This window comes from Euleptes europaea, chromosome 10, assembly GCF_029931775.1.
Source record: "Euleptes europaea isolate rEulEur1 chromosome 10, rEulEur1.hap1, whole genome shotgun sequence".
NCBI lineage: Eukaryota > Metazoa > Chordata > Lepidosauria > Squamata > Sphaerodactylidae > Euleptes > Euleptes europaea.
The window spans coordinates 28,366,385-28,500,732 of NC_079321.1; the positions used below are offsets into that span (position 1 = coordinate 28,366,385).

General features: G+C 42.5%; 2 protein-coding genes across 2 annotated transcripts; one reads left to right on the top strand and one right to left on the bottom strand.

Annotated features, from left to right (window-relative positions):
- Nucleotides 1–3,799: 3,799 nt before the first annotated feature.
- Nucleotides 3,800–94,165, bottom strand: GREB1 (growth regulating estrogen receptor binding 1). Its single transcript, XM_056856704.1, has 33 exons — nucleotides 94,044–94,165; nucleotides 69,033–69,193; nucleotides 60,790–60,918; nucleotides 56,490–56,666; nucleotides 44,527–44,709; nucleotides 43,840–43,983; nucleotides 41,092–41,205; nucleotides 38,490–38,612; nucleotides 37,267–37,407; nucleotides 36,968–37,153; nucleotides 34,765–35,115; nucleotides 31,530–31,658; nucleotides 29,407–29,532; nucleotides 27,799–27,996; nucleotides 27,538–27,718; nucleotides 25,976–26,168; nucleotides 25,353–25,489; nucleotides 24,225–24,564; nucleotides 23,250–23,365; nucleotides 21,953–22,152; nucleotides 20,718–20,807; nucleotides 19,301–19,866; nucleotides 17,455–17,557; nucleotides 16,416–16,571; nucleotides 14,525–14,667; nucleotides 12,925–13,086; nucleotides 10,741–10,945; nucleotides 9,991–10,165; nucleotides 9,688–9,906; nucleotides 8,319–8,454; nucleotides 6,600–6,800; nucleotides 4,942–5,080; nucleotides 3,800–3,963 (listed from the first exon to the last, which is right to left on the bottom strand). Exons 2-33 carry the CDS (start codon nucleotides 69,187–69,189, stop codon nucleotides 3,800–3,802), a joined length of 5,784 nt encoding a protein of 1,927 aa, XP_056712682.1. The 5' UTR covers nucleotides 69,190–69,193; nucleotides 94,044–94,165.
- Nucleotides 94,166–104,773: 10,608 nt separating this feature from the next.
- Nucleotides 104,774–113,341, top strand: E2F6 (E2F transcription factor 6). Its single transcript, XM_056856155.1, has 6 exons — nucleotides 104,774–104,860; nucleotides 107,794–107,887; nucleotides 109,718–109,934; nucleotides 112,054–112,212; nucleotides 112,377–112,491; nucleotides 113,200–113,341. The coding sequence occupies exons 1-6, from the start codon at nucleotides 104,774–104,776 to the stop codon at nucleotides 113,326–113,328; spliced, it is 801 nt and encodes a 266-aa protein (XP_056712133.1). The 3' UTR covers nucleotides 113,329–113,341.
- The last annotated feature ends 21,007 nt before the right edge of the window (nucleotides 113,342–134,348 follow it).

Here is a 134,348-nt window from a genome sequence, read left to right on the forward strand (position 1 = left end):
GGGCTACTTACGATGGCATTAGTGGCCCCAGCGCAGGCATGGAGGCCTGGATGCTGGGCGCCGCTACAGCAGCACTGCCCTGGAACGCCAGTGGGGCCTTCCGCTAGTGTCCCGCTGGCGTAAAGGCCTGTGCGGGCGTTCCAGGGGGGGGTCCCGGCATCCCAGGAGTCATTCCCGGGGCATTCTGAGGGGAGGAGCTGCTGTTAGGCAGCCTCCTGTCCCTGCTCGCCCCGGGTACGCCGGCAGCGAGAAGAGTGAAGCTGCGCCTGCTTTTTAGCAGGCACAGCCACACTTTTCTCTATGGGGCGAGAAGCCCCATTTAAAATTTAAAAAGCCTTTAAAAGGCTTTTTTTTTTTTTTTTTTTAGTTTTCGGCGCCAGGGAAACGGGTTAGGAGGCGCTGCAGCGGCGCCTCCTCCCCACCATCCCCAAATGCCGAAATCTCAGGAATGCACTGTTAGGGCCACATCTGGGTCTTTACCCACTTTTGAGGACTCCTAGTTGGACATCAGCTCTTCCTGATTCCAGCACACTGCAGACCCTTGTTATTTCGAGGTCCCCTGTATTTACATTCAGGCAAACTGGAAGTCCTGGGGAGTTGCCAGAGGTTACTGCCTGCCGGATGTGTCTGCCTCTATCAGATATGAATGGGAACTCCTCCAAGTGCAACCTCCAAGGCCAATCCTTCCTCCAGCAGCCCTTAAAGAAACCGGACAATAGTGCCCCTGACAGCTTTAAATATTTAAGGGATGGAGGACTGCGGCTAGTGGATGTGCCCTGCAAGATATGCATGCTCTGAAATCAATTCCTTTTTAGGTCCCACGATGAAAAGGAAGAAGGCAAGTGACTCACACCCCTACACTCTACTCCCAGCCATAGTCGGCCTAAAGATCTCAACTGTGTAGCCATGTTTTCATGCACAAATATCCCTCAGCGCAGAGCTGGATATATATACAGGCCAACAAAACTAGTTTAGGGCCTCAGATTATATGGGTCTCTAAATACAAAAAAATTACTACGTAACCATTTTGGGTAATGCTATTGGGCCTCATAAACCTGACATGGTTCAGGGTGACCAGTCTTCAGGCGGTGGCTGGAGATCTCCCGCTATAACAACTGATCTCCAGGTGACAGAGATCAGTTCACCTGGAGAAAATGGCCACTCTGGAAGGTGGACTCGTGGCATTATACCCCTTCCCTCCCCAAACACTGCTCTCTCCAGGATCCACCCCCACATCTCCAGGTATTTCCCAACCCAGAGCTGGCATCCCTAGTTCAGGGCCTTAATATGTCTTCATCTGGCCCTGCCTCTGCAGGTTTAGGGAAGTAAGATTATTCAAGTTCCAAACATGTTTCTTCATGGATGAAATCCTCTCTCTCACCTAGGGTTGCCAAATCGAGATTGGAAAATGTCTGGAAATTTGGGGGAAGAGACTGGGGAGCGTGGAGCTTGGGGAGGGGAGGGAGCTCAACAGGGATATGATGCCAGAGGCTACCCTCTGAAGCTACCATTTTCTTCGAGGGAACTGATCTCTGTAGTCTGGAGATCAACTGCAATTTCGGGAGAACTAAGGTTGCCAGCTTCTGGTAGGTTAATACCTAGAGATGTTTGGGGCTGAGCCTGAGGAGGGCGGGGTTTGGGGAGGGAAGGGACTTCAATGTCATAGAGCCCTATTGCCAAAGCAGCCATTTTCTCCAGGTGAACTGATGTCTATAGGCTGGAGATCAGTTGTAGTAGTGGGAGATCTCCAGTTCGTACCTGGAGGTTGACAACCCTAGGGAGAACTCCAGGCCGAACCTGAAGGTTTGCATCCTTACTCCCTTCTCAGGTTTATCTCCTACTGCATCCACATGCAACATACTCAACTGAATAAGAACAGGGCTTTTTCTGTGTTGCTTTTAAGTGTGCTTCACATGTAACAGGTGGAATGATTATAAAATGGCGCAGAACTTCAGATGCTGAAATGCCCTCACGGTGATTCTCAGGGTAGTTTTTTTATTTTGTTTTACACGTTCTAAAATTAAATCTACTAATCTGGATCTCTTCTGATTCATATGTTACTAATTCCACTCAGTCCCACAATAACTCAATGAAATAAAATGCAGATTGCTGTACTAATCCTGACTCATACATCTGCTGTTCCCTGTGTCTTTCTACCAAGTTATATAACTGCACTTACTATTTATAGCAAGCTATTACAAGCTGATTCTCAGAGTCATTTTAAAACAAATAACGATGAACAAATCAGTATTCAGTCACAACTAGGTAAAGTTCAGTATTTATTTACCCATGGCTGTACATTAAAGATTCAAAATTAGAATATGCTTAAGACTTTACAGAAAAGGAAACTTTAAATAAAGCATGAAATGTTTTGATACAAGGGTTGAGCTGCATTTTTCCTACATGAAATATGGAGGGAAGACTTTCAAATAATTTTTACTAACTAAAATTGGTGTTCCAAAAGTATATTGTTCTAATTTAACAATTATACAGCTACAGATGCAGTCAGATTTAGCAATTGGGGGGTGGGGGAGTGCCAACATATCAATATATCTCATTCTCAATTTGGCCAAATCTGTGGATACTTAAATCCAGAGATGGGAGCCATGAACAGACAAGACACATCTTTGTTCAGCCCCAGGTTTGCAGAAAAATCTGAAATCTAACAACAACCACCACCACCACCATCACTGACCATTTTTATTATATTTGTTTAACTAATTAATCAATGCACAGTGCAATCCTAAGCATACTGACACCCTTCTGAAGTGAATGGATTTAGAAGGGTGTGGCTCTGTTTAGGATTGCTCTGTTAGACTCCATCTTAGCTACCGAAATTTTCAGAATGCAGATCATCTATTCTCAAAGTTCTTACTAAATAAAAAAAAAGTCACTCTAATTACAATTCTACATATTTTTAAGTCTGCATCTTTATGCAGGACAACCAGTGAGGTTAGGGCGGGAAGCTAGTTTGGACTGTAACAGAAATACGGACCACAAACCACAGGAAAGTTCTCCTGCACATACATTCGGGGGCACTTGGAGAACTCCCACTATTACAATTGATCTCCAGATGACCAAAATTAGGTCCCCTGGAGACAATGGCTGCTTTGGAAGGTGGACTGTACGGCATTATAACTTGCTGAGGTCCCTATCTTCCCCAAACCCCGCCCACAGGCTCCACCCCCAGAATCTTCAGGTATTTCCCAACCCAGACCTGGCAACCCTATGGACCTACCACAATGAAATGAATGCCTATTACCACGACCTTGCATATTTCTCATTCACAGGATGACTTTCCCAGGAGAACTTCCCTGTAAATTTTGCCACTCGTCCTTAGCCCAAAGTTCGAAATAGCTCTATTAATAAATCAGGAGCAATATACTAAAAATATAGCATTGTTGATATGCTGGCTCTTGATAAACAAAAACAATTTTTTGTAGGAAATACTTCTAAATTCCGTATTTCTGAACTATACAACAGTTCTGAAACAATTTCTGTAATATATACAACAACAAAAACTTTAATCCTATTAAAGTGGTAACTCAGTATTTTTGCTACTGTTACACGAGTTACTTTCCCAAATGCATTAAATTACAAAAGTTACTAACATTGTATGCAATTATAAATATAAAATTGGTCAAATAAAATAGAATATTAATACAAATATTTCAAAATGACCTAAGTTGTTTTTTGTCTAAATGACAGCCCTTCTTGCGACTCTGTGTGAACAGAGTGTTTATTTTCTACAAAAGAAGCCAGATTTCTATGCCTCATTGACACATCTGATCACTTCCCATCAAATGTGTCGTCCAGTCAGAAAAAAGAGGGGCTTGTCTTCTTTGGCATTGGCTGTTTGGAACTCGTCTCTCAGTCGAAACTGCCACTCATCTTCCAGTTCCAGTCGGACGACAGTTTGGCGTAGGGAGTTCCTGTCTTGGCAAATCACACATAAGGTAGCACCTGTGGGAGTTGTTATTTTTGTTATTATTATTATCATCAACTTTTATATTTTTTTTCTGGATGTACAGCATTAGTGGGAGTTCTACAATCACAAAAACTATATAGAGAGAAAATCAGTTGGCGGCGTCTCAACCACAACCACTCTTTGGCATGAGTGGAAGTTCTCACAATGCAGGCAATTTCTGCTGACTCCTGCTGCAGCGCCTGCCCTGTGCCCCATCCCATGTGTTACTAGGGGCTCTCTGACCTTTAGCCATGGCTTTTCAGATGTTGCAGGGGAGACTGCAGCAGAAAGGAGCAATGATCCATCATGACTTTCACTCTCTGGGACCAAGCCATTAGTTATAATACAATCAAGTTTTTAAAAATGTGTCAGTATAGCCAGCAGGATAGGATTAAAACACCAGCACTCCATTAAATAACCATTAAAGTTGACAAATATCATTCAAGGGAGATATTTGTCAACTGTCATATGCAGAAATGTTCAGCTGCTGCAGCAATTTTTGCAAGATTCCCAGAAATCACAAAATGCTAGAGAGCCCACAAGAAACTGGTCAGTGATCTACAGTCTACCTTCTGACCATACGTTTCCTATTGTATTTCCTTTCCAGACTGCAAAATAATTATCTTTATTACATGTACTCCCTTTGTAGAATAAAACATTATGAATGATCTTTGGAACACCGTCAAGTTCTTGTTGACATTTAGACCAAGCAATCGGCCATTTTCGAGACAAAAATTGTATAAATATGTTGCTCCATCCTAATGCTTTACCCAGAAGACATCTGTCCCCTACACTAAACAACCCCTCTGTTCTGATGACTCCCCTTTTTAAAACTACTTTGCAGTGAGACTGCTATATGGATATTTTTACAGTTTGATAACTGTGAACTGTTTTTGGCTACCTTTATTTAAGTTAGAAAACCTTAGCCCTTAAGATAGAAAGCCTATAAATTGACTAAATAACCAACTTCTTACCTTTCAGAAAATGAAACTTCTTCAAGAAGCTAGCAACCACAAAGGAATCACAGAGGTACAGCAGGAGTCCACTGAATATCATATCAGAGCAGCTGACATTCAGAGAATGAGGTCGGGAGCTGACGTAGCAAATTGCAATCTGATTGCAGAAAAGAAATCAATCTATGAATTATTTTACTCGGTTCAAAGCACAGTTTATTTTAGCATAAAAAGTACTATATTGGATCATCTCCCGCTGGTTCTGGTTTTGCTGGATGTGGGACATGTTTATAATGAAGGACACCGCTGAAAAGTTTGTCATAATGAAAAACAAACATCCTTCCATAAATGCAGCTGATGGCTCTTTCCCATGAACCATGTAATTAAAGGTGTGGTTCAGGGCATCAACAGAAGGTCCCTTTCAGCAACACAAAAGAATAATGCCATCCCATTGCAATTACATTGGAATTTTGATCCCTGTCTCAGTGGAGGCCTTCAGCTCTCCTGGCACTACCCTACTTTCTCCTGTGGTGTGCATCACTTTCAAACATGCACTCTGCCAATTTAAATTGTGGATGGCCTGGTTTTGCTGCTTTCATCACTTGCACAGGGGCCAGCCACCTTATTATTAGGTGTAGTGGAAACGTGGGTTGTTTATGCATGGGTACTTTCACACATGTTCGCCCCCGGTCTGTCTCGGTTGTTCCTTGGAGTTATGCATGAGTTTTCCATCCATTAGAGATGACCTAGCTGCCAGCCATCACAAATCTCAGACCTTCCCATTCCTCTGTTAACCCAATTCTTCCCTCTCCCCTGAGCTCAGCCCACTTGAAATCCCCTTGCATAAGGCAAAGCACAGGACACCCAAGCTTGGTTTCTATCACAGAAAGCATGCAGCCGATTACAAAGCAGCCTGTAAAGAGGCAAAAATTCAAATGCTTCCTGCTTCCTCGGAGCTCTTTCTGAGAAGGCTTTTTTAAAATGATGTTTTGATTTCTCCCCCCCCCTTTAGATTGCTCCTTTCCCCCCCCCTTCTTAAAATGATTTTTTATTTGGCAATAGTGTTTGGGGGGGATTTCTCTCACAGTAAGCACTACAAAGTAAGGCAATTACAAAGCAGCATTTAAAAGGATGGGGACTCGATTTGAGCTTGAAGACTGCTGGTGCATCGATTCCCAACAGGAAGGTGTGGGTCCAATGAGCAACAAACCTCAGGTAAAACTCCCATGCAAAAATGACCTTACTAAGACAATCAATAACAACATGCCACTCTATGTATGATAACCCATTCGTTTTGCTAAAATACTCTTTAAACTACCCATTTTAGGATCAGATCCCTTATCAAGAGGTGCCATCCCTCCCTGGTGATTTAGCAACCCCCTGGGATTAACTATTCTCAAAGACCTAATTCAGACAACAGCCCGTCCTCCATTCTCTGTACGTACAGAAGCTTTTGGCTGGCTGTATCAGGTATCGACTCTTAACACTTTCTGTAGCAAACAGAGTGCCCTGTTTCACTCTGGCAACATTACGGGCATCCCCAACCACTTACTCATCCTCCTCAGCCTCTCCTCGCTTCTTGAGGCTACAGAAAGTGGGGGACAAGAACATGGATAGCTCAGTTCAGATATCTGGTACAGCCAGCCAGAGGCAACTTTTAAGTCTCTGAGGCCGATTACCTGCGGTCCTAAATTAAGGTAACAGTCCACCGAGAGCACGGGGTGGCTATAATTCTTCAGCGAGAGAGGGAAGAAGCGATGGCTGTGATACTGGAGGTATTTTTCAAGTAGTAACTGAGCTGGAGCAGCCAAAAAGGTGTGCTTGCTGTCAGGCGCACAGATGTACTGAGCTGGGGTGATAGAAACTGGATTATCTGACACCTGAAGGAAAACATTACCGCATGATTAGTGTTATTCATCTGAGCCCCAAGTGCCTGTCTAAGCTAACATATCCACAATACAAATGGAATTGAAAGTCAATTCCAAGTAAAATGATACAATACTGGTATGATTACAGTTGTCAGAGCCTTTGTTCTTGAAAATGAAATAAACAAGGAATTCTAAGATATACTCTGGTTTCTCTTCAGATCGTATGGATAAGGAATTCTAAGATAAGACCTTTCTAAACAGGTCACTGGAAAAGACAGTCATGCTAGGAAAAGTTGAGGGCAGCAGGAAAAGAGGAAGACCCAACAAGAGTTGGATTGACTCAATAAAGGAAACCACAGCCTTCAGTTTGCAAGATCTGAGCAAGGCTGCCAAAGATAGGACCTTTTGGAGGACTTTCATTCATAGGGTCGCCATGAGTTGGAAGCAACTTGACGGCACTTAACACACACAAACAGGTTTTACAAGCTAGTGACCACCAAAAGCTCAGGACCAAACTAAACGTTACAGCATCCATGGGCCTGACCAGCAGACGTGTCACTGGGGCCATTTAAAAGGGGTCTGTTTTGGCACTTGAAAGGCACACTGGGGGAAACAAGAGTGCCTAGTTCCACTGCGCTGGGGAAACAACCTTTACCCAGTGCACTCAAAAGCAATCTAAGCCCTTCAGTAAATTCCACAATACACTGTATCCAAGACAGGGGGCTTCAGCAATGTGGTACAGGGTTCACAAGACGTCATTGAGTATTGGGGTGGGTTATCCTTTTAAACGTTTTTGGCAATTCTGGTGGTTCCCTCAGGTTTACAGAAACATCACCCTCCAGGTGGCCCCAGCGTATAGAGCTTTTGATCTGAGTGGTGGAGCCATGAAGGGAATTAGATACATGATATTGTGGTCCAGCAAACATCACTGCTTTCCCTGAGATCAGATCAGTTCTATTTGCCAGTCTTTGTATCTTTCACTTCCCACAAGATATGGTAGAGAGGCTTAATGGGAAAATGTTGGCATTGGAAAATCTGCTTCTGCTGTTTAAAGCCAACTGAAAGGCAACTGACAAGTGGCACCTCAATTATTTGTCTATTAATGTTATCAGCACTGTGAATTCTGAAGGTAGAATTACACCTGCAGTGTGATGAAAATGGCAGTCCTGTGTTGAGTTCTCCGTCTCTCCCTGTAGTGTTTAGTCAGACATTGCAAATCTCCATATTGTTTTCCCACTCCAGATCATTGGATGCTGCTAGTGGGAGTGGGAAAAATATACGTAAGCTTGAGTAAATATTATTGCCTGAAGAAATAGAATTTGACAAAGGGTTACCATTTTTAATGGCAGCCCCTTGCTAGGATGAGACCAAACACGGCACTCAAGTGCCTCTTAAGTAATGGTCTAAATAGCCTATCCCTAAACACAGGACGTGTCAGATAACATCACTGCTCAACCTCAAAAATGACAACAAAAAAAATGCACGTTGCTTCGCCAACAGTAGCAATCAAATATATTTATCAGGTCTCACCTTAGACTTAATATGGAAGGACCTTTGCCCACCCACTGCAATTTGTTTCTTCATAACACTGAATCGATTAAACTGACAGATCAATAGGCCTGCACTGTGGGCTCGCAGGTTGAAGTCCACATCATCACACATAAATCTGGCGGGAGGTGCAAGGAAGACACACAAAATTTAAGACACAACACACATCTATTAGAGGTAATCTCAAACTGAGTAGATACCACAACAGTGGAGCTATTACAGAAACTAAAACAGTGGTTTGCAGTGATATCAATGGAAACATGCCAGCTTGCATTAAACAATATTGTGCAGGTATAAGATCTGACTGAAAAGGAGAATCAGTGTTCTGAAAGCTCAGCTATGAACCTTGAGGAGTTTACAGAGGTTGTCCAAAAGATGGCATCCATAAGAAGAAAGTCTACATGGAGGGAAATGTTAGGAACTGGGGATTTCCCACTGCTGCACAATTTATGACCTCCTAAGTAGGGTTGTTGGGTCGCTCTTTGCCATTGGCAGGAGGTTTTTGAGGTGGAGCCTGAGGAGGGTGGGGTTTGGGGAGGGGAGGGACTTCAATGCCATAGAGTCCAATGGCCAAAGTGGCCATTTTCTCCAGGTGAACTGATCTCTGTCGGCTGGAGATCAGTTGTAATAGCAGGACATGTCGAGCTAGTACCTGGAGGTTGGCAACCCTACTCAGGGCCCACTGAGCTAGTACCTAGAGAGCATAATATTCAAAGGTGTGTGGACATAAACCCATTCACAATTGTCAAAGCCAAACCTGCAACAGTACCATCAGTGGAACTTCTAAACAACAAAAAAACAAAGTATCTCATCCAAAGCTCTTGCAATATACTGTTACAGTAGGGTTGCCAGGTCCCTCTTCACCACCAGCGGGAGGTTTTGGGGGCAGAGCCTGAGGAGGGTGGGGTTTGGGGAGGGGAAGGACTTCAATGCCATAGAGTTCAATGGACAAAGTGGCCATTTTCTCTAGGTGAACTGATCTCTGTCGGCTGGAGTTCAGTTGTAATAGCAGGAGATCTCCAGCTAGTACATGGAGGTCGGCAACCCTACTCCTAAGCAATATTACACAGCCCTTAGCTATGCACTAAACCTCTTTTTGTTGTTGCCTGGTAGTAAAAACAGGATGATTCTCAGTCTCCTTGCATGCCATCATACATGGTCTGTGAGCTGCATTTGGTCAGGAGGGTCACAAGCAAGCAGGCCTGGCTTCATCTCCAAGTTCGGCAATAACTTTCTATTAAATATTCACTGGGAATTCCCAACTGGGAATTCAGTTCCCATGCACATGAGGGCCCAATTCGAATTGGGACTGAGGAACATGGGGAGAGAGGACTTCTCCTGGTAGACTCACCTGTTCTGGTTATATTGTACATTCTGTGTCAGGTCCACATTCAGCATGACAAAGTCATGAATGTGGCAGCAAGAGAAGGGCTCCTTGATCTCTCCACTCTTGGTTTTACTCGACCACTTCCTCATCCCAATCAAAGCGTAGTGAGTGACATTGGGAGTCGATTCAATATGCTGGAGAATTTGCTTCAGTGAAATATTCCTTTCAGTCCATGTGTACTCGCTGGAAGGGGTAGGGAAAAGACATACAAATCAGAACGTCTGAAAGACCAATCACAATGCCAACCCCAAATAAAGTAGCCTTTACCTTTTTCTTTCTCCCGAGCAATCAATTTCTACAGCGTTCCACATGACACAAGAGTCATCTGAAATGACAATGAAAGGCCAGATATCTTGGGGCTTGATCCCTAGCTCCTCCTGCCGATTACGCTCAAGCTCCAGGTTATGGTAAGACAGCTCTTTTATTAGGAAATGAGCAGCACCTAAGTTCAAACCAAAGAGACAAATTATACACTGTAGTGGGATAAATGAAAGCTTCATTTTACCTAGAAATCCTTTGCTATAATAAATATCTCCCCAGCAGATAAACTCAGTTCATTCTAGGGCTGCCAACCTATTTAAAAAGTTTTAGTTGACTGACCAACTACTTGAAACTGATTAATCAATAACTAATTAATCAACCAATTAAACTAAAACTGAATTTAATTAATCAAACTGAAATACATTTGGGTATGAATAAAACCTCAACATAGATGTCGTTAAAATAATGAGATATATTATAATTTAATAAACAAAAAATTACCATTCATTGCTAAAAACAACAACATAGTAGGATTGCCAACCTCCAGGCGGTGGCTGGAGATCTCTTGCTATTACTACTGATCTCCAGACAACAGAGATCAGTAACCCTGGAGAAAATGGCTGCTTTAGAAGGTGGACTCTCTGGCATTATACCCCACTGAAGTCCCTCCCCCCAAACCCCCCTCCTCAGCTTCCACCCCCAAATCTCCATGTATTTCTCAACCCAGAGCTGGCAACCCTAGCACACAGTACCTACCCACTCCAGCGCTGTTGAAAATACTTGGCAGGACAAGCATGATGTGGTTGGGCCAGTATTTCTTATAGATTGCCATTTCATATTCTTTGACAACTAAGACATGCAAATGGCTGGCCCCATCCATGGCGTGGTAAAGGTTAAAAAGTCCATGTTCATGACGTCCAGTTGTGGGAGTAAATGTAGGGCTCTTTATATAATCCTGGCTCTGCAAAAATAGGAATCTCTGTGTTATTGTATCGATTTAACATTAACAAAGGAAAGGTGCATGGTGGAAGGTCAACAACTAAACAATTGCAAGTGTTGGTACACAGATCACTTTGAAAAAACAAAATTCCTGTAATATTCTGTATTTTGACCAAACAAAACAAAATGCAAGCTTTTGAGCTCAGGCTGGAACAAAAAGGACACAAAAGAGGGCAAGGGGAAGAGAAAAGATAGGTTTTGAGACATGGTATTAAAGCCCAAAGTGTGCAGCTTTGGTGTTAAAATGCATGCTCTTATTTATATTCTGCTTTTCTTCCCTTTGGGGCTCAAAGCGCCTTTTAGAACATTGTTCTCTCCTCCTCCACTTTCTCACAACAAGCCCGTGAGTTAAGTCACACTGAGAGTCTGTGAGGGGTATAAGGTCACCCAGCAAGCTTCCATGGTAGAAGCAGGGATTCAAACCTGGGTTGCCCAGGATCCTCATCTACCATTCTGCCCACTACACCACATTGGCTCTATACCAAAATGGAAAACATGACATGCTGCAGACTGAATTGGATTAGTTGAAAAGCTGTGCCTGGTGAAAATAGGTTCTCAAATGGCCCCAAATTGCTGGGACAAAGTACAGGAGGGAGGGAGGGAGGGAGGGAGGGAGGGAGGGAGGGAGGGAGGGAGGAAGGAAGGAAGGAAGGAAGGAAGGAAGGAAGGAGAAAGAAAAGAAGATAATCAAACCAGCTTACAATTGCCTGCCTTTCCTCTCCCCACAACAGACACTCTGTGAGGTAGGTGGAACTGAGAGAGTTCAGAGAGAACTGCAGCTAGACCAAGGTCACCCAGCTGGCTTCATGTGTAGGAGTGGGGAGACCAACCCGGTTCACCAGATCAAAGTATACCGCTCATGCGGAGGAGCGGGTAATCAAACCCGATTCTCTAGATTAGAGTCAACCGCCCCTAACCATTACACCATACAAGCTCTCCCTTTGCGAAAACACATTCTCCCTTTGTGAATACTGTCCCAGCAACTTAGGACTCACTCTGGGTCCTCGTTTAGGTGAAGAGTGGAGTATAAATATCTAAATAAATAAATAAGGGCAAAAGAGAGTTGATGGGACAGAAAATTAGGATGTTTTAAAATTAAGCAAGTTATTTGACTATAAAAGAGTCAGCAACTAGAGGTCCCACAGCCAAATCTGGTCTTCTGCCTAGTCCCAGTTAGCTCCCTAGGTGCCATTCTAAAAGTAAATGTATGAAAGCAATTTTGGGTGTGGGGGAAGGATTGCTGGCCTGATCAATCACCCACTCTCTCCTTTAAAAAATGGCTAATCAGGAGACAGTAACAGTGACACACATTCAAGATGGCTAAACACAGGAAAAACAAACGTTCCCCTTCTGGGGATGATGGTATGTGGGTCTCCTAGCAGAATTATTTCCATTTACACATGCAAATAGGGAAGGAGGTTTAGATGTAAAATCATCGAATCATAGAGTTGGAAGGGACCACCAGGGTCATCTAGTCCAACCCCCTGCACAATGCAGAAAAATCACAACTACCTCCCCCCCACACCCCCAGTGACTCCTACATCATGTCCAGAAGATGGCCAAGATGCCTTCCCTCTCATCATCTGCCTAAGGTCATAGAATCAGCATTGCTAACAGATGGCCACCTAGCCTCTGCTTAAAAATTTCCAGGGAAGGAGCACTTACCACCTCCCGAGGAAGCCTGTTCCACTGAGGTACCGCTCTAACTGTTAGAAAATTCTTTCTAATGTCTAACGTGCCAATGTGAGCTAGGTTGGAGTCCTGTTTTCCAGACAATCCACTGGCATGTTTTTTCACTATCAGCAGAGATATTATACAGAAATCCATCTGTCCTCTTCACCATGTGGCAGCCGAACCAAAACAGTGAAGGCAACGCATGGTCTGGACCCTGCAAAACAAACACCCCAATTTGATGCACACCTCATGTTAGTATTTATTTACCTTATCTGTGACAAGCGGCAACCTCATGCTTTCTAGCTGTCTTCCTGGATGGCTGAAGACAAAGTGGTGCTCCTGGGACTTAGGGATGATGAAGTGAAGTTGGATCTCCTCTCCGAGCATCGAATAGGAAAACGCAAAGGCATGCAAGGTAGATTCATAAAGCTGCAACAAAGGGGAACAGTGATAAAAGGGTAACTCATCTTGCAGTACAGCCTTGCTCTTAAAAAAATCTTACTATGATCCCTGGTTTTGCTTCAGATAAATAATTTAAAGTATGCTTTACCACCAATGGCTGATCCATCCCATGTAGTAATTAAAATAGGAATATTTATTATTATTTTATACCAAGACTTTCTGACAGTATCAAGGGCATCAAGGCCCAGATTAAAAACATACATAATAATGCCACCTCTTAAAAACCATTTACACCAACAAAACCCACACACGTAATTAAAGCAACTAAAACTAAAGCTTAAACATACATACAAAAACAATTAAAACATAAGGCAGGAAGGAGGGATCACTGCGGGAACACCAAACAATAAAAAGAAGTCTTCATTAAAAAAAAAAAAGTCTTCACCTGTTGCTGGAAGATGGCAACAGAAGGGGGCAGACAAGTCTCCCTGAGAAGAGAGTTCCAGAGTTTTGGTGGCACAACCAAGAAAGCCCTCTCCCAGGTTGCCATCCACCTAATCTCAAAAGGCAAGAGCATCTGGAGTAAGGCCTCAGAAGATGACTGCCATGGTTGGGTACGTTGGCCTCAGAAAGGGATGGAAGGAGGGTTCAAGTCACTCCAAACCTTCTTGTCTCCCTCGGGGTACTGCTCTGTTGACTCCTCTCTCTCTCTCTAGGCAGCAGTGCAACCAGGAAGCATGCCCTAGCCAATTCTTTGTGACCTAGGATGCCCCCGTTTCCTGCCTTGTGTAGCTGGAGAGATGTTCTTGTGTAGCTGGAGAGACTGGAGAGATGTTCTTCTCCCCTCCTAAACTCAGAAGGGCCATCAGACACTGCCATGCGATTCTAGGCTGAGGTTGCAACATACACAGCACCTCTGCCCCTTCTCCTCATTCCTTCAGTACAGGAAATGAAATCACCTGTAGCAAGGAGCAGAGCCTTTTTAGTAGCGGTTTTGTGACTTGGAACAACTTCCTTCAAGGGGTGTAACTGTGCCTCCTCCCTGTGTGGTCTTTAAAGCAGAACAGCAGAGGTTTTGTGAAAGACAAGTTTTCAACCCCTAAAGCGGGCTGAGTATTTCCTGACTCCCCCTGAGTGTTATATATTGTAAGGTAGTTGGTAATAATTTTTTTACTGCCTGATATTATGATGTGTCTGAGTTTACTATTTGAAGCCGGTTTTATCATTAATCAGTTGGGAGGGGATTTTTGGCTGTAAACTGCTTTGAGTTCTGTGAAAGGTAGGACAAACATCTTTTTTAAAGGTTACAAAAATTAAACAACTCAGCAATTTTTCCATATATCCTTCTGTGGAATGTTGCATTGAGCCCTTTACTACATTCCTTAGGTTTTGTGCCGCTGGTTCAGTTTGCAAAGAGCGACCTGTTTTTTGTTGTACTTGGAATATTTGGTTTTATCCACCTTACCTGGTACCTGGGGTTAAAGCCCATGTACTGGTGACATTGTTCGCAGTGATGGTAAGTGTTGTAAGCGGCATATTTGGATAGCCTCATCCGAGTTGTCTGACGGCGCATATACAAGTCCTCTTGTTTCCTGTTTGCTGATCTGTCTGTACAAAAGGTTTTGGACTGTTCAGTGTGTGTGAGTCAGACAAATGATGAATTAATGTTTGAGTCTGTTCTGCTGCTAAAAACACAGTATTCTTTCAGCAAACCTACAACTGGATGCAAATTTTCAATCCAGATTGGCTCCAAACATTTCCCCCCAAGCAACATTGCTATCTAAATTGTTTTTACTGTCAAAAATATTGGTATCTTTAATAAAGCCATTTTTAAAAACCATTCCCAATCTGGTCTACTTAAACCATGCAAGCAGGTGAGTTTTGGTTTTTTTAAACGAGCATGCATTTTTCTTGTTTTCTTTGTCTGTTCTAAAATAATGTATAGTCCTGGATCCACAATGCAGCCCCGCAAAAAAAAAAAAAATATGTACAAAGAATTTTATTGTTTGTGTGTGTGCGTTAAGACACTATTAAGACACAATGCAAATACTTGTCCCAATTACACATTAAAGAGTCCACGAGCTATCAATTCTTAATAAAGCGTCTGTTTTTACAAATATCACAAGTTACTAATGCATCACATTCATAAATATAAGTTTCTTGCAACAATCCAATTACTATATTAGCAATACAAAAGTTCAAACACTGAACATTCACAACACGGCGCTCAAACTGGAAACTGCGAATGGCGAGGCGAGACAGGCATCTGGTAAATGGCCTATTTCACATCAAGGTTTCTTCAGTCGCCTTTAGTATCACACACATCACAGACTGTGTCCAGTGCTGGAACAGGCACATCAATGCAAAGTTCGATGTATAATATCACATCATCAAATGCAGGTGCACATGATCCAAGGACGGACTCGAGCCGGTCTCAAGGATGTGAATGTTCAATGTTTGAACTTTTGTATTGCTAATATAGTAATTGGATTGTTGCAAGGAACATATATTTATGAATGTGATGCATTAGTAACTTGTGGTGAGATTTGTGAAAATAGAAGCTTTATTAAGAATTGATAGCTTGTGCATTCTTTAATGTGCAATTGGGATGAGTATTTGCATTGTGATATGTCTATGTAAAATTATTTAGAAACAGTGCTACAGTTTTGCTACCACCTGGAGGTTCCAAAAACAAACGAAAGAGATGTTGGATTTCCTCAGGAAGTTTTTTCTACATCTCATTGCCTTGCAAGCAAGCTTTTCAGCTCACAGGTGAAGAGATATCGAGTTTCCAACACTAAGGAGCACCTTTCCTGGGTAGACATGTGTGCACCCGGATTGAATCGCATCGTTCTATAGGATCAGCAACTGATTATTGTGGCCGCCCCAGGATTCCTGGGTAGATTTTCTTATTTTGGGACTTGTACCTTCTCAGACACATTCTGTCATATGATCTATCTGTATATGTTGTATGCCTTATCTTTACACTGATTGTGTTGTTATTTCAGACCTTTGGATTATAGAGATTGCACTTTTATATCATTTATTTGTGTTAATAGATTTTGTTGTTCAGCCATCAGTGCTTTCGTTTGTTTTTGGAATTTCCATTATTAGCATGAGGTATTCTTTGAATTCTTCACTACCTGGAGGTTGGCAACCCTAAGCACAAGGAGAGGAAGTGACAAAACCTTCCATCTATGGAAATAGGCCATTGGATCCAAGTCATTATGCAGACTTGATTGCATTTCAGTTGCTGATGCATCAAAGTTATTCCAATTGTATTTCTTTATTATATCAAAGCAAATAGGTCCGTCTGTTCTGTTTAAAAAATAATTAAAAAAAAAAAGAATCCTGACCTTCATTCTTTATAAGAATTCTTGAACAAATGAGACTTGCATCTTCATATTTTGGATCGTAGATAGTATAGTCAAAGGGTATTTTTTTCATTGTTTCTAGATCAGGCCACACATCCCCTGGTTGGTGGTAGTATTGAGCTGACTCTTCTTTGAGATCTGCCACATCAGTAACAAAAGGGAAGTTTAAGAAATATACAATAATTAAGTAAAAAATTTCACACCAGATGTTGCAATTGGTTGGATACCTGGGCAGTGAACAGGAAAACAACCTCTTGCTATGCACGCTATGACATTATCTTCAGCATAAACAAATGTGTAATTCATTATTCAATGAAGATGGAAGAAAGTCCTTGTATGACTGCCAGAGTTCAGTAACAGAGTTCAAGTAACAAGCTGATAAGATGGAGTTGCTCAGAGTACACAGGTATACTTTTTAAAACTGAGGATGTGTTGGAATTACCTGTTTGGAATAGTCTTCCTCCCCTTGAAGTTGCCTTGGTTTACTAAAGAACTTGTTATGATTCAGGAGTGGTGCAGTTGCCAAGCTTGCACAGCTGCTTTCCATTTCTCAATTGTATTGGGCATGGTTTCCGGAAAATCTACGGACTCTGAACTTTCCAATCATATCAATATATCTAAGATTGACAAGTCCCTCAAAATGGTGTATCAAAAATACACAGATCTTAAGTCATGATGCCAGCTGTCCAGCAGGAAAAATGGACACGCATACCAGTGTGACTGACAACAGCCATAAAGTAATCAGGGTAGTAAATAAGGATTTTTTTTAAAAAGTGATTGTATAGGAGGTGTGATTAATTACACGAGATTTGGTTAAGGGGTTCCATCAATGGAAATAAATTAACATGGGGGATTACACATTTTGAACACAATAATAAAACAGTCTTGCTGATAATTAACAGTTATAATTTATAATTAACAATTTATAATTATAAATTATAATTAACAATTATAATTATAATTTATAATTAACAATTATAAGTTGTTTCCCAGAGGAAAGATTTCTACAGGAAGAACTTACCAGTATTGATCTCCTCTTCATCATAAACATCCACTTCAGTCAATCGAATAAGCATTCTAGACAAGATACTGAGGAACTGCAGATAGGCCCCTGTCTTTCCTATCTGTAAATACACACATCAGAAACTACACAGCTGTTTGCCTTCAGTGTCATATTTTTTGGGGTACCTAATATCTAAATGACCAACACAGTCTAATTCAAAGCCTACTTATTACGTTCTCTCAGCATGTTACTCCTGGTATTCCCTCTTCAGTTGTACAAACTCATGAAGTACTCTATAAGTATACAGGGGAGTGCAATTGGATCTGCTGGCCTCAGTCCCTGGATGTCTGCACATGTGGAAGAACATCTCAAGGGTCTAAGCACATGATCAGGAATGCTGCAAAAAGTGGGGTCCCTATCACACATACAAAGCCAATGAATATTTTTGATTATTGTAGTTATACCCTGCAATCCCTCAACCAAGACTGATTCTTCAGGCACCTTACAGTTAATAAAATTCTTATAAACAATTAAAAACCAAAGACTCCAACAGTTTTCAACCGTAAAATATTGAAGACCTGGTGGGGGGATTTAAAACAGCAGAGAAAAACAACAATAAGTCTTAAGACAATTAAATCAACCTTTTAAAGCACTGAGAGCAACATACCACTTAACACTAAAAAAGAAAATAAATGAAAACTAGCTCCTTAAGAAAAAAATAAAACAAGTAGCATTTCAGAACCAATAGATAGCAGCTCCTTGAAGCAATAAAACAGCAGCATTTTAAAACAATATAGAATGTGTGCAAATAAGTTTGATGCCTTAAGGAAAAAGAGAAACACACATACACAGGACTTTGGCTGACCTTTACTCTTATTACTATACTAAAACATACTGGGCTTTTTTGCATTCTCATTTTCCTCGCTTGTACATTCCTCTTTCTTCCGGGGTGTGTGTGGGGGGTGTTCAGTTCTGCACATATTTTGCTCCCTCTAGTGGTCAATTCGATATCACACAGGTTTAAATCCAGCATATTTCCCTGCAGATTAAAATTGCAGGTTTTCATGCTAGATATAAACCTATGTCATATTGAATCGGACACTAGAAGGAGCAAATTATGTGCAGAACCTCCCCCTATCGAAAGAAACAGGAACTTGCAAGCGAGTAAAATGAGAAAGCAGGAAAACACATTTACTAGGTATACACTGTTATTGGTATAAACATAAGGACATACCAAGTGTAAACCTTTGGTTCAGCCTTCTAACTATCCCCTCTGAAGCAGGGTCCAGATCTAGATACTCGTGTAAGATTTTAATAGTAAAGTGATACTAATAAATTCTCTGTTATCCATTCTCAACATGCTCTGCTTATGTACTTCCAGAGAGTTGTATCCAGTGATCTGCACTTACAAGTTTTATGAATCTTACATTATTTTCCTCTCCTCAACAGTCTTTTCTGACTCTTGGAAAGCTGGACTAATAACCATGCAGTTTGGGAGGGGCTTCTCTATGGAGAAGAAAGAGGCAAAATCACCCTCTTCATCTTTTTGTAAGCACTAGCTTGTAGGGGATTCTCCCTCCTTAATGAAGTCCTCTGACCTGCATGGCTATCAGTCCACATGGTCCCACAGTCCTAGGAATCAACTTTCCTGGGGAAGAGACTGCCGGAAAGTTCCTCAAAGATTGGCCCCTTTCACTGGTGGATTATGCAATCCAACCCATAAATTAGGTCCTATCTGTTGAAAACAAAACTGTGCTCTACATAGGGCCTACAGTCCAATACAGTAAGGCAATTGTCCTCATGCACTTTTGAGACTCAATTATAATAAAATGATAAGAATAATTACCCTGTTGTTATTACACACCTGTGGTGGCCCACTCAGCAGCAGCCTCCGTGGATGGAAGGTGTCCATCCTGCCTTCGTTCCTATTGTTGTAGTCCATATGGATGGGTTTGGGGACCGTCCACTGGCGATAATACAGAGACTGCTCCGTGCAGGTCATCATTTTGCTCATGAGCGGGCGGAATGAACTCGCCCACATCACAGAATGGTAAGGCAAGAGGGACGAGGACTTGGGAAGTCCCGTGCTGTCAGCGGAGGTGATGACGTCATACACCAGTTTAGGCAGGTAAACCATAGGAGGCTGCTGGGACACTTTGGTCATGGAGCACTGAGGGACCTGCAGGACAAAGGAGCTGTGAGTAGGTACGGATGAAGCAGAAGAAGACGAGAAAGGAGATGCTGATGAAGAAGTGATGGAAGCCTGAGCAGCTTTAGCATTTGACTTGGAATCTTTGTCCATTTTTGGTCTTTGTTTTTCAGGGTTATTCACACTCTCTTCTGTACCGCTGCTTAATATCTGATGGGTAGACTTTCCTGTGTCACCTGCTGTTACTGATGGAGGAGACGTTTCACTGCAGAACGCTGTGCCTATGAACAAAATACAGGTTTTAACAAAGTGCCAAGTTAAATCTTCATTGAACACTGCAAGTGGCAATTATCCCTCCCTCATAGGGTTGCCAGGTCCCTCTCCACCACCGGGGGGACATTTTTGGGTGGAGCCTGAGGAGGGCGGGGTTTGGGGAGGGGAGGGACCTCAATGCTATAGAGTCCAATTGCCAAAGCGGCCATTTTCTCCAGGGGAACTGATCTCTGTCAGCTGGAGATCAGTTGTAATAGCAGGAAATCTCCAGCTAGTACCTAGAAGTTGGCAACCCTACTCCCCCAATATCACCAGGGTCCACTCTTTTTTGCCATAAAGTCACATCTGTGGTCAAAGTGCTTCCCTGGGGCATGTGCAGCTCACACATGCAATAGACCAGAAACTCCTGACAGGGCTACAGCCAGTTAACTGGCCAGGGAGGAGGGTATGTATAAAGCAGTACACACAGAGACACACACACGTGCGCACCTAGCCCCCATCTGTGCCTCAAGCTGCAGATAGAGAAATAAAGGGTAGTAGTGGCAACTGAAATAGGGAGAGTGAGAAGAGAGGGGGGAGATGAAGCCTTCTCTCATGCAAGCAGATTCTCCTCTGCCTCTCAAGCAAAGACAGTAAGAAGGGAGAAGGGAAATGGTTGTTACCGATGCCTCCTAATCAGTACTGGAAAATACATCTAATCCCTTAAATGTAAGCATTGACTTGGTAAAAACGTTGATTTCTTAGTCTCCTTTCAGATGTGTTATGGTAAACCCCAGTTGACAACAACAACATAGGCTGAACTGTAATAATTCCTAAGTGCCAAAATAAATACTGAAAACTGTTCACGCTGAAGTCTTACTTGATGTTTTAGAGGAAACAGATGAAGCTGCAGAATCATGTGATCCAGATCTTTCTCTTTTGACAGGGCTTCTCTTTTCTGATGTGGAGCCTGTTCCGGGATTTAAGGGGAAAGAATTTGCATTATAGTTGCTGAAAATGACTTTGTTCAGTCTTACTTTTAATTACTTTAAAGTGCTTAAGTAGATGCTGTGTTATTTAGAGGTCAAAACTGAATTGTCCATCCCTTTACCAACTTGTTCTGAAGTGACATATGACTTTCTACCCTCCATTTTATCCTTAGAACAACTCAGTCCTTAGAACTAGGTTAGGCTGAGAGAGACTTCCCAAGATCACCGAGTGAGCTTCATAGAGGAATGGGGATTTGAATTCAAGTTTCCCTAGTCCTACCCCTCCATCCTGCAGGGCCTGTAAAAGGGAGTTATTCCACCAAGCCTACAACTGACAGCCGTGGGTATCATCTCTGCTGGCCTCCCCCCCCCCTCCCCATTATTCTGTTCATCTTGTGAACTTGGGGGGGGATGTCTGATTGCAGAGACTCTCAGTGGTCACTATTGTTAATTGAGTGCTATCTGTGGTTTACTATGGTTATACTGTATGGTTATGTTTCTTGGTTTTAATTGTATAAGTATTATGGTTTTATATCGGGGTTTTAATGAGTACCCAGCTTGATGGGGGTAAAGGGAAGATGACTGGGGAAGGCACTGGCAAACCACCCCGTAAACAAAGTCTGCCTAGAAAACGTCGGGATGTGACATCACCCCATGGGTCAGGAATGACCTGGTGCTTGCACAGGGGACCTTTATCTTTACCTTTAATGTTGTTACCCACCCTGAGCCCGGCTTCGACTGCGGAGGGCGGGATAGAAAATTTGAAGTATAAATAAATTTTAAACCCTACCCCACCCAGGATCTCAGTATGGAACAGGAAATCTTTTTTGCTTCTGATCACACCTACCAAAAGCAAGGTTTCCAGTTGAAAATGAGTTATTGAGTTACATTTACACATAATATTTGTGTCTGGTGCACAATTTATGCCTGATGGGGTAGGGAAGAGGATGAAAATACCAAAGCAGCGTTAATTCAATGGAGAGAGATTAACTGTCACTCAGCACAATTATTGGATTTTCAAGTGCACCAGAGTTTCATCTATGTCAAGATCTCATAATCTGTTTTTCTCAACCAGACCTTTCTGTTGACATCTTTTAGTGCAACGGGTCTGTGAATATTCATTTACCTTCTGTTACTGTTTCTTCATCTTCATTATCAGTACTGCTTAGCTTCTCTGGGTCACTCTCCAGAACATCATTGGTGACCACTTTCTCTGTGGAGGTCTCAGAACTTACAAAATAGGCTGCCAAGCCAAGCTCTTGCTCCAAGGTTGTTCTCACCAAGCAAGAGGAATTTATCAAACGCAGATCACAGTATCTTAAGGACCTTGGACAGAGAAAGAAAAAATAAGAACTGTAGGAGTCTTTGGTTGTTTATGCATGGGAGTTTTACCTGAGGTTCATTGCTCACTGGACCCATACTTTCCTGTTGGGAGTCTATGCACCAGCGGTCTCCAAGCTCAAATCAGGAAGTACTTGAATCCCTGCCCCTTGAAATGCTGCTTTGTAATTGGCTGTCTGCTTGCAGTGAGAGAAATCAAGCTTCTGTGTCCCGCTCTTTGCCTTATGCACGGGGATTTCAAGCGGACTGAGCTCAGGGAAGAGGGAAGAATCAGGTTAACAGAGGGACAGGAAGTCCCAGGATTTGTTAGGGCTGGCAGCGAAGTCATCTCTAATGGAGGGAAAACTCCTGCATAACTCCAAGGAGCAACTGAGACAGATGAGGATAAATGAGAGTGAAAGTACCCATGCATAAATGACCTTTGATATCATTTCCTATCTATTGCAATGTTCAATAAAGCAAAACTGGCCAAATTCTAGTGTCTTTCAAAATAAACATCACTGCAAAGGCAACACCAGTGGTCTCAGGGCCTCCTTGTAGTTATTGTTATTGATGTACACTAGATGTATAACAGTTATAGAAAACTTGGCATTTGTTAGTTATTGTGCCCCCAGGGTATGTTTGAACATGTACTGTAAACAGAATGATGTGCTAACTTTCAGCAACATCCTCTAGACTACCTTCCCTATAGCTAGTAAGATATGATATATTCCTTAGTCAATGGCAGGGCTTAGTCTGTGTCAGGATTTAATTAAAGAGGGGTTTGGGAATTGTGGTGAATTGATGTGCCTTATTGGACATTCACAGAACAAGAAAAACAGAGCAAATGACTTTTCCCCCCTTTTCTATGGCCAAGTGCATTCAATGAACTTCAAAAGTTCACATCCTACTCTTTAAAGATTAGTTGATAAAAAAAAAAGCAATATCAGATTTGTTGTTCTTGTTCAAAAAAGTATTGTAATAGGCAGCGGGTTTCATGCTACTGGTGACTACCTTGTGCTCACAGACCAAACGGTTGTGTGGGTAGGCAAGAAGGACTAGGCTGTGTTACATGGAAATGTTTACTAGTACTGAGTTAATACCTTGGCAAGGACTCGCCTTGAGGGTCCATTCCACTAAAGATCAAGATGCAAGGCAGACCTTCCAACTCCAAATAGGTCTGCGGACTCCATTCAGCATCTTCAATTTTCTGCCAGATCTATCACAACATTGGAAACAAACAAGTCAGCACATATCTGTGCCAATGCAGAAGACAGAAACAGTGGCTGTAATCCAAAACTGGGGTCAAAAGTGTGAGCACTAAACTACAAAATTCCTGGTTCAAAACTCAGTTCAATTGTAGATGTCCTGAATGGTTTTAGGCAAGCTCCTGTTACTCAGCCTCAGCTATAATATGGGGAGGAGGATAATAATTCTGGTTTAATTTACAGTACTTCAGCAAAGATTACAGAAGGAATATATGTGATGGCTTAGGAACAGTACTACATAAATGCTGAGTATTGATTTTAATACTGTGTAAAGCTACTAAACAATTAAATAATGTTAGTTGTTTAACTATCAACTTTTTAAATCAAGTAATCGATGAATTAACTACATTAGAACAAAAGTGCATTGAAGTCAGATTTAATAAACAAAAGCCCCTCCCCCATTGTTAGAAATGACATTTTAATAAAGACAAAAAACAAGAAGACAAAAAATAAATAAAAATGCTATTAAGTCTCAGACCTACTAACTAAAATTTTCCCTGATTTATTAATCAACTAAGGGCTTCTTCTGAATAAAGCCCTAATTAAATAAATAGGCCTACTTTCAAGTACATTGGTAGATTTGGAAACAGAAGTAGGAGTCATTAACCAGCAAAGCATTCATCAATGCTCAAATGACTGGATATCAATACCAGAATTTATGCAAAGATCTTTGCTAAAGATCTTTAGATCCTGTGTAGAACAGGCTGCTCCACCACTGGAATTAAGCCATCAAATCAAGAACTTTCTGACCAGCAGCCGCACAAGTTGTAGAGCTCAGGTCTTCTGGAGCTGAGTAGTTCTGTAAGTTACCTTGAGTTGCTCCACAAAGTGTTTCCCGACTGTGATTCCAGAGCTGGGATTCCCCAAGATGATTTCAAAATGGTCCTCAAGGGCCAGTCTTTCCCGCACATGGTTGAGGCGCTCGTAAGCCACTGCCGCCAACGGAATGCATGGGATCCTTAACACCACCATGAGCCCATGGCCGCTGGGGCACTGCCTTGATGAATTGATGAGATTCTGAGTGATTTCTAGGGTTTCCACTGTCGTGTAGTTCTTCATCTGGGACAAGCCACACACCGCCATCATGGCGGCAGAATAGTGCTGGACAAGAACAAATGTCCTGATCACTGCACTGTGCAGCCTGGGAAACCTGGAACAAAGCAGAATGCAGGAAACTTGCATAAGATGGAGAGTTCATAGATTCTCCCCTCTCACGGTAGCTCCCTATTTTGACGCCCATGATGCTCTTGAGGCTCCACTGGGAACAGAATATTGGGGGGGCATAAATGAAGAGGGAGAAGGTGGAAAAGTCACTGTTTATGCGGTTCAGCTCCAGTCAGACTACACAGTTAGGGGCAGGGAGAGATAAGAAATTGTGATAGAGGGGTCATGTTTTAATATTTGCTTATACATTCTGTCATCGATACCCCAGTAAAAAGATAAGAAGAATGCCTGCTGTTGTTAAAAACTTCATACAATTAAAAAGAAAAAGAATATATTTGACCAAGGGTAAGGATTAAAGTAAGAGCCCCGTGGCGCAGAGTGGTAAGCTGCAGTACTGCAGTCCAAGCTCTGCTCACAACCTAAGTTCGATCCCAATGGAAGTTGGTTTCAGGTAGCCGGCTCAAGGTTGACTCAGTCTTCCATCCTTCCGAGGTCGGTAAAATGAGTACCCAGCTTGCTGGGGGTAAAGGGAAGATGACTGGGGAAGGCACTGGCAAACCACCCCATAAAAACAAAGTCTGCCTAGAAAACGTCGGGATGTGACGTCACCCCATGGGTCAAGGATGACCCAGTGCTTGCACAGGGGGCCTTTACCTTTTTTAAGGATTAAATTTGGTAACAAGACCCAAATGTTCTATTTCATGGGATGCTATCATTTCTGTAGGGCTGTACCGTCTCTTGAATGCCAATAAAATTGTAAGCCACATATGGTACCTTTTCCCCAAAGCCATGACCATTGCTTCAAAAGAGCTGTCATAACGAAGCAACGGAAGGCTGTGTCCAGAAAGGGTGGATTCAATAAATTCAGACAGTCCATAGTACTTCTTGCTTTCATGGTATAAGTCAGCTCCCTAGAATAAACAAGAGTATAAATTTAAAGGAACACTTCATAATAATTATTCAGCAGTTCACTGATTCAGACATTTTAACAAATATACATTAAGGACTGCAAATAGTATTCTATCCTAGTTCCACGGTTAATATTGCATTTTCTCTTAGCCAAAATGCTCATGTACTAATTTAGGGCTGGCTTTGTTACACAGGCAACTGTTGTATGGCAGGACAGTTGACTCTGCAACAGATGGATGCTATGTTCCAAAACGTCAAGCTCCATCCTCAAAGGGTTCTCTTGATGAAGGAATCAAGGCCAAAGGGAGGCTATCAAGGGATTAGTAAAAGATAAGAAAAGTATCCATAGACTGGAGATTAGCATTAATTGAAGCCACATTATTTTGATCTAGTCCTGTCACATCCTGTAACATCTTACTCACAGTCCAACTCAGTATAAGAAAACTCACACAGAGCCTAAAAGTAGAGCCTAAAAACATCTTTCTTACATTGTTGTATAACGAAGGCCAGTGGATTTCATTGTAAGGGCTGATGCGGGTGTGTTGGGTTTGCAGAGCATAGGGGAAGGAAGTCACATGAAGCGTCACAATATTTGGGGCTTCTTTCACCTCTCTGCAGTTCAGCAGCCTGTCCACAAGGCTCACTGCTGGATCGGATTGAGGGTAAAGACTGTGAACTGCGCTGCTTAAAAAAAAGACAGAGAAAGAGAATGCATGGTTCCCAGGATTAGTCTTATAAAGATGTACATAAGATAAAATAGAAACACATGGATCCATTTTTCAACCTCCCTGAACTCAAAAAAGCACATCATTAAGCAGATACTGGTATCAAACAGACATTCATTCAGTCATAATTTAATTTTTAAAAAATCAGATGCGTTTGACCATTGGTCTTTTATGCATGGCTGTTTCACTCACCGTCAACCCTCCGACGACTTCGGGTCCTTGTGTTGATTAGGCATGCCGTTTCCAACCATCAGAGGTCGCCCCCTGTATTTCCCAATATTTTGCCCGTTTTCAGAGACCTGTTTTATCTCAAATTTTAAAAAGTGGACAAATGCAGGGAAACCCAGGGGGAGAGCAAGGCGGCCACTGATAAATGGTTAATATTTAACATTTAAATGTTAAAATTTATTTTGTAGTACAGGGATATGGATATACAATAATCTCTGTTTCCACTGTATTCAGGGTCATTTTGATAGTACCTTGGCTGAACAGTGCTTCATTTCCCCCCATTCACTTTCTTTGGAGTACAATCTTAAACAGAGTTACACCCTTCGAAGCCTGCTAACTTAAATGGACTTAGAAGGGTATAAGATTGCACTCATTGTCATTTTAATGAAACCCTCAAGTTAAAGTCAACACTGTTTCCCCCCAGACCATTCTGAATGGAGTTGGGGGTGGGGAGGAGTGGAGCTCTCCTGTTCTGAAGTCACATGGTCACACTCAGGATGCTTAAGCACATTGCTTTACTTTGGGTGTAATGACAAAGGCAGTAAGAAATGAATTAAGTGTATCTCTGAAGACCTGTTCAGAATAACTAGAAAACCACCATCCTACACACAGCTTTTCTCCCTCTCTAATAATACTAGAACGTGGGGTCATCTGCTGAAGCTGGAAGGTGAGAGATTCAAAACAGATAAAAAGAAGTATTTCTTCACCCAACGCATAGTAAATTGTAGAACTCCCTGCCCCAGGATGTGGTGATGGCTGCCAACTTAGAAGGCTTTAAGAGGGGAGAGGACATGTTCATGGAGGGTAGGATGGATGGATACTAGTCATGATGCATACCTGTTCTCTCCGAAATCAAAGGAGCATGCCTATTATATTAGATGCATTGGAGCACGGGCAGGATAATGCTGCTGTGGTTGTCTTGTTCGTAGGCTTCCAGAGGCACCAGGTGGCCACTGTGTGATCAAACTGCTGGACTTGATGGACCTTGTTCTGATCCTGCATGGCCCTTCTTATGTTCTTATGTTCTAATGCAGTAAAACTGTATTGCAACACAACCATATCTAAACCTGTACACTAGAAAGTTAAATAATTCTTACCTGACAAGATCCCAGTGAGCATGGTCGTGGATCAGGACAAAGAGTGTGTGTGGATTCTGCATAGAGTTCTGCAAAAAGGTTTTAAATTTAGTCTGGGCTTCTGTGTCAAGTTTGACTACGTATTGCTCCACCCTCTGCTTTGTAAGATGCTCCTTCTCCAAGCCAAGCTCTAATAGGACACCTAAAAGAGGAATACAACTAAGGTCAGCAAGTCCAAACCTCACTGGTGCTGATGTTATTTTGATTTGTGGCAATGAGCACCTGAATGCCAGAGGTGGAACAACGTTTGCTGATATGTCACTTCCGAAGGAGGGACACATATCAGAAAATCAACCTTCTCGAAGGAACCCAAGTCAAGATTTTGAGTGCTGGAATCGGCAATGGAGCAAACGTGAGAGAGCAGTTTCTGAGCTACCGCCAGTTGGAAGGGACGAATCTGATGCCGCTCAAGATTATAACCTAGATGAAAAGCAAAAATATCTCATAAGAGAGGTTTTGACAGTATTTAAATATTTACAAGTTTTGCTTTCCCATTATTTATAGAATGAATCCTATGAAGACTTGCATTAGCAACTTGGAAGTACAATTTGGTTTGGTGTACCGCTTTTTTGCTTCAGCTTTCTTTTCATGTCACATTATAGTCTTTTATGAATGGCTGTTTCACTCACTGTCACCCCTCCAACGACTTTGGGTCTTTGTGTTGATTATGCATACCGTTTCTGACTGTCAAAGGTTGCCTCGCTGTCCCCCTGCATTTCCCTGCATTATGCCTGTATTTTCAAATTCAGGATAAAACAGGTCTCTGAAAATGTAGGCAAAACACTGGCAAACACAGGGGGAAAGCAAGGTGACATCTGACGGTCAGAAATGGTATGCATAATCAACACAAGGACTTGAAGTCATCAGAAGGGTGATGGCGGGTGAAACAGCCATGCATAAAAGATCATGGTCTGGAGTATGTTGAGTAACCTGCTGGGGAACCATCCATCAAGCATTTTATTTTTGGAGAAAGGAGCTGGACTCAATGAAGGCAACAAGAGGCAAAAACAAAAAAAAGCTTGAAGGAATGTATAAGGGGGGAGGGGTGAAACCGTTGAATAGGGAAAGACTCTTTATTCCTGATACATTGAGATCTTTTTTAATCGAGGGATGTAGACTTCACAATTAAGACTGTGGCAGATCTGCTCACTGATGACAACTTAGAAAGCCTCTTCTATGAAGTGTGTTTCTCAAGTTCAAGCAGTGAAATATGCTCAAACCTACTTCAACATGATCGTTTCAGGTCCAGCTGCCATAGGTTAAGTGTGAAGGCTACATACCTTGAAAAACAGTCAATTTCAAACATTCCAAGAACAAGTAACACAGTTTGTTCCTATAGAGCTGATTTTCAATCACAATTTATGGTCACTGGGTATTACTAGGCCCAATGATTCCACGCAAGAGCATCAGTGGTGAACACAAAAATTAATCTTGAGAGCAGATGCCTTAATTGACATTGTGAATGGAGGACAGGCGATTGAACAGCTGAGAGAGAGTTGGCTTGAATGAGCAATGACTCATGAATGAGCAATGATGGTACTGTCAGACTGTGCACATCTGCCTGAAATCTGTGTGGCACAGTTCAGAATGCACTACCAAGTTTCAACAGATTTGAAGGTGGTTCATCTTGAGTGGCTGTTTCCAGCTGAGACTAGTGGGTTGGCTTGGATGTGGGAAACCAACAGTCAGATCCCTGTTGAACTCTGAAATCACTGACTCTCAAGGCCCCAGCATTCTCATGAAGCTAAAATGCCACCTTGAACTCTGTGGAGGAGAGGAAGACTGCAAATGTGAAAAGGTTGACATTGGTTACTCGAACACAAAACTTACTTGTACACATAGCTGTACCAGTTATGTCCAGCGTTACTGGTTTATTGACTGAAGCGGGGAGAGATGGCGAAATGTGGCCTCGGTTTTCTTGATAAAATTTGTCCAGCAAAACATCAACATCCCCATCTAGTCAACCAAAAGAAAAATGCTTGTCATTCTTAATCCATGAAATCAGATTCTTTATGTCTCCCAGCTGTAATCAAGCCCTAAAACTTGTGATACTTCATTTTTTAAAAAAATAATAAGGGGGACCTTTTCTTCCTTACAAGGAATGCAACATAATTAAAGACAGTGCCACAAGAAACCAGGGCTACTTTACCAATTACAGTTTGCTCACTAAGGTGGCCAGAGTGCTTCTTTTTGGTATAATTTGAAAGACCCTTATCAAAGGTTGCCTTAATTGAATACAGTGGCCTGAATCCTATGTGTTCCTTTAAGCCACATAAGGAGTTCCATAGCTTTTACTAGCAATTTTGCAGATGTGAATATATTATTAATTCTAAAATATGTTTTCCTGTAAAGTTCAGCTTAGAATGCTGAGCCACCATTAGGGTTGCCAACCTCCAGGTGGTGGCTGGAGATCTCCCGCTATTACAACTGATCTCCAGGCAACAGAGATCAATTCGCCTGGAGAAAATGGCCGCTTTGGCAATTGGATTCTATGGCATTGAAGTCCCTCCCCTCTTGAAACCACTCCCTCCTCAGGCTCCACCCCCCAAAATCTCCAGGTATTTCCCAGCCTAGAGCTGGCAACCCTAGCCACCGTACATCTGGAAGCCCTTTTTAATGATGCATCACACGTAGTAATGCACCCGTGGCAAACTGAAATTGAAGGGGATCAGAATGGGATCTGAAACATCCACAGAGCTGCAGTCAGCCTTCTTCACTAGCCGAGGATGCATTATTTCCAGGAAACACCAAATCATCTCCAGTCAATTTACACAGGGAGATGTAACATCTTCGCTGAGGGAATCTGGCCCCCAAACAGCAAGGCCATGAAGTTTTGGTCTGAAGAAGTTAGCTACTTCCCCCCTTTAAGAAGAAATAACCCTTTCCCCCTTTAAATAACTTGCCATGCTCAGACATTATAGTAGCTAAAGGAGGATTGGGGGAAAAAACAACCACCAAGAATTAAAATGTACCTGAAAATAAGCTCCTGTTATTTAAATGGAAATTGCCATATCTCCCATTCAAAGCCTCTTTTGAAAAATTCTTAGGGGAAGTCAGTGCTTGAGAGGGATTAATGCACCCACTGCCCCCCACCCTAGCTACAGCTCTGGAGGTGCGCCCCAGGATGTGGGGGTCCCGGGATGCATTTGAGTTGGTTGAAATTTCTCAGTAGCCCAATCCTCCATTGGAACTATATGAAACAGACAGCACAGCATGAGTGGTTTGTCCTGACTCATATGTGGGGCTGCAGTTGCTCTCAGATCTTTCTTGAAACCTTGTTGGCTAACAGGAGCCAGGGAGATTCTGTACCACACAGTGATTTCCTGGACAGTGTGTCAAAGGTTGCTGCTTTAGGAACCACACAGTGATTTCCTGGACAGTGTGTCAGAGGTTGCTGCTTTAGGAACAATAGTGATCAAGAGCTGTAGTTGTCAAGTTGCTGTTTGTACCACTGCAAAATAAAGCAGCGGAATAGACTAGAGCAAGGATCCTCAATGTGACCCCCTGGTGCTCACTGATGTGTTTCTTGGTGCCCACTTTCTTCTTCCCCTAAGCAAAGAGCCAACCTTGGATTTCCTCCACTCAGTGCAGTAGGTGGTGTTTCAGAAGACCCCAGAAGGCATCACCTTTGAGTCTGCAGGGAGCATCCATTTGGAAATAGCTGCCCCATTGTAGGACATTGCCTGGCTTGGAACCCCTCGACATTTTATGACTGCCCCCGCAGTAGCCATTTTGTGAGTGACCCTGCCTCTCATAGCTGCCATTTTGGGATGGAAACCCCTACATTTTCTCTAAATTCCAAAGTATCCACAGGATCGATAGGTTTGGAGACACCTGGACTAGAACTGTGGAATTTCTGTCTCGGTGTAAAAAATCTGATCAGTCAGCTAGATTCTCAGAATCTCTTGTGTTCTTAGAAAGTCTTTAAAACAGCTGTCTCTGTATAGAGTTACCTGGGCAGAGAGTACTGAAGAAGGCCCCTAGGGCATCTACTTTCCCAGTCACCAGTTCATAACCAACTTCTTTCTGGTATTCCGTCGGAGTGAGCATGCTCTCAGATAGTATTCTTGCTTGGTATTTACCTAAGAGATATAGCAAGGAAACAAAGGAGCTGTTATTTATTTATTTAAATATTTGAGGCACAATTCAAATTGAGTCCACTAATAGTTATTTTACCAAATTAGTCCCTTTGCTCACTAATACATGGATCAATGGCATAAACTGCATAAGCCTCACTGGGTACTCAATTCAAAACACTACGGGAAAGATAAACGCTATCTTTGGTATTGCTATTTAATTTTGCTACATGACTAATTTTTCACAGCAGTTTTTTTAGTGTGTAGGATGGCTCTATTCTCTGCTTTTCCACTGCCATTTAATTCCCTCCTGAAAATCAACTCAAAAAATCAGCTCTTTGTTGACATAAGGGCCATTTATGCATGGCTGTCTCCTCGTGGTAACCCTGCCGAATACTTCAGGGCTTTGCCTTGATTATGCCTGCATTTTTTGACCGTCAGAGGTCGCCCCACTCTCCCTTCATGTTTCCACGCATTTTGCCCGCATTTTCTGGATTTGAGTTTAGCCCGTATCCAGAAAACCCAGCCAAAACGTGTGGGGAGACTGAAGTGACCTCTGATGGTGAGAAAAATGCATGCATACTCAAAGCAAAACCCCAAAGTAGTCAGCAGGGTGACTGTGAGGAAACAGCCATGCATAAATATCAATGTTATTTGATAAGGCTGTGTCCGCATAGCAATGGCTGCTGTGCCAAATCAATAATGTACTACCAGATTTTCCTGTGTGAATGACTGCTATAGCTCAAGATCTAGTGATGCATGGATGCAGTGTTTCTGAAGACGTAACTGTTAAATTTAGTGAAACCCATGAGGTGGTGTAAAATAGTCACAAAGAAAAATGTGAAATGAAAGGTTCTTGGTTGAAACTTCTCCCATAAATTCACTACCATACTCAGCTGTGCAATAAGGCTGTTGATTCGGTTCGTCCCGAACTCAAAACTCGTGCCGAATTCCATGGAACCGAAGCCAGGGAGTTCGGATTTCGACTTTTCCCAGATCAAAACGGGCCAGATTTTCCCGGATCCGAATTGTACAGAATTTTTTTTCCAACAGCCCTACTGTGCAATTCTCCATGGACATAGAAGAGTATAGCTCAGCTCAGGCTGGCACTATTGTAAGTGGATTTAGTGAAGCCACTCTCAGTCTCAGCCCATCCTATGCAATATTAGGATAACAAAACCTATCCTACATCACAGGGTTGATATACAGATTACAGCAAGATATTGTTTTTGAACAATGTTCAAATGAAAGGCAATGCTGAGTATTGATTTTTAGAAATATCACTAGCTGTTGGCCTTGCCTTTTCTACCATACAGTTTGCCTAACCAAAACTCCAGGATAATCTAGTATATGGCTGCATTGTGATATACCTGAACTAAGGGCAGTGTGGCCTTTAGACCAAGGTTCTTATAAACTGCATGTGCAGTAAGGGACATTATACCACTGGGCCTATTTGCAGGCCAGGGCCTTGATAAGGCAAAGAGTACTAGATGTAGAACGACAGCATGATCTTAATAGACTTTAAAATGTGTTCTCATAGGTTATCCGGGCTGTGTAACCGTGGTCTTGGTATTTTCTTTCCTGACGTTTCGCCAGCAGCTGTGGCCGGCATCTTCAGAGGAGTAACACTGAAGGACAGTGTCTCTCTGAAGATGCCGGCCACAGCTGCTGGCGAAACGTCAGGAAAGAAAATACCAAGACCACGGTTACACAGCCCAGATAACCTACGAGAACCAATGAACTCTGACCGTGAAAGCCTTCGACAATATTTTAAAATGTGTGTTACAATCGAAGCACCCTTACTAATGTGACCCCGATGCCATATCTTGTTAATCTGGAAAACCCTGATTATAGGAGGGCCTTTACCTTGTTACGTTGTAATGCTCTCCCTTCAGCTATAATGGAAGGGAGATATAAGAAGATCCCCTATGGTGAACACGTATGCCCTTGTTCTGATGGGAGCATAGAGACCCTTGAACATGTCATTTATGACTGTAAAATTTATAATAAAATAAGAGAAGACATTCCCCTTGTAATAGCTGATCACCCAGGGAGAACTAGAGCGACTCGCCTTTTTAATATGCTCTCAGATAAAGACACTGAGCTTACCTTTAAAATGGCCAAATTTGGATGGCGAATTATGAAGACTAGGCGAGCATGGGTCGAACCTAACGAATTAGTGTTTTTATATTTATATGTGGATTCTAACTGTGATTTAGTTAAGCTTAAGTTTTTAATAGTTCTCCTATGAATGTATGATTATGTATTTATGGATGTATATAGCTATTATTTTTATCATGTAAAAGTTCTTTTATTGTTGGTCTGGGACCGTATTAAACACACTACCACTGGGCCATCAAACAGTGGAAATCAATATTACTACCTTCTCCCATACAGTCCTCCTCACCAGTCAAGATCCTCATCTTTGGCTCTGTGCTCACTCCCATGGAGGTAAGAAGAGTGGCAACTAGGGACAGGGCTTTCTCAGCAGTGGCACCAAATCTTTCGAATGCCCTTCCCCTAGAGGTTAACCTGGCACATGGCCTGTTGACATTCAGACACCATTCTAGTTTGCTCAAAGTTTTAGCTTATCCTTTAGTTGGTTATTTTAAAATATCTTTTATAGTCTAAGGCCATTTCACACCATGTTTTATGTAGGATTTTGCCTGCATTCATACTGTTTCTATGTTGTTCCTGCCCCTGGATACTTTGGCTTTATTGGCTGCTGGATTTCTTCTCGTTTTATTTCGATTTGGTTGTTTGAAACTGAATTTTAATTTTTGTTTGATATTATGTTGTAAGCCATCTCAAGTAGTAGGCTGGAGCGGCAGCATGTTGTTGTTTTTGTAATTAAAATAATCAGTAATAAACAATAATAATATTGCTAGCATAATTCTTAACAGGCTTTGTAACATTTAGAATCCCGTGAAGAAAATCCAGCATATACGTTACCAGAGATCTTGATTTAAAAAGGCAGCGTGGAACTGTGGGAAGAGCTTTGACCTTAAATGATGGAAACCTTTTATGAACTTACACCTAGCCCTACATGGGGCTAACAGCCACAAACCACAAAAATTCTTGAATGTGCCATCTTTTTTCCTCAGCAACTCACCTATGACAGCAATGCAAGAATCAATGGTTCTGTTTCGACAGGCACATATGATCACCACATAATTGGTCTTCAATAGCTTTCCCTCAATGAGCATCTTGAACATTTCCGAGAGCCCCTCAGCTAAAGAATAGCTGCACTCGATGATGTGGACGCTGTCGTTACAGGAGCTGGCGGCTAGTCCTGCTAGCCAGGGCAGCTGAGCAGATGTCACCGGTGCGATCGGGCCAGGGACCTGAGGAAAAGCCTGTGGGACGGCCTGTTGATACTGACGAATTTCAGAAAGATGCGACTCCCTCCATGAGCGCATGAAGATCTGTTCCAGGTCCTCAATCAAAGGAACCTGGTCTGAAGCTACGGAATGATGGCATCAAAAGCAAAAACAATGGCATCAAAAACAAACAGATATCAAGAACTAATCTTATAATAATAGCAGCCTCTTTTGTGTCCTGTCAGGAGTATGACAACAAACATTAAGGTCATATCTAACACAGTATGACAGGACTGGTTTTATAGAAGAAGAGTTGGCTTCTATATGCCGACTTTCTCTACCACTTAAGGAAGAATCAAACCGACTTACAATCACCTTCCCTTCCCCTCCCCACATCAGACACCCTGTGAGGTAGGTGGGGCTGAGAGAGCTGTGACTAGCCCAAGGTCACCCAGCTGGCTTTGTGTACAGGAGCAGGGAAACAAATCCAGTTCACCAGATTAGCCTCCACCGCTCATGGGGAGGAGTGGGGAATCAAACAGGGTTCTCCGGATCAGAGTCCACCGCTCCAAACCACCACTCTTAACCACCACACCCCACTGGCTCTTATATACTGCATACCACACAAATTACACCTTTTTGGAGCTAAAAGGGGGCCAATTTCCAGAAGAGAAATGCTGGGAACCCTGAACCCAACCTCTGAACTTTGTCATAATCATACATTATTTGATTGTTCTCTTCTTTTTCTTTGGCATGGTGATCCTGCTCTGGCCAGGACCACAGCAGTGGCAAGATGAGCTTTAGCATTCCCCCCGAAAAAAAACCATCGCCTCAAACAGAAACATTCCAGGAGGAGAGTTATTTGGCCTGTTGCTTACAATGTGGCCACCGACCTACTCAGATAAACCTGTATGGGTGTAATCACTGTTGCCATGAGCAGAAATGTACAGAGCTGAGACTGCTTATGTCCGGGACTGAACCTTCATGAACACATGAAGCTGCCTTATACTGAATAAGACCCTTCATCCATCAAAGTCAGTATTGTCTACTCAGACTGGCAGCGGTTCTCCGGGGTCTCACGTAGAGGTCTATTCACATCACCTACTTGCCTGGTCCCTTTAACTGGAGATGCTGGGGATTGAACCTGGGACCTTCTGCATGCCAAGCAGATGCTCTACCACTGAGCCACGGCCCCTCCTCATAGGCACCATGGTTACATTCTAGCAAGCATAATAGGTGAGAGGGAGGGGCCAATGGCAGCATACTTGTTCCACTCCTCTACACATTATTTTCGCCATTGATATTTCATCAGAAGAGGGCTAAAGATCTTTTTGACTGGTGCACACATGCATACAATCCAATTGCTCAATTCCTTGTGTTGGACGTGTGTACCCTGTGCCCATACAACATTGTGATCTGGAAGCTGTTCCATGTGTGGAAAACATTTTTGAGGCCTGTAATATGTATTACAAGGTAATCACGGCTGAAACAATACCTATCAGCTGTAAGTTTGTACAAACTACAGGCAACTGCTATTTCAGAATTAGAATTCACTCTCTTGTATCCATATATCTAATAACCACGTGTGGGCCAATCTACAAATATCTAGATCTGCAGGGGGGGGAAGGGAGTAAGATTGTCAGGGAAGAGGAGACATAGAGGGGGGATGATTGACAGGTAAGGGGAAATGGGGAGAAAGAGAGGTGGAAGATTGTTAGAGAAGGGGTAGAGGAAAGGAAGAAGGTGGGAGGATGGGATGCACCCTCCTTGCAAGTTTCTTGCGGGTGCCCACTTGTCTCAGATATTTAAAATACGTTGCAACTATTTCTTCTACATTATTGAAATACAGCTTATTCTGTGCTTTATTTCCAGTTACAACGTTAAAGAAAAACTTCTACTGCATCCACTCTATCTTAAAGTTTCTGTTTCAGTGGCCCTTTGCAATTCAAATCAAAATCTCTGCAATGTGACACAAGCCGAAGGTGGAAAACTCACCCAACTGAACAAGGTAATAGACCGTCAGCAAGAGCTGCATTTCATCTGAAATCGGCTGTATTGTTGACGCTCCATATTGCTCATAAGCCCTAGAGAGAGACTGCGAATTCTTGTAACACGTATACAAAAGGGGGCTGATGATGACATCATTAAGGTTCCCACAAAGATAAGGGAAGTTTCCATGCCCTGTGCAATAAAGAACAATTGTATTGGATTCCATGTGTGCAAGAGGAGTAAACAGGGTAAAAAGACGGAAAACACACTTCTTTAAAGTGCCTGTTAGAAACATTATGCGTTACCTTTAAATATGACTGGCTTTGCTTTATATATTTTCAGCAAGTTGTCAGGAACTGAAACGGGCTCTCCAGAGGCCACCACAGGAGAGGACACAGGTCCTACCATGGCAGCATGAGGTAAACAGGAAAGGCCTCCTCCGCCCTCTAGGAATCAATTCAGAGAGTTTAGCTACAACTAAATGACAACAGAGGATCAAAGAAAAATCATGTACTTATTAAAATGTTGGCTCTGGGAAGGGAAGGGGAAGAATCACGTCGATCCATTTCTCCTTCCAAACTTCACATGACCAGAAACATCGAAGACTTTAGTGTAAGCATCATCAGCATTTGTTGATTCATTTATAATCACTTTCAACTGCCTTTCTACCCAAAGATCCTCAAAGTGGTTCACAAGTAAACTCAAATATAAAACAATTATCTAATAAAATCAATATAAAGGTAATACAAAACCATTTAAAATAGACTGGGGAATGAAAAGAACAATTTCCTATTTAATCCATGTCCCAATTTAATCCAGTTTAAAGGCCTACTAGAAATTAAAAGTAATTAATTCAGTCATGAAGCGACAAAGGCAGGAGTGACCAAAAAAGGCCTTCTACAGGTCCCACTCAACCTAATTTCGTGTAAGGTTAGTTCCCACAGGAAGACACCATGCATGACCATTAGAAACAGGGCAGGCTGACAGGTGTAGGGTTGCCAACCTCCAGGTGGTGGCTGGAGATCTCCTGCTATTAGGACTGATCTCCAGGTGACAGAGATCAGTTCCCCTGGAGAAAATGGCCGCTTTCCAATTGGACTCTATGGCATTGAAGTCCCTCCCCTCCCCAAACCCTGCCCTCAGGCTCCACCCCCCCCCCCAATCTCCATGTATTTCCCAAGTTGGAGCTGGCAACCCTAAGTAGGTAAGATCCTTTAGGTCTTCCAGACTTGAGCCATTTAGGGCTTTAAAGATAAGAACCTGCAACCTGAATTGAGCCTGGAAACAAGCTGAGAGTTAATGTAACTGAAGTAGCACTGGCTTTAAATTATTATTCCAGCGTGTCATAGTAAAGACCCTTGCTGCCTCATTTTAAACCAACGGAAGTTTCTGAACCACATAGACCCACACAGAGCATGTGCCAGTAGTCTAACACCAATGTTACGAAGGCATTGTGACTAAGGTCACATTGGCTGTTTTTCCTCGCACAACAGCTTAGTTCCCACTGCAAAGAATAATCTCCACTTACCATTTTTATTTCTGTTGGTGATCTGTGGATTGGGTTGCAAATGCCAGGCTTCGTTAGACGATGGTGACTCTGGAGACCAGCCTTTGTGGCGTTTTTTAGGAGGCCCTGAATTGGTCAAAGTCCCTAGATAACATAAATTAAAAGAAATAATTATTGGCGTAAAGACCTTCTTCATCTGCACTAAAGGCTTATTAAGGATTATTTTAAGTGTAACCTATAAATTTGGCCCCTGGTGGAATTTGTGAGTGGTTTTGTCCTTGAAAGGGAGTTTGTAGGAGGTAGGAGATAAAAAGGAGATTTCTGAAGAGAAGATTTCTGAGAAGAAAATTAGATGAAACCCATCTGAGGAGAAGGAGGTGTCCTCTGTTCACAGCAGTACCAAAGAAAGCCAGGCAAGCTGGAAGAAAAATAGAGTGTGACATACTTGAGAAAAATGTGTTGAGTTTTTACCCAAACATGTGGGTCCAGCATTGACTACCCATTCCCCTTTGTGGAAGAAAGTCTGTATTTTAAGTTTTATTTGTAAAGGATAAAAGGTGATTAGAGGGTCTATAGGTTTGCATTAAAACTGCATGTTCCTTTCTTTGGCCTACTGGTAATTCCCTCCTTGGTTAGGAGTAGTGAGTTCCAGTGAGCTAGAAGCACTACAACTTTCTCCTCCTCACTTCCCCCCTTCCATTAACCAACACAGCTAGAGACCACAATTTCTTCCCTCTACTGGGGTTGGTGGGGGAAACTGGGGTTACAGAGAACATTTCGCTTATTTCACAATTCTACCACAAGATGGCAGTATGCAGCCACTTGTGCTGAACTTGGGCCATGCGTTCATCTCTTCTAGCAGGAACCATTCCCGTTTCCCTATCGATAAAACTTAAGTGTTGTTAATCACGCCACCTCTTGGACATTACCATTAATTCGTTGGCTTCTATTAAAGGGGAGGGGGGGACAGGCATCCATTTGTAAATGAGCAAGCGTTAGATTCTGCGCACACAGCAAAGTTTGGCCTCGGTCGAACAAACACAGAAACGAACGGCTTCACCAGTGCTGTCTGGAAAAGCTTGCACTAGAGCTTCTTGTTCTGTACTCGTACTGTGAGTTGGGAACTTTGATTCCTAGCACTGTGTTCTCTGTACAAAGAACAAGTACAGCATGAGAGGAGCTGCTCTTCTCCATAACATCCTCAGAGTTCTAGATTCTGTTCTGGCAGGCTAGGGACATAAAACGTTCTCGTTATGCTCTTCAGAAGTTACAAATTTACTAACTTCTGCTAACCCAGAAAACATAATTTAGTGTTTTTTTTAAAAAGCCTGATCCTGAACCATTCCAATTGTCTTAAACATTAACTCATTAACGTAGTCGCTTGCTTGAGCCGGTATAGCACAGTGATTAGAGAACTGAATGAGGTCAGGGGTGGGGGCATTCGAATACCCACTCAGCCAGCCAACTGGGTGATCTTGGGGCTGTCACTTTCCCTCAGCTTGACTTAGCTCACAGGACTGATGTGAGAATACAAGGGGAGGATTGTGTATTCTGCTAATTAGCCTTTAACTTCCAGGGAAAGTTCCCAGGAAGCTAATGGCAGTCAGAAGTCAGGCACCCTAGTGGTCTTGCCAGCATTACAGGGGCAGTTTGGCCTGCATTGCTCCTAAGCTGTTTTAAAGTCCTGGCCTGCCCCTGATACCACTCTAAGCACCTCGGCAATTAGGGACGGGGAATATTATTGGTAGATAGGGTACTAGCTGGAAATCTCTCCAAATAAGAGGCCAGGGTTCCCTGCAATGGGTTAGGGCAGGGGTGGGGAACGTTAGGCTCGGGGCCGTTTAAAGCCCGCGAAATCATTTGGTCTGGCCCTTTGTGGGTCCTGGCAGATCTCTAGCTCAGAAGGATCTAAGTCTGGTGATCCGCCCCCTCCCTCGGACAGGAATAGCCTCTATTCAAGGCAGATGTGAGTTTGTTTTGCCGAGAAAATGAACCTTTTTTCCCCCTTGCAGAAGTGTCGTTAGCTATGGAGCTGCTAGGACCACCCAAGAAACTGTGTTAACCCTTTCCCACCCAGGCCATGGAGAAACATATTCCCTCTGTATTGTGAGAGGGCTGGGGGCAGAAGTGGCGACAATGGAGGGGTTAAAGGGGGCAGGGCCAGAATGTGCGGCGGGGGGAGTTCTTAGCCAGTGTGTCCTCATTTCATCCCTGCAAGAGGAGGTAGCAGGAGCCGGCTGTAGAATCCGGCCTCGAACATGCAGAGCAGGAGCAACTCTGGAGTTCAGCTGGACAGCTACACCCAGCTGGTGCAACAGACCATCCTGTGCCACCAGGTGGGCGAGTGCACCACCGGCTGAATGCCTGCCTGCTTGCCCATGCTGGGGGTGGTCATCTGGGGCAGCTGCCTGCTTGGGGCTTAGTCGGCTAATTTTTAAATTTTGTATGGCCCATGAATGATGTTATAAATATCCAAATGGCCCTTGGTGGAAAAAATGTTCCCCAACCCTGGGTTAGGGCATCTCAGCCCTTCATTCATGGTGGGGGGGGGGGTCTGTGTCTGAGCCAGGCAAAGGTCCCCGGACATGTGTGTAAATCTTACAGTCAGTTCAGAAGAAGATACCTAATACTGATGGTCTTGTCACAGACGATAAATTGCTTTTCACTGAATGCTGCTGGGGAGAGTCTTTGCCGTTGTAAACCGGGTAACATACTGTTGATGGGAGGTGGTCTGATACTGAGAGAATAAAAAGGAATGGAAATTGGAAATATAAACATTGAACAGCTTACAGTACAGAACACGGTGGGTTCAAACCTGCCTTCAGCTTTTCTTTCAGTGTCTCATAGAGTATCTCTACTGAACTCACTAGAGTCGTCTCCGCCAAACATCCCACGTGAGAGAATGCAAATACATTAATAGAACAAGAAGCAACAATCATTGCTTACTTGTTCCCGGCTGGAAATCTTCTGTTTGTTGATAGAACAAGCCGGGTTTTCTTGAAAGGCCTAGTACGCCTAGTAAGCATTTACTGTTATACATCTTTCAGCCCAGAATGTATATATGAATGGTACTATGAGAACCAATGCATTGTGTGATCGCTTTTTAATTGTCCCAGCTATGGGGCAACGATGCCTTTACTCACATTTCATTTTCCAGAAGAGTAATCCAGAAATCAATGGACCTACAAGGGTGTAACTCTGCTTAGGATGGCACAGTTGCAGTGTGCATGTATCTCAAAAAAGGAGCTTATATTGCTATACCTTTATAAACCTTTTAAGATGACTCAGATCCCTTGGTGTTCTTGTTTCAGAGTTCACTGGCATTGATGCTACGGTGTTATATATAACAATACAGTGGGGGTTACCGCACTTGTATTCCCAGCAATGTATTAAGAGTTTGAAAATGTTATAAAACATACTGTTCGCACTTTCTATGTATTCCCACCGATGTATTAAGGCTTTGAAAACGTTATAAAAAATAATGTTCGCACTTTGTTTGGCCCCTTTAGCTGTGAAGACGTCTTCCAACCATTTATTAGCCGTGGCGTCCAAAAACCCTTTTAAAGCGCTGTTTTTTATAACATTTTCAAACTCTTAATACATCGCTGGGAATAAAAAGTACGGTAACCCCCAGTGTCAGTGAATGTTGACAGAGTTTATATATTATTGACAGTGGCATTGTACCAGGTTGTTGTTGTTTTTTAATCCTGTAGCATTTATTTATGTGACTTTTTACCATAACAATTACCGTACTCCATATCTTAGCGCAGGGGTGTGAAACATACGGTCTGTGGGCCAGATCTGGACCCTTGAGAGCTCTTATCTAGCCCGCAAGCAAGCTGAGGCAGCCACCACCACCCCTAGTCCTGATCTGGGCTGGTGAGCTCACTGTGGGCTCGCCAGCAGAGGCAGGCCACCCCCCATTCTCAATCTGGGCTGGCGAGGCCCGGCCAGACCAAGTAATATTTCTGTCATATCCGGCCCTCGTAACAAATGAGTTCGACACCCCTGTCTTAGTGAGTTACCATTAGTACAAAAATAACCCATTTGTTATCTATATTATTCTATGCACGCTTACTAGGGAGTAAGTCCCGCTGAATTTAGTGGGATTCGGTTACAAGTATACATACGTGGGCTTGGACCCAGTGATCTGGCAGCAGAAGATGCTGACAGTTATGGGTCTTCCCCACTTTCCCCTCCCCTGATCAGCTCTTTCCAACACAAGTTAATTCCCAGGTCATGAGATCTTCCTGGACATGGGTCAGGGAGAAGTAGGAAGAGAGTGCTCCCTTTCCATATGTCTCTGCAGAACCCACATGTTGATTACTCCACACCAGGGCTGTAGCTGGGGGGGAAGGACGAGGAGGGCAGCCATTGCCCCTGCGGCATGCAGAGAGGGCAGCAGAACTGTCTCTCCTACAGGAGGAGTGGGCCAGGTAGGAGAGGCAGTTCTGCTGCCCTTTCTGCATGCCCTAGGGGCGGTGGCTGCCCTCCTCGTCCCCGCCCCCCGCCCCCAGTTACGGCTCTGCTCCACACTGATCCGACAAACCAGAAATGGACTCTTCTGGAGTTGGAAAGGGCTGAGGGCAGGGGAGGGAGTGGGTAAGATGTGCAATCCTTGTGCTGGATCCAATCCCACAGTTTGCAGCAATCCATTACAGCAAATTCTATTCAGCTTGCTGAGCTCTCTGCTAAAGAAGCTTTGTAAGAACTGGACTGTGACATTCATTTTAAATAATAATTAATGGATAACTTGGGGGGGGGGGACTACACATTCATCAACAGATGACATAGCAAGTTGGCTTTTGTTGAGATACCTGGTATTCTTACTATGTGCGCACAATAACACATCCTTCAGCCAGGCATATATCTGAATGGTACTATTATCACCACTGAAAACAAACCATGTCACACTTTATGCCATATTCAAAACTGCAGTCACTGCCCAAACAACTGCCTAACCCTGTGCCATCATGAGCCATGTGATTTGCCTATGCAGAGATGCTTTTGCATGGGTAGCATAAGTACCACACATGGCCAAACTTCATATTACTCATCACGCACACATTCACTTGATACTGGTCCTATACCCATTTGACTGGCAATCATCTGGTCCCCAAAACAAATGTGGGGAAACAGCCTTACCATTGGGATTGTCCCATGTTACTTTCCTGGCACTAGTTTTCACGTATCTGATTCTAACAGTAAAAACTGACGCATGAACCTGGGAATCCCCCTGTGCGTCTCTGACATCCTTGTACATCCTGGTCTTCCAGCATAGTTATGCTTTGTCTATATCTGCCCACCCAGGCTTCTGATATTTCCATGCACAGAAAGAAGAGGACAGAATACCACATTAAGCCTTATTTACCCATCTGGTGTGTCCCGGCTTGAACAATGGGATGTGCTGCTAGAACTGGTTCATTTACAATAGCTACTGAGGAGCTGGTATTCTCTGGAGGCTGGAACAAGGTGTTGGAACGAGCGATGGATGAGGACCGACGGCTTCTGAACTCTTAAATAAAAAGCAAATGGCATGAATTAGACTAGTGAGAACTGTTTGATTCACCGGATGCCTGTAAATCTTTTGTATGATTTTGCACACTGTGCCCCTCTGCTTCATGCTATTGCACACTGTGCCCCTCTGCTTCATACTATTGCACACTGTGCCCCTCTGCTTCACACTATTGCACACTGTGCTCCTCTGCTTCACACTATTTCATTCAGAGGAGTGGAGTAAATGCTGTAGCCACAGTGGGCAAGACGGTTAACGTTTGGAAGACACACATCTAGCATGAGTGAGACTCATAACCTCAACAGTGCAATTTGGCAAGTGTTCATCTTTTGCCTCTGTTAACAACCAAGGGGCTGCTTCTGAAGTCAGCCTGTTACTTCTTTAGTAGCAGATGCCTGTATTCATTGATCATTTTATTGGGTTTTTACAGTTTTCATTTATCCCTTCCACCTTAGATTGATTTCTAAGGAGTCATATATCTGCAATAATCTAAATCTTCCCAAAGAAACCCAGAGCTCTAATGAGACAGCTTTGTTATCTCACCTGCCCCCTTCCAGCAGATTGCAGATCCTTTGGTCAGAGTTCCCTGTGCATTCCTGACCAGATAATACTTTAAGTGTTTCTGTTTCTTGGGCTGAGTGGTCATCTTAAGATTGATGTGATTGGAAAACTCGGTAAAGTAGCAGAAGCCTTTCTTGTTGCAGCCAACACAATTGCCAGAGAAACCTGATGAAATAAACAATACAGAGATTGGGAGAGATAAGTAAAAATAGCACCATTAATGCACTTCAGGTTGTTTGAGCTGGGTGTAAAAGAATGTAGTCAGTCTAAACTTTTTCTTTCCTGCAGGAGAAAAGACATAAAAATGTTGTTTGGGTGTCAGATTTCTCTCAATAAATGTCTACTTCTAATAATGGCCCAATCTCCTTCTGGTGATTTTAGTGACATACTGGAGAGGGATGGAAATCCCATTTCTTTGTTTGGTTAAGACTGCCAGACAGACAGATCAATAGAGTGGGAAGGACTGGAAAGAATGACGAATTGATGTCACAGAAGTGACCCAATGGCCAAAAGCTTAGTTACACGCTTCAGACTTTACCAGTGGGGACCAGGATAATTCAAGGCCTACTCACAAGATTGTTGGGCAGCCCGTTCCTGAAGGGGGAGAATAGATCTGAAGCAGCCAGGAGCGGCACAGTTGCAGAATGAGGTTCATGCCTCCCATTCTCACTCTGACATAGCTTTGTAGGTTGTCATATTGTTAAACTTAACTGGTAGGGTTGCCAACTGCCAGGTAGTAGCAGGAGATCTCCTGCTAATTCAACTGATCTCCAGCCGATAGAGATCAGTTCACCTGGAGAAAAATGGCCGCTTTGGCAATTGAACTCCATGGTATTGAAGTCCCTCCCCTCCCCAAACCCCACCCTCCTTAGGCTCTGTCCCAAAAATCTCCTGCCAGTGGCAAAGAGGGACCTGGCAACCCTATTACCTGGCCATGTGAAGTGATGTTACTATGTTACCCCCCATAACCTCAGATTGGCTGGTGTCACTTCAGGGGAAAGTGTCTATTCATATAACATGGGACCAAGCGTTTATATTAAGGGAAATAGCTATAAACAGGTGAAAATACACATATGAAGAGGTGACACTGACCTAGAGATGATACTGCCTTACACTGAGTCTATACTTACGCATTGGTCTATCAAGTAGAAAAGAGCAAGAGTCTAGTAGCACCTTAAAGACTAACAAAATGTCTGGCAGAGTATGAGCTTTCGTGAGCCACAGCTCACTTCTTCAGATATCTCTCGAGGTTACTACTGCCTACTCTGACTGGCAGTGGCTCTTCAGTGTCTCAGGCTGAGGTCTTTCAGAGCAGCTACAACAAAATCTTTTTAACTGGAGATGGTGAGGGTTGAACTTGGAACCTTCTTCACGCAAGGCAGATACCCAACCACTGAGCCAAGGCCCCTGCCTGAACAGCTCGTGAAAAAGGTGAGCTGTAAAACATCACTGCCCCCTCCCAGTTCCTCTCCCTCTCAAAATTTCCCTGGGTGAGAATTCAGTGTAGCTTCACTATGCTAAAGCTATCCCACTCACAGATCAAAACACCATGCTAACCTTACCAATAGTTCAGCAAATAAATGCTCACTGTGTTCCATGACTGTTACACACAAGCACCTGGGCTTAAAACACAATAAAGGAGGACTGCTCATTTGGTAAGCAAACTAAATAAAACAGGTTTTCCATACACATTGTAGATAAGACAAAGGTCAGGGCAGCCAAACTAACCAGAAGGTGTCTCAATTTATCTCTGTCATAAGCTTGAGTCCATGAGATGGCCAGAGATCAATATTTGTAGTCTGACGGATAAAGGCCTTTCACCTCTAGGTCATCCATTCAAAGCCAGCCCACATCAATAGTGACCGAAGGTTGTTACAATCTGATGAGGGTTCAGCAGTCTATGTTAATTACATTTGGCTGACTCTGCTGGACCACATCTGACATTTGGAGGACAGAGGCCAAGGACAAGAAAAGTAGCCGTGAAAAACCGTGTGACGGCTCTTTATTATTTTAAACGTGGGTTCTCCAAATCAGAGCTGCTTCTGAAGCTACATTTCCCCATTCAAATTTTGTAAATGTAATGTCAGAATAGTCTTATACTTCAGAAATTCATGAACTACATTTCATACATGCAGTTTATTATTTGGAATTTGTTACAAAAACATGGATTTGTATAGTCATTTTCTGGACCTGCAAGCTTATGTGTGTTTTTAGTAAGTAAATATAGAAATATCATGCCCATTAGTGGCCAGTTCTTATAATGGTTCCTGTACCTGAACTCTTACTAAGGATTTGATCAGCCTACGTTATTTCTTCTATTCATCTTATCCAGGTGAAGCACTGGATTCTCGTTTAAAGGGCCTAAATTCAGTGATGGGCTAGATGAGGGAGGGTGCTGTTGTCATGAGTGTTATCAGGATCGCCGACTTGATATCGCAATCTTCGGAGATTCTACCTGATTGCAATGTTGCCGTAGGGTTCCATAAGGCTTTATGGAAGCCTTGTAAGAGGTCCGCTCTTTCCAATGTAATATTTCTGTTCTTGGGATGTTTATCCCTAGTTTTTTGTATAGTTCATTTTAAAAAGTGTCTTGTTTTGTGACGATATATTGATGCCTAAGTACTTGAGTGAATCTTTCGTTATTTGGCATCCTGTAGTTTCTTTGATATACATATAGTCAATTTTTGTAGTATTAAATGTCAATATCTTCGTCTTTGCTTTGTTTAGTTTGTAACCTGAGTACTTTGCGAATTCCATAATATGATGTTGCACATATGGAAGTGCCCTTTGGGTTTTGGGACAGATTAATACAACATCATATGCCTAGCTTTTTAATTTTATGTTGTTCTTTTCCAAATTTGAGTCCCTTGATGTTAAAATCATTTCTTATAATTGTCGAAAACCTCCATTGATAAGTCGAATAGAAGCGGCGAAAGTGGACAGCCTTGTCTGATGCCTTTTGCAATATTGAATTCTGCTGATAGACAACCGTTAACTAAAAGACGTTCCTTTTGGGCTGAATATATTGTGTTAAATACTTTGAGGAAAGTGTCTCCACAACCCATTTGAGATAAAGCGCCAGAAAACATTGTCAAATGCTTTTTCTGCATCGAGGAAGATCATAGCTGTCTTCAATGATTTCGACTTAATGTGTTTAATTGCGCTGAGAACCAGTCTTACACTGTCTCTCATAAGTCTCTTGGGGATACGGGGAGAGGGAGTGGTTTAATAATGAAGACAGTCCAATAATTGAAAAATGTGCTGGGGGTGAGTGGGATAAAGAAAACCTATAGAAGCTTTACGCATGAGGAAAAAGCCAACTCAGAATCAGCTTCCAGAAAAACATTGGGGTAAAAGTGGTCTCAAATGAGCTGGAAGAAAAACGGGGTGGGGGAGTGAAAACTAAAGGCACAAAAATGCAGCTGGAATTCAGGGGATAAACTGAAGCAGTATGGGGCCAGAACAGACGAAAAAACACCATGAGGAAAAGACCCTACTCACATTTTTCCCTACCATTGTGCCTGTGCAAAAGCACAGGAGTGATTGTGCCAGACCTCCTGCAGTCCAGCTGAACCCCCCATTTCCCCACCAAGCCACACTGTAACACTACAGCAGGGATCAGCATGGAAAGGGGGGAAATCCCCTTAAAGGGCTAAAGAGGATGGTGCAAAGAAGTAAGCTGCCCCACTCTACTGTGAAAGCAGAGTCTAGCTGTGTGCCCCCCTCCAGCACAACCACCCCAGAGAGTCCCCTTTAAAATGGATTTAAAGCAGGTTCATGAAACTTGGCAGCACTTAACACACGCACATTTGTAATCCAGTTTATAGGGGGAAAGCTCTGGGGATGTGAGTGGTGCTCAGAATGAGAACAACGTGGTGTGGAAGCTCCCCTTTCATGCAGGGGCTTCCTGTATTCCATGTGTGGGGGGAAGGATTCTGTGGGATTCTGTGGAAGAAGCCTGAACTGAACATAACAGAAGGAATCCTTGAACTCTCCTTCCTCCCCACTCTCTCTACATTTTGCTCTGAGAAATTAGCCAAGCCTACCTAACCAAGTGATTTAGGAGATAAGTTCTGCAAAAGGCAATTCTCTGGAAAGGAAGAAAGATGATAAGAGTGGCACTGTTTACTCTCGCAGGTCTAGCCCGCAAGTGCTGAAAGAAAAATAAGCTTTTCAGAAGAGATGGATAGCATTAGTTATTGCAGAGAAACGCTGATGGAGTCCTGATTCCCAGATTTACCCCCCTTTTCTTTCAAAACCCAATTTCTTTGAGCAGCTTTGATGGCACAGGAAAAATGAAACTGTGCTTGAAACACACAGATAAGAAGGGCAGAACCCACCTCCTACTTACTTAAAATTTTTGAACGCTCAGACTAGCGATTTAACGCTGGATTGAGCTATCACCCATTCAATCCAATATTAAATCACTAATTTGAAAGAAAATTGAAAGAAAAGGGGGAATCTGGGCATTAACACACACAGAAAGCTTTGTGAATCCCCTGGATCGAATGCAGAAGGGGGAGGGGGAAATTCTCCCATTCATGCTACAAATGATCCAGCATTTGAATGCTAATCCCCTCATCAAAATTTTTTAAAAATTAGGGAGGGAAATGGGTGGAGGGAGGGGAAGGGAGGGGATATGAGCAAAACAGTGGGTGTGAACAAAGGAAGGGTGTTTGGTGGGGCGGAGACATAGGGCGAAAACACATGGTCGCTTTAGCCTCCTTTATTCCCTGTTTCAGCCAGGATTCAGCCAGGATCGAACGCACATTCGGCAAAACACATACTGAATCCTGGCTGAATCCTGGCTGAAACAGGGAATAAAGGAGGCTAAAGCAACCATGCGTTTTTGCCCATAAATACCATTTCCAGATGCTTGCATGCTCAAAAGAAGCTGGCTCAGAAATGGAGGAAGAAAAACATCGCAGTAAAAGTGTTCAGGAAAACAACGGAGAATAAACAACGAGAGAAAGTTTCCAATACCAAACAGAAGAAAAAATGTGTGGACTTGAAAAAATATAATGTGCAGAAAAGGCCATAATGGTGTAAGTAGCATATACAACAATCAGATAGTCATAAACAAACCAGATGGTCATGTGAACTTTACCATTGTGTTTGGCCAGTAAAAAGGCATCACATATTCCAGCCACTAAGACTGTACATGGCCTTGATGAAAAGGTATGCATAATACAGTAACTGAAGAAACCTGTAAAGGTATAATCAACAACACTGAAGTGGTCTGCAAATGAGCTCATAGCAAATCATAATGATAAATATAATCATGCAACCATGAATAATATGAATTCCAGAGGGGAGGGGCTGTGGCTCAGTGGTAGAGCATCTGCTTGGCATGCAGAAGGTCCCAGGTTCAATCCCCGGCATCTCCAGTTAAAGGGACTAGGCAGGTAGGTGATGTGAAAGACCTCTGCCTGAGACCCTGGAGAGCTGCTGCCGGTCTGAGTAGACAATACTGACTTTGATTGACCAAGGGTCTGATTCAGCATAAGGCAGCTCCATGTGTGTTCATGTGTGAATTAGTCTGTCATGTCACAATTAAACAGAAGCCCAGTGGCACATAAAGACTAAAGAAGTTTATTCTAGCATGAGCCCTTGTGAGTCAGATCTTCATCAGATGAATGAACTGCATATCCTTATGAGTTATGGATATACACTCTAATAGAAGAAGAAGAGTTGGTTTTTATATGCTGATTTTCTCTACCACTCAAGGAAGAATCAAACTGGTTTACAATCCCCTTCCCTTCCCCTCCCCACAACAGACACCCTATGAAGTAGGTGGGACTGAAAGAGTGTGACTAGCCCAAGGTCTCCCAGCTGGCTTCATGTCTAGGAGCGGGGAAACCAACCCAGTTCACCAGATTAGTGTCCACAGCTCATGTGGAGGAGTGGGGAATCAAACCCAGTTCTCCAGATCAGACTCCACTGCTCCAAACCACCGCTCTTAACCACTACACCACTTTAATCTGATACATTGTGAGTTTATAACTTTCAAAAATTTATGCCGGAATAAACTTTGTAAATCTTTAAGGCATCATTGGACTTGTGTTTTATTATGGTTGGGTGATCAATTATTCTATCCAATTAATGTAGTGATATAATCTAACCTCTTCAATGAGCTAAAGATTCAGGCATAAATCATTAAAGTACTGATCAGCAATACAAACACTTGCTCTTCACTAGCTTAAGAACACAAATGCAGAGTCTTACACTATGAGAGCAATATAAATTGACATAGAATCAGATTTATTAATACGGCAAAGCCATTAAAATATTCATATCAATTACAAAATAGAATTAAAAGATACAGTATCAAAAAGATATATGATTCTTAAATAAATAAATAAATTAGCTAAAACCCTCAGATTAATATAACATTCTTTATTTTAGGTTAGATTGCCATGCCCCCACTTTGTCTGACGAATCTTGTATATTGCATCACAAAATTTAGTTACTTGTTTCATCGTCTGGGCTGACCCTTCCCATAGGAGATTCCTCAACCTCCCTTCCTCAGAGCTGACCTTTGTTAGATTAGGGAGAGGGGAAATATATAAATTGACATAAAGGATGTCCAGGAGCTACCTGCTGTTTCAAAGGAATAACAGTTCAGTACAAAGAGTGTTATGTGAAGCAGAAGAAATGGTAGGTCTGCAGAGTTTACACTGAATGTACTGATTTCAAGACAGACCGACATATTGACAGTAGCAAAGCATAGCTGATAGACATTATCTGGAAGAAGCTATGAAGCCTGATTTACTAGCTACTCTAGTTTCTGGGCACAACAGATACATTTGTTAGCCCCCTAGGTGGCCCTACGAGAGCAGAACGGTGGGATAGAATTCTCGTAAATAAATAAATGAATAAATAAAATACAGCTCAAGAAACTTGATCTTCCCATGGACTTGGAAACTCGCCATAAGGAAGCTGACATGAAAACTGCAGCAAGCAAGCTGTAAAATGGAGACACAGAGCCATCCTAAGAATACTTTCTTGGGATTAAGCTGTATTGAATATAAGTAGGATTCTGAGTAGACCTCCCAGTATGTCAAAAGCATCAAGATACTATCAAATAATATACATATATTCATTCTCCTACAGTGGATTAGAGCTGATGGTCAAACAAACAAAAAAGTTTCAGTGTAAGGGAAGAAACCATTTTTCATAAACCGATTCCATGGATATTTTAGGGAAACCAACAATAGACAGACCACAACACATAAGCAAGTTCATCTTAGCAAAGATGATGCCACCAAAACCAAAATTCCCCAACAGTGGAGTAATGAGCAGTAGAGCACAAATGGGAAACTTTATTTCAGTTGGTAGTGTTCAAACCTGGTCAAAATGTTTAGAAATAAGAGTCAAAATAATGTGAAAGAAATTAATCAAGGGTCTTAGCTGAGAACATTGGGTGATCTAAAGGGGAAAAAATCTCTGATATTTACTTGGCAGGAAGTTTCACAGGGTTGAATAGGGATTACTCCCAGGAAAGTTGCCTTACTCCGAGGGAAGTATGCACAGGGAAGCCTTAGTTGTTATTAACAAATGTTGCTACTATACTTTTCTCTTCTGGTTTAGCATGTAATTAACACATATACTACTTCCTCTGTGTTAACAACCTAAGGAATCTTGAGCTGTTAACAGTGCTAACACTGAATGGGTTGACTGGTACAACATTACTGCCTGTATCTTTTAAATGACAACAAACACCTGATTTACAGCCCCCTTAATTCCTTTACAACTGCAGGCCAATTGTATTGTGACCCATCAAAGTCAGCAAGACCTCATGGTAAAATACGTTATTGTTAGATGAAGTTATATACACTGTGGCTTCACACAAAGCTGGTTGTAAACCCAAACCCCAAACTTATTTGGACAAAGCTTCAAGATGTATTTTTTGGGCTTTCATGAGTCAACTTCTGAGGATCCTTGTTGCCTAGCAATATTGATAACAAGAACCCAAACCGCAAGTACATTTCCTTTCTTAATAAGTAAGAATTCAACATGGCACAAACACACCGTATCTGAAGCTTCCAAGGGGAGTAGTTGATGGATCACCCTTGAAGTGCATGAAATAATTTTAGTTTCTTTTAAGACAAAAAAAAAATTCCAGTTTTGCCTAGCAGCTTTGAAAGAAGTGTTTACCTTAGGTGAAAATCCTGTCCATTTGCAAAGCCTAATTTTAACATAGAAGCTATATCCAGTCATTCATCATATTTCTGCCCCAATCTTCCTCCAAGAACACAGGTTGAGACACAAAGGATTTACCCCACTTCATCCTGCCGATAGTCCTATGAGGTAGGCTATCCAGAGAAACTAGGCTGAGTGAGAAAGACTGGCTAAACACTGCCCTTCAGAAACAGGTTCTGAGTTCAAATCTGACATTTGATCCATTATACTACACTGGCTCTGAACAACTTGGCTTACTCCCAAGTAAGGAGGCATGGAATCAGTACCTTCTGGGGGTTTGGAGGGAATGGACAAGGAACTATGTTTTATTTATTTGTATAAAACACTAGCTCTTTCATGAAAAAAAAAATATAATACTGCAATCCTATGCATATTTACCAGAAAGTAAAGACCAGGAAGATCAGGCAAGAGATGGTAGATGGGGTGAAGGTGGTAGGGACCTTAGGGGGAAGTGACCATGTTCTCCTAGAATTCCATTTTCTGTGGGGGATCAAGGAAGTTCATAGCCATACGTGTCTGTTAGATTTTAGTAGGGCAGACTTTTATAAACTCAGAGGCATGATGAGAGTCATTCCATAGGCAAGGCTGCTGGAAGGGAAAGGAGCAAGTAAAGGTTGGGCTCTTCTAAAAAGAAGAGCTCTTGCAAGTTCAAGTCATCGCTGTTCCAACAAGAAGGAAACATGGTAGAGGATCCAAGAAGCCAATGTGGATGAACACAGAACTCCATAATGAGCTAAAGGAGAAAAATGAAATGTTCAAGAAATGGTGGCAAGAACATACCGCTAAATAAGAGAATCTGCAGGTTGCCAGGTCAGCCATCAGAGAGGACAAAGCTCACAGTAAGCTGATGCTGGCCAGGAAGGCTCGCTACAACAAGAAAAGCTTCTTCAGATATGTGAGGAGCAAATGCAAGGTAAAAGAGGTGATAGGACCACTGTTGGGTACAAATGGAGAAACTCTGACAGAGGACAGAGAGAAGGCAGAAAGGCTCGATGCCTATTTTGCCTCATTTTTTTTTCCTGAAGAAGAGAACAGGCTCATCTAGAGATGGTAGCAAGCAAGACATGTCATCTGGGCTGCTGGTTGACATGGACAGAGCGGTAGTTGAGAATCACCTGGCTGCACTGGATGAGCACAAATCCCCCAGGCCACACGGAATGCACTCAAGAGCACTCAAAGAACTTTCTAGAGAGCTTCCAGAGCCTTTGTCCATCATCTTCCAGACCTCTTGGAGGACAAGAGGTGTGCCACAAGACTGGAAGAGGGCAAAGGTTGTCCTAATTTCAAAAAATGGAGGAGGGATGACCCAAAAAACTCCAGGCCAGTCAGTCTGACCTCTGTCCCAGGGAAGATACTTGAGCAGATTTTGAGGGGATCAATCTGCGAGCGCCTGAAGGACAACTTTGATTGAGTGATGAGCTTACTGAACAGAGGGAACGCCATTGGATGTTGTTTACCTGGATTTCAGTAAAGCTTTTGACAGGGTTCCCCATGATGTTCTGATGAGTAAATCAGAGAACTGTGGACTGGACTCTAGGATAGTTAAATGAATAGGGAACTGGTTGGAGAACCACACTCAAAGAGTAGTTGTCAATGGCATTTCAACTGAATGGAGAGAGGTGTCCAGTGGGGTGCCACAGGGCTCAGTTCTTGGCCCGGCACTTTTCAATACTTTTATAAATGATCTGGATGAGGGTGTGGAGGGACTACTCATTAAATCTGCAGATGACACCAAACTGGGAGGAGCAGCGAATACCCCAGGAGATAGAATTCAACGAGATCGGAACACACTGGAACAGTGGGCACAGGTGAACAAGATGAAATTCAACAAGGATAAATGCCAAGTTCTACATCTGGGTAACAAAAATTATGAAAATTTTTCACACTGCATGGGGGATACACTTCTGGGTAGCAGTGTGTGTAAACAAGATCTTAGGGTACAAGTAAGTTAAATATGAGCACCCAGTGTGATGCAACAACAAAAAAAGTCTAATGTGATCTTGGGTTGCATCAACAGAGGCATAACATCCAAATTGCAAGATGTCATAGTCCTGCTGTACACTGCATTGGTCAGGCCACACCTGAAGTATTGTGTGCAGTTCTGGAGGCCTCACTTCAAAAAGGCTATGGACAGAAAGGAGTGGGTGCAGAGGAGAGTGATGAGGATGATCAAGGGCCTGGAGACCAAGCCCTAAGAGGAAAGGCTGAGGAATTTGGGAATGTTTAGTCTGGAGAAGAGCAGGTTGATAGGGGGACATGATTGATATCTTTAAGTATTTGAAGGGCTGTATCTTAGAGGAGGGCAGGGAGTTGTTCCTGTTGGCAGCAGAGGATAGGACTCGCAATAATGGGTTTATATTACAGACAGAAAGGTACTGGCTGGATATTAAGGGGAAATTTTTTTTTACAATAAGTGGAATTGGCTGCCTAGGGAGTTGGCGAACTCCCCCTCACTGGCAGTCTTTAAGCAGAGGCTGGAAAAACACTTGTCAGAGATGCTTGAGCCTCTAGTCTAGGCTGATCCTGCATTGAGCAGGGGGTTGGACTAGACAGCCTGTATGGCCCCTTCCGACTCTATGATTCTATGATAAATAAATGTGCCAGGTGAAATTTGCTAGCTGTAACTCTAAACCCTTTCTTTGGAAGTAATTAATGAGTTTGAGACAAACGTGTTTAGGATCAAGCTGTAAGACATGGAGCATCGTGCTAGGATCCTCGTGCTGGGATCCTCGTCAAACATACTGAGACATAAGGTTGAAATGTAATTTGTAGACCAAATGGGCTCTTCTGTTGTTTATTACTTCTATAGTTAGGTTTACGAATAGCTTGCAACCATATACCACATCTTTGGAGACTGTATCTGACCTTCTCCCAAGCACATTTGGAACCATGAAGTGGGATTATAGTGATGTTACTCTTGTTGTTTGAACTTATTAAGAAGATATGCTTTAGACGGATGTTCTAAATTGCTCTTCATGTATATTGGGGAGTGATGTTTGTGAAACAATATGTATGAGGAGAGACTTGACAAAGACACATGAAACAAGAAGACAGCCCCTACCATTGTCTTTCACATTCAACTTGGAAAGCTTCTATTTTAATTATAACATTGTATCTCCTGACTTTAGTTTGATACTCATATCAACTCATATGTTTGTGCAGGTTTCTCTCTTGTGGGAGACCTGTTATTTATGTAACTCGCCTTGAAGATCTGAGATATGTACCTTTGATGTATTCATACTGTTAAAGATACAATAACATATTTTATCATCCTCTATATGGCAATTTACTTTTCTGTGCCCATTACACAGTTGTGGATACTTTGTTCCTAAAATTCGTTACTGTGTAACCCTTTTCTTGGTTGATTTTTTTTCACACCTTTGAAGAGACAAGGAACTTTTTTTTTCATTAGCACAACACAAGAGAACAGACAGCTGGCAAAAGAAATGGGTTAGAGACAACCCAATAAATTCAAGGTATAGTTCAGACCGCTGTAATGCATACTGATCTGCCAATGATTTTGCTCTTGGGCTGGAGTCAAGGTGTATTCTCACAGGCTAAGTGGGGCTGCGCATTTGTAACATCAGTCTCTCACTCTGTACTTTTTAAATTGTAAGTACCACCAACTCCAGAAGGTTCAACCACTGAGAAATAACATGAGAACCTGCTAGTCTGCACCTTTTTCCCTCACGGCAAAATGTAGTCCCAAATAAAATCTGCTTGGTACCATAAACGCCACTTACCTAAAAGGGCATTGCGCCCCTGGTCATCGGGCAAGAATCTTTTGTCTACAGCACACACTAAAAGGTGATCCGGTAGGTTTGGTGATTTAGCGCCCACAAGCAGAAACCCTGACGGCACTTCGATTTGTTCATTGGAGATTGATACCAATCTTAAGTCTTTACCAGCCTGACAGAAACCTGGAGGGCAAACACAACAGTTTTCATCAGCTACCTGGGCTATGTTTGACCTGATGATATAAAAGTCAACTGGATGCAGGGGGTATATATAAAAAAAAAACATATTAAAGAAAACCCTAAATCTAAAGGCAAGTTAAAATTAAGACAAGTTAAAATTGCCTGCAGTTATCAGGGGAGAATCATGTGCTTCGCTGTGGGTGCCTGATACAGATGTGGATTCCTGGAGAGGGACATGCAATTCTTTCACAATTCTGCATTTAGGATGGTCAAATCATCCCCTCAATCCCAAAGCGGAGGCAGAATGACCAGTTCTCAAAGGATGCTGTTTCGAGTTACTACTCTTAACTTGCCGTTGTTCAGTTTACAAGCATGCTGAGAACTCAGCCACAAGAGAGGGTGATGGTACTAAACTCTGGTACAAGGCAGACTTTTACAAGTGTTTATTGAACCACAAACGTATTTGAGTTGCCACTGAATTTTTCCTTGGGGGGGAATATCACTTAGCAAATGAGAAGTATTGAGGTTGGCATCACTGCTCAAGATAATCACAGCAATCTTTGTGAAATTAAATATATATATATTAATGTATATTTGATGTAAACCGCCCTGAGCCCAGCATTGCCAGGGGAGGGCAGGATATAAATAAAAGTTTATTGTTATTATTGACATTGCTGTTGCTGTTTTATCTGCATCCACACTGTGATGCTCATCCAGGCTAAACTGTGTGTCTGGATTTATGTTTTGATACAATTTGGGAAGCACATCCCTTTCTAAGTTCTGTGAGCTATTAGATCTAGAAAAGGCTATTGTGTGGGAATTAACTGCTGAGCAAAAATACTGCTAAACGTTTCCTCTCAAAGCTGTACAACATCAGATTTTTCTGCAGAGACGGTTCAAGAGCATGTGCCCAATATCTTTTCAGTTCATGCATTCTTTACTTATGGAGAACTGAAGGAGTGCATTGCCCACTTTCTCACTGCAAAAGAAGAATCATGTTTGCAGAAGTCATGTAAGTATATCCAAGTATTATCCTTGGTTTGTGTTTGTGTTTTAGGAGAAAGAAGTAATCTATAATGTACAAAGGCACAGAAATTGCATAAAGGATCCTAGTGTTCATGACTAGACAATTCAGAAGTGTGGGTGTGAACTCTTCTTTCAAGAAGGGGTATCATATTCCTTCTCCATCCTCTTTTTACCTACTCTGTCAAGGACAATTCATGAAACCTTTTTAATGCACAAGAGTCAACGTTAAGTGACATTTGCCTTTTAACATTAGCTTAATAAAATGAGTATAATGAAAGTGCTTATTCCATACTGAAAGATACTATGTATTGGAACAAGCATGTTCCAGAGTATCATCATTTGATCCCTAGTGGGGGTGCTTGTGTAAAACAATTCAACCCAAATTCTGAAAAATTACTTTGTGGTGACCCTTATGCCTGAAAACTACTTTATAGGTAAGTCTGTATTCAGCACTCATATTGTATTTGTTTCCACTTTATTTGGTCAAGTCTCACCTCATTTTCCTAGTATTAATCTTTATGCACATGATAGTCTCTCACAGGATTGTGTAGCTCAGGGCTGGAGTATAGGGTTGGAGCAGGTACAAGGCCCCAGGTCCAAAGACCAGCATTCTCCAGTTAAAAAGAAGCTCAGGGTTCAAACTAAGAGATCCCTGATAAGTGGACCTCCTGTAGGTTTTTAAATAACTGCAGTGGAAGATCCTGATTTGGACTAAAAATCCATGTACTACACACCATTTTCACACTCAATAGCCCCCCTGGAAGTGCTTGTAATATTCTCCCCTCCCTCCCCCATCAACTAGCAGCTCTGGAGGGCCAACTGAGGTCAGGAAACCACACACATCACATCCACAGCTCAAATCAGAGGGCTATCAAAACTACCATACATTCTGCGGGGGGGGGGGGAACCCTGGAGATCTATTTATAAATCTAACTATGTCATGTCTATTTTGACCCGCAGGTACCAGATGTTGGGAAATAACCTTCTCTTCCTGATGGCTGCTATCAATCAAACCAGGCAACACTGAACTAGATGGACCAATGGTTGGACTTGGTATAAGGCTGAGTCATATGCTTCTGTCTACATACCTAGTTATTTTGATGCAATATGGAAAGGTAGGAAAGGGAGTGGGAGAACCATGACACATATCTGTGGAATTGTGAAGAAGCCTAGGTCATGTAAGAACATAAACAGATCCCCCTTTCTTTTACCTCAAAAGGAAACAGCAGAATAAATTAGTGAATGGGTATATGATATGTGCAAAAACAGGTTTAAAATATGTATACTTTTCCCTGGGTGCATCTGATACTTGTAGGGTTTCTAACCTCCAGGAGGTGGCTGGAGATCTGCCGCTATTACAACTGATCTCCAGATGACAGAGATCAGTTCCCTTGGAGAAAATGGCAGCTTTAGCAATTGGACTCTATGGCATTGAAGTCCCTCCCTTCCTAAACCCCACCCTCCTCAGGCTCCACCCCCAAAATCTCCAGGTATTTCCCAACCAGGAGCTGGCAACCCTAGATGCTTGCTTAGCTGCCTCTTGTGGTTTTGGTGGTACACCATCTGTGACCTTTTTCATTTTACACAGATATTTCTCTATTGCTTTATTCTGAGTTAATTGCTTTGTTTGGTCTTTTAGTTATCTTGTGTATTAATACATTAAAAATACATGATTTTTTTAAAAGAAAAAGTCCTCCAGCAATAAAAGAGGGGAGGGGAATAAGTGGACATGAACAAAATTAGTTTTAAACAAATTTGAAATGGGGGGGATTCCTAGACTGTTGTGGGGAGGTATGAACAGGCAGATACAGGAGAAACGGACCACATAAAGGCTGTATAAAATCTTTGTACAAAATATATCAGCACCACGTTTCTCAATGCAGTTCACAAACCATTTTGGGGGGGGGTTAAGTAAATGAAAATGAGCAATTTAAGTGTTGTTGGTTTTTTAAAAAAAACCTGTTCAGGGAGGCATAGAGAATCCAGTAATGAAAACACATGAGAAGGAGAATGGCAAGATTGAAGAGGAAACTTGAGAGACATTTGTTCAAACATAACCAAGGAACATCACAGAGAAAGTTATTCCCCTGTTAATGAGGTCCTAAATTTCACACAGAGAAACCAGGAAATGAATCTGGGCTCAGAGACGCTAAGTGGCAAGACATGTGAATAAAGGGGAAACTGCACCGGCTCCAGGCCTCCCTTTCAGGGACAGATTGAATAAAAATGAGGAAGTACAGATGTGCCCTTAGACACATTTCTGTATTTTTAGCACATATACAGTGACATCCTAAGCACAGACGTGCTCTTCTAAGTGTTTCAACTTCAGTGGACTTAGCAGCATGTAATTGTGCTTAGATAGGAGTCAACAGTTCTCAAAAATAAGGGTAAAGCACCAAAAAAAAATTAACATCAAAAAAGAGATTTCACAGTAGGATAACTTTTTTCAGGATGGCATCTCCTCAATGCTTCAAACATCTGAAGTCTACATTAAAAAAGAAGACATAATTATTCAGCATAAGAGAAAACAATAATCACCAAACCTGTTCATCAAACAATATTGGCATGACATTGTTCATTTGAAGCTGTAGGTTGAACCTTCCATTTGCACTGCTCCAACTTCCACATTTATATCATTCCTAAATAAAGTGGAATGTGTCATACTGATGAACATCTTTACCTTAGAATTATATCACAATTCTTACATTATAAAAATCTCAATTCTAATTAATATTTTTAAAATGTAAAACACAGTACTGCAGATGAAAAGCTGCTGGTAGTCTGAAGGTTCATAAAGACAGATTAAAAAATGAGGCACAATTTGAAATCTCATGATACCCTAAATACAACCATGTTGACAATTAAACATAATAAATACTCCGGAGCCAATCTCACTGAAGCTAGCTGTGTTTGTCGCAATGAAATCAATGGAACTGGATACATTTAAGTCCCTTTGATTTCAAATGGAATTTAGTAATGCCTCACTTTAGCTGGGTTGTGGTCTTTGGGATCCTTCTGAAGAAAGAATTCTTAGCCATGTGTATAATGAAAGATCCGGGAGCTCATCTATACACCTGTAAAATTAGCTATAATTTCTTACCATCGGTGGTACAACAGCCTTCAGGGGGTGGTTTCATCTGATAAGCAATAGGGGGGCTACTTGATTCTGAACCTTCTTCTTCTTCCTCCTCCTCCTCCTCCTCTTCTTCATTATCCACTCTACTGCCTGCTGCAAGATATCATGAACACAATCACTGGAGAGCAGATAATGGCATATTCTGATCAGAGGAAATGTTTTGACTGTATAAGTGACAGCGGTTTCATGCTGCGAATTGCATGTATCTGGTTGTAGACATGGCCTTGAGGATTCACTTATCTGATTCATATATAACCCTGATCTACAGCTGACAGAGATCAGTTCTCCTGGAGAAAACGGCCGCTTTGGCAATTGGACTCTGGCACTGAAGCCCCTCTCCTCTCCAAACCCTGCCCTCCTCAGCTCCGCCCCAAACATCTCCAGGTATTTCCCAACGCAGAGCTGTCAACCCTACCACCACCTGCTCACAATCCTCTTCCCCATTCTCATACAATCCAACTCTGCACCTTGAAGACTCATTTTATGGCCTGGCCCATTACATTCTAAGAATATAACATGCCTCTCCCTCCCTTTTTGCCTCATTCATATACATCCCCACGGTGGACTCTACGACATCTCAACCTGCTGAGGCTTCTCCCCAAACTCCACCCTCCATAAACACTGTCCCTAAATCTCGAAGAATTCTCCAGGCCAGAGTTGGCATCCCTACAATCTAAGAAGCTTGCAGTATTCCTATGGTGAAAACGCATGGGAGGTTTTGCCTTGGATTTGCTGCTCTCTCAATGCACATTTTCCCCATCCAAATTCTCAAAACTCAAAAATAAGCCCCTGTGCAGAGTTTTGAGAATTCAGATGGGGAAAATGTGCATCTAGAGAGCGGCAAATCCAAGGCAAAACCTCCCATGCGTTTTCCCCCATAGTGTCAAATGAACAATACATTCTTGCAAACCCAAATAACCAAAACCAAACTTTAGTTCCATCAAATTCTACACCTCTGGGAGCAAGTACTCTGCAGTAAAATGGAATTTTTAAAAAAATAGGTCCAAAGTAGAGTACCAAGAAAATGCCACTTGATTTACAGACAACACTGAATTAGAATTTGAATTAAACATGAGCTATAGACTTGAGAAAAAACATACTTTCAATACAAAATCAATAAAGACAAATCATATTGAGTTAACTTGGCAAAAAAAAGTAGTCACAATAAATTATGATTATAGCAAAGGGAATGGGGCAAACTCTGAAAGCAGCTCAGCTGCAAAACAAGGTAGAAAGCAGAAAAAAACATTTAAAAAACAACTAAAATCTACGCAACGTCAGCAGCCTTTAATGTATGAACGCATTTGCTTTACTGACAAGCATAATGTTGTATTAGCAAGAAAGAGCCATTGTCTGTAAACTACCGTCTGGGTTGTCCTTCTGTCCCAAAATTGCTGCCTAAAAAGTTTGGATAAATAGTTTTCATGAGCCTTATGATGCAAAGAACACAGCAATCGTAAACATCTTCAGATGTTAATGTATGTAATTAATATACTTTTGACCCACAATCGTATCAATAAAAGAGGCAGACGGGCAGAGGAAACAGCAGTGAGCATTTAAGGGCTGCCAGTCTACGCTGTTTCTTTGTTAACTTTCTCATTTTTAAGACCTTTCCTTTGAGGTAGAGTAAATGACCGCAGCCCCAGGGAGCATGAGTGGTTAAGACAGATTCTAAGATAGCCCTAGGAAACAATTACTGCTAGAATGGGGTGGGAGTAGGGAAACGAGCATGTCATTAATTGTACAGGCAGACATGTGGCTGTTTTCAAGGAACAAGAAAGAACAATTTCCCCTTCTATCAATGGAACAGCGTTCTCAACCAAGAAAGGAAACGTTGTGGAGGTTTCTTTTTCTTTCAATTGACAGAAAAGAGGAGGAAAATATATATTTTTTGTCCCTTCGCATTTTAAAGCAATATAGGTAAATAGATAAAGCTGGGTTCCACCTCAGACCTTTCTAAAACCATGCTCCATCCCCAGGCCCAAAAGGGGCTGCCCCCAACTCCTGCCAACACCAAACATTTATTATATCACAGTTGGCAAGCTACATATGGAATGGGCCCAACCTAGCCAGATTAGCATATTTTTTTGAGAAAGGGACCCATCATAAAGGTCTATTTAGGGTAGGGTTACCAACCTCCAGGTACTAGCTGGAGATCTCCTGCTATTATAACTGATCTCAAGCTGACAGAAATCAGTTCACCTGGAGAAAATGGCTGCTTTGGCAATTGGACTCTATGGCATTGAAGTCCCTCCCCTCCCCAAACCCCACCCTCCTCAGGCTCAGCCCCAAAAACCTCCCACTGGTGGCAAAGAGGGACCTGGCAACCCTAATTTAGGGAGAGCAGTCTGAACAGTTGTTTCACATATGGATGTTTCAAATGATTATGATGAAGAAAATCACAACATGCCAAGTCCTTTGCAATTTCTTCTTGAACATATCCAAGAATAAACCTTTGACACTTGCTGTGAATCTCACCTGTTTCCTGCCAAAATCTCTCCCTCTGCTAAGTGAAATGGTTCCGCTGGATCATTTGCCTATTGGGCAGCATACAAATGAGGAATTTCAGGCTTAGATCCAGTGGAGGTTGCTAAAGATTAGGGTTGCCAGCTTCTGATTGGGAATGCCGGGATATTTTGGGGGTGGAGCCTGAGAAGGGCAGGGTTTGGGGAGGGGAGGGACTTAGATGAGGCATAATGCCATAGAGCCCACCTTCCAAAGCAGCCACTTTCTCCAGGTGAAGTGATCTCTGTCACCTGGAGATCAGTTGTAATAGCGGGAGATCTCCAGCTACCACCTGGAGGTTGGCAACCCTACTAAGGATGGAAGAGATTTGCATCTGTGGAGTCAGACTTCCCTGCCTTCCCCTCCCACCACAGCCCAAAATACTTCCCAAGAACAGCCGTGGGGGGAGTCAGAGAAAGGAGAGAGAGGAAGATCGGTGTGTGGGCAGGAAATCCCTTCCACCTGCCGAATCTTGTATGGCTATCTCCCATATGTTGACCACCATTAAGAATACACTTTCATCAAGGAAGCACCTGGGGGGGGGGGGGTTACATAGTCCCAGCACATAAACTATATGATATTGCTGTTGTGAAAATGTGTGTGTATCTGTCTCCCCCCCCCCCCATCTAAGTGGGTCATTGCCATTAGAGGCACAGAATGTGGTTTCATCAGTATTAGGATGCCCATTTGTTGAATACTGTCCATGATATCACCTTTGGCTAGTTCCAGACAGGGGCAGGAAAAGGCACCCCCACTATGGAAGCAGCAGTGAATGAGGTAAAGGCCAGTGGGAACAACCTCCTGCTCTTAGCCATGAGACAACAGGGATGGCCGCCCTGGGCCCAGCCCTGGCAAGGACTCTGCACTGGAGCATCCATGACGGCACCTGGATGCCCTGCTGCCATACTCCCTCCACTGCCAGCTTCTCTTTAGACATTTGAGGCATCTGTGGTAATGGCTTCAGGGTACCCTACAGCCTGACTGTGCAGCTGCCTCAACAGCCAGGGCAAAAATGGCCCTGGAAAGGACTCCATCCCCTCACTGATCCATCCACAAGCATCCCCCCCCCCAAAAAACAAAAAAAACCAGAGGAATGCAAATAGTTTTGCTGTTCCTGAGGGAAGAGCCTCCTTCCTGCACATTCATGATGGTGAACACAGGAACACATGAAGCTGCCTTATACTGAATCAGCCCTTTGGTCCATCAAAGTCAGTATTGTCTACTCAGATCGGCAGGAAGCGGCTCTCCAGGGTTTCAGGCAGGGGTCTTTCACATCACCTACTTGTCTAGTTCTTTTAACAGGAGAGGCCGGGGATTAAACCTGGGACCTCCTGCATGCCAACCAGGTGCTCTACCACTGAGCCACAGCCCCTCCCCTCCTTCCACCTGCCCATATATTCACTAGGGAAGGTCTTCTGCCCACCCACTATGCTGGTGTATTTGCAGTGGCTGCTGCTTCACCAACAGGGTTGGCATGTTTGCGGAAGCCATTGGTATTCTGCCCACATACAGGGCTGGCACATTTGCGGAGGCAGTGGCTGCTCCACCTGCCAAGCCAGCATGCTCACAGTGTAGGGTTGCCAACCTCCAGATAGTGGCTGGAGATCTCTTGCTATTACAACTGACTTCCAGGTGATAGAAATCAGTTCACCTGGAGAAAATGGCCACTTTGGCAATTAGACTCTATGGCGTTGAAGTCCCTCCCCTCTCCAAACCCCACCCTCCTCAGACTCCATTCCCAAAATCTCCAGGTATTTCCCAACCCAGAGCTGGCAACCCTATCACAGTGGCAGCTCATGCCCACCGCGTCCAGGTCTCAGGTCCCCCGCTTGCTGCAACAATGGATATTTATATCCTCCCTGCTGGTGGCAGCTGCAGGGGCTGCCTCTTCCTTGTGGCCAGCCTGGCTGCAGTAGGGAGGGCACTTGGGATGGGTTGGTAGGGGGCAGCAGCAGTGATACTGGGGTCCCATCCTGGAATTTTGGCAAGGGCCCCAAATTACTAAGACTGCCCCTGCTGCACAGTCCTGGCCCCAGGACGTCTTGGCTGACCTCTCCGCCCTTCCCTCCTGTGATCAGCACAGAAGCACCAAGGCAATCAGAATCACGTGTCCTCCCCTTGCTAACCTCCCCCACCCCAAACAGCTGAGTGGTGGCACCACCATTCAGTTGTGAAAGAAAGCATATTAAAAGGCTTAAATGGACTATTACCCAAATTAGATAGTCTCCATTTTGATTGGGGGAATTAGCATTGAAAATTAAGCCTCGCAAGAGGTTGGGTCACCAGAATCTTTTCAGCCTATGTATACGGAGATAAGTCCCTTTGGAAAACTCTCAATAAATAAAATGTGGGTTTATTATAAAACAATTTCAGGCACACAATATCAACACACATTAAATTCATACAAGAGCTAAGGAAAATAAAAGGTGGAGGGGTAGGAGATAGAAGCAGGTTTTCAGGTGATATTAACCAATCTAGCAGAGCAATGTCTGAGTGAAAGCAGTGCTGTAAAGAGGGAGACAAACCAGCATCTCCAGAAGCAAAGTGAAAGACCTTACACCCAAGTAAGGGGTATACATTTAGATTTAAGGAACACCCATATCCACAAAGGCTAATGTTTATACACCAAAATGAGGGGCGATATGAGGTAACTGGCAAAGGAAGTTTTTCCAGGGACAAAGAACTTTGCTCGGACAAAAGAGGGAGAGAAGTTTAATGTGTATCAGGAACCAAAAGAATGTCTGTGTGATTGCTTAATTAATTTCTGGTGATTGCCCTGTACAAGTATTAGAATGTGGGGAAATGTCTGAGGGGATTCTCAGAATAGGTATGAGTCAGATAGATGTTTGCTCAATCTCCTACAAATGCCTGAAAACTGACTTGAGGGGCATCAGATATGCAGGAGAATAGCTAGGCTTTTCCTTAATAACCTTGATTGCCCACAATTGATGGGATTTAAAGTTCTCAATATTTGCCAGGTGTCTGCTAGGAGCACTTAATTTAATATGCAAGTGAGGCTTTAGCCATTCCCATTGTTTTCAGTCATTCACAACCTGGGCCTTGGAAAAATGCAAAATGGTCAACTCCTCTTCCATCTCCAAGTTACAGCACAAACTAGGGTTGTGCATATCAATATGCCTGAACCGAAAATAACCGGAAATTAGCTGTTTCAGCAATATTTGGGTTTCGGTTCAACCAAATACCAAAACATGGCAATCTGCCCGAAGCCAAATAGGCGATTCCCAAAAAAGCCGAATAGTTTCAGCTATTCAACTTCTACAGAGTCTCCATTTTGTGGCCCTTGTTGTGTTTAAAGGAGAGCTGTCTCCTTTCTTTGTATTCTTGCCCCATGGCTTCCAGAGCAGAAGGAGGGAGGGAGCAGGCATGTTGGAGTGGCCAATAGGAAGGCTCACTGGAGCTTCCCATGTGGCCAATGGCAGCTGGTGCAATCTACCTGGATTGCAACAGAAAACAACCTAGAGAGGAGAAAGGCCAGGAATTCTCAGTGGCCAGTAGGAACTCAGGTAAGGAAGAACAGTGTTCTTTCACCAATCACAGAAGGTGTTTTTTGGCTGGGACTATTTTCAAAATTTCTGTGCTTGGTCAAAGACTATAAAAGCAGGTCTGGTTTTCAGACCAGGCCGTTTGAGTATAACAGTAGGATGTTTTTGTTTAATTGGGGTATAAATGTTCTTACATATAGCAATATATTTATGGAAATACCTCATTAGAAACTTGTTTTAAATCCTTATAAGCTGTAATTTAGTTCCTAAAGCGACAGCATTTTACAATTTAGAGACATCCCCTTCTGTTCTAGTGTTTCCACAAAGATTATATGTCCTTAGTTTGTTCTAGATCAAGACTTCTACAAAGAATGCTGTACAAAGAGGTTTACAATATACTCCTAAACACAGTTACACCCACCTAAGTCCACTGATTTAAATGGGTTTAGAAGAGTATACCTTTGCTTAGGATTGCACTATTAGTTGCTTTAAAGGACGTTCACAGGTAGGATCCAACAGGAAAGTGCTGAATAAGAACTTCATGCACAAATTCAAGACAATGTATGCTCCGGAGTTTAACAGAGACCTTGGATTCTTAACTCACTATAGCTAATAGCTCACATATCCTATCCCTTGCAGTTCTTAATTTGTTTCACGATCTCATTTCATCTTGTATTCAGTTTGATGTTCATTCTGCTCTGCTGTTGTTGACTCAGACTGTTTCACATGTACTCTGTGTGAATTGGTTTCTGATTTGATGGGATCTTACTTTATACCAGCCTCTCTGTAGCATTCAGCACACATATATACAACTCAGTTCTGATGGGTATTTAACCAAACCTAATATATGTACAGTTCTATGCATCTGAAGAAGTCAGCTTGGAGCAACAAAAGCACATGCTGAAATAAATTTTGTTAGCCTTTAAGGCTCTACTGGATTCCTGTTCAATTTTTTCAAATGAAGTTGTTTCCAGCCATTCCTCATTCTGGTAGCTGGTTGTTTCCAGCCATTTCTCATTCAGAAACTTTACAATTCTCCCTAAACTTAAAGGAAAGCAGAATGGGGCCATAATGGTGTGTTAAATTCTTTGAAAATTAAAGAACATCTTGTATACAAGTGTGAAAAAGTACCCTCTTGTGTAAGAACAATGGCTGTAGTCCTGCAGTATTTTCTCCCGGCTGATGTCATAATCCACTTTGTGACATCAAACTTTGTTACTAAGGAAGGTCTCAGGCATCCCACTTGGAGAATAAACAGCAGGAGCAGATGGACACAAGCAAAGGTTATGTTTTATCATGCAAATGTCCTTGTTCAGCAAGAAAGAATGGAAGGAGAGAATTAAAAATGCATAACCAGATTTGTTTCTAAACAGGTTTTTTTACATGGGTGACAAATGTCTGTATGACATTGTATACAATAATTTGAAATAAGAGTTGAATGGTTTTTCAACATAAGTTTCTAAAGACTGCCATACTCCATCAATAATTATATATTTCCTTTATCAATATTAGACATCTTTGACAGGTCATGTACACATATACAAAGGCAATACCAAAGAAACACTTTCCAAGCCAATAAAGAACAACCAGAAATTAGCAGCAGGAAACAGCTGAATCAAAAGGCTAATGATGCTTTGGAATAGTCAGATCTGCAAAATCTTCTGAAGTTTAGCAATTTTAAAAAAGTTTGACTTGATTGTTCATGAAAATACCGCAGTGAGTTTAACTGTGAAATCTGAACCTTGTGCCTAAACATTTCACATCACAACAGTGATGTCAAGGATAAAAGTGACAGTAAAATAAAATAATAATTGCAATGAAATCTCAAACTATATTGAAACATTATAACTGTAGCACATAGACAGAATTTTAAACTGAATCCAAAGAAGCTCAAAATTAAGCATATGGTCTGAGTTCTATTTTTTGATTCATTGCCAAAATCAAGGCTATCTGAAAACACAAAATAGTAATACTTTGCATTACGAATTAATGCATTATATTAAAGTAAATCCTGTTCATTTTGGCTGAACTGGTTAACATCAGACAGATTAGAAAAGCAACTATAGACAATGCAGTTTAGGATTCCATAACTGAATCTAAGACTATGATCTTATGTACATCTGCTTGAGAGTAAGCCCCACTGAAATCAATAGGATTTATTTCTAAGTGGAAAATGCATATTTGAATATATGTGCTCACCTTCAAGAGAAGAAAGCTGCTGCTCCGCTTCCAAATACAGCTGTGAAAAAACTGGCCTGGGAACTAAACTGTTTGACCGGAGAGAGGCCTCAATAGAATTATGCAGCACTTCTTCAAAGCGTGTTGTCTTGAGTTGCCCAGCATAAGAATTTCCCATCTTCCTGAGAAATGAGTTTGAGGAAGGTTTTTTTTAATGTATGTTAAAATTCCAAACAAAATGAGAGAGAGAGAGAGAGAGAGAGAGAGAGAGAGAGAGATCAAGTTTTTTTTCCACAAGTTAAGGAACACAAGTTAAGGAACACACAAGAAAATCATAAAAGCATTTCTCACAACAGGAGCAAGTTTGACATTGTCATTGTTGAGTAGGGTTGCCAACCTGAAGTCAGTGGGCTTAGAAGGGTGTTACTCAGTTGATGCTGGCACTATAAAACAAGATAGCTGTCTTAACATCTGCACAAATTGCAATACAATAAAAATTTCAAATAATTAGCATAAAGAGTTGCCTATAGATCATGCTAGAGAGCCAGCATTGTGTAGTGGTTAAGGTGTTGGGAGGGGCTGTGGCTGCTTGGCATGCAGAAGGCCCCAGGTTCAGTCCCCAACCTCTCCAGCTAAAGGGACTAGGCAAGTAGGTGATGTGAAAGACCCCTGCCTGAGTCCCTGGAGAGCCGCTGCAGTCTGAGTAGACAGTACTGACTTTGAAGGACCAAGGGTCTGATTCAGTATAAGGCAGCTTCATGTGTTCATGTGTGTCAGACTAGGACCTGGGAAACCCAGGTTCAAATCCTACTCATGCTATGGAAGCTTGCTGGGTAACCTTTGGCCATTCACACACTCTCAGCCCTGACCCCAGCTAGTATGTGGATGAGGAACTTTCAATGAATACCAGGGTTGTGACGTGGAGCCAGGAATGGCAAACCACCTCTGAACATCTCTTGCCTTGAAAACTCCACTAGGTGTTCTCCATAAGTCAGCTGTGACTTGATGGCAAAAAAAACAAATAAATAATAGGACATGTTTAACTGAGGATGCACAAAAAAGGGCTTGTGGAAGCAGAGAAGACAGTCTTTTGAGAAGCAGTGTGGCATAGTGGTTAGAGTGATCAGACTGGGTTTGAATCCCTACTCTACTAGGGAAGCTTTCTGGGTACCTTGGGCCAGTCGCAAACTCTTAATACCCTAGACTTAGCCGAGACACAAGGGTGATACAATAAAATTATTGCAGAAGAACGAAAATGCCCATTTTGTCAGGATCAAATAGACTCCCAGGCCCACATTGTTTTAGCATGTCCACAAAATAATACTGCAGGAAATAAATATATCAGTCCCTGGATAAAACAGCTAAAGACACTTTCTGAAAGGTGGATACCACGTTATCTGCTGTCAAGTAGATCAGTCAATTGCATGAGAGATGTGGGAACTTTTCTCTTTGTAGTGTCAAGAAAAATTAAGTTTCGTCTCCCTTTTTTAAAGTGTGAAGTGGTTGATGGATAGCCAATGGCTAGGGAGACACAGATTCTAATCACCCTTTTGCTGTGGAAGGTCACTTGGTGACTTTGGGCCAGTCACACACACTCGGATTAACCTACCTCACAGGATTGTTGTGCGGATAAAATGGAGCAGAAGAGAATGATGCAAGCCACTTTGGGCCCCCCACTGGGGAGAAAAGCAGGGTATAAATGAATAAACAGATAAAATAGTAAAACAAATCTGGACAATTGCACTTTAGATCATAGGATTGCTAGGAGAATAAATGTGTGTGTGTGTAAAGTGCCTTCAAGTCGCAGCCGACTTATGGCTACCCCTTTTGGGGGGGTTTCATGACAAGAGACGAACGGAGGTGGTTTGCCAGTGCCTTCCTCTGCACAGCAACCCTGGACTTCCTTGGTGGTCCTCCATCCAAATACTAACTAGGGCTGACCCTGCTTAGCTTCTGAGATCTGACGAGATCAGGCTAGCCTGGGCCATCCAGGTCAGGGCAGGAGAATAAATAGCAGTATTTAAGATACGACACATTTTGGTGAAGACACCAAAAACACAATTTTTCAGCTTCACTGTTGAATTAATGGACTATGAATCCATGATCACTACAAATTGTCTAACTAATTCATCTGAGCGTGGCAATGCTTTCCTGAAAATGTTTCACTACAATTGATTAATCATATTTGCCAATCCCCTTCAAAAATAGTTTGTCTTTTGCTTGTGCTTTAAAGAAGCACAACTTTTTTTTTTTTTTTTAAGTAGATTCCATAGCTGACTGGTGCATTCTGGCTGCATCTTTTTCTGACTGTGTATATAACCCACCAGTTTCTTTTGCTAGCTTAACATTTTGTAATATATTTGAAATATTATCCATACCGATGTTCTTTATCTCTTCAAACCCATGATAAACCACATTTGGCATACAGGGTCATGTAGAAGGAGACGGTCCTTTAAATATGTGGGTCCAAGGTTGTGAAGGGCTTTAAAGGTCATAACCAGCACCTTGACTTGAACTTAGAAACAGACTAGCAGCCAAGGTAGCTGTTTCAAAATGGGCAACGTATGTTCCCAGTGGCTAGCTCGTGACAACAGTCAGGCTGCTGCATTCTAGACCAGTTGTCGTTTCCCGGTTGTCTCCACACAGGTGGGAGGTTTTTGGGGTGCAACTCAAATACAAAACTTTTCTAGCAAGTTGGTTCACATATTCATCAGCCTATCGACCAGCCTTGAGAAACTGAGTGCTGAGGAACCAAATAACAAACAGGCACGTGTAAACCAGCTCTTAGCTGGATGTAACTCCCACCATGTCATCGCCTTACTGAAAGCTTCTCATCAATAGGGTTGCCAGTTCCCTCTTTGCCACTGGCAGGAGGTTTTGGGGGCAGAGCCTGAGGAGGGCAGGGTTTGGCAGGGGAGGGACCTCAATGCCATAAGAGTCCAATTGCCAAAGCGGCCATTTTCTCCAGGTGAACGGATCTCTATCAGCTGGAGATCAGTTGTAATAGCGGGAAATCTCCAGCTAGTAGCTGGGTTTTGGCTACCCTATCCAACAGTGTCAACAGGGAAGATTGTCCCCTGCCAAACTTTAAATGAAGATCGTCCGTGAATGCAGCTAAAGCAGTCTCAGGCTTGAACCCAGAGTGAAATTAATCAAGGTAGAAATCTCATCCAGGAAGCCCTGGAGCTGCTCTGCCACCACACACTCTGTTACCTTCCCTAGAAAAGCTAAATTGGAGGCTGGCCCATATGTCAGTCTGATGTGCATGGGGGAAGAAAACATGGGGGCAGCGCAGGAAGGAGCTCATGATAAAAAACCCAATGCACTTTTTACAATGAAAATCATCCTCCATGAAATATAAATATAAAACTAACAAGTCACAGGGACCAGACGGTATTCATCCTAGAGTTCAAGAACTCAAATGGGAAATTGCTGAACTTCTAACAAAGATATGTAATATGTCCCTTCGATCAGCCTCTGTACCAGAGGACTGGAGAATGGCCAATGTAAAACCCATTTATAAAAAAGGTTCCAGGGGGACCCAGGAAATTACAGGCCAGTTAGCTTAATGGATGTTCCGGGTAAATTAGAGGAATACTGTGTACAGTTCTGGTCACCACACCTAAAAAAGGATATTACAGAGATTGAGAAGGTGCAGAAAAGAGCAACCAAAAGGATTAGGGGACTACAGCAACAGTCCTATGGGGAGCGGTAAGACGCGTAGAGCTGTTTAGCTTGGGAAGAAGGTGGCTGAGGGGAGACATGATAGAGGTCTATAAAATTATGCATGGTTTGGAGAGATTGGACAGGGAGATGTTTTTCTCCCTCTCCCATAATACTAGAACACGGGGTCATCTACTAAAGCTGGAGGGTGAGAGATTCAAAACAGATAAAAGGAAGTATTTTTTCACACAACGCATAGTTAAATTGTGGAACTCCCTGCCCCAGGATGTGGTGATGGCTGCCAGCTTGGAGGGCTTTAAGAGGGGAGTGGACATATTCATGGAGGAGAGGGGTATTGATGGCTGTTAGTTAGAATGGATATTAGTCATGCTGTATACCTATTCTCTCTAGTATCAGAGGAGCATGCCTATTATTTTGGGTGCTGTGGAACACAGGTAGGATGGTGTTGCTTCAGTTGTCTTGTTAGTGGCTTCCTAGAGGCACCTGGTTGGCCACTGTGTGAACAGACTGCTGGACTTGATGGGCCTTGGTCTGATCCAGCAGGGCCTTTCTTATGTTCTTATAACCCTGAAATATTGCAGGGCAGATATAGCCTATGTTACCAGATCAGCTCTGTCAGATTAGACTCTCCATACTGAAGGAATGTTTAGGCTGAAGAAACTTTTTGTTCCATGTGTGATGCTTCTGAAATTAAGGACATTTCTTCTTCTATTTCCAATACAGAAAAAGAAAACTATCTAACGATGACACTCCAAATAAGATTGTCAGTAACCGTTGTTTGTATTAATCAGTTTGGAAGCTTTACTTATTGGGGGGTTTTGCCTCGAAATGACGACTGCCCATTCCTAGACACCCAGTCACATGGTGTTTGCTGTTTATTTCATCCCTTGAATACCAGAGAGCAGCTCCAAAATCAATTGGCTGTGAGTCTGGTACTGCTAACACAGGCTGAAAGGTAATATATGATATGGCTATAAATACATTCAGCGATTGAGTTGTATCCTGTAAATGTCTTGATGGGCCTCCCCTACAGGAAGCACTGTATTCTAATGCAGATTTATTGGGTTTCCCTACAGCATCTCATAAATGCGGCAGGTGTTACTTGAGGGGGGGATGGTTTTTAAGTGTCTCTGGATGGCTATTCTTCTGCCAGTGTAGTCCAGATCCAGGAGCCTGTGCTTGCCAGTCCAAGAGCTCATTTCTGTCTCTTCTCCTCCCTCTGAACAGCTTGAGCAAACCACTATCACACATTGCTTGAAAAAATGACAAGCTCAAAATGAAGAGAGCTTGTTAAGCAGTGGGGAAGAGTTAAAAAGGATTCACAGGAGATAAAAGCAAGGAAGACAATCGTTGGCTTGAGTGAAAACTACCTTCATAGACTGGAGATCTGTGATTTGCACCAGTATCCAACTACAGGGTTCTGATCAGATTGGGAATTTTGTGTGTGTGTGTGTGTGTGTGTGTGTGTGTGTATGCATCCCCTGCTTTTGAAATGCAAAAGTAAAACTGACATTCTCTAGCATGTATATTCAGTTTAAACATCAATTCTTCTTTCCCACCTTATATATAGCTTTTCATCCCATGCTAACAAGGCTGATATGGTGTGTTCTAGAATGCAAGTTATTTTTAGGGTGAAAACGCATGGTCACTTTATCCTCCTTTAATCCCTGTTTTAGCCAGGATCGAACGCACATTAGGTGAAACGCATGTGTTCGATCCTGGCTGAAACAGGGATTAAAGGAGGATAAAGTGACCATGCGTTTTCACCCTTAAGTATCATTTGTGAAAGGTCACGTTCTAGGCAAAGTTAAGCATTTCTACATCTCGTGGATTTCATTATGCGGAAATGAAATACATTAAGACTACAGTACTAATAACACTTTCCTAGGAGTAAGCACCAATGAATAAAATGGGACAGAATCCTGAGTAGACCTGCCTAGGCTTGCTCCCTAATTCTCCCACTGAAAGCAACTGGATTTAAATGTGCTTCATTTTTCACTGAATGTTTCCCCATATACTGTTGAGGTTTAAACACCATGGCTGTTCAAATCCTCCATTTTGAAACTGTAGTTCTGTAAGGCAGCCTACAGAGTTCTCTCAAACATTAGGGTTAATCCAAAGGAACCTATTGTTTTTCCAGCCCTCAAAAAAACAAGGTTTAGCTGCTTCCGAAAACAGCAATCCTGGACTGAGCAATAGACTAAACAGGCATTCCAGTGTTACCTCAGCTTTGAACCATTTGTGGTTTAAAATCAATGACTCTCAGGTTAAATTCCTTCTGTTGTAAAAGGAGTACGGACAACCTGCCTCACACAAATTCCTGTTAGGATGAATAAGTCTGTTAAGTAGTCGGCACATAACTGTGTGCCACTTGAATGATCATTTTGCAAATGTCAAAACCCCCAGGAATGTGGTCGACGCTGGGTTAAAAATGTAAACTGGGTTAAAAATGTAAACTGGGTTAAAAAGAACATGAATGATCATTTTGCAAATGTCCCCAGGAATGTGGTCGATGCTGGGTTAAAAATGTAAACTGGGTTAAAAATGTAAAGGCTGTGCAAAACAAGCATGTTAACAGGCTATGGAAAACCAGTTATGCAGTCCAAAATTTGGAATTGTATACCTCCCCTACCTGAATATTTTAAATCTATAAATACTTAAAATATTAAAATTTGTTTCCATATCTTTCTGGGTGTTTTTTTTTTAAATAAGATTTATTTAATAATAAAAATACATTTTAAGCAGTGAAAGAGGACAACAGAAGACCATCCATCTCTGGGGACATAAAACAGATGAATTGGAAACTCTTGGAATAAGCAAATGCTATCGTCACATACATGTTAAAAAGAAAATCCAGTATTTGGAATTCAGGGAGTACAAATAACATTTGTTCAAAATTAAAATGTGACATGATATTTGATCTTGCAGGGGGGGGACTAAGGTTGCTAATACCCTAATAAATAACAACCTAAACTAGAAATCGGTGATTTGAACAAGTCCCACCCCATTCTTTCTGGGGTGTTTTCTTTCTTTCTTTCTTTCTTTCTTTCTTTCTTTCTTTCTTTCTTTCTTTCTTTCTAAGTTCTTAAGGCATAAGGTAATGGTTCTCACACTTTTCTCAGTAAATCTGTAGGCTAGAATTTTAATAAGATGAGGAGAGAAATTCTGTAAATTGTCATTGTAGAAATCAAGGCTTTATGAAAATCCATAGCGATTAAAACCAAATGTTTCCTTATAAAGGAGGTTGCAGGTAACCACATTGCCCCAAAGCAGAATCCCCCCCCCAAAAAAAAGCTATGGAGCTTATCCAAAAACAAAAGCTATTTTAGGATAGGCTACTCTTCAAAACACAATCTAAATTTACATTCGCAACACTCACAAAATTCAGGATGAGTTCTATGGTAAAATAAAGAGAATAATTTTTATAAATAACTACAATACAGCAGAACACTGCTGCCATTGTTACTGAATGTATCTTTGGCACTATCCTGTGTGCTGAAAATCAAACTAGGCCTGAAAAGACTCCTAAATAAAGCAAATGTGACTCTGAGGTATTCATTTTTCTGGCAAGTGCATTCCTCTGAAACATGCGCACCTCAACACACTAATCTAATTCATGCTTTAAGCTGTGTTTTAACATACTGCCCCCCTTCCGCCACGCATATAACTCAGAGAATTATTGTGATGTAGCGGTTAAGTCTGTTGAACTAGTATCTGGGAAACCCAGGTTCGAATCCCTACTCGGGCCATGGAAGCTTTCTGGGTGACCTTGGGCCCCTACTGGGGAGAAAGGTGCCGATTAATTAAATAATTAATAAATAAAATTATAATCTTGTGAGATAGTGTTAAAAGTGTGGGGTTAGAAGTCCTGAACTCCCTCACAGAGCTAGCTTGGAAGGGAAAGGAAGTAAAATGAACTGAAGGGTAATGACAAGTTGAACTAACTGAATTCTGTAATCATATTCCGAGACTCAAACATCAACAACAAGAACTAGAATGCACAAGTGTTTCCTAAAAAGGAAGTTTAAAAGATGGGGGGAAAGATTTGAAAATATCACCAGGGACTGGAAAATGCAATTTCTTTCAAAGAGCCCTGCAAGAAAGCTACAGGCAGATATATCTACAAGTAAAGATATATCTATATATACAGAGAGAGAGAGATTTAAATTGCAAATAAAAACATTTGTTTCCAAACATGGATTGTGAAATACAGATCTCCTCAACCATTTTATCATTTCAAAGCATTTGTTTTCCTTTCATGTTACTTGAGGCAGAATGAGAGACTCAGACTGCCAATATGCACTAGCTAAAAAGTTTGGGTGGAAAAATAATTTTAAAAATTATAGAATCGTAGAATTAAAATTATTGTTTAGAACACTGAATCATACTTGTGGCGTTATAATGAAGCACAAGTGTGAGTGTGGATTTCTTAACTAGAAAATGGATATCAATTTAAAGGCATTATCACTATATTTTTCAGAGCTAGGTAAGGGGTGGCCAGAAGATGTAGTCCACCCGACCGACCACTAGTCCATATCCAACTGGCACCTAGTACTTATTGGGATTCTTGCAAAAAATGATGGATTAGGTTAACCTGAGGATCTGATCCTTCCAAGCACGACTTCTTAAGTAAAAGTGCATATTAGGCGCAGATTAGGTGTGCCATAAATCCCAAGAGTGCGCTCTCTTGCTTTATTTAAAGATGCATCAATGAACCACAGGGATTCTATTTATTTTTTTAAAAATTAGACCATGCAAGACCAAAATCAGCCTGCCGCTGGACCAGGTAATGAAGCCATTTGCAAGATTCAGTTCTGAAAAACCTCAGTGGGACGGAGGGGTGGAAACGACATGAATGTTTACACACAGCAAAACATACTGTACCTTACAGCGATGAGGCATGCACGGTCCCAAAGTCACACCTCGCCAGTCAGTCCCATGGCTCGAGCCATCATGAACTGACTAAGCCCTGCTCCCCTTGGAAAAGGGTGGTTGGTTAAGAGCTGCCAACTCTGGCTTTGCTTGAGTTTACCTCCCTTTGATTCAGAAGACAGCCTGTCAGCCTGACCGAGTAACCCTCTGGAAACAAGCGCAGCGTGCAACTGAACACTTGGTCAGGTCACCGTGACATGAACATTCTTCTATGACAGCAGAACAGAGGAAGGAGTCAAAGCTATCTCTCTCTTCTGTGGCCACGGCGGAAACAAAATGAGGACTCCACCACAACCTAGCAAGCTGTTCTATAATTTGTGTGCCCCATGGCTAGATGATAAATAGCATGCATCTCCCCCCACCCCACACGTCTTATTAACATTGAAGTGTTGTGCTAGGTCATGGTGCTCCCAGTCAAGCCCTAACCAATCTGTCAGTCTAAGGCACGATGAACGTCAACAGCTGTCCCCCCCTCCCCTTTTAAAGGAACAGGGCTGCACTTTGCACTACACAAACATCTTCACAGCCCTGTGTGTTGTGAGTTTTAAGTGTTACTCCATCTTTTAACACAGAAGAAAGGATACACAAATAAACAGAAGATAGGGATATAGCTACATTAAACATGAGCTGCTCGTCTGGCCTCTTGTGCATGAGCAAGAGTGTGTGAAAAGAATTTCAAGGTGCTTACTTAGGGGGATATGGGGTAGGGTTTCCAGGTCCCTCTTCACCACCGGCAGGAGGCTTTTGGGGTGGAGCCTGAGAAGGGCAGGGTTTGGGGAGAGGAGGGACTTCAATGCCATAGAGTTCAATTGCCAAAGCAGCCATTTTCTCCAGGGGAACTGATCTATCGGCTGGAGATCAGATGTAATAGAAGGATCTCCAGTTACTACCTGGAGGTTGGCAACCCTACCTGGGCAGCAGGCCATTTTTCTGAGCCCTGGGGGAGCACCAGGATTTGGGTATCTTACACCCGGTTACCACCGCATGTGTCTCTCGCCCTACATGAAACTTGCTTCTGCACCACTAACTATTGATGCATGTGCCTCTGCATACTTATAGTTTCAGTCACTGAGATATTGAGCACATCTACAGGCACCATGAACACGCAACACTGCCAGAATCCAGCAATGCCATGTCCAGCTAACCAAGCAGGAGAAGTTACCCACTGGGCAGCTGGGTGGAAAGTGTTATTTCACAGCCAACTTCATATTCTATGAAGGGGCATTTCCTTTGGGCGTGCCCCTGTTGCCTTCAGGTGTAGCAAGTCCCCTTCCCAGTTTTGCTGCTTCTCTTTCTTGTCTCTAGGATGGCCCATTTTTCTTCCCCACAATAGCTATCATTTATGGTCCCTGTCACTCCCTCAAGAGTTATAGAATCATAGAGTTGGAAGGGACCACCAGGGTCATCTAGTCCAACCCCCTGCACAATGCAGGAAATTCATAATTACCTCCCCCACATACCCCCAGTGACCCCCTACTCCATGCCCAGAAGATGGCCTCCCTCTCATGAACTGCCTAAGGTCATAGAATCGGCACTGCTGACAGATGGCCATCTAGCCTCTGCTTAAAAACCTCCAGGGAAAGAGATTTACTACCTCCCGAGAAAGCCTGTTCTACTGAGGAACCGCTCTAACTGTTAGAAATTCTTCCTAATGTCTAGGCGGAAACTCTTTTGATTTAATTTCAACTCATTAGTTCTGGTCTGACCTTCTGGGGCAACAGAAAACAACTTGGCACCATCCTCTATATGACAGCCCTTCAAATTGTTCAGAGTCCATCAACAGTGGGATTCAGCTGTCTGGTGGTTCATGTGTTCCTATCTTGAAAGTTAGCAAAATCAGTATCCATGTTTACCATATTACCAAAGACAGAAAGGGCAGAAGGATATTGGAGTTTCTGACATATATGGCCAACAGGCTGAGTGATTGATTACAAATGAAAAAGTGAGCATTTGATTCTTTTTTCTTCTTATTTATCTGCAGCAATCGTTAAAATTGTAGTCTGTCTACATGTTGGATGAGATTTGGTTCTTCGGTTATGCAGACTAATGATTTACTTTATTGCCTATTTCATTTTGTATAACTTTATTTTTATTGGTGACATATAAACAGATCATCACACCACTATAAATCAATTTGAATATCACCATACAGAAGCAAGGCTGTTACTGCAGTACTGGATGTACTTATAATAGTCTTGTGACTATCCAGTATTTAAAGACTGTATTATAGCCTGGCATTATCTATGCTTGTTTATAAGTCCCTTCCATTAGTTCCTGGTGATTTCTTTTCCAGGAGGTATGCCAAGGAGTAAACATTTGTACAAAATCTATTTGCATATTTGAAAACCGCCACAGAATAGTTTTAATAATGCTGCTGTAGGAAAGCAATCTTCATTGTTACAAGAAATATCATCATCCTCATCTTCCCAACAGAATTTGGGATGATGGAATATTCCTTAAGATCATACCCTCCACCACCACTCATTCTCAGGCCAAGGCACAATCCCCAAATGCCCTTCCCCTGCTCCATTACATATTGCTGAAATCCCGTATGCCACCTGCCATATCTTGTAGTTATTTCCTCTGCACTAGCCAATCCTCCGCTAATTTAAAATCTAGAGATGAACCGATTTCCTCCATTCTGTTGTGTTGCAACAACCCTCCATTTTGGCATCCCCCACCCCACGAAGTAAGATGCATCAGTTCCCACTCATAGATTAAAAGTGCCATCCTAAGCAGAGTTATACTCTTCTAAGCCCATGCACAACTTGGGAGAGCCAGCGTTGTATAGTGGTTCAGAGCGGGGACTCTAACCTGGAGAACCGCGTTTGATTCTCCACTCCTCCACCTGAGTGGCAGACTCTAATCTGGTGAACTGGGTTGGTTTCCCCACTCCTACACATGAAGCCAGCTGGATGACCTTGGGCTAGTCACAGTTCATGTCGAACTCTCTCAGCCTCACCTACCTCACAAATTGTCTGTTGTAGGGAGATGAAGGGAAGGAGATTGTAAACTGGTTTGATTCTCCATGAAAGGTAGAGAAAATCGGCATGCAAAAACCAACTCTTCTTCTTTAAACAAACAACCTGGGCAACTGAAACAAACAACTTTTAACAAGGCAACTCCAAAGCCAAAAACAGGGATATAATATGAACACTGTTCTATCAGGGTTAGGTATAAAAAAAAATAGGGGGTGTTTCTGGTAAACAGGGACAGTTTACTATGCCTATGATAATAGGACCAAAATTTACCAAAGCTAGGCAGCTTCCAGGTGTCACAAACCATCTGCAATTAGTTAATGAAGAAAGTGAGCCAGGAAGTCTCCTACTCCCACGATACTTCTCCTCCTCCTCACAAATGGCTGGGAAATTGAAGACTTCCCCAATCTTATCAACCTGCTGCAACATCCAAACTGATCAGATCTCTTGCCTACAAACCAGGAATGAACATGGCTTGGAATCCTGGATTATAAACAAGAAAACCAACCACAATTTGTTATTTCACACCAACTGAACATGGCTTGGAATCCCGGATTGTAAGCAAGAGAACCAACCACAATTTGTTATTTCATACCATCTGAATGTCAAACCCTAGTTACACAGAATCAGATGGTCTTCTGTTTTCCAGCAGTATGCAATGAAAAGAGGGAATGGAAAAGAAGCATGAAACCCAGGTCATACTAATCGCAAACCCAATGAAGTTTGTTTGTGATGTCTGACCACTGCCTTAATGCCAAGGTTTCAACTAAGTACTGTCTGCTTAAGTTTCTGTAGTAATTATTAGTTGACAAAAAGCCATCCTGGAAGAAAACGAACTAGTTTGAGATGCAAACTGGAAGGGAAGTCCATCCTTCTTAGGAGTGTCAGGGGTCTCCCCCACCAAGCATACAGCGAGGAAGCACGAATTCATTCACCTTAATCTGCAATTAAAGCTCTAGTCAATTAATGCACCAATTGATCTATTGAAGCCCAATGTTTATGCTCTGGCAGCATTGTCAAACCAGAAAAACAGACACATGGAAGAAAATACCACAGGCCATAACAGACTCGCTGAAAACCTATGAAGTAGGCTAGTCTTCGTTGCTAAAAACTTTTTTTAAAAAAAGCACACAGCAGAGCACACAAGTGCTGAAAAATTATTTTATAACAAAGGTCATTCTGACCCAGAAGAAAATAAACTTATAATTGCTGTGACAGACAGTGATGAATCATGTCTAAGCTAACCCTGTCATTGCCTTTCAATACAATACAATTAAATAGACACATTATTTTACAAACGCTACAGTCTTTGCCAGGGATAGAGTCTTTGGTTCCATTTTAGAATATGGATGCCAGTTACAGGAATTAAACTGCCAGTGGGTGCTGCAACCGTAGAATCAGCAACTGCACACCCTCCGCATGATCTAATACAAAAGGAATTTCAAATCATCGCCATCACCCCCACACTGTCAACTTTTAATTGAGTCCTCAGTGCCATTAATCAATTAAAGCTTTTCAAAGCAATTAAAAACGGCTTCTCGATTAATTTGTGGAGTGTTTGACTTGCTATAACTTTATTTTGGCTGAGAAAGATTTGACTCTCTTGGCTGAGAAAGATTTGACTCTCTCAACTTTTTCTGTCAGCAACTGGGAACGTGTTCCAGAAGAATTACTTTGACAGAGAGATTGTAGAAAAAGAAAGGAGGACAGAGGAAAATGTTATTACCATGGGAGTCCAAAGAGAAGTGTGTTAATTTACTATGAGGCATACAATAAAAACAAGACCCGGTACAAACAGTAAAAGACAGGAATTGGATGATGATGATGATGATGATGATGATGATGATGATGATGATGATGATGATGAATTCACAAAGAAAGATAAGAAGGGACATAAACCTCCAAACGGTGAGAATTGCTTTCTGTGGTGTACTAGCTAGGACTCACCTCCTACAGGATGGGTCCAGCAAATTTACATAATACCACTGGTCATCATCTACAGATCTCAGCTAACGTCTCATCAGCCCACCATCGAGGATTTCTGGTTTATACAGGATGACAGTATTTCCTTCTTGGCGGGATGCCTTTCCTTGCTTACAAACAGCCCCCCCCCCTCAAAAGCAACTACTCACCAGAAACAATGGCCCACCAAACAGCTCAAGAACGAGTCCTATGACAAACCCCAACGCCAACTCTGCCCCCCCTGCAACTCAGGCAACACTATTATAGGACCCAACAACATCAAATATACCACCAAGACCTCATTTACCAGTATATTTGCTATTAATGTAGGGTTGCCAGGTCTGGGTTGGGATATACCTGGAGATTTAGGGGCGAAGTCTAAGGAAGGCAGGGTTTGGCGAGGGGAGGGACTTCAATGCCATAGAGTCCAATTGCCAAAGTGGCCATTTTCTCCAGGTGAACTAATCTCTACCAGCTGGAGATGAGTTGTAATAGCAGGAGATCTCAAACCACCATCTGGAGGTTGGCAACCCTATATTGTCATATGTATATTTTGACATTATAATATAATGTTTTTCTGCTGTTTACACTGACAAAAACAGACTGTGCCTAATAAGAGCCACAAATCAGACGTTTATAAAAAAGGAAACATTTCACTATCCCTGCATATTCAGTAACAATACTGAAAGTTGTAATAGTTCAGGAAATAGTTTCAAAGGGGGACTCCAGTATGAAGCAGCTGCTATTTAGGCTCAGTAGAGTATGGGTGTAGCTTGATCACTAAAGAAAGTCGTTGTCCTTTAGAAATTTACAATCCAGAGTGGTTTCCATGTTGTGTCCTGACATGGCCGGCTGGTGGCAAGGTACTGGATGGATGGGAAAGTAAAGCTAAGAACCCTTTTCCTGGGAATAAACCCCACTGAATAAAATGTGACTTATTTCCAAGCAAACCTGCTTAGGATTGCTCCCTAAACCTTGCTCTCTCCCTTCGCACTGCAGTAATCCACTTAGCACATCTTCCGAGTAATTACCATGAAAGCCATCGCTCTCTCTCTTCTTCCCTGGTCTCCGCATTTCCAAAAGAAGATTCTACATTTACTTCTCTATTCCTGCCTCTGCGAAACCTGAGATCTTTTGCACAAGGCAACCGTTCTAACTTAATTAGTCTACCGGAACTTCCTCGGTTACTATCTTGAGGCTGAAACAAACTGCAAACAGGCCACAGTGCCATGCCATCTCTCAACAAGCTGCCCCTTGCCTTTTAATATTTTTTGTCCTTCTTCATCCAGCTTAAAGAAGAATTCTGTATACCGGTAAGTCAAAAGTTCAGTTTTGTCAGCATTAGCTGGCCCAAATAAAGGAACGATCTCCATAACTGTTTTAAAGGCACTGAACACCTTGTCATATGAAAAAGGTTCACAGAACTTCAAAGATGGAAAGGCAGCTGATGGTTATTCAGTTCCACCTCTAACACAGAAGCATGTACTCGTATCTAGCACCCCAACAAACCAAACTATATCTACTGTGTAAAACAGAATAGCTCAGGAGGACATTTTTAAAATAAAGGAAACAGGTCTATGGTACAATGGAATCAGTCAGAAAGGCACTCCATTGCACTATTATATGCATTATTTTGTTCTTTCGGCATTGTTTTCTACTTTTGTAATTTCAGTTTTGGATTGTTTGACATATTATGACAGATACTTTTTTTGCATTGTTTCACATTTTTATCATCTTAGTCCTACTGCATTGTCTATTAGAAGAAGAAGAAGAGTTGGTTTTTATAGGCCAATTTTCTCTACCTTTCAAGGAGAATCAAACCGGCTTACAATCTCCTCCCCTTCCTCTCCCCACCTCAGACACCTTGTGAGGTAGGTGAGGCTTAGAGAGTTCGAAGAGAACTGTGACTAGCCCAAGGTCACCCAGCAGGCTTCATGTGTAGGAGTGGAGAAACCAATCCGGTTCACCAGCTTAGAGTCCCATGCTCATGCGGAGGAATGGGGAATCAAACCGGGTTCTCCAGGTTAGTGTCCACTACTCTTAACCACTATACCACGCATTTAAACTGCACTGTTTTACACCGTGTAGTCTGCCTTGTGTCTCAGGCTGTAAAGTAAATAAATAAACCTCATACCACAGACAATTAGGACTAGCATACAGAACACTGCCGGCTGATGTGCTGTGGGGAATTCGACTGCAAATACTGTGCAGTAGAAACAGGCCATGCATAAAATGCCAACATTTGACCTAAGAGGAATTGGTTTCAGGAGTGAAGGTGAGAACTGGCTTTGTTGTACAAAAATTAGCAAACGGGTGGCTTCCTTGGTAGAATCCAACAAGTTCCAGAGGATGACGCACTCCTTTAGATAAGTTGGGTGCAAGTACCGGGAAGCTTTCTAGGCCAAAACTAACACTCGAACTGAGCCCATAAAACCACAGGAAAGCAAACAGAGATACTGGACAACTGTTCTAATGGTTTATTTCCAATTCTGAGTCATTCCACAAAACATGATAGAATTACATTGGGGAATTTTTAAAAAAATCCCAAACCACATAAGACAAATATGTTTTTGCAAAAATTATAAAAGATGTACATGCTGTACACGCTGTCTCTTCAGAATGTTGTTTTGCTCTTTCTCCCAGTTAATGTTGTTTTTGCTCCTCTTTGTTCCCCAGAGAGTGTTTTTTTCCTGACACATCTCTCGGTTACTACAAAGTTTCCCACAAGAAGCAACAAATGAACTTGATGGCAATATACTGTGGGCAGTAAGTAATTAATTGGAACTGAACAGAACTACTTAATTAATTAAAAGAGGTCCTGACCCTGATGCCTTTGGTTACTTCCAAGGATCCAAGAGTGTAACTAAGACTACAGGCCCTTCAGATACCGGGAATGAAGTGGTAAGAAACTCGGCCTGGATCTTGAGGTTCAGTGAACCACAATTCAAGTTGTTTGTGCCAGTTCTTTGTCAGATAATAAAGCCTTTTCACAGAACGTTCTGTGGCGATTTAATACAAGTGGAGGGGAAATGGAATTCTGCTGACAAACTCCTCCCTGATCTACACACAGGTCCCTCTGCAGACTGAGAGCATGATGTGCACAATCCCATAATGTGTGAATTGGGCAACCTGTGGATGTTTCACGTGGGGGCAACTTCCATTCAGATCAATGAGAAATCAGTGTTCTGGTTTGGCAGATGTACCCACCTGGACAATCCACTCATGCACAATTCACACGTTATAGAATTGAGTGTACAAGATGCATTGCAGGGACCCATGTGCTCCTTATAACATGCAACTGATGGGTTCCCAGAACATATAGGCATAATGCCACTTTAATGTCTATGGTCACTGGGAGTTTTGTGTAAAGATCCCCATTCTTTTATCCTCATTCATGTTTTGATATCAAAAGTGAGATTGTCCTGGAGCTATGGGATAATAAGGGACGAACATGGGAAGTATTTAGCTTTCTTCACCAGTGTGCCATATTTGGTCAAAAAATCCCTCACCTGTGTATTCATTCCGCTTTAAAAGTGACCCATCTTTGACCAAATGAGTCTGAAGCTACCCTGTCAGTTCACTTTTATACTTGGTGGGTGAAATTAGGTGCAGCCACTATCTTGCACTTTCTTTTACTCCAATATATATAAGCTACCTGCACAGGGAGATTTTCCACTGTATGGACAGAAGGAAGTCTCTGCAGTAAATGGGGTGGCCAAACAATGTTGGGCCCAATCTGTACATGACTCTTCCGGCTCCTGTTTCCCCCCCACTTTACTCAGAAGCAAGTGGAATATAACTTAAAATAATTGTCAGTGCTAAAGTTATAAATGAGGGCGTTGATTTCTCTTCAAGGGAAATGGAAGAGAAATCGTTCTTTTAAAAGAGAAAAAGGAGAATAAGAGGAATCAATAGACATATGTAAAAAAAAAAAGTGAATGTAGGAAAAAAGAAGTTCCCCTCCCCATAACAATTCTAGCAGGAATCCAGCATGTAGGTGCTTTCCCCGCTCATCCGTGCACTACTTGCTGTTGCTTCCATGGCAGGGATACATTTCCATGTTCTACTTTGGAAGCACAATTCATGCACGTGGGGAGAATACTTGACTAATTTACTGATTATTGAGATCACCTATGTGAAATAATTTGAACACTTACAAAAAAGCTCCATATAAATAAATATATAAAGTATTATTTTAGGGCCAAGAACATTTTATGGGTTGTCATGCTTGCTTTTCTGATGAGCAGCACTTTTCATAAATAACAAGGTGTCTTCAAAAGTCACAGCTAGGTGACATGGCATGTTGCTTCTACTAATCAGTAGGTATGGAGAAATCAGCATTGGTAATGAGACAGGAATCCTAGATCTCTGTTCAATCCAGAAGAATGAATTGTCTTGAGCTTCATTATTAGTTGTGATTCAGCAGTCTCTCTCTTTAAGTGCTGTTGATTGTCTGTCTGCAGTCCTATGTACACTTTTTTGAATTCCCCATGGGACTTATTTTCAAGTCCTGGAGCTGTGAATTAGATTGGGCTGGTCAGCTGCAATCCTGCGCACATTTACTCAAGGCATAGCAGGACCAGTACAAACCTCTAATAAGCTATTTAAAAAAAATGAAGGGCTTCCATTTTTGGGAAGGGAGAAATACGCTTAGTACAACTTGCATATATGATGAACACAGAGTCCCCTCTATTTACATTTTCACAAATCTAGAGATGTTGACTAAAGCTATATATCTGTTCTCTTATACAATTAACAGAGCAACATCCTAACTTACTTTCTCAGCTTTCCCCCGTGCTTCCCCCCCCCCGAAAAGATGCCAATGGCATGGCAGGGGTACAAAGGATGGGCTTAGATAACACTGTTTAGCTGTCGCTTTGATGTCCAAAGGCATCATCCTTCCTAGCTGACCAATGAAAACAAAAGAGCTCTCAGGGCTGCTGGAAATCCTATCCATTCTTCTCACCCCCTTTTGATATCCCAAAGGGTTCTATACCCTGACCTCTGCACTGTGACACAAAGATCTCATTGGAACGATCACCAGCCCCGTTAAAAATTCTTTCCAAATTTAGCCACTTGGCAAAGGATTTCTTCTTTGCTTTTTCCACAAAGCTGTTGCTTTTGTATGCTCCAGTTGGGCTAAAAAAAAAAAATCCGGTTTAAAACTATTTTTAATGAAAGAGTAAATAAGAGAACTTGTTTACTAAATGTAAGAAACCTCATTGTAGAGAAGCCGGCCTCTTTCCCTGAGAGTTTCTGATTTCCTTGTTATGGACACATCTATTCATTATGCCTTTCGTCTGGTTTAGAGACACCCCCCCCCCTTACTGGCACTTAAGTGCATTCTAATACAAATTCTTCATGTGTCTCTTGATTATGTGCAACTCATTTAAATCAACATTTTCCAATGATGGAAATAAAACCTGAACCTCAGTAAACCTGTAGTATACCGTAATTCCCTGTATGGGGAACTGCTTAAGTACAAGCATGGATCCAAAAAAGCAGGCTGTAGGGAGCTCAAGCTGATTTGTGCTTTACGGACAAGGTTGTGCACATCTACACCTGTGACAATTGACTACTTGCAGCTGTAAAAACAAAAAACCTTTAGCCAAGAAAGAGGGCAGCCTTGGGAGGGGTTCGGTTAGGAGTTCTGAGCGGTGCTCTCCTAGGCCCTCCTGAAAGGCAGCCAAGGATGACTGGGGGAGACAAAAGGGAAAGGTCAAGTTAACCTGACTTCAAGGGCTTGTGTGGTGCAGAGAATGTTATATTGGACTTGAAGTGTTGGACCTGGGTTCAAATCCCCACTCAGCCATGAATCTCACTCAGCGAAACCAGACTAATCACTATGTCTCAGAATAATCTACCTCACAGGGCTGTCCTGAGGATAGAATGAGATATTCCACAGGACTGCCAAGAGGAGGAGTGCTATAGGAACAAACAAAAAAATCCATCAGCCATAGTTGATGGATAGGGTTGCCAACCTCCAGGTACTAGCTGGAGATTTTCTGCTATTACAACTGACCTCCAGCCGATAGAGATCAGTTCACCCGGAAAAAATGGCCACTTTGGCAATTGGACTCTATGGCATTGAAGTCCCTTCCCTCCCCAAACCCCGCCCTCCTCAGGCTTCACCTCAAAAACCTCCTGCAGGTGGCGAAGAGCGACCTGGCAACCCTATTGATGGAGCCGGCGAAGTCATATGATTTACTTTCACAAGACATCTGGACTGGGTCTGAGTAGTATGAAAGGGGGCACAGGCAGAACACAGAGGTCTGTGGTGGCTCTCGACATTCTTGCAGGAAGGAAAATATATAAACAAACAGACTTCTGCTTACTTCCAAGGCTCCTTTGAAACAGTGACCAAGGGTCTCTAGCCTAAATAAGATTCCTTAAGGTTCTTGTAATGAAGAGGTACTAACAGAGGTACTCATAAGGTGAAGGCTTCATTCCATTAACTGCAACAGCACTCCTGGGAAAGATTTCTGAACCAGGATCCATGAAAAAGAGGACAAGAGCACCAGACACAATTTGGAGAAAATCAGAGACACTAGAATTGCAATCTTGAGCAAAGTGACTCAACTCTATGCCCATTGATTTCAACAGGCTTAGACTGGAGTCACTTTCAACCACCTATTATGGCCTGATCCTAATCTACTGGGTCCACATCGCAGACTTTGAGGATCCAATACTCTCACACAAGTGCATGATCGAATTCTGTCCCAGCAGCATACAGTGCAACTGTTATTGTTCTTTCCCTTCACCAGTCCCCTTCTGCACCTGTCTGACTTCAAGGAATATACTTTGCAGAAGCTTTCTTTCCCCTTTTAATCTTTATTTATTTAAAATATTTATACCCTGCCTTTCCTCATGGCAGCTTACAAATTATATGACACTTTACATGACAGAGCAGGGTTAGGAATAGTGAGTTGAAGGAACTTTCAGTTTTTCATTTCCTAGTTTTTCCGACTTTATAATTTTACTCTCCAGTCCACAGATTTATCTTTGAGGGTTTTAATTAGAAAAAATACAAATCCTGGCAACACTTACATCAGTCCCCACATTAGTTTTTTAACAGTGAAGTCACAGTAATGTGATATTTATCGGTTGCGCTTTTAAGGTGATTATTTCAGCTAAATGTGCCACCATGTGGTGATACTGGAGATTTACAGCACCCAGAGATCCATCATAAATTAGGATCTAGGTATAAAACCTTATTTTTATGTATCTTATAAAGTGTATATCTCTAAGCCTTAAAATTTCTAACAGCCAGCATAGCTATAATCTAAAGAGAAGAATTTGAAAAAGATAGTTCACTTATGAGAAAGTTGAAAGATGTTTTACCAGATTACATAGAAGAAGAGTTTTTCATATGATGATTTTCTCTACCTTTTAAGGAGAATCAAACCGGCTTGCAATCTCCTTCCCTTCCTCTCCTCACCACAGACACTTTGTGAGGTAGGTGAGGCTTAGAGAGCTCGAAGAGAACTGTGACTAGTCCAAGGTCACCCAGCTGGCTTCATGTGTAGGAGTAGGGAATCAAACCTGGTTCTCCAGATTAGAGTTCACTGCTCCTAACCGCTATGCCATGCTGTCTCTCAGGATAACAGTGAAGAACAGAACACATTGACTAGGTCAGTGTTTCCCAAACTGTGGGAAACTAGCTATTTTGGCCCCCATCAGATTTTGCTGGGCAATTTAAAACTTCCTTACCGCTGAAATAAATTAACATAGGTAGTGACAAATAGTCATAAAACCTTGTTATTTGATTTTGTGCTAGCATTAAGATCATACATTCCACTTTATTTTATTTATTTACTTATTTATTACATTTTTATCCCGCCTTCATTCCCGGCAAGCTGGGCTCAGAGATTAATTCATACTTTTATATGCCCTTCCTTTATTTACTTCCCATACTATCTGGCATTATGGCTTAAAGTGACCACTGACGTATTTATGCCAGATTGCAATAAATACCAACCAACCATAACTCGTGATAGAATGATTGATCTTTCCAGCTCAAGAGGAAAAGAGGCACATTTCAGAGCTTCTCTTGGGTTTCAAAACCTCAGAACTACATCATTTCAATTCTGTGGGCTGACAACAGATTTTAGAGTTTCTTTAACCCAAAGAAAATGGCTACAATCCATTGCACAGTTATGCATACGTAAACCCCGTGGAGTAAGGGCCTATAACCGCACACTAGGCCACAACCTATTTCCCTCCAGGGCTCTTTACCCCCCCCCCCTTTGGTTGCTGCAGTCCCGCAATTTTATTCAGCTATTGCAGTCAAAATCCTTCATTCAAAGGTAATTTATGCTCTCCTATTGAAGGGGTAAATTAGCCATGTTAGTCTGATGCAACAATAAAACAGAAACTTGTGACAACTAGCGCATCAGACACAATCAGCCATTGCTTACAAAAGCTCTTGCCATGCTAAATGGGTTTGAGAGCCAGCGTGGTGTAGTGGTTAAGAGCGGTGGTTTGGAGCAGTGGACTCTGATCTGGAGAACCAGGTTTGATTCCCCACTCCTCCACATGAGCGGTGGAGGTTAATCTGGTGAACTGGATTTGTTTCCCTGCTCCTATACACAAAGCCAGCTGGGTGGCCTTGGGCAAGTCACAGATCTCTCAGCCCCACCTACCTCACGGGGTGTCTGTTGTGGGGAGGGGAAGGGAAGGTGATTGTAAGCCGGTTTGATTCTCCCTTAAGTGGCAGAGAAAGTCCGCATATAAAAACTAACTCTTCTTCTTTCAAGCGTCACACTTTGGCTTTTTTCCCTTTTTGAAGGCAGCCTGTTTGGTGGGTTTGAGGGCAACAAGCGATTATGTGTTCTTACTTGAAATATTTTATAATTTTAAACTGAATTTTGTCCTTGTTTAAATATTTTTATGTTCACTACCTTGTGGACCGTGATGGGGTGGCAAGGCAGCATAAAATGTTTTAAATAAATAAAATTGCAAGGCACAATTAAAATGCAATCCTAAACAGAGTTACACCCTTCTTAGCCCAATGACTTCAATGGATTTAGGAGAATCTAAATCTGTTTTGGAGTGATCTGTTGGGGAGTAATCCTAAAAAGGTCTTCTTGGAAGTAAGTCCATTTTATTGAATAAGGATTACTCCCAGAAAAGTGTTCTTAAAATTGCAGTCTTTCAGTGCAATCCTGAACTGAGTTATACCCTTCCAAATTGACAGACGTCAATGGGTTTACAATTGTCTCAGTGTTACACATACTTCACACACTGCCGTGTGAAGCTGCTGTGGTTTAGTAAAAACAAAAAGGAGTCCAGATTTATCATTAGTCTTTCAGGTGCTGCAAGAATCTTTTTTGGTTTTGTTATAACAAACCAGCTGTGTCATACTAAGAGCATTTTCCTGGGAGTAAGCCCCAGTGAATAGACCCAAGTAGGATTCTGAATAGACCTGCTTAGGATTGCTCTCTACTCAGCTACCCCATTAAGATAGGGTTGCCAACCTCCAGGTACTAGCTGGAGATCTCCTGCTATTACAAATGATCTCCCGCCAATAGAGATCAGTTCCCCCTGGAGAAAATGGCCGCTTTGGCAATTGGACTCTATGGCATTGAAGTCCCTCCCCTCCCCAAACCCTGCTTCCTCAGACTCCGCCCCAAAAACCTCCCATTGGTGGCAAAGAGGGACCTGGAAACCCTTCAGTAAGAGTTGTGTGGTGGACAGCTTATCAGGCTTGGAGGGGGGGGCTGTGTTCAGCTCAGTGGGTGACCTTGGGGCCTGTTCCATTTCTTAACCTAACCTTCCATACAGGACTATTGTGAGGTTAAAATGACATAATGCCCATATATATTGACAAGGTAGAATATAAATAATTTGTTGCCAGCAAATGCTATTCAGATCAGTAAGATTTACTTTCCAGAGATCATATCTAAGTCTTGGGTATTATCCTGCATTAACAGAGAATCCTTCAGAGCTGACTTAAATCTAATTGTAATAACACAATAGAACAACTTAACTAACAAGGTTACTTTAAAGGGGGAGTGGGAGTTGATAGATACTTTAAATTGTCTGAGATTTGTATCCATGCTCCGAAAAAGATGCCTGAAAATGAATGAATACTACAGAAGAAACGGAAAGCTGTTAACTGTTGGAGGAAATCCAACTGGGGGAAAAATCCTACCTTTTATGACTATTGTATTGAATTAAAATAATATATATTACAAGGAAAGTAAACAGGGAAAAAAAAGATTCTGAGAATGCCCTTGATTTTTTTGTTAAGTGATTATAAAGCAAAAGCAAAAAACAAAAAAACAAAAACCCTCTATTAACGCCCACTAAAGAACTGGTAAGAATGTTTTCATTTGCTTTTAAGATACAGAGCAAAGAACAAACTTCTAGTGGCTTCAGTGAAATGAGCGAAGGCCTTAATCTGTTAGAATAGCACGATTACAATTAATGTATTTGGAAAACATCATAGAAGGGGGCTTGTTATGAATTGTGGCGTCTCCATTCTTCTAGGAACGTTTACAGATGACTAGAAAGGACAGACACTGAAACAGACCCACATCCAATGTGACAACTAATTACACACTTGCATTGCCCTGGATTTCCTTCTCCTTTGTAGCACAAATAAGAAGCCTCCCCTTTATTTACGAGGTCCACAAAGCTGCAGATAGCCCTCCTCCTTCATTCCGGCCCCTAAACCAGAACAGCCTTTACACCACTTCATTGTACACAAATTACTTTTCATTCTAGTCACTGCCATGCTTGCTTTGAAGGATATTTTTCTCCATTTCCCACTCACCTTCCCTTAAAGTCTTGTTTGCAAGGTGAAAAGAAAGTGTAGGCTTAATTAAGAACAATTATCTTAAAACCATCTTTTGAAGGAGCACAAAGATCTCAGACACTTATCATAAGCAAAGTCAGCAAAGACTTCTTCCTAAGCCAGGTAAAACTCCTCCACCCCCACTTATACCCCCTGCTTTTTTCGAGGTTGCAGAACAGATACACAGAATCTCATGTTGTCACTTATTCCTGTTACAGTCGAGCAATGCTTGCATTGTAAGAGGTCCCACAGATGGGCAGAAATACCTCAATCTCTGCCCCAAAGAGCTTACATCTACACATGGCAAAACAAAACAAAAAACCTGATGTACATTTTTTTATAGCCATCTTTTCTTCCCCTTTTCTGGGTTTAACGTTATTATTTTTAATTTTGTGCTGCCTTGTCCTCTTCATCGGTGTCTCAGATGCTAACGCACACACACAGCCCCAATGTGGATTTCTGACCTGGACTCTTCCCTCCTCTCTGTTGTTTGTGCTCACGCTTCTCCTCTTGTTCTGTTCGGGGAAGTGGAATTCAAGCTTCCCTCCTTCCTGGGTATGCCGAGTTGTTCCTTTCTCCCTCCCTTTGTCACTGTTGCTTTCCCTCTCCTGCCTTAGGCATCGCAAAGTGAAACAGTGAAACAGCCATTTGAAAGTGGAAAGGGAAAAGAAACCTTACCTCTGGGGTTCTCTTTGTTGCTCGGAAGCCAGCGATGATGACAATTAGGGAAGCATTCACCTCCTGTTACGGAGAGCAGCATGCTCTAAAGAAAAGGATAGGGATGCTACTCTCTCTTTCTCTCTCCTCCCACCTCTCCCTGGCCCTCCCTCCTCCTCCTCCCCCCCATCCTCCTCCCCCCCATCCCTAGCCTGAAAGAGAGCTCTCATTGACCTCCAGCTTAAAGTCACTGCTCACCATTGACCCTTCTGCACAGAGTCTCTTTCTCCCCTATTGAAGCTGCAACAGACCCCCCCCCCGGCTTTTTCGCAATCTGCAACATCAGTGGAACACCACCGTTCGTTCCGCAAACTAAACTGGCAGCGGTTTTACACAACCTCTATGTGCACAGTCACTTTTTAAGTCTTCTTAGGCAGATTGCATGTGTGTGGCCGATCACAGGAATCCATGGCGGAAAACACAAACTGCCACTGTGTGCCCCCCACCCCCCACCCATGAAGCACAAAAAGAAACCCACACTGTTAGTCAAGGGCTAGTTGTGCCAACTCTCACAACTAGGTACGCTGTGCATTTTCCAAGCCATGCAAACACAATCACCATGCATGGGGGGGGGCGGGGGAACCCACTAGCATACTTGCAGAGATCAGTTTTTTCTCACTATTTTCAAAACTGTCTACATATGGTTAGGTGGATTGAGAATCTTGTACCTTTATTCACAATAGGTAGTTATGGCATTTTCAGAGAGGGGTTTGGGGCTGTCGGGAACGTTAATGAAAACAGACAAGGAGAAGCAGTCTAAATTAATAAACATCACAGCAAAAACGTGTGCTATTTCCACACGTACATACTTGTGGCTTAGCACTCCAGAGAAAACTGTTCGCTTTCCATTTATGAGAAGTTCAACACCCTTTCTGTTAGAACAAGAAAAGAGGCTAATAGCACCTTAAAGACTAACCGATTTATTCAGGAGTTAAATTTTTGTGGCCTCCCGTCTGCTATATACTTGCCAACCGAGGAAAGGGTACACTGTACGCATCCAACTGAGCAGTCCATGAAAGCTTATGCCATAATAAATCACGCGTGGTCTTTTAAGTTCTCACCAGATTCCTTTCTGCCTTTGCTGTAAAAGACTGACATGTCTACCTCCTCCCTGCAATTTGAAACTCTTTTGGTTGTTAGGTATTAAACCTTATGCACAGAGGGCAGGAGGGAAGAAACATGCCTATTTTATTTAGTGGCAAAGACAGGTTGCAACTTCTTCCCGTATGGCTAGGGTTTGTTTTTTTAAGTACTCATGCTTTGCTTTTGCTGCAGAGTTCTCAATACAGCTTTATTACCTTCAAGAGAAACTGTAATCAAATGAAGTCATCAGGGCCATGCCTGACATGAAGACCACTGCTCCATTTGCCATGCCACACACATCTTTCTCATGGCTCACTGCATTATCTTCACTACTACTGGAGGCTTCTATCCACACATATATTAACAGAACTATATTAACAGAAGCTTCCTCAGAGAAAGTAAAACATGCATTTCAGCTGAGCATGTGATAAAGTAGTCAGTTCATAGCTTCGGCACGTGTCCAGTCTGTTGTTCACCATACAGTGTGTGTGTGTGTATCAAGTGCTGTCAAGTCGCAGCCAATTTATAGTGATGCTTGGTGGGGTTTTCAAGGCAAGTGATTAAGCAGACGTGGTTTGCCATTGCCTTCATCCGCAGTCTTTCTTGGAGGTCTCCCTTCCAAGTATCAACCCAGCTTAGCTTCTGAGGTCTGATGAAATCAGGCTATACTGTACCATTCCATATCCCTAGTATACAATGAGACAAGTTTTAAAAAAAATTATATCAGTGTGTCCTGTACAGTGATTTGAGTGGAAAGACAAGTCATTAAATGACTGTTGTGCCTTGGGCTCATCTTCCACACATGACCACCTCCCTTGAGAACACTGCTCACCAAGATGACTTGTATAAGTATCCCCTCGCACCGAAGAGCTTTCTCAAACACATTTTTAAACAATCAAGTTAAGGAAATCCAGGAATAAGCTGATGAAAATAGGGGAGTAATTAGAGGCACATGTCTAATGATGAGCATATTTAAAAATCCAATTTACCTGAAGGTGGATCCTGGTTATTATATATCTATAAATAGCAGTAATTAAAAATAATGAACATATATGTAACAGCCATAGCTTATAATATGCAAATGCCTTTTCTAGACAGCACAAAGTCAAGTATGCTTCCATCATCTTCCCCCCTTCATCCCTGACATGCCAATTATTGGGGTGTCTTGCCCAATACCCCTAAATTTTGCTCAGCCAAGTGCTGCAAAATATTTATCCAGGAATGTTAACTTTCTTGAAAATTCATGTTAACTATAATTTTTTTAATAAAAAAAATTCACTTAATTTATACCATGCCTTTTTCCACAATGGGGACCCATTGTTCTCCTCACCTCTGTTTTATCTTCACAATAACTACCGTGGAGGTAGGTTAGGCTGAGACTATGTGACTAGTCTAAGGTCACCCAGCAAGCTTCATGGTAAAGGGCGGGTTCAACCCTGGGTCTCCTAGATCCTTGTCCAGAATTCTAACAACAACACCACACTGACTCTTAACAGCCCATTCTTGGAGTGGAAAGCAGATCCCGAATGGCTGGGAGCAGCGCTGCTGCACCATCTCCACAGAGGCTTCCCGGCCACCGAAAATAAAATAAAAACTATTTCAAAACAAAAAAGGGGAAATGCCCCCATAGAGCATAGTGAGCCAAGCTGCAGCTCAAGGAGGTCCAACGGGATTAGGAAGCTGCCTAAAGGCAGCTCTGCCCCCAGGAACATGAACTGCCCCCAGGAACTCCCCCCTTGACAGTGCAAGCTCCCGCTTCTGCAATTTCGCTGCTGGTGTACCAGCGCTGGCAGTGGAGCCCCACTGAGCAGCGTGGCTTCCTGGCGCTAGCATGTTTGCCCCTGTGCCAGCGTCGGTGCCATTTTATTCTGTGATAAGGTGGCACCTACACTGGTGCAGGTTCATGCCGGCTCCTAAAGAGCTTCAGCCCACCCCTTGAGGATTGCAGCCTTAGCATGTTCATTTCATTATATTTAAATGCTGCCTTTCTTCTACTCAAGGTGGCATACGCAGAGTTCTCAAGCAGTCTCTCTCTCTAGGTGTCAGCCAGATGTGCTTAGATGCATCAGCATTTCTACATCACGTGCCTTCGACCATGCTCTGGGGTCCTTATATTCAAAGCACAATATACACAAAACAGCAATACTTACAACAGCCCTGTAAGGTAGGTCTGTACTATCTTCTCTATATTACAGACATAGGGGGCTGAACCAGTAAATTGCCTAATGCCACTTAATGAGTCCATGAAAGAGGGAAGATTTTAATGAGGGGCTTCCTGGTTGACAGCTAAGTGTCACAGCTAGTCTGCTGAGCGTAGTTCCAGCCTCCTGCAATTCTATTGCATGGATGGAGTGGATTTTTCTGTCAATTCATTTATCACACCTCCTGCACCTGACACAGTGAAATGATAAGGAAATCCTGCCTTCTTTTCCCAGTGGAGAATAAATCAATATTTATTTTTCATTACTAACGGCAAGCAGTCAGCCGTGAAGTCTTCTGTGTGCTTTAAAAGTCACATATAATTGCCATGAATAGCTAACCATTTGTAATAAATCAGAAGCCGGACCGTGTATCATTCAAATGGCTAAAGTAATGCCTGCAGTCTTGTAAATTCTCACTCCAGAATTTATTGTTCATTCTTCATGTTTACACTCCACTTTTCCATCAAATGTTGGATTCGCAAAGTAAACTACAATGAAAATAAATTAAAATAATATTAAAAAATGGGACTCAAATGCAATGAAAGACTACAGGCAGCAAATGCTATACAAGATAAAGTAAACAGAAGACCTCACGCCAAAGTGCAGAAACCACAGCAATTGCACGGGAGTACCAAAGCAACCCAGCTGCAACCCACCGATCATGGCACAGTGTACCAACAGGCAATGCTACGAGGGGCAGAGATAGAAGCAACCTTCTGGCCCATGCCAATATGGCCACATGCCCCTGAGTCCTGACATCAACCCAACACCACCAAGACGCAGAACACAAGGAAAGAAGCAAAGGGTACAAAATACCCTCCATTGTAAAGAGGGCCAGTAGTGTGAAAAGGAGTAGCCCTGGAATGAAAGCACACCATGGAACCCTACAGATGCCATTTCTATTCCCCTCTTGTTACTGTTTTCCTTTTTGGCAGGTGCACACATGTGGAAGGAAACATGGCTAGTCCAACCACACCACCTACATGCCTCTGCGGTTTACTCGCCAGAGACAACACCCAAGATCTCATCCACAAAGAGGGTCAGGGTATGAGGTAACACCAGCCTTTTGCCAAGAAAGAGTGATGCAGCCATTAGGGCAGCAACAAGAAAACACACAACTCCGCTCCTACAGGAGGCATTTTTTCTAGCAAAAAGCACCCATGCGGCATACATTGGCCATTGATTTGAATCCCACTCAGGGGTTTCACTTGTAAGAAGGCAAGGTGCAACTTAGGGCCAGTAACAAGCTAAACAGCAGGCAAACAGACACATGAGGCCAGATTACAGCCCATAGCTCACGCACCACCCTTATAGACCAGGACAAGCAGGACTGCAGAGAAAGGCATAGGAAATGCACAGGCATAACATATCAGTTTGAGCCTCATGTGGAAGTGGCTACAAAACAGTCCTTAGAGGAATCCCAGCCACGGCTGAGATGACTTTGCACCATCAAATACAAGCACCTGATATGGGGAGGACATGCTGATGGCTGTCCCACATGCTGATCGCCTTGGTTGACAAGCTCTACTCCTGCAGTGTGCGGGCGCCCTCTGCTCATGTTTCTCCCAGCTACCCTTATGGCCCATCTTTCCTACCATGTAGCCTGCTCAGAAGTATGGTATGTTTAAAAAAATAGGTTCCAGCAATGATCAAGGAGAGCAAGCAATCTAAGGAGCCACCCCTCTCCCTTGCAAGAGCATGCCTCTACAAACAGCACATGATCCCTCCTCTCCCTCCCAGACTGAGTTCAGTAACAACTACCAGTCTTGTGGGAACCAATCCTGACCTCTCAAACCGCATTAGTGGAACACAGACGCAGCTTCGACGTAGCTCACATGTTTATTGACCAGGATCAGGCACAGAGATCTGAAAGCAAGGCAGATGAAAGGGGTTGCCAGTTCTCTTGTTCAAACTAGGTCTCCTGACCCTTTGAGGAATACCATAGACAAACTGCAGAATGACCAGTACAGCTGTCTTTTATCACTATATGCCCATCAGTCAAACAACTGTCAGTCAGCTTGCAGTGGTGCTGGAGCCAGGCTAGAAGATGAGGGTTGCCAGCCTCACAACACAGAAGCTAGGTACACACTAATCACTGCATAAGAACATAAGAAAAGCCATGCTGGGTCAGACCAAGGCCCATCAAGTCCAGCAGTCTGTTCACACAGTGGCCAACCAGGTGCCTCTGCGAAGCCCCCAAACAAGACAACTGCAGCAGCACCGTCCTGCCTGTGTTCCACCGCACCTTTTTGGTCATGTTGCAGGCTCAGCAGGTGATTGGCACTTCCCTGCAAATGGAGTCCATCCTGGCCACTGACCCATGTATAGTGTTGCCAACTGGCCTGGAGGAAAAATATACTGTCCTTTTAAGAGTCCCTTAATGGGTTGTTATTTACCAGGGTGATGTTATTTATCTCTCATGCTATGAAAAGCAGCAGCTGCCCATTTCCCCGCATTATGCCTTTATTAAAGGGAGATGACATTTTTTTTCCCTCCAGGACAGCTGGCACCCCTAGTCTGAGTACAGCAATGTAGACATATTCTACAATGTTTGTTCCCTTTTTGGGGTGTGCATAACGTTCCCAATTTTTGCAATGTGTTCCTTCTCTGAGATTCCCATCACCAAACTCCCTGCTCTAGGTATATTCTGAATGGACATGACATGTGGCTAGGGATGCATAAATTAATGACATATACCGTATCACCTGAGCTAGGAGTGTCCTGGCAAAGGTGTTTTTTTTGTTTTTAATGGTGCTTAGGGGACATGTGATTAACTTAGCATCCTAAGCTGCACTGGGGCTTGGGAGCATGGAAGAAAGCAGTGAGGGACAGTTCTGTTTTCCATCTCTGTGTGTTGGATGTGGATTTTTAAAACCAGGCCAGGATTATCATTAGTGTAATAGTATGTCAGCACTGGGGTAAGAACTCAGGCTAAGGGGGCACAGGATGACAATTGTGCCGTGTTCTGCCCAAACACATCCCTGGTGGTGCCCATGTCCATTTGTTTTACATAGATGGGACTTCTAAATAAGGCTGTACACTCTTGTTGGCAAGAAGCATCTGGAAAGTTCTTCTGAATAAATGTATCTGCAATCAGAAGTTACAAATTGAATTAGTTTAGGACTGAAAGGTGTATTAGAACACATTATGCTTTCAAATGAAATGACTGCCCTCTGGTGGAAAATAAGGAAGCTGCGTCTCATTTGAATACATTATAGCACAGATTTATAAAATGTGTAGAATTATATTTCACTGAAATGAAGACATTAACAAAAAAAAAAAAAACAATTACAGTGGCTTGGAGATTTCTGTGGATTTTTGTTCCCCTCTCCTGCAGACCTCTGACTCTCCCCATCCATGCTGCTTTCCCCCAGGAACAGCATTTCAGGGGTCATTTGGGGGCTGCAATAGAAAAGAGGCAAAGAAGTCCTACTCCATGGATAGAAATCCATTCCTATAGAAATCTCCATTGAAGCCAATCCAATATATGTGAACCACAACTATAGCACTGTGGCAAAGATAATTCTTCTCATAATGAGTTCCCAATGTTAATTTTAATTCAACAACAGAAATCAAAGTGGTAACAAACAAACAATCATTTTTGTTGCAAGATTTATGGATTTAGATTGGGCCAGGGCTCCGTATGCATCACCACCTTGGGCGTTCAATGTATGCATCAATTACCAAAGGTATGGAAACTCTCCATATGATGTCTGCCACCCATAGCCATCTGAAACGACTGGCCATTCTACCTTGCTGTTTCTTGTGCCTAGAACTCCCTCCCAAAATACCTATACAGAGCTATTTAATCCTTCTAATATCTCTTCAACACTCACCCTTTCTGTAAACACTTTGGACCCATCCTTAGTTGTGGTATACATAATTTCCTCATAATCATCCCTTGTAACCACATGAACACATGAAGCTGCCTTATACTGAATCAGACCCTTGGTCCATCAAGTCAGTATTGTCTACTCAGACCAGCCGCGGCTCTCCAGGGTCTCAGGCAGAGGTCTTTCACATCACCTACTCACCTAGTCCCTTTAACTGGAGATGCTGGGGAGTGAACCCAGGACCTCCTGCATGCCAAGCAGATTCTCTGCCACTGAGCTATGGCCCTTCCCCTTGTTTCCTCTTTTGTACCCCCCTTCCCGGGTTAAAATTAGATTACAATGTTGGATACAGCGGAGGAGCAGCCTAATGACAACAGCATAAATAATATAAGGAGTTAGCTGCAGTGGGCCAGAAGCACAAAAACACAAGCCACATGATGGCGCCTGCTCTTAGACTTAGGCCTGATCTAAATGTGCAGAACAAAACCATACCACTTCAGGATGCAGGGAGAGAGATTAATTTCCCCCCAGTTCCCCTTTATCACTTATATCCCCTCAGCTGAACAGCCATAGGATAATGACCAACAGCACCAGTACCACACCAGCACTGGGCTTCAGGTTGGTACTGTCCACATGATGCAAAGGGCTACACGAGAACGTTTCCTGATGTTCTCATTTATAATTTACAAGAAATTTGTACATGGGGAAACCTCCCCTCTGGGGAGGGACTGTGGCTCAGTGGTAGAGCATCTGCTTGGCATGCAGAAGGTTCCAGGTTCTAATTAATCCCCGGCATCTCCAGTTAAAGGGACTAGGCAAGTAAGTGATGTGAAAGACCCCTGCCTGAAACCCTGGAGAGCTGCTGCCTGTCTGAGAAGACAATACTGACTTCGATGGACCAAGGGTTTGATTCAATATAAGGCAGCTTCATGTGTTCATGAAAAATGCTACATTCCCCACCCGGAGTCTGAAATGGTGCCATTCATACAGTAAAGCTAAAGATTAACACAGCTACTCCTCTGGCACGATCGCCACAGAAATAGGAAAGACTCTCTGAGAGAAAGATCACGATGGGTAGCTGAGTTAGTCTATCACTAGCAGTAGAAATGAGCAAAGAGTCCAGTAGCACCTTGTGTGTGTGTTAAGTGCCGTCAAGTCGTTTCTGACTCATGAATTAAAGCCCTCCAAAATGTCCTATCTTTGACAGCCTTGCTCAGATCTTGCAAATTGAGGGCTGTGGCTTCCTTGATAGAGTCAACCCATCTCTTGTTGGGTCTTCCTCTTTTCCTGCTGCCCTCAACTTTTCCTAGCATGACTGTCTAGTGACTCTTGTCTTCTCATAATGTGACCAAAATACGATAGCCTCAGTTTAGTCATTTTAGCTACGAGGGTCAGTTCAGGCTTGATTTGATCTATAATCCACTGATTTGTTTGTTTGTGGTACCTTAAGTAGCACCTTAAAGACTAACAAAATTTCTGGCAGGGTATGAACTTTCCTGAGCCACAGCTCTCTTCTTTAGATACAGCTAGAATGTGATTCCATCTATCCTTAAGTAAAGATGAGTGAATTGTGAGTGTGTTAAGTGCCGTCAGCATTTCACAACTAATCCAATCACGCCTGCTAATGTCATTTACTTGCTTTTGACATTTACATTGCCATTGTGTGTCTGATTCACTCGTCTGCTTAAGGATAGATGGAATCACATTCTAGCTGTATCTGAAGAAGTGAGCTGTGGCTCACGAAAGCTCATACCCTGCCAGAAATTTGGTTAGTCTCTGCAAGAAAGGGGATTTATGCACGGGAGGTTTTGCCTGGGATTTGCCTCTCTCCAGATGCACATTTTTTCCCATCCAGATTCTCAAAACTCAACAATAAACCCCCCTGCAGAGTTTGGAGAATTCAGATGGAGGGAAAATGTGCATCTAGAGAGCAGCATGAAGGTGGAGTGAAAATTGGAGGGGAGAACATTAATAATTTGAGATATGCTAATGACACTACATTATTGGCAGAAAATAGTGAAGATTTGAAAGGACTACTGCTGAAAGTTAAAAGAGAAAGTGCCAAAGCAGGACTACAGCTGAACATCAAGAAAACAAAAGTAATAACTACAGGAGAATTACACAGCTTTAAGGTTGACAATGAGGAAATTGAAATTGTTCAAGACTTTCTATTCCTTGGCTCCGCCATCAACCAAAAGGGAGATTGCAGCCAAGAAATCAGAAGGAGATTGAGACTGGGAAGGGCAGCCATGAAGGAGCTAGAAAAGATTTTGAAGTGTAAGGATGTGTCACTGGCCACCAAGACTAGATTAATTCATGCCATCGTATTCCCTATTACTATGTATGGGTGTGAAAGCTGGACAGTGAAGAAAGCTGATAGGAAGAAAATAGATTCCTTTGAAATGTGGTGTTGGAGGAGAGTGTTACGGATTCTGCGGACTGCCAAAAAAACAATTCAGTGGGTTATAGATCAAATCAAGCCTGAACTGACCCTAGAAGCTAAAATGACTAAACTGAGGCTATCATGAGACGACAAGAGTCACTGGAAAAGACAATTCACAGTGGGTAGCCGTGTAGTCTGTCTGTAGTAGAAAAGAGCAAGAGTCCAGTAGCACCTTAAAGACTAACAAAAATATTTTCTGCCAGGGTATGAGCTTTCGTGAGCCACAGCTCACTTCTTCAGATACAGCTAGAATGTGACTCCATCTGTCTTTAAGTAGAGGAGAGTGAATTCAGACAAGCATTAGTATGTAAATAGTAACAGTATGTACATGTGAACAGCAGGCGTGATGGGATTAGGTGTGGTATGCAGAAGAGTCTGTGATGTCCAGGGGAGAGATGGGTGTGGAGAAATCAGCCTTGGTCATGAGCCATGAATGCAAGGTCTTTATTCAGCCCAGGTAAATGCATTGCCTTTAGTTTGAACATCAACTGTAATTCAGCAGTTTCTCTTTCCAACCTCCCTTTGCAATTCCTCTGTAAGAGAACTGCTACTCTTAAATCTGCAACAGAATGTCCTGGAAGGTTGAAATGTTCTCCCAAAAAAGACTGGAAAAGACAGTCATGCTAGGAAAAGTGGAGGGCAGCAGGAACAGAGGAAGACCCCACAGGAGGTGGATTGACTCAATAAAGGAAGCCACAGCCCTCGATTTGCAAGACCTGAGCAAGGCTGTCAAGGATAGGACATTTTGGAGGACTTTCATCCCTAGGGTCGCCATGAGTCGGAAGCGACTTCACAAACACAGAGAGAGAGCAGCAAATCCTAGGCACAACCTCCCGTGCATAGATGGCCAAGGGGGGTGGTGGTCAGCGTGGGCCACAGCCCCAGGCCAGCCCGCTGCAAAGGAGCAGCCCAGCTGAGAATGAATGAATGAATGAATGAATGAATGGAGGCGGCGGCCTTAGAGCGAGGCCCGCCTGCAAGGGGGAGGCGGGGCTTCGGCGAGGCAGTCGGAGGCGGGGCTTGCTCTCTGTCGTCACTCCCGCAACTCCCCGCCGAGGCCAGGGGGGGGGGGGGAGGCTGGCTTGCAAGGCCTGGGCCTGGCTGCGGTCTCCTCCTCTTCGGGGGGCCACCATGGCCGCTCCCAGCTCGGGGCAAAGTCCGGAGCAGCAGCAACAGTCGCCGCCTTTGCTTCCCCCGCTTCCCATGGATTTGCTACAGGTGAGTAAGCCAGAGGGAGCGGTTGTCGCAGGGGAGCTTCCCCCCCCCTTGCTGAGAAGCAATGCATGCAACGGGAGGGGTTTTTTTTTTTGCAACTCTTTTATTTTTTATTTTTTTGCAACTCCTTTTTGGGTTGCAAGGAGAGGTTTTGTTCTGGTCCCGCGCGCTCCATTAGCTTGGGCGGGCACGGGAAAGCGACCGAGCCCCGGGGGGTTGTGCGAGCGCGCGCACGCGTGTTTGTTTGTTTGGGGGGGGTCCTTAAGCGAGAGGGCCCGGGAGAGGGGTGGAGGGCTGTCGAGGGGGGCAGGGGCTCCTCTGCAGGGGCGCGCGGGAACTGGGCCCCTGCAAACAAGCGGAGGGCAGCCGCCCCTTTGGCGGGGGGCCTGGGGAGGGGTCCGTCCGACCTCCCCCGCCTTTTTCAAGGCAAGGGCGTTGCTGTGCCGCTGTTGCGAAAGGGTGAATGAATGGTGTCGATCGCGGCGGGCCGGGGTTGCGTTGGGTTGCATCGAGTCAGCACGTTTTTTTTCTTCTGCCTTTGCCGTCTCCCTTCCCCGTTTGCTGTTGCAACAACTCTGTCGGGTACAGACAGACTATATCAACTCTTTCGGGTACAGACTTAGGGGAGCCTAAGAGGGCGTGACTGACCCAGAGTAACCCAGCTAGCTTCGTAGCGGCATGGGATTGGACTCCGAGCCTGCAGAGCCCCAAATGCAACACTGTAGCCACTACTGTCTCTCTTCTCTCTTCCCATCTTTTCTGGGCTGGGTTAGAAGGACAGGCCTACCCATGGCCAGGGCGACAGGGCGTGACCATCTCCAAAACAGGAGATGCGTTATCACTGGACTTGAATCTTGAATCTCCAAAGCAAGCTATTGAAAGCTGTTAGTGGTGTTAAGTGGCTCATGGACACTTTGTCCTGACACTTAAGGAAATGTCACTCCGCGGATGTATTGCCCAGTTGGTACCGATATTTCTACACCAGTCAGTATTTTAGGAATAGGGATGCTAACTGTCCTGTTCGTTCTGCCCCCCCCCCCCCTCACTGTCCAGGAGTTTCAATTTGGGGTCATACGTAGGAATGGAGCATGAAGGGGTTGACCTTTAGTGTCAGGAACACCCAGAGTTTGGAAGCTGGACAGGCAGCACAGTTAATGGAGATGTACTCCAGTGAGAGATATAAATTATGGGCACCGTTAAATCTATGAATCCTAATTTCACCATTTACTTCTTATGTTCAGGTTTTCTGGGATGCATGTATTTTGTTTAGGTAGAATGTCTATAAGTGTTAATTTTCTTGAAACACATATACAAAGCCCCCGTGATGATAGACCGACATATTTTGTGGGGTATGGTACGATTTTTATATAGCAGCGATTTTCAAAATTCAAGGCACCAATTCTAATCCGCTTCTGTGCCCACTTATATGCCTTCCATTAAACCTCTGTTTGCTAGGAAGTCATTATTTGTGGCCTGGCTTTCTCGCTGAAACTCATGGCAGATTACAAAATATGAAAAGCAATTCAATCAGGCAGCAGATACCGCCAATAAACAATGCACTAGGACTAGGATTGCAGAACTGGAAAACAATGTAAACAAAAGCTGGTTGAGGCATGACAGACCATGATGAAGAAAGTGGGTTACAAAGGTAGAGGACATTGTAGTAAAAAGGGAGGCAACACATACAATAAATAGTGCAATTGACTACAATATTATCCCGTATAGAAATTATCTCCTATGCTGTTCTATTGTGTGTGTGTGTGTGAAGTGCCGTCAAGTCGCAACCGACTTACGGCGACCCCTTTTGGGGTTTTCATGGCAAGAGACTAACAAAGGTGGTTTGCCAGTGCCTTCCTCTGCACAGCAACCCTGGTATTCCTTGGTGGTCTCCCATCCAAATATTAACCAGGGCTGACCCTGCTAGCTTCTGAGATCTGACGAGATCAGGCTAGCCTGGGCCATCCAGGTCAGGGCACTGTTCTATTATACTACTGTTCTAATCCCTTCATAAAAATTTCTTCCCAAATGTTTTTGTTATGCATACTCTGTGAAATGATAGAAGTGTGAGGGTCTTCAGGTTGATCATTCCACAAGGTGGGGGCCACCACAGAGAATGCTCATGAATGACCATCTTATTCATTTGGAGGGTGGCACCTTCAGAAGGCTTTGCTCAGATCAGTGAAGGTGTCATAGCAGAAAGTGGTAGGAAAGATGGTGTGTTCCTGAACATAGCCAACAGTCCTCTTGCTGTGAATGGCATTGATGGTTGGGGGTGATAACGCACGCTCTATTTCATGAACAGTTCTAATTGTTGCTGATCTTTTTACTGAGGTAGCCTCCATAGCTACTTGTATTTCCAGAATTCTTTTTTAAAAAAATAATAGCTTATGGGGACCAGCTCTTACCGTGTCACTATGGTGTCACTAGCATTGATTTAGCTTTGGTATAAGTCTGTAAATGAAATGGAGGCAAGGAAGAACCAAGTGGTTGGAGGAGGGGAGAGTCCCTGAAACTGACTATATCAAGATGTCCTGCAGTTAGTCAGTTTCACTTCTAAGGGTCAATACAGTGTCCTTGAAATTATGTGTAAAAGCAGGTGTTATTTTTAAATGGTCACATTAATGCTTTTGCAGATAATGGGAGTATACATGGGTCTTTCATTGAATGAATTAAAATAAGATCCAGTATCTGTTGCTTTTAGCTTTGTTAGAGGCATGTGGCTGACCGCTGTTGAAACAGAATGCTGGACAAAGTTGAACAATGTCTGAGTTAACAAGGCAGTTCTGCTAAGAGAAAATATTGTTCATCTGTAAAATCTTTATGCCAATTCACCGCCCTGCTATGTGGTGAAATAAGCTGCATGAAACAGCTGATACAACTTATCTGTTACACGAACACACAGTATTTCAGTTAACCTATATCTCTTTTCTTTTTAGGCACACATTAAAATTGAAAAGGAAGATGATGTTGAGTTTGTATCTGTGAGTCACAAAGAAGCAGATGAGGATGTACCCTTGGCGCCTGTTAGAAGTAAGTTTGTATAGATACTTTTATAGACACCTAACTTAACATAAGAACGGCCCTGCTGGATCAGACCAAGGCCCATCAAGTCCAGCAGTCTGTTTGCACAGTGGCCAACCAGGTGCCTCTAGGAAGCCCACAAACAAAACAACTGCAGCAGCATTGTCCTGCCAACTTGAGACTCTTATTTTCACATTACATGCATTGCATCTTTATACACTCTGGCCATCAAGAAAATATGTGCAGAAGTGGTGTCTGAGAAGCCCAAAATCTGTAGTTTTGTAATCTGTTCTAATTTTGCCTGATGGTTGGCATCTTATCTTGATGACTGTTTTCATCCTTCCTTTTTGGAATCTGTGTTTTAGATACACATTTTGTAATGGCTTTTGGCGACAAGCAAATTTTGAAATGGCTTTTGGTCACAAGCAATACATATTTACTACCTATTCCCCCCAAACACGTTGGTTGTTATCTGAATGATGTTTTGGTTGTTATCTGAATGATGTCTTTGGGATATAAATTGAAGTATTTTGAGTTGGCATATAAACTGCTGTCATACTTTAAATTGAATCCAGAGTCTATTACGTGCTAAAATAATAACGACCTACAATTAAGTGGGAATAAGAGTCACTCAGTGCCATCCTAAACAGAGTTACATCTTTATAAGCCCATGGATTTATAAGGGTATAATTCTGCTTAGGATGGCACTGAAAATTGCCTATCCCACCCCTGACCCAGGATCATGTAGTAACATTGTGTGCCATTTTTGGTTGCTGCAATCTAAAATACTAAATTATTTTTTTCCTCTTCTACTTCTTACTGCTTGGAGATTTTAGCACACACCTTTTTCCTGAGTTTTTTGGGGGGAGGGGGTTGTTCAATAGCTCCATAAATAGCTATTAAATATGATAGTAAAAATAATTTCCAGATTACAATAAAATATGCCTCTGAGTATCAGCTACTGAATGCGGGGGGAGCAACTCCTCCCACTCCACTTGTAGACTTCTAGAAGCATCTACCTGGCCACTGTAAGCAGCATGATGTGGGACTGGATGGATCCTTGATCTGAACTAGCAGGTTTTCTTGCTGCATTTTTATGGTACCACAGTGCTACATCTGCATCAGTGCTTATCATGTTTGGCTTTTAACCAGAGTTTACAACCTGAGTTTGACCTACAGCCAAAGGAGGGCTGGGCAGAAGCCTCCTCCTTAAAACAGCATAGCATTAGTGACCATAGATTTTTCACCATGACCCACTGATTTCTTTTCTTATGCTCTCACTGCAAGTAGCGTCACCTCCTTCACCAAATAAATCTCTGGAAGTGGGATACAGCCCATGAGTTTCATCAGAGAATCTGAGATGTCATTAGTATCCCATAGTACATTCTCTACCAACTTACTACTTCCAATCCAAACAGGTTCGTTTTTGAATAATGTCAGTCAAGTCTTAGCAGTACATTAAAAATATATGTAATACAGGTGTTCATTTAATTTTGAGGCACAAATAGTAGTTTGAGAATCTTAAATGGATCGCTATGGTTGTCAGTAAAAACTGTCCTAGGTATACATTTTACACTATACTGTTTACATTGCTATAAATGGTCAAATCCACCTGTGCTGATAAATAAGCACGCAATGTTTCTTTATAAACAGTTTTTATTATTATGCATAGTGCTTCACAGCAAACAAAATAATCTCCTGCTCTAAGGAGCTTGCAATTTAGAGGCAACAGAATAAAAGCGTGTCTGTTGTTGAAGTCACTAATGTTATTGTTAAAACATCAGCATTTCTCTTACTGCTGGCATTGATTAACATGAATATCACCTTAAATCTGTACAGAAGCTCAGAAAGGCAGAAAACCCCGTTATGATGGTTCTCTGGTTCAGTTGACCAGGAGGTTCATGGATCTTGTCAAAACTGCTCCAGAAGGAGTTCTCGACTTAAATGAGGTGTCACGGATGCTGGGGGTGCGGAAACGAAGAGTGTATGATATCACAAATGTGCTGGATGGAATACGTCTTATCCAGAAAAGATCCAAGAACCTTATCCAGTGGGTGTAAGTTGATTTTCATTTCCAGTTCTCAAACAACTTAAATCTTGTGTAACTAAAGCATAACATGACTCTTAGGACAAGGGTGCATAGTTTCAGAAAGCTTGTTGTTGGAATAGGTACAAGTGGGAGATCCACAAGGGCTTGTGTATAGGAATCTCATTTCTTCCTCTCAATTTCTTTTCCTCTTTGCCTCACTCTGACAATGTCTGCAGACTCTTCCGTTTTCTTCTCTTCCACCTACCTAACTTTTTTATTCTTATCCCCCAGTAGCCTGTACTGTACAGTAGCCTCTTGGCCATTCACCCATATCTTTCTGTCCCCCCTCCCCATCATCACCTTTCCTTTTTTACCTTTTTTCCTCTTCCCTCCAGCTTTGCGTTGCTTTCCTCTTACCTTTCACATGTTTTAGGCTTGTAATCCTCAGCAGTGTTGGTTGTGGGTGGTTTAGAAACACCAAATGGCCAGCGACATCTGCCAGTGTAGTCTAATGAGATATCAGTGGCACACTTTGTTAAAAACAACAACAGACATCAGTATTATGATTCTAGGGTTGTTCTAACCTCCAATGTAGTTTATTAATACATCATCTTTTCCTGCAATCCTTCAGTTTACCCCAGGCTTGTAGAAAAATCCCTGTGAGGTAGGTAGGGCTGAGAGAGCTCTAACAAAGCAGTAACTTGCCCAAGGTCACCCAGCTGGCTTCGTGGGTAGGAGTAGGGAAACAAGTCCAGTTCACCAGATTAGCCTCCACCGCTCATGTGGAGGAGTGGGGAATCAAACCCGGTTCTCCAGATCAGAGTCCACCACTCAAACCACCTCTCTTAACCCCTACACCACACTGGCTCTTTTAGTTTAACAACTAAGCCGAATAGTCCAATGACACCTCTAAAATTGATACTGGTGGCATCCTAGCAGGTGGAAAGACGGTGATTGGTCAATACAAAAATGCAGAAAATAGGCAGGTGATGCAACAGGCACAGAGAGGCCGGTTATGGTGGAACCATCGCTGCCCTCAACCATAGGCCCTGGCGGAAATCTCTGGTTCAGAATCATAATGGCCTTCTTTACAGGGTTGCTGGAAGGATCCCTGTAGCAGTTTTATATTGTAATAACAAAGTGACGGAAGACCTTCCTTTCAATCTTGGCTTGGCCACAAACTCGTTTGCCGTGAACAAGATGTATTCTGTGCCTCAGCCCTACATCTAGAACATGGATATAATCATAATAGTCTTCTTTGCAGGGTTGATGGAAGGATCCTTGTAGCAGTCTTTGGGTGAAGAGATTGGAATTCTTGTCCTGAAAGTAGGGACAAGCTTTGTTGGGTGTCCTTGTTCCAGCTCCTAAGTACAGAATGTCTTGCAGCCCAGTTCTATATATCGTTACCTGGAAAGAGGCCACACAATGTTAAATTAAATTCTTCAGGTATGCCTATGTAGGATTGCAGATTTACATTACCTGTCATTGGACTGGATTTAGTCATGCATGAACAAGAAGGAAAATATACTTAGCACAGTTCTGTTTGAGGAAGCAGTAGCACAACAGCTGATACAATGCATACCACTTCAATGTATTTTTTAGCGAAACAGCAGTACATAATTTTTAACGAAGTGTACATATGGAGCAGTGGAATGTACAACAGATGAGTTGCATAATTTAATTTAGGTTTTGAAATGTATTGTAAGAAATACTTTATGCTGTGTCTTTTGCGTGAGGAAAAGATGGTGGGAATGCAGTTGCTTTAACTTAGCACAACCAGCAGCGAGGAGTAATTTTAGTACTTCGACTTGCACAAGTACTTTTGTGCATGCAGGAATCTTCTGTGGAATCCAGTACACTAATTGTTATTATGCATCTTGCACGCCTGAGTTCTGTGTGAGTTTGTGTGCGTAAACATATTAAAATCAGTTTTCTTAGGTGTTCTCAACTCATGGTATGTTTGGTTCTTTGAAAGTTAGGATTCTTCATACTGAGATACACATAACTGCCAACAATGTACTACCAAGAGTTGGTTATACTTTTATTTAAAAAAACTTTTAGTGATCGGTAAGTTCACGCAATAGCTGTTTTTTCCCCCTTTAAATTTCTGTATTGAAAGTCTAACAATCTTTGTGTTCTGTCTTAGTGGATCGGATATCAAACAGATTACCAAAAGGACACCTGAGCATCAGAAGTTAAGAGATGAACTCTATGACTTAACTGCAATGGAGGAAGCATTAGATGAACTAATCAAGGATTGTGCTCATCAGTTGTTTGACCTAACAGATGACAAAGAAAATGGAAGATATCCTTTTTATTTTGTTGCCTCTTCTAATGAGAAATATTTTGAAATGCTGGTATTGAGCAACAGGAAGGTGTTATGAATTTTTGCATTAAATGTTGTGTTATAGTCCTTCACATCCCATCTCTACTAAAAGTGATTATTTAAATTCCTTTACTATTATATACGCTAGCTTATGTGACCTATCAAGATATCCGTAGCATTCAGACGTTTCAAGAACAAATTGTTATTGCAATCAAGGCTCCAGAAGAAACAAACATGGAGGTACCAGCTCCAAAAGAAGTAAGCATTTCTCTACAATTATTTTGAATTGGTGATAAAGTTGTCAGTATAGGTAGATCAGCACAACATCTGTTTATAAACATCAACAGTGGAGTTTTGTTCTTTAAAAACTTCATCGACGAAGCAGTCTTAAAAATATATCTATATATCGAGTGTGCCTTGCCACTGAATTGTGGAACAGATGTGGAGAACAGTTTATAATTTATACTGCCATTTTCCTTTCATAGAAGTGAGAGGCACTTGAATGTGTGCTGTCATCCCAATCGTAAAATTGGTTTTGGTAAAACATACTTGAAGAATACTTGTTGAGCATTAGGTTGTAAGCTATGCAAATCTTTTCAAGGAGGACTTTGAATGAAAAAGGGTGTCTGACACAGCTTGCTTGCTTAAATCTTGTTTTCAAATGGGTGTGTTTAAGAGGGGTCAGCAACTGGTAGCCCTGGGGCCAAATTTGGCCCCTACGTGACATATCCATTGTCACACACACACACACACACACTCAGACAAAAAGGGACATGAATGAGCAATGTTTGTGGCACTGGGATGGATTTGTGGCACAAGAACCTCTGGAGAAGGATATTGGGACTTGAATTAAATCCACCACTCCCTTCTAGCAAAACTAGTTATTGACCAGAGGCTTAATTTTTTGTTAGTTTGTCAAAACTTTGAATATTGGATTCTTATGTTAACAAAACCTTTGTCTTACAGGATTGTATAGAAGTACGTCTGAGGAGCACAAAAGGACCCATTGATGTCTATTTATGTGAGGTACCGCTAAGTAATCCAGATGGAGATGCTTTGAAAAACACAGGCAGCCTTTCATTCAAAACTAAATAGGCAGCTGCTTTGTTTGGAGGGTAAGTGTTATAGTAAAATGGAGGAAGGACTCTGATATGCACCATTTAGATGTAATGCTCTGGTTAAACTTGCATAAGGTTAACAAAAAGAGATAGGAGTTTTAACAACGTTGTATTCCAGTCTAAGGTTTTGTGGATGCCAGAACACATGAAACTACCTTCTACTGAGTCACACCCTTGATCCATCAAGGGCAATATGGTCTGCTCTGACTGGCAGCAGCTCTCCAGGTTCCCAGGTGGAGGTCTTTCACACCACCTGATCCTCTCCACTGGAGATGCCAGGGGTTGAACCTGGGACCTCCTCTGCCACTGACCCCTTCCCATTTGAAGAAGTGTGCTTTAGTCCACAAAAGCTTGTGCTGGAATATAATTGTGATATTTAACATACCAATTGAGCTACTTGCTACAACAGTTTATAACATGATATTTAATGTTCATTGGTCAGATATGAAATATAAAAACCTTATACTATCATCTTCTGTGTGGCATTATACTACACAATAAAAAAAAGGTAAAGGTCCCCTGTGCAAGCACCGGGTCATTCCTGACCCATGGGGTGACGTCACATCCTGACGTTTCCAAGGCAGACTTTGTTTGCGGGGTGGTTTGCCAGTGCCTTCCCCAGTCATCTTCCCTTTACCCCCAGCAAGCTGGGTCCTCATTTCACCGACCTCGGAAGGATGGAAGGCTGAGTCAACCTTGAGCCGGCTACCTGAAACCAACTTCCGTCGGGATCGAACTCAGGTCGTGAGCAGAGCTTTTGACTGCAGTACTGCAGCTTAACACTCTGCGCCACGGGGCTCCTAACTACACAATACCAAAGGGCTAATTTAAATGATACTGGTGTCCTATGGGATACTATAGGATAGTCTCTGCTGAAATAAAATGGAAAGTAGAGGAATTTGAATCAAAACACGCTTGCTGTTTCAGCAGTGCTTACTTTTCCGATTAACCATGGTCTCATATCATTTATGAGAAAGAAATTTAGTCCTTACAGTATTACCTTGTGCTGAGGTAATGTTAACCTACACTTATCCATGATGAAGAATAAGTGTTTGTATAAACCACCCTGTTTCGTCTAGTCCAATCTTCCTTTTCCCCCCAACCACAGGGAAACGCATTCCAGGCACTAGGAAAGAGTCTGGGACTGCTGAAGAGCAGCCGCTAAATTTGGTCAGGGTTCCTGCAAAGGTGCTTACATTTTGGAACACAATTTGATTACACTGTGCTCTACGTTGGAGGCTTACAGCATATTCCTGGGGGTGGGGTGAAGCTCCATAGGAGCCAGCGTGACCCCGCACTGGTGCAAGTGCCTGTTTAACCCGGGATAACGGGCACACACTGTTCCATGGTGGCAAACAGGCTCGGACACCCCGGAGTGATGTGGCCTTCTGCCGCCACAGCTGCCATGCCAGGACCTAAATCCCGGAAGCAGCAGGCCACACCAGCGTCAGAGGGGGCGTTCCCAGGTACGGAGCTGACGTTAGCTTCCTAACCCCTATGCCCCGGGAACACCCCCTTGAGCTGCAGCATGGCAATGCCACCCTTTTTGGTGGTGCGGCTTTGCTGTTTGCAATGGGGCATTTACCCCCTTTTTTTCTTTTTTAAAAAGCTGTTTTTTTCCCCTCTGTGGCATCCAGGAAGCCTCTGAGGAAGCGGTGTGATTGGGCTGCTTCCGGCGGCCACAGATCAAACTCCCCCCCCCCCCCAAGGAATGGGCTGCCCGAGGTGTTATCATTCCTTAGGCCAAATTTGGAATTAGAACTTATGTTGCCTGCATCTGTCACTGTAGGAGCTGCTTTTAAGAATTTGTACCAGAAAAAGGTTATGTTTTTCCATGGGGTAACACTACCATGCTGACAGCACTTTCCTTTGCTCCCCAAAAGGCTTTGGCTCATTGTAGAACAACAGTGCTCAGCCATTTATATAGGGTTACTGTCATTCTTCCTGTAACAGCTAGGCACTCTTCAGCAGCCTACGGTGCAGAATGGTTTCTCTTTAATAGTCACTTGATATCAAAGGAAGTCCATGAGTGAGAAGTGCAGTATATATTGTCTTTGTAAGGTTAGATGGCCGGCACTTTCACGGTGTAGCTTTAACTTACAGTGCAAAAGTAATATAGGTAAGAACTTTTTAAGTTGCATTGGTAGCAGACTTAAGTGTGCTTTTATTGTGCATGCTTCAATGCCACTTTGGAGCAACAGCTGTTCTCTGGCTTGGTCCTGTATCAAAATACCTTTAACAAATACAGCTTCCTTGACCAGTATATATCTCACTCTAAAATGGCATGTCTCCTATTTTTACTTCTAGAGCAAGCAGAATAAGAAGAAATCGAATGAGTGTGGCAGTCTGAGCTTCAGCTTCATGGACTTCACAGGATTTACTTAACTACTACCTGGCAACTACTACCTGGCAACACAGAGGCAACAAAGCTTTTCGTAACTGCACTCAGGAGACAAGGGTGTGTCCGTGGGATTGAAGGGCTGATGCCATAGCTTGGAATTTTACAGTAGCACAAAGGCTGATACTAACCTGTATCAATCCTTTCCTCCACTGGTGTCTTTGCCCTCTAATTTCCAGCTGTTTGCCAAAAGTAAATTGAATGCTACTGTGCAAGCCAGACTTCGAAAAGATGGCTTAAGTTCTTTCTGTGCAGCTCTTTCATCGAAGTGTGCGTGCGGGCATGCACGTGTGAACAAATCAGTACCATCTTGTGCAGCTCAATGAAGGGGAACAGCAATGAGCATGAATTTCTCAGTGAAAATATAACCTTTTGGAATTGAATCTGTAGCAAAATAATGGATGGTAAGGGACAATTTTTTGAAGAAATGCACTTTGAAACTCTGAAGCCAAATGCAATGATCAAGCTTGTACTGAGATGTGAAAAAACCCGGCAGGAGAAACGTTTCACACAGGAAGAACAGAATAAAACATATAACCCTATCAAAACTATGCACTCTGTTCTGTGGAATCTGTTCGCGTGATGTGCATTGAGTTCAGTATTGAACGGTGGATGTAAATCTTCAAGAAATATATATTGCTTGGACCATGTGTATATATGTGTATCATGTTGAAATAGTTGCTAATGGGAATTTTGGCGGGGTGAGTGGCGCTTCTGTACAGAAATGGAAATAAACCTGTAAATATGAACATGGTCAGCCTATTGTCTCCGTTAACTTATTGGTAGTAAGAAACTAAAGTTTAAACATATGCTTTGTAAACTAGAAGATGGCAATTTTAACAATAAAATATTAGTCATATATAGAGATGTGGGGTGGGTGGGAAGAAAAATTCAGGGTGTGTGTTCATGCACGTTCGTTTTGTTCCTGAAGCCCTTTTTCCAGTTTTTTTCACAGAAAAATTGGAAATGTAGGGAAATACTGGAAAACCTCTTTCAGAATGAGTGAAATGGTTTTAAAGATAAGATAGGTATGCTGTAGACACATAGAGCTCTTAAATCCAAGATGCATTTTTGCACCTAGGATACCTAACCTTCATGAGGGGAACGTGTAAATGTAAGGCTCTGATTGCTTTTCAGTGGTTGCATACCTTCTGTTGTCCTTTTGATCTGACTTACGATTGACTTTTTCACCTCTCTCAAACCACCGTGACAGGTATACCAGCAAACTGGTTAACAAATAACTTATCTCCCTACCTTGTTGGTGTGTGTGTGTGGGGGGGGGGGGAATCAGAAGGAGGTGGGGCAGAAACAAAGCCTGAGAGGAAAACTGAAAGTTTCATTGTGACCTGAGTGCTCTCTAACCAGATGGCAATAATTAAGGTACATGTGTTAAGTTTGCATACAGTGCATCAGCTTGCAGTATTGGTTATATTTGCAGTTTGCTTGTAGAAAATTAAGGCATTTATAACACTTAAATTCCATAAATGTGTCAAATGTTGAAATTTTATATGCCGTTGGTGATAATTTTATGTTGTTAAAGCAAAAAATGAGAGCCAGCATGATGTAGTGGGTAAGGTGTCGGACTAGAGTCTGGGAAGCCCAGGTTTGAATCCCCACTCTGCCATGGAAACTTGCTGGGTGACCTTGGGCCAGTCACACATTCTCCTCCTTGACCCTGGAAAGTATTTGGATGGAGACCTCCAAGGAATACCAGGGAGTGACGCAGAGGCCTTATGTCTGACACCCCTGATCTACAGTCTGCCTTTCTCTCTCAGACTCAAGGCATATTACACAGTTCTAAAACAGTATAATATGTGCAGACATCCAAGGTCTAATTTCAGTGGCTACATTTAGAAAGAAACATACAAAAAGATACTTCGTGCTGAGTGGATTACAAAATTAGAGAACATAAAAATGGCAGTATAATACCACAAAGAATGTATCAATGAAGGATGACAAATTAGAAATACTGTAAAGGCAGTTTAACTTACAATTTCAGCACTTGCTTTTAGCCTTCAAGCATGTGAAGAGATGGAAGTTTAGGTAATTGCGAGGAAATGTTTGTTTTGAGTTTTTTTACTCTTAAAGTAGACCATGAAGTACTTTGATCTATTACGCCAGCATGTTTGTAACTGCCCCTGCTAATCGGAAGAATCAGCTACTTAGAAGGGCTTGATGTACTTTCTCATGGGAATGAAAGGAAAAGGCAGTCAAAAGTCAGAGGCAGATATTAGGAATTGCTTTGGTATATTTGGATATGCCAAAAATAAGCTTTCCATTATCAAAGATAGTCCTCCCTTTTGGTAGTTAGTTGGTTCAGGCTGATGCGCTGTACGAACTTTCTTCTGCAGGTACCCACAATGATAGTTTAATCCTAATTCATGAAATCTTGAGGGGAAGAAGTCACAAACTGATCAGGACAGAAGCTGCTAACAAACACAACAGGGTAAAAGTCATTATTGCAACTCTGTCTCCTGGCCTAATCAGCCTACGCATACAAACTAGGCTGGGGGCTACTGAAGACTGGTTAGTTTCCAGGTGTGCTTCTCCTCTGAGAAGCCGGGGTTTTGAGCAGATGGTATGTCAGAGCAAATTTTATATTGAACAAAGTTTTCATACCGATTGCAAGTTGTCTGAGATGCTACCATCTTCAGTTCATTGAAAAACCATTAACCTAATGCCAAGAGGATCTAATGCAGTAATGATTTTAAGATAATTTGTCTACTCATCTTGTTCTAGCTGAAATCCCAGCAGGTTTTCTACTTTTTTCTTAAATGGCCAGGATTATTGTCTGGGTGTGGGTGGGAAGAACAGCACTTGAATGCTTAGAAGAAAATACAGCTTGTGCTATAAGTGAGAATACAGAGTGTCATCTTGTATATCACATTCTAGCAGAGCTGGATTTATGCACAAACTAAGTAAGCTACAGTCAAAGTTCTAAATTACTGGGGGGCAATGCTATGGGGCCTCTTAAATTTGGCATGACTTGGAGCCTCCACATGTCTTGATCTGGCTCTGTATCAGAACAACTTCATACATGATGCAAATTAGACAAGCTGAAACTAAATCAGGGTAAAACAGATGATAGCAGGCAACCTGGCTTCTGCTGAGGTAACTGTTGTGTCTGTGATAGATGGGATCGTATTTTCCCCACCTCAGCTATGTGGAGTTGGGGTCTAGGTGCCACGAGGGGGAGCATTTTCTAACCACTTATTGCAAAGGACTCGGGTCTTTGAAAAGAAGAATATTTTATCCATGCCTTTGTTCAGTAGTTAATGATAGATTACATGGGGTAGATTTTGAAGACTGCTCAGAGAATACAATTGATATAAAAGTAAGGGTTCGCCATCTAATACATGAGGAAGCAGGATATATTTGGCCTGTTTTCCAGAAATCAAAATGGTTACTAGTTTGTTTTCCTTGCCTAATATTAATTCAAGGTGTTTAGAGTGCTTCCAAGCCCTGGGACACACTAGGAGATGACTTCTCCCTAGATAAGCCTTTGCAGCATCAGCGGGTGTGTCAGTGTGGTTTTAGTTTATTTCTTTGAAAAACGTACTGAGATCTCTTTTCAGGTTTGCAGTGAAGGGCCATGGTTGTAGAAATGCAGAGAAAATAAAGCTTTATTAAGCTGTTCTTGGTGAATATGTGATGTTAAATAAAACCTGTCCTCTCTGATTGAAACCAAGGCTGAGACATCTAACAATATATGTGCGTATTTGTTCCTTGCCTTTTACATCTTCCCCTTTTTGTTACCTTCCATTACTTAAATGTAAGCTCCTCGGGGAAGAGACCATTTCACTCTTCAATAAAACGTGCACATTGATTGCACTATATAAATCACCATCATTCTTGTGCATCTATCGGCGAAAACGCATGGTCGCTTTATCCTCCTTTAATCCCTGTTTTAGCCAGGATCAAACGCACATTAGGCGAAACGCATGCATTCGATCCAGGCTGAATCCTGGCTGAAACAGGGATTAAAGGAGGATAAGGTCAGCCCTGGTTAGTATTTGGATGGGAGACCACCAAGGAAGTCCAGGGTTGCTGTGCAGAGGAAGGCACTGGCAAACCACCTCTGCTAAGTCTCTTGCCTTGAAAACCCCAAAAGGGGTTGCCATAAGTTGGCTGCGACTTGACGTCACTTTACACACACACACACACACACACACACACACACACAAAGCGGCCATGCGTTTTCGCCCTATGACTTGTAAGAACCTTTACTTTCTCCAGGTGGCAGCCTTGCACTTTTAAACAGCAGTAAATGTGAATTCATACTGTCTGGAACATGTAGGCCCATTTGAGTTTTTCAGTAGAGTAGTTCTCACGTTGGGTCAGAATCCAAAAGGGGATTGTGCTTCCCTTGTAGGTGGGTTGCAAGCATAGGAGGGAGGAAGTGTGAAGTGAAGGCTCTGGAAAGCGGTTCTGGAAAGCTTGATGGCAAATTTGTGTTTGCTTCTGCATAATGTACAGAATGGCCATTAAATGCGGCCTGTTGCTGAGTAGTGGTAAATATTGATATGTACTAAACATGAAAAAATATAATATAATCTTGTTTAGTGTTAATTGGTTTGGGATTCCTGTGTTTTATGTGGGGATGGGGAAATAACATGGAGTTATTCTGCAAGGGTTTTTTTTCCAAAATACAGTAAGTTTAGAAGTAGGTCTTATTTCAGACAGTTTGAGGATGACTGTAGAGAATGGTCACCAATGTCTGCCTACTGCATAAAAAAGACTTCAGCGGGAGGCAGCTGGAATACGAGCAGGAGGGGGACAGGGAAAGTTCACCACAAGGTTCAGAAAGGTCTGTGCTTTGATATGCTGGCATTAAATTGCAAAACAAAACACGTTTATACCCTGCCTTGCCCACTGCATGGTGTTCAAACTATTTTATAATTCAAAATAATATGTACATTTTAAATATTTAAATCCCACCCTTTAGCTCAAAAAATACTTTTAAAGCAGATAAAAACTAATATCTCTTAAACCCAACAATGATAAACAATCTAATAACCACAATTTAAAAAGCAATAGCATAACAAATCAAATTTTCAGATTCAAACAACGTAACCCTTTAATATATAACACCAACTTGATAACAATAGAAAACTGCAGAACTGTCCTTGTTCTTATTCTATATGTTAATTCAGATTTAACAATCCTCTGAGGTTTTTCTGCCAGCATTCTCATGGGGAGGGGAATCTCCTCTTCCCTGCACTTCAGTGTAGCAGCTCCCTTCGCAGACTGCCTTGAGCCTGGCTGCAGTGTGGCTCCTGGGGCCTGGCTCTCTCCCAGCTGTTCTGCCCTCCCTGGTCTACAGCTTCCTCTGCTCTCAGGCTCCTTCCATCTCTTGAGGGAATTCTCCGCTTCATCTCTGTCCCTGTTTTCTGAAGTCCTTCAAAGCTCTTCCTATATTTCCTGCCGACTAACTAAGGTTGGAAGAGGGTCACCCCACTTGACCCTCACAGGCCCATCACCTTTGCTATTCTGTCCAGGCTCATCAGGTAGCTCTCTGAGTTATGCTGGTTGGCATTCGAGGCCAAATTATTTGAAGCCACCTTCACACTGGCCTTCTTTGGGGCCTTCAGGGTGGGTGAGTTGATGTCTAACTCCTGTAGGGACTCCTCTGGCTGTGTGCTGGGGGTGCGGGATATGACTGTATGTGGCTCAGATGTCTGCATGGTTGTCAGACTTTCCAAAGCCAACCAAAGGGGTTGAGACGTGCACTTCTGCCTCCAGGCAGCATCTGGCGCACTCCTTTGCCTGGTATGGGCCACCTTGGCCTTCCTATCAGTGTATCCCCCTCATCCAAGCCCCCTCCTCATTCACTCAGACAGCTCTCCGACCAGGTACTGATTTACCAGGATCCTCAGGGCTACCCTGGCTGCATTGGGTCTCCTTCAGGGGAATTTGGGGCTCGCTTCTTTAGAATTGGGGTAGCTACTGCTGCAGCAAGCCTGGGGCTTTACCCCTCCTGCATCTAGACCAGTGGTTCCCAACTTTTTTTTGGCCAGGGGCCACTAGGACTTTTTTTGTTCGGTGCAGAGACCCCAAGGTTCAAAATAAAAATTCCGAGGATTTGAAAATAAACTTTAATCAGCCTTTCAGCAAATGGTTTCCGATCTTATGCGCCACCTATGGTTTTAACAGGATTTCTGTGCTGTGTTTTAGTATTTGTTTTATTGACATATTTATTTGATTTTATGGCTGTTGTCGCCCTGAGCCTGGCCTTGGCCGAGGAGGGCGAGCTATGAATTGAAATAATAAACAAACCAAATTTTAACCAAGTTTAATTTAAACATTAAACTTAGAATAATATTTGAATATATGTTTTTATAATAGGGAACTTTTAATTGAAAATATTAATTTATTATGGGTTTATAACTGTTTCGTGGACCTTAATTTAGTTCTCGCGGACCCTGGGGGTCCACGGACCCCCGGTTGGGAACCAGTGATCTAGGCTATTGGCAGGTGTAAGTCATCTGCTTACAAAACATGAATTCAGCTGCATTTGGTCTGTTTGGATTTGCAGGCACAGCATCGTTCATTGGGCTTGAGTAGACACGGCATCTACCGGTTAGGGTAGGCACCTAGGTCTGGAAGGAGCACTATGCATCACCTGGATTGGCAAGAGAGAGATGCTTTGGAACTCACTTGTGCCCACAGTTCTTTGTTGTGCCTGGGCCCTCTGATGCCCCAGTTATCCTGTTGGGCGAGAATGACCTCAGTGCCCACAAGGATATGGGTTTAGCACAAGCGGTGGAAGCCGACTTGCGAATCTTGTTTGCTCAACTACCCAGCACGCAGCTGCTCTTCAATCTGCTGGAAAGGCATTCCTGGCACGGTGCCTGTGGCCAGGAGGAAGGTCATTGACGTAATGGGTTGTATTGTTGAGGCTACAGGGGATTCCTTGATTCGTCACCTGGCTATCTTTTTCTGGCAGGAGGCACTCTTCTGTTTGCATAGTGTCCATCTCTCAGAATAGATACAGGACATCTGGCCTCATGGGGTTCAACGTGAAGTGGGGGTTTGGTTGCAGCTGTAGGAACTTTGGCAGGAGCCAGGTGGGTTCCATGCCCGCCTCTTGTGGTGGTATCAGCATTGGGCCGGATCCATTTTCAGGGGAAACATGGACTGTGTGCCCATTTCCCTCACCTCTGGGGATTTCCTTAAGGGATTTTAGGGTGAGGGCTTGCAGGGGACATGGCCAGCTCAGGTGCTGTCAGGGCACCCTCAATCTCAAGTGGTTTATGCCCATGTGGAATCCTGCATCCTGCCATCCCATGATATCCCCCAGCAGGGAGCCTGGGGTGTTGTCTGTCGACCAGCAAGTGAATTTGCCGATGCTGGGATCTGCTGTCCTATGCTGCACCAAGGCTCCATCAGCTGTAACCAATAAAGTTGTGGCCATTTTAATACCAAGAATGTGTTTGTTGTATCTTGTCTGTCTTGCGGGTTTACATTGCCATCTCCCCTCCCACTTGGTGCTGAGCTAGGGTTGCCAGCCTCCAGGTAGTAGCTGGAGATCTCCTGCTATTACAACTGATCTCCAGCTGATAGAGAGCAGATCACCTGGAGAAAATAGCCGCTTTGGCAATTGGACCCTATGGCATTGAAGTCCCTCCCCTCCCCAAACCCCGCCTTCCTCAGGCTCCGCCCCCAAAATATCCTGCCGATGGCAAAGAGGGACCTGGCAACCCTATGCTGAGCCCACAAGAGTCACTGGTAACCAAACTGGGTAGCGTTAGCTAGACAGCACAGTCTTTTCCATTTGTTCTGTCTGGTGTTAACAGACACATTGGATTAACCATTAGTTTTGATTCTCATAATGGAAGCTATTACTGGTCTCACTTTCTTCTTCCCAGAAGGTCAGGCTACCGGACACTGTATTCAGCACCTTCTCCAGACAGGAGCAGACAATAGGCCTCAAGGTCTAAAACATTTTTTCCTTTTCCTTTACTACTCCCCTTTTTACCTCCAGTATGATGGAGAATTCTGGAGAGCTTAAAGGCTCACATATTGTTTCGGTTGGTCTTATAATAAAATAAGATATTGCACAGAATTTGTTTTTGGCCTGCAAAAGATAGTTGTGACTAGGCACAGCTGAAACGAATGGGACTTGTAAGTCATTACAAGACTCAAAATGAACAAGTCATCATGTCTTGAAACTTTCCCTGGACCACTTCAGCCTGCAGGCGGAGGAACTGTATGCAAGGATGTCTCCCCCTAATAAAATTTCAATGCATATAGAAATGAAGGTTCAAATCCAGTCTTCTCCTTGAAATGCTAGTATTCTAATTTGTAGGGAATGGATTCCCTCCAGGATGAAGAAGTGTTCGGTTAGTATCGTTTTGCAACAAGGTGAACTGTCTGTTTCAATTTGGTCCAATTCTGTTGTTTGCATAAGAGCACACACACACACACACACAGCCTGCTGGATCAGACTAATGTTCCATCTAGTTCAGCATACAGTTTCACACAGGGCCATACAGTTGCCCAGTAGGACCAAGGAACAGGCCATAGAGGGCAAGACCTTCTTTTCCCAATACTGCTTCCCAGCACTGGTGTTCAGATTCTTGCTGCCTCTGTATAGAGATTCCCTTCACTCACCATGGCTAATAGCCATTAATGGACCACTCTTCCCTGAATCCGTCTAAACTCCTTTTAAAGCCAGCTACGCTCATGGCCATCACTATGTCCACTGGCAGTGAATACCATACTTTAATTACTTATTGAGTAAAGAAGTATTTATTTTTGTCTGTTGTGAACTAGGGCTGTCTATTCGGTTCTGTTCTGTTCCTTTAACAGAGCCTTAGTGGGATGTTATTTACCTCCATGCTATGAAAAGCTTCAGCTGCCCATTTCAACACATTAAGCCTCTAGGGACAGGCCATTATTCTCTAAGCCTCTTGGCAACCCTATGATGATATTACTTACTTTGTACAGTTGTTCTTGCATTGTACAATCGACCCTTAAAATTTTGATGATAAAGTATATTATATGTCAACCTGTTTATAAGAACATTTTTTTAAAGTTAGGGCTAGTTCTGGTCATTAGATTTTGGCTCCAGTCCTTTACACAGTTGGCAGGTTCAAATCCTTATTCAAGAAAATGTTACTGCAAGAGAGTATCAAATTAAACTGCCATTTCCTCTATTTATAGTTTGAAGAATAAACTTGGAAACCTCCAGAATGACCATTTGCCGCAAATGGAAATTTAAAATATTTCATAATACAGAGGTGGGATTTGATGCATCCTCTATTGAGAAAGTATTTGGTTTTAGATTTCAGCTGGAAGCTCAGAATTGCAAAACTGCAGCTGGAAAGAGAAATGAAGACGTCCAAGTGTTCCTCTGAATTCTAAATATATCTAAACTTCTGGAAATCTGTTGCTTGGAAAGGAATGCAGAACAACAGAAACTGCTTGCATGTAGCTTGGCTGGAAATGTATTTTTTCTCCCTCTGCTGGCTTTCCAACAGCAATAATTAATAGATTATTTCTCCAAAAGTACAAATCAGGGCCCAGTGATGTGAGATAAAGAAGTACCTGCTTATCTTTATGTGTGCGTATAGGGAGAGGTTTGAATATAGAAAACAACTTTATTGATTTTACCTGCTGCACAATTTTGACAGACTGTATCCTGGTTCAAAAGCAACAGCATGCAAATTCTGGTAATTTGGGCATGAAGGAGAGAGGTACAAGGAAGTGTCAGAAGCGTTGAAGGGTTCTTTCTTCATGTAGGTTACCAGTCAATACAGGCTGCACTTCTAAGGACAGTTTTCTGGGTGCAATCCCCACTGAATAACATGGGACCTACTCGGATTGCTCCCTTAGATTGCAAAATGCTAGTAGTAATCTTTTAAAGGCCCAAATATTTTGGGATTTGGCTGTCCACTTGGCTGTATGTATGTATGCACGCAGACCCAGCTTTTTACAAATAAGTTACCATTAATAAAGCCAGCATCATGTACTGACCAGATGGTTGCTATATAGCTGAAAAGTCCCTGGTTCAAATCCCCATTCTGCCATAAAACTCACTAGGTGATTCTTTTTTTTAGCATCTCTCACCCTAATCTACCTCACAGCGCTTCAGACAAGTTCAGTGACCCAGAGTAAAATCCAGAAACAAAAGCCATGTAATGCCTTTTATTAGGACCAACTGCAATATCACAAAATAATATTTGTTACAAAACTGTGTATAAGCTTTGTAGTTCTGAGAACTCTTTATTAAGCTGGAGGGCTGCCTTCCACTGGCAACCCAACCACCACTCTAAGCTGCAGTTGGAGAAATAATTTAAAAAACACTAGCATCATACACGGCCTGAAGTCTCTTGGTTTTTTGGGGGAAATGATGTCACAGCACATGTGATGCTGCCACCTCCCACATGTCTCCATCCCCAAAATTCCCACTGGTTGCCAGGCGTGGCCTGCCAACTAGGGTTGCCAACCTCCAGGTAGTAGCTGGAGATCTCCCGCTATTACAACTGATCTCCAGCCGACAGAGATCAGTTCACCTGGAGAAAATGGCCGCTTTATTTATTTATTTATTTTTCATACTTCTAGCCCGCCCTCCACCAGCTAGGCCGGGCTCAGGGCGGGTTACAACATTAAAATTTTACAATATAACAATAACAAAATAAAATATATAAAACCATAAAACCCCAATTGATATAAAAGATGGCTGCCGTATTTAAGCGCTTACTGTAGCGATTGGACTCTATGGCACTGAAGTCCCTCCCTTCCCCAAATCCTGCCCTCTTCAGGCTCTGCCCCAAAAACCTCCAGGTATTTCCCAATCTGGAGCTGGCAACCCATAGGCTGGATATTAAAAAGCAAAACGGAGGGATAGAAAAGGAGATGCTTCAGGCCCTGATTTTATGCCTTGTCTGCCTGTTTTGAATGCTAGATTTGAGTAAATAAAAGTGGTTCTGGGTACAGCTGGTATCAGGTTGACTGTTTTTCTGAGAATAAGAAGGGAGAGTGGCAGCTTCCAACCGAAAATATGAAAAATCTCTACAGTGCAACACCGTGCTGAGTAATCCAGCCTAAGCCTATTGAAATCAGGGGGTTTAAAATAAATTTAACATGCATAGGATTGCACTGCTAATTGATCAAATGTTTCTCTAACATCAAGACAGAACACACAAGTCCCTTTAAGGGCTGAGAACAGATCGAAAATGTGGGAGCTTGTGATTGACGGGAGGCTGTCCTGCCCCTGAAGGGAAAACCAGCCACTCAGGTGAGCCTATAGCGGTGCTGCTCCAACATCTAATCACCTTTGAGGAAGGGGGTGTGGAATGCTGGAGGTAACACAGGAGGAAGAGGAGGAGGGATCTGCCTCGAGGAGAGAGCAGTGACAGCTCAGGTCTGGCTCAGGAAAAAGAGCAGACCGAATGAAGGGCAGCTCTGCCCGGTTGTGTGGCGGAGTGGTTTAGCTCTATCTCAAGGAGATAACAGAGTACCCTAATGTTATATCTGTCTCTGGGGATGAGAAGACCGTGTACAATTTACTCTGACTCTTGGGAAAGAGCAGGCTGGTGTGGATGGAATCCTGTGTGAGAGAGAGGATCTAACCTAGAGGCTAGTCAGTAAAAGCCTGTTTGTGCCTGAAAGCATTAAAAAAAACTTCTAACTACTCTCTAAAGCCATAACTAATTTATGTGCCTCGGCCCGGTTTCTCTTTTGTCTGCCTGGAGACCTGTGCTTAGCGTTGCCAGGTCCCTCTTTGCAACCGGCGGGAGGTTTTTGGGGCGGAGCCTTTGGAGGGTGGGGTTTAGAAAGGGGAGGGACTTCAATGCCATAGAGTCCAATGGCCAAAGCGGCCATTTTCTCCTGGGGAACTGATCTCTGTCGGCTGGAGATCAGTTGTAATAGCAGGAGATCTCCAGCTAGTACCTGGTAATTGAAAGAAAAATCAGACACCTCTATACATTTATCAAAAGATGAGAAATTCAGTATAGGAATAGCTGTAAGTAATGCCAATTATGTTATGGCTATATATTTACAGTATGTGGTAATATACCCACCAACACCATATATTTCCAACAAACATATGTATTTTTCCTTCTTTATATAGAATTTCACAACAATTAAGTTCACAACAATTCCTGTAACAGGTAAGTATTGAAGCAATTTCACTTGAAATGTCCTTAAAGATGTATTTCTTTCTTTGCAGCAGCAGAATAAATATTGAAGGCGAAAACGATCGTTTCGAGGCATGCAGCCCAATTCTTCCTTCTTCCTATATAATACAATAAATAAAGCTCTTTCATAGTCACAAACATCTTAAAATTCATTTCATATTAAACCACAATAAATTACACTTCTAACACAGTTAGTAATAAATACATACAAAAATACTTCATATACTTACAAAAATATATTGCGTGCAATTATTCATCATCATCCATAAACTCAGGTTTCAGCCGAATACCTCTTTCCAAAAATAGAATATATTACACTTCCCTGACAGGGGTAAGTACCTGGTAATTGGCAACCCTACCTGTGCTGTTGATCTATTCCTTGAGACTAACCTGTAAATAAATAAAACTTTGTTGTTGATATTCAAAACCTTCCCCAGCGATCTCCATAAACTTGTTCTGCACCACAAAACTTACCTCACAAAAGCCTATACCGTTGCTGCCTTTAGAACACCTGGTAACTGAGCGGGAAGGTTTATAGTTCACAGTAAATCTAGATCCCAAAAATCTTAGAAGGCTGTGTGCATCCCATCAGAAGGGGGAAAAAAGCTTGTCACCAAGCTCTTATATTAAAGATCCTGGAGATTAATTTTAAATACTGCAGTAGGTAAAATGTCAATGAATGCCTCATGAAGAGCTGTTGACAACTCTTAAAACTTGCGTTTTGAGTTGGACCTAATAAAAATAAAAATTCTGCACCTCAGGCCATCCAAAATTTGAGTCCACGAAAACTGGCTACTGTAAATGTTTAAAAACATGCAAACGAACAATATTTGTTTATGTTCTCTTGTTTTGCATTATTTAGTCTAATTTTACTAGTCATGCGGAGGGGTTGCAATAAGGCACTGAAGCCTCTCTTCTCTTCAAGTGTAGGTTGCAACCAAGTTAAAAAAAATGTATATTATTTCACACAAATGTAAGGAGAGCTTCTTAGGTGACTGAATGCTGCAGTTACTAACAAGTTCTGCTCTGTTTCTGTAATGCATTCTACTGCATTTCTGTATAACCCATCCCTGGGGTTGGAATTAATATAGAGGGTTCTACTGCCATGTTCCCCCCTCCCCTTTCTTCATTCTGTACCAATAAACCCAAGAGATTTTCAAATGCAGACATGTGCACCCCAAAACACAGGATAGCAGGACATTCTTAATAAAGACTTTGGCCTGGAGATATTTTTGTCACTACTCTGCCAGTCACTTGGTGTTGGCAGCTTTCAAGGCACAATTATTTGGCGTGGGTACTTGTTTGATTGCTTTTTCTAACTTTACTGCCAAGGCTTGTTTTTAAAGCATTTATCTGCAATGGAATTATAGCCTACTAGTTGCCCTGAATGACCTTGGGCAAATCAGGTGGTAAGTGATTCCCTACACAGCACGTATAAATTAGGAACAACAGCACACTTCTTTTGATAAGATGTATTGTGCAGCCTAATTAAATTTCAAACTGCTTTCCAATTCCTCGGTTTTACTCATTAGAGGAGCAGCAAAATTAATTAGTCTGTAATTGCACTAGACATGTAGATGTTTTGCATGTTTGGCTCACCTCGGGATCTGACACAGTGCAAAAACTATTATTTGCTGCATTTATATCTCACCCTTTCTCTAAGTAGCTCAGGGCAGGGTACATATGATTGTTCCAGTTTCACAACAACCCTGTGAGGCTGGAAAACAGAAAGGCTTGCCCAAGGACAGCCAGTGAGCTTCAAAGACAAGCACGCATTTTAATTCTGGTCTCTCCAAGCTTTGTTAACACATCATACCACTCCATTCCGTGATGGCTCTAAGTAGGAACAGAGACGTGGAAGGTCGTTACTAGTTATATCAGCCGCTACTTAGTTACTAGTTTGTAACTATATTAATCTCTATAAGATTAATTAAACTCTATTATTTATGTTTTGCAACAGAGAGGAAAAAACCCTGATTGCTACTGATAACTTGGCCACTTAAACAGAAGACACAAGTGCTCAAACTTATCCTGAAAAAGGAGTGTAGACTCTGGAAGGGATTGACTACCACCAGAGGACAAGCAATGGCTGGAAATCATCTATTGCCTAGCACTGTCCAAGACCACTTCTGGAAGAAACAACTGGGATTAGAAATTGCTCAGTTTATGTCCTCCAGGTCAATGTCCTTAATATCCAATTGTTGTGATCCAGGAATTCTTGTGTAATGCAGCAGGATGTTTGGTATTCTGTATGAGAATCTAGACAGACGAAAAACCGGACTAGATTTATCCATGCTTTGTGTCATTTCCACAACGCTGCTGAAATGGATGGAATGGATTAGGTAATCAGGCAAATCTTACATTTGTATGTGCATAAGCCTGATTTAAGGGGCTGTTTTTAATGCCATTTTTATTCTCTTTTTAGTCTAAAAGCTGTTCAGGATCCATTTTAAGCTGCTTATGGTTTTATGTTTTTATACTCTGGCTGGGTTTTTAATGCTGAGCTTTAATTAACAACTTTTATGATGTTTTATGTTTTTATGATGTTTTATTTTGTAAGTTTCCTCAGGCAGGTTCCCTGGAGAGGCTGCAAAAATGCACTAAATAAATCAGTTATGCTTCTTTCTGTGGTGTAGGGTTGCCAACCTCCAGGTTAGAATTGTAGACTGCATGAGCTCCCTTGTCCTGAGACCAGTTGCTGCCATCCCTGTATCTTCTTAATAAATTGATGTTATTTTGAACACACCCATCTCTGCAGTGTGAATCCAAGAGCAGAAACCTGAGTGAGTAGAGTACCCTCATCCTGAGTAGCAAGCAAAAGAGAACATCAAAGGAGAGGGCATGTGCACTGTCTTGAGCTTCTACGATTAAGAGTACTGTTGCTGATCCTTTACCATGCAAGGTCTCTAATGCTTGTAGCTAACAAGTGTTTTGTGCTTCTCCCAAGTAATACTGGCACTAAATACATACTACATTAAATATTAGAGGTTTACAAATACAAGATTCAAATACTTAAAATTTCCATTCATGCAGCTGCTCAGCTGTCAAACTGTACCCAAAAGATTGCATTTTCAGCAAAAGTGGGACCTCTGTACTAATAGTACTGGGAACCAGTATGATTGGGATAAAATTGAATATGTCTGGTTGCTTCTAAATTAGGATGTTACTAACAAGGCAAGACTCCTCAGATCTCTGGAATGAGTGACAAAATTGGGCTTCCAGTCATTTAACACGATAAAGGAAGCTATCTTTGTAAATTCAATAAAGTGAGAAAAAGGACCGTTGCTAATGCAATAGCAACACAGTAATATTAATTCAGATGAAGAAAATTGACCTTCACATTCTGTGGCTAAAATCTTTCCTTCCTACAACAAAAGGTTGCTTTTATACACATTACGGCTCTTGCGGGGACATCCAAATTGGAATTTCCCACAATCTCAGTAAGTGTCCAACTAGGAATGAATGACGTGTCCTTGAGACTGATAGACACATGTTCTTCCAGGACACCCCACTACTCATTGCAGGAAGGCTACACAACAAACCACACCTGTTCCTCTAAGCTATGCACGCCAGTGGAATCAAAATAACTCGCACATCTGGATTGTGGGCTGTGCAAGCTCTGAAATAGCATACCTGATCCTTGACATAATTAAAAAAAAATCAATATGCTAGGGAACCTCTGATGAATCACTGTAGCGCAAATAAACATCCTAACCTCTTCCTCAGGGGCAGGCTAATGTCATGCTCATCTTTGTTTTGTTTTTTGCTTTAACTGGCTCTCAATTGCTTTCAGTATTCCCTGTTGCTCACAGCATACTCATAACCTCACCACAATTTCTTTGGAGCATATATTTCTTTTGTTTATATTTTGTACCTACCTAGAGACTGCCCACGTATACAGAACCCCCTCTATAGGGGGCATAATTTTGCTGCTTTCATGATGAGGTGGGTGCGATCCACCCACTTTATTGTTAGATATAGTTAAATCTAAATTATATTTTTATTGTTTTCATAGAAGATGGATTACATTATTTCATTATTACAACAAGAAAGGAAAATCCAAATTATAATTGAGTTACTCTGAATAATATGGCGTGCCATATTATAGAATGGCTTCCCCCAGTAACAGCCTACATGTGAATAGGCCAAAGGATGACACCATACTAGGGTTGCCAGCTCCAGGTTGAGAAATATTTGGAGATTTTGGGAGCGGAGCCTGAGGAGGGTGGGATTTGGAGAGGGAAAGGACTTCAATGCTGTAGAGTACATTTGCAAAAACAGCCATTTTCTCCAGGTGAACTGATCTCTATCAGCTGGAGATCAGTTGTAATAGGAGATCTACAGCTAGTACCTGGAGGTTGGCAACCCTATCTGGGGTAGGAGTGGGGGGGCAGCACCCCCAGACAGTAGGATAGGTAATTTTGAAGTGAATAAATTTGTAATTCTACAGGAGTAGGTGTGTTCTGCTATAGCAAAAATACCCACGAGTCTTGTGGAACCTTAAAGACTTACCGTACAATATTTATTTTAGTGCAAGTGTTTGCAGACTAGTAGGGTTGCCAGCCAATGGCTGGCACACAGTGGGAGATGGGGGTACAGGGACATGGGAAGCATCTTTGCTGCATGAGACATGATGTCACTTCTAGGAAAAACCGGACATGGATGTTACATTGCTGTAGGAATCACTGAAAACTCTACAGTAAAACTGTAGAGCTTCTGGCGATTCCTAGATCTGCATGTCACTTCTGGATTTTCCCCAGAAGTGACATTACATAATTGGGGCCAATGGCGATTTTTTTCTCCCACTGCCCAAAGGAGCGGCATTGGGAAGTGCAAGTTGTCCGACAACCCTATGAATTACAGCCTAATTTGGCATGTAGTTAATCTTCACAATGCAGACATTTTTAATACATATATTGCCATTTTTACACTAGAGCACTGCCCTTTTTGTCAAACAGAAATCTGCCTTATTTCCATTTCCATGTATTTATTATCAGGTATGTCTATATAGCTCATAGACTTTTAAATAGGACAAAATTATCTCTTATTATGAAGTGATAATATAAATATCCTATAAACGATACAGTAACATTTATATAAAAAGTCATCTAATGATAATGCCATTTAATATAATTTATCTCCATAATATTAGTTAAAAATACAAAACATTTATCAACGGTTGGGGGAACAGATGGGCAGAAGCTCAGAGTGAGGGTCACACATTCCCTGCAAGATCTGGATGGGTTCCAATACAGTAAAACCAAGACACCGTGAGCTAAACAATTTAAAACTAACAAAATCACTGGCAAAATCAGATGATTATAAGAAGTACAAGTAAATTAAAACAAAATAAACCAGAACAGAGCAGAACAGAGGGATTTAAACTCCAGAATGGTAATCAGCCAGTATTTCATTAAGTATTTAAAAGTCTCAGGGTCAAACTACATGGGATGGTGTCCTCGGGGCCACCACAGGGATGCCACTGCCATTTTAAAGTCATTTAAAATGCTGCAAGGGCCTGATCTTGATTGGGCCCGCATCACAGGTTCAGACACGCTTGTTCCTCCACCCACATGCCATATCGAGTGCCAAATGGGCCACCCCTCATGGCTGTTTTGCCACTTGAAAGTGTATGTGTGGGGTGGGGGCACAGCAGCATTTTTACGTAACTTTGGCATCCTTGTGGTCACAAGGGTACCATCATGTCTAGTTTGGCCCTCAGAGCTGCAGAAATCTATTTCACTGCCTTCTTTCACTTATGAAGTTGTTTTTTACCTAAAGTACTGGTTCATCTAGCTCAGTACTGCGTAGAATGGCAGCAGCTTTCCAAGGTATCTGACAAAAGCCTTTTCCAGCCCAGCTACCAGGGCTCTAGTAACTGGAGAGCTATAAGCCCTCCCCATATATGGACTTTCTTGCATATTATAACCTTTTGAGCCAATGGGAAGAATCCAAACAGCTTTTTTACTCATGAAAAGATGTCCCCTTTGACCACTAAAAGCCTCTGCTGGGGATTATGGGACCTGAATGGACAAAAGCTATGTGGGACGTGAGGTTGTAATAAAAGGAACTGCTCGAGACTGACTAAGAAAGCTGGCTGTTCTACTTTTTGTGTGTGTGTGAGAAACCAGGAATATTATACTTGGAATATTTTGCATTAATAGTTATAATTTGTATAGCACAACATTCTATTTATCTCATTAGTCTTTGTGAGGACCCTGTAGCATTGTGTGTGCAGGAAATGTCTGGGAAGGCACTCCTGATTTAGGCATACAAATATAAACCTTAACGAAGCATGATTAATACAAAGTTTGCTTTTAAATTAGCATGGGTATTTGAAGAGTGAGAACATTAGTCAGATCTGCTGTTGCAGCTGGCGGTACTTTGCCCTTTTGGACTCCTGTGAACAGCAAGGTTATGCAGCTACAATGCAAGAGATGATGCTATTGATAA

Coding starts and splice junctions, on each gene's coding strand:
- GREB1 (XM_056856704.1), bottom strand. CDS start 69,189: ATGGGAAATTCTTATGCTGGGCAACTCAAGACAACACGCTTTGAAGAA. Junction 60,919..69,032: donor GCAGCTTTCTTCTCTTGAAG/GTGAGCACATAT, acceptor GATATCTTGCAG/CAGGCAGTAGAGTGGATAAT. Junction 23,366..24,224: donor ACTTTGTGGAGCAACTCAAG/GTAACTTACAGA, acceptor ATGTTGTGATAG/ATCTGGCAGAAAATTGAAGA.
- E2F6 (XM_056856155.1), top strand. CDS start 104,774: ATGGCCGCTCCCAGCTCGGGGCAAAGTCCGGAGCAGCAGCAACAGTCG. Junction 109,935..112,053: donor AAGAACCTTATCCAGTGGGT/GTAAGTTGATTT, acceptor GTTCTGTCTTAG/TGGATCGGATATCAAACAGA. Junction 112,492..113,199: donor AGGTACCAGCTCCAAAAGAA/GTAAGCATTTCT, acceptor TTTGTCTTACAG/GATTGTATAGAAGTACGTCT.